This window comes from Rhodamnia argentea, chromosome 4, assembly GCF_020921035.1.
Source record: "Rhodamnia argentea isolate NSW1041297 chromosome 4, ASM2092103v1, whole genome shotgun sequence".
NCBI lineage: Eukaryota > Viridiplantae > Streptophyta > Magnoliopsida > Myrtales > Myrtaceae > Rhodamnia > Rhodamnia argentea.
Window position 1 is genome coordinate 23,314,378 of NC_063153.1, and position 121,896 is coordinate 23,436,273.

At 38.3% G+C, this 121,896-nt stretch overlaps 10 protein-coding genes across 22 annotated transcripts; 4 read left to right on the top strand and 6 right to left on the bottom strand.

Moving 5' to 3' along the window:
• Nucleotides 1–11,990: 11,990 nt before the first annotated feature.
• On the bottom strand, nt 11,991–13,760 carry LOC115740540 (protein SRG1-like). The gene is made up of 3 exons (XM_030674029.2): nt 13,391–13,760; nt 12,718–12,965; nt 11,991–12,630 (listed from the first exon to the last, which is right to left on the bottom strand). Exons 1-3 carry the CDS (start codon nt 13,694–13,696, stop codon nt 12,045–12,047), a joined length of 1,140 nt encoding a protein of 379 aa, XP_030529889.1. The 5' UTR covers nt 13,697–13,760; the 3' UTR covers nt 11,991–12,044.
• Nucleotides 13,761–20,286: 6,526 nt separating this feature from the next.
• On the bottom strand, nt 20,287–28,022 carry LOC115740590 (protein phosphatase 2C and cyclic nucleotide-binding/kinase domain-containing protein). The gene is made up of 15 exons (XM_030674094.2): nt 26,638–28,022; nt 25,972–26,103; nt 25,634–25,864; nt 25,427–25,552; nt 24,887–24,949; nt 24,575–24,657; nt 23,929–24,160; nt 23,528–23,844; nt 23,260–23,347; nt 23,110–23,176; nt 22,658–22,935; nt 22,470–22,535; nt 22,227–22,348; nt 20,762–20,918; nt 20,287–20,637 (listed from the first exon to the last, which is right to left on the bottom strand). Exons 1-15 carry the CDS (start codon nt 27,667–27,669, stop codon nt 20,392–20,394), a joined length of 3,240 nt encoding a protein of 1,079 aa, XP_030529954.2. The 5' UTR covers nt 27,670–28,022; the 3' UTR covers nt 20,287–20,391.
• A 4,957-nt stretch (nt 28,023–32,979) lies between these two features.
• LOC115740592 (casein kinase 1-like protein 3) lies at nt 32,980–39,958 on the bottom strand. Of its 8 annotated transcripts, XR_007198222.1 has the most exons (18): nt 39,639–39,957; nt 39,438–39,478; nt 39,028–39,097; nt 38,796–38,944; nt 38,434–38,529; nt 38,262–38,332; nt 37,972–38,033; nt 37,824–37,887; nt 37,563–37,647; nt 37,348–37,474; nt 36,676–36,758; nt 36,326–36,383; nt 35,407–35,543; nt 35,028–35,215; nt 34,420–34,807; nt 33,788–34,265; nt 33,522–33,639; nt 32,980–33,422 (listed from the first exon to the last, which is right to left on the bottom strand). XR_007198222.1 is itself a non-coding variant. In XM_030674096.2 (15 exons), exons 1-14 carry the CDS (start codon nt 39,712–39,714, stop codon nt 35,036–35,038), a joined length of 1,299 nt encoding a protein of 432 aa, XP_030529956.1. In that variant the 5' UTR covers nt 39,715–39,957; the 3' UTR covers nt 34,311–34,807; nt 35,028–35,035. The 8 variants fall into 8 exon arrangements, 2 of the variants coding, with proteins under 2 accessions (XP_030529956.1, XP_048133899.1); XR_007198225.1 differs by having other exon boundaries at nt 32,980–33,639; nt 34,420–34,766; nt 39,639–39,958; XR_007198224.1 differs by having other exon boundaries at nt 32,980–33,639; nt 33,889–34,265.
• Nucleotides 39,959–44,915: 4,957 nt separating this feature from the next.
• LOC115740596 (transmembrane protein 234 homolog) lies at nt 44,916–45,600 on the top strand. Its single transcript, XM_030674104.2, has one exon. The coding sequence runs from the start codon at nt 45,049–45,051 to the stop codon at nt 45,466–45,468; it is 420 nt and encodes a 139-aa protein (XP_030529964.2). The 5' UTR covers nt 44,916–45,048; the 3' UTR covers nt 45,469–45,600.
• A 426-nt stretch (nt 45,601–46,026) lies between these two features.
• On the bottom strand, nt 46,027–48,053 carry LOC115740593 (probable xyloglucan endotransglucosylase/hydrolase protein 26). Its single transcript, XM_030674098.2, has 4 exons — nt 47,625–48,053; nt 47,108–47,208; nt 46,675–46,868; nt 46,027–46,435 (listed from the first exon to the last, which is right to left on the bottom strand). The coding sequence occupies exons 1-4, from the start codon at nt 47,794–47,796 to the stop codon at nt 46,027–46,029; spliced, it is 876 nt and encodes a 291-aa protein (XP_030529958.1). The 5' UTR covers nt 47,797–48,053.
• Nucleotides 48,054–57,770: 9,717 nt separating this feature from the next.
• On the bottom strand, nt 57,771–74,889 carry LOC115740594 (protein SPEAR1). 3 transcript variants are annotated; one of them, XM_048277943.1, is made up of 7 exons: nt 74,818–74,889; nt 64,871–64,872; nt 59,468–59,735; nt 59,233–59,340; nt 58,675–58,742; nt 58,466–58,553; nt 57,771–58,325 (listed from the first exon to the last, which is right to left on the bottom strand). In XM_048277943.1, exons 1-7 carry the CDS (start codon nt 74,887–74,889, stop codon nt 58,209–58,211), a joined length of 723 nt encoding a protein of 240 aa, XP_048133900.1. In that variant the 3' UTR covers nt 57,771–58,208. The 3 variants fall into 3 exon arrangements, with proteins under 3 accessions (XP_048133900.1, XP_048133902.1, XP_048133901.1); XM_048277945.1 differs by lacking the exon at nt 64,871–64,872 and having other exon boundaries at nt 59,468–59,719; XM_048277944.1 differs by lacking the exon at nt 64,871–64,872 and having other exon boundaries at nt 59,468–59,722.
• LOC115729849 (polyprotein of EF-Ts, chloroplastic) lies at nt 74,727–81,565 on the top strand. 3 transcript variants are annotated; one of them, XM_048277941.1, is made up of 5 exons: nt 74,727–74,982; nt 76,633–78,850; nt 79,194–79,406; nt 79,486–80,197; nt 80,726–81,565. In XM_048277941.1, exons 2-5 carry the CDS (start codon nt 76,699–76,701, stop codon nt 81,357–81,359), a joined length of 3,711 nt encoding a protein of 1,236 aa, XP_048133898.1. In that variant the 5' UTR covers nt 74,727–74,982; nt 76,633–76,698; the 3' UTR covers nt 81,360–81,565. The 3 variants fall into 3 exon arrangements, with proteins under 3 accessions (XP_048133898.1, XP_048133896.1, XP_048133897.1); XM_048277939.1 differs by having other exon boundaries at nt 74,728–74,982; nt 79,146–79,406; XM_048277940.1 differs by lacking the exon at nt 74,727–74,982 and adding an exon at nt 75,026–75,205 and having other exon boundaries at nt 79,146–79,406.
• Nucleotides 81,566–82,091: 526 nt separating this feature from the next.
• On the bottom strand, nt 82,092–84,772 carry LOC115729850 (DNA-directed RNA polymerases II and IV subunit 5A). Its single transcript, XM_030660480.2, has 4 exons — nt 84,419–84,772; nt 84,132–84,311; nt 83,096–83,209; nt 82,092–82,545 (listed from the first exon to the last, which is right to left on the bottom strand). Exons 1-4 carry the CDS (start codon nt 84,617–84,619, stop codon nt 82,420–82,422), a joined length of 621 nt encoding a protein of 206 aa, XP_030516340.1. The 5' UTR covers nt 84,620–84,772; the 3' UTR covers nt 82,092–82,419.
• Nucleotides 84,773–86,007: 1,235 nt separating this feature from the next.
• LOC115729848 (heat shock 70 kDa protein 17) lies at nt 86,008–96,917 on the top strand. Its single transcript, XM_030660477.2, has 15 exons — nt 86,008–86,131; nt 86,288–87,089; nt 88,092–88,324; nt 89,391–89,550; nt 90,695–90,940; nt 91,050–91,186; nt 91,311–91,650; nt 91,741–91,902; nt 92,203–92,277; nt 92,377–92,477; nt 92,605–92,674; nt 94,579–94,635; nt 94,736–94,794; nt 96,135–96,207; nt 96,303–96,917. Exons 2-15 carry the CDS (start codon nt 86,322–86,324, stop codon nt 96,513–96,515), a joined length of 2,694 nt encoding a protein of 897 aa, XP_030516337.1. The 5' UTR covers nt 86,008–86,131; nt 86,288–86,321; the 3' UTR covers nt 96,516–96,917.
• Nucleotides 96,918–117,316: 20,399 nt separating this feature from the next.
• Nucleotides 117,317–121,578, top strand: LOC115740657 (transcription factor bHLH68-like). 2 transcript variants are annotated; one of them, XM_030674195.2, is made up of 8 exons: nt 117,317–117,925; nt 118,134–118,521; nt 118,790–118,870; nt 119,190–119,255; nt 119,465–119,530; nt 119,671–119,727; nt 120,004–120,048; nt 121,097–121,578. In XM_030674195.2, the coding sequence occupies exons 1-8, from the start codon at nt 117,663–117,665 to the stop codon at nt 121,235–121,237; spliced, it is 1,107 nt and encodes a 368-aa protein (XP_030530055.1). In that variant the 5' UTR covers nt 117,317–117,662; the 3' UTR covers nt 121,238–121,578. The 2 variants fall into 2 exon arrangements, with proteins under 2 accessions (XP_030530055.1, XP_030530056.1); XM_030674196.2 differs by lacking the exon at nt 120,004–120,048.
• Nucleotides 121,579–121,896: the final 318 nt, after the last annotated feature.

Genomic DNA, 121,896 nt, shown 5'->3' on the forward strand with positions numbered 1-121,896 from the left:
AGGGATGATCGGTTCCCGATTCGATCCGGTCCAACCCAAGAATTGAGACTTAGACCGGAAGGACCGGTTCTCAATTTTGGAATCAAGAATTGGACCACTTGGTCTTGAAATCGGACCAGATCAAACCGACCTGTGTTTGATTTAGAGATTCGTAATACTATGTTTTCACTTGCCTCTGGCAAGGCTCCTGGACCGGATGACTTTAATGCTGAGTTCTTTAAAAGTACGTAGGATATTGTGGGCTCATCGGTGATAATGGCGGTAAAGGATTTCTTTGTGTCGGGGAGGCTACTTCGTGAGATTAATACTACGATCTTAGCACTTGTGCCAAAGGTTCCTAATGCTTTGGCTATGAATGATTATAGACCCATTGGCGATTGCAATACCATTTATAAATGTATCATGAAGATTTTGGCTAATCGGTTGGCCGTTGTTTTGCCTACCCTCATTAGCCTTTCACAAAATGCATTCGTGAAAGGTCACCGTATCGGTGACAATATAATGTTAGCCTAGGAACTTTTCTGTGATTTTCATCATGAGCCCTACTTACCCAAATGTGCTATCAAAGTTGATTTCCAAAAGGCGTATGATACGGTGGATTGGGATTTCGTGGAGCTAACCTTGAGAGCTTTTGATTTTCCTAGGGAGTTTATAAGACTCGTTATGGTATGCATTCGCACTCCCAAGTTTTTTGTCTCCATTAATGAGGAATTGCATGGCTTTTTCTTTAGTGGGAGAGGCATTCGGTAAGGTGATCCTATGTTACCATATATATTCACATTGATTATGGAGGTATTCACGGGCATCTTAAATATGCAAACCCGACAGCCGGAGTTCAAATTCTTTTGGCGATGCAAGGCTACCCGGCTCTCACACCTTTTCTTTGCCGATGACGTACTTCTTTTTGCGGAGGCAAACGTAGCTTCTACCATGCTTTTGAAGGCCATAATTGATAGGTTCTCTAGTTGGTCGGGCTTAAAACAACACATGAACAAGAGCGAGACTTTTTTCTCGGGGGGTCTGCTGACGGTCGGAATCGGATTATGGGTGTCCTTGGCTTTCATGAAGGCACCTTGCCCTTCCGGTACTTGGGGGTGTCTATCATTGCGTCAAGACTTAGCAAAGCGGATTGCAATGTTTTAGTGAACTCAATCACGGCTCGAGCACGATCTTGGACGCAACGTTGTCTCTCTTTTGCTGGACCATTGCAACTCATAAGGTCGGTCCTCCATGCTATCCATATATATTGGGCAAGTGTTTTCATCTTACCTAGATCGATCCTCTATCACATCGAGCGGATCCTTAGGCAATTCTTGTGGAAAGGCTCGGGACTTGGAAGTGGTGGGGCGAAAGTTTCTTGGGATGATGTTTGTCTCCCTAAAAAGGAAGGGGGTCTTGGCGATAGCAGATTGCGGGATTGCAATAAGGCAGCCATGCTCAAGCATATTTGGATCCTACTTAACGATAAGGAGTCCCTATGGTGCAAATGGATTCATTCTACCTTTTTGAAGAATAGGAATTTCTGGATAATCAAGTAGCCAACTTTTTGTTCATGGGCGTGGAAGAAGATTTTACACCTTCGTGCGGAATTCCACCAATCCTTCAAATGGCGGGTTGGTAATGGTCGCAATGTGTCCTTATGATTTGACTCGTAGCACCCTAGAGGATCACTCAGTAAGATCTTCCTGGATAGTGACATCTAGCGATCGGGCATATCTCGACTAGCCACTGTGGCAGACTTCATGTCTTCTTCTGGCCCTCCCTCTTATGTCTCGGCTACTATTACAACTTAGTCGGAACCTCTCCCCTCACTTACTCGGAGCAATGATTGATTTGCTTGGATCGGTCATCCCTCATGAGTTTTTTCCGTTGCATCGGCTTGGGAGAACATACGCCCTAGAGGGCAAACCGTGCCTTAGCAATCCTTTATCTAGGACGGTGCCCTTACGCCTCGTCACGCTTTTCATCTATGGCTGATCACATGGAATAGGCTGCCCACCTAGGTACTACTTTTAAACTATGGCGGAATTGTAGATGCTACCCGTGCGTTCTGTTCATGTAGACCGGACTCGATCGACCATCTTTTCTTTGGTTGCCGTTCCATCGGAAGTCTTGCTCTTTTTTGGGCAGCGAAGTGTAATCTTGCACGGCACAATGGGTCATGGCGGGACAACTTAGAATGGGCCATGAAGCATATTTCTGGCTGAAGCTTTCACCAAAGTATTGCCCGTTTCTCCTTTGGAGCCTTGTGCCACATTATATGGAAGGAAAGGAATCACATCCTTTTTCGAAATCAAACTCTGTTTACCTCAAGAAGGTGGTTAGAGATAAGACACTCATGTATGAACATGTTGAAGATACCTCTCGGAACCGGAAGATGCAAGCTAGTTGGGGCATCAATCCGTCTATTTTTTTGTGATCGGAGGTTCGTCCTAGGTTGCCTTTTATTTTGCCGATTGTTTGGGCTTTCTTTTTTGCTGCTCTAGGGTGTCCACCCTTGCTTTTGAACCCACGACCCCCTTGCACCCCTAGTGACATTGTCTAGTGTCACCACGAGTGTAAGCTCCGTTGTTGGTTCGCCTTTGTAAATCTGCGTTTGGTTAAAGTTAATACAACTCTTACATTTACCCAAAAAAAAAAATTTGTCATTGGACTTACATTAATAGAAGGATAACATTGATTATTTTGATATAGTCTAGGGACTAGTTTTGAATATTTACTAAAAGTTCATGGACCACATAAAATAAATTAAACATTCGGAGACGACATTGAACATTGTTCTAAAATACAAGGTCCACAATAAACTAATTAAAATTTTAAAAACCACATTACACATTGAATCGTTTGCGTGATTATCCCTCTTGTCAAATTACTCATTTATTATTTGCAAGTTTTCACAATTATGCTATTGACCAGAATTTAGAATATCTCTTCATTTCAATTTACTTACTAAATCGACGGAAGAATTGTATATTTTCATCTCCTTTTTACCTTTTTGTTCTTTCCAAATATCATTATAACTCCATTTAAGTACGTCTTAATATAGTCTCTCTAATCATAGAAATAAAACCTCATTTAGACTTATATAAGATTCATATTTTTTTTTTATCTTAAAAGAAAGTATTCTCATAAGAATAATTCATTACGATAGTGGTTTATGTATAAATTTATCGAAATTATATTAATCTGTTCCTAATTTTTCAAATATATTATTTTCAATTTTTTTTTGTTTCTTGTTTTCTTATTTGAATCTAGTTAAATCTATAAATTAAAAAATTAAAATAGCAATAATATCGATCAGATACAACTGTAAATAAGGTTTCACTATTATTATTAAATAGATCAAAAGCTAAAATATACTTAAATGCAATTATACTAATCCTTATAAAAAAAAAAAGGTAGAAAAAATAGATCGGAGGAAAACTACCAAAAAATTCTAAATTATAACAATACTTAAATGGAATTATACTAATACTTATAAAAAAAGGTAGAAAAAAATAGATTAGAGGAAAACTACCAAAAAATTCTAAATTATAATATTTGTATCAATACAGTCCTAAACCTTTCAATCATGTCACTTTAATCATAAACATTTCAACATGTTGTCAAGTGAGTTCATCCGGCCAATTTTAGCCCGAAATTACTCACTTCAACGCCGATTGTCCTATGTAGCATGGCCGGTACTAACATTGTGAGTTTTTAATAAAAATGAATTTTTTAATGATTTTTTGGTTTTTCTTTTCTTTTCCTTTTTTTTTTTTTTGGAATGAGGGCTAAACAACCATTGCCGGCCACGGGTGAGGGTCGGGACGCTTCTCGCTGGATCTGGGCATCACATGCCTCACTTTTGCCGGCACCATTTCTATTTCTAATGAATATGGAAAAAAAATTGGTTTACCAACTACACATTGTCTAACAAGTAACCCCTAATAATACTGTTACTATACCTATTAAAGATACGAAGTTTAATATGTAAGGTACGATTGTAAATGTTTCTTCATTCATGGTTCAAGATTCTGGGGTCCTAGGCGTAGAGGAACCACACCAATCCATTCGGAACTTGGTGGTTAAACTCTCTTGGGCACTCACCATCCACAGCAAGGGTGTTGCGGCTCACGCCAGATTTGGGCAAGCGGTGCTGGTGAGGGTCGACTAGCAAGGTTTGTCGACCAATGTAAAAAAAATAAAGAAAAGAAGAGACAAAAGCCAATGAGGCATTGGGTGAGTTGGTGAGATCCTTAGGTCTTAGACAATTAAAGCGATGAGGTCTCGGGTTCGAATCTCCCCGGCCATTCCTTGGGGGACTTAAGCGATGGCATTGACGTTTATACCCCGACTACCCCGAGGAATAGTCTATTGCATGTGGGAAACTTTGGTTACAAAAAAAAAAAAAAGCCCAAAAATTTTATGAAAATTCCAAAAAATTATTAAATATTACTAAAAATGTCGTGTTGGTACAAGCCGTGCCACTTAAGATGGAAGATATCTACGTCTACGATTTTCCGCCAAAATTGGCCCGATTGACTCAATTGCAAATTGTGAAAAGGTTTAGGACTAAATTTATATAATTAAAAAATTTAGGACTAAATTGACGTAAATATAATAGGTTTATAATTTTTTTTTGGATAATTTTCCTGATAGATAAGACTAATCATATTTTTTCTTATTTAAGAGACAAACTGAAAGTCAGAGTAATAGTGCAATTATCAAGACTTTGGCTTTTTTAAGGAAAATGGAGGACTGGATTTGGGGCATTTATTAGTACAACCGAGCAAAGTGGGGCCATAATAAAGAACGAATTAATTGGTTCCACACTCCTTGCCATTCCCTATGAAGCACCGACACCTGGAAGAAGTTGCTGAGTCGGTGTCGGACACGGACACGCGTCGGACACGTTCGAACACCCGTCTGACATGCGGTCAAAAGCGTGTCGAAGGTCCGACGCTTTCAGAACATAGAAAAATCGTGTGGTTGGACGAGGTCCGCGAGCTACATTGTCAGTGCTGTGCACGAGTAATGATTTGATCTCTGATTTTTCAGGAGGTAATGTATAGTGACTTTGCTCTTTGTCCCCCCGTAATTTTCCTTATTTTTACAGTAATTTCCTTACAGTAAACTATTTTTTTTTTTATCTTCCCTCCAAAAAAGGACAATTATTCAAATTTCAGATGAGCTACTACTCACAAGACAGCCATTGCTGTCGTCGTACTTTACGTGACTAATCCAACATTGGTCGCACCCCCTAAGCAACAGCGACCATCGTACTCACTAGTTTGTTTTGGTTCGTGTTCAGACTATGGCTTGTTCTAATTTAATTCATTAAAATTTTGTGAAGAATCAAAATACATGGAGGAGGGAACCCGAAGAAATAATCATCGATCCAAATAAACTTGAAAAGCGTACATTCATGTGGTAGGCCGGCGACTCTCGCCTGATTTCATAGAAGAATAAAATAGAAATAAAAATTATACAAAGTCAGAAAATTAAATAATCAAAAATTTATTTATGACTTACTTGAGATAGTTAGATAACCCTTTTATGATCCATTTAAAATCCATTAATTTGTTAAGTAACCCATTTATGATCAACTTAATTTTATTTCTTTAAACTAAATACAAACCACACTATTAAATATGGGTTAATATATGGATTGTAGACCCATTTTTTCATTTTTATTTTTATGTAATCAACCCATAATTGATTCGTTGCGAATCAAAAGGTAAGGTTAACTATGAAATTGAACTGAGATTGCGAGTTGCTATTCGTATAGACTTGGGAGAACCCATGCTAAGTATAGCCTAGTCTATTATTTGAGAGTAATCTTTCATGTCCACTTAATAATTCATTAATTTTCCTTCTTGGTTCACTTCATGCCAATTGCCAAGTCTGCCACTATTACTTTAGGCATAGACCGATTGAAATTGAGAATGAAATTACATTTCCATATTAGCCTAATTAAATATCAAATGCGCAGACAGATGTATGTGCCAAGTGAAAGCATCTTTAGATAAATACAAAGGGACAAATTCAAGTCCTTGACATATATTTCTACCTACCTCGCCACATTGAGCTAAAAATCGATCAATATGCTTAGCGGTCAATTGATCATCCTTGCCGATAAAAATGGCAATGTCAGATTGTAAGATGCGGAACATCATGATCCACCCAATTTTCTCTCGGATTCGGACGTGGCTTTCTATAAAACGGCAGAGAAAAATGCAGCTTTCTTTCACTTTCAGTGCATTCACTATCTCGGCTTTGCTTGCACCGTCTCCGCGTGATTGTTGGGTCCACGTCCCGTGCACAAACGAATCTATCTATCTTCCTCTCTCTCTCTCTCTCTCTCTCTCTCTCTCTCCTGGGGCACACTCACCTGTGGATGCACTAGATGACGCAAACAATTGTAGACGTCCTTTGATTCGACAAGACCACAACATAGAGAAGAGTGGAAATCACCTGTACTCGAATTGTTTTGTAGCCTGTGGATTTTTGTCACGTCCAACAGATCTCGTGTCCTATGGCCTTAGAATGATAACAGTTCTTTTCCATAGCCAAATGGATGACCCACGTCGAGAAAAATCCTTAATTAATTTCGAAGTCGACAAAATAATTATATAATTGTTAATATTTAAATTAATACAATGAAATACTATTTTATAGGTTATCTTAAAATATATTTTATTGTTAAAAAATAGTTACACGGGATCGAATCTGTTTAAGAAGCTTGGACGTTGTTTTGAGGAGCTCGGATGTTGTAGCAAAGCTTAAGCTCTGAGAAAATATTTCATATGCAACAATCGGATTATCATGAGCCACCTACGAGATGATATAATTGAGATATTATCACAACGACTATCAAATCAAGCTGGATTCGTTCTAGAAGATTATCAATCACGAAGATCATTCAAGGGCGTAGATTAAGAAAGAAGAGGATGCCTTACCATGCGAAGTACTCTATCTTTGGAAACCCCGATCATGATTGTATAGGCGATCTAATCAAATGGGAGATTCTTTCTTTAGATATTCTCAACGGCTACGAAATTCATTGTGTACAATCTTGTTCAAACGGGAAACTTGGAGAGTAATCTTTGCAACGGCTAGTTCAAACGTAAAAGAGTATAAAAGGATACATCAATGCTGAAGAGAGTACGAGAGTCCAGAATCTTAAATTCCAAAGTTCAAGAGAGTTTCGGATCTTTCACGGAAAGTCTATTGACTCGAAAATCACCATCGAATTGTAATCTCTAACCTATTCACTAGTGAAATCCAGTCGATATCTTGCCAACGTGAAAAAGTGGATGTAGGCTTAAACAAAGTCGAACCATTATAAACTATTTGTACAATTTCTCTATCCCTTGAACTCCTTGTCATTTTTATTTAATGATTGAATTGCACACGTTGTCGAATCCGAGGACATCTTGATCTTGCTCTAACCTAGAGTCCGAACTAAACTCGGAGTTTATTTGTTTAAATTCCTCATTGATTTCTAAAGTTCATTGAAATCACGTATTCACCGCCCTCTTCGAGTGATAATGCTAGCTCCAACAGCTAATAATTATATAATTAAAGTTTAAGGGTGCGAATGATAACCATTACGTTCCCGAAAATAATTTTTGGCATTTCTATTCCCTGAACAAATTTCTGAGCAGAGAAACGCATTTGATAGCAACACAAAATTTCTATTTCGGAATAGAAATTTATTTGATAACAACATGAAATTTCTACTTCTTGTAATAGAATCCTTTTGATGACAAATAAATTAATATGCAAATAAAAGAGAGGTGATCATGCCAAGCAGAGAATTGCATTTAGTACCTAATTCCACTTCCTTGGTTGATTATATCACGCAACAACACTATAAAAGATCAGCACCAAAAGACATGAAATCCTTAAGAAACGATTCTTTAATGCCGCAAATTGTGATCGTTTGAAACTGATAGGAAATCCTCAAATACAACATCGCATTACAAGAGCCAAGATAGGAAATCCAAAAATTTAAATAGTGAAAATACGTTACGGAAATAGAAAACACAATTTTGTGGAATCTCTATCATATTATGATAATAATTTTCCTAAGCATATTCATCTCAATTCCCTCCTTGGTCAATGTATCGTCTATAACCTCATCAATGTGGTGTTCATTAAATTCCTCCGAATCACCTACCGCATCACCACCACCATTGTCATCTCCCTCTGATGCCACCAAGTCTTCTGCATTTTCTGTTGCATACTATCTAGTAGCATATGTATCACCAAACACTATTCATAGATCAAGATACTGAGGAAGCCCATCCTTCCTGAATTTAGCCCATTAGTTATTATCCAGCGGGTTTCCCAATAATGACATACGTCAGCAACATAATTATAGCTTACATCTACAACAAAAACAAAATGACCCAAGTAAAGTGACATCTTGATGTGAGACTCCCATACACTTGGGTCCTCCACAATAACTATTTATTTACATTATCCTATCCAAATCCAAATTGTGAAAGAAGCTTCTTAAAATAACTATATTGTCTCTTTAGTTTGTTTACCGTGTTCTTCAATTGAACTAGACTAAAGTGGAGTCATGTTTGTTTATTGAATTTGACATGTATGTTATTCCACCCTGCTTTGCCATAGGTACAGGTGGTGCGATTTCCCCTTTTAAAATCTTCTACCTACAAACTTACAAACAAATTAGTCAAATGCTCGATCCACTTTACCATACATGCCTATTTGTGGGATGCCATTTAATCTTAATTGGTTGAGCATCAAATGAGCCAACTCACCAAATGCAATTACAATAACATTAAAGGCAATTAAAATGCCCGCAAAGTATAACCAAAGTTTATCAAATTCATACATAATCAACAAAGGCCAGCCCCCATGCAGCGAATATAGGCACAAATAACCCAATCTTTGATCATATAAATGATAGACCAACACGTTGAAATGAATAGAAGGATTATCACCAATTAGTATGATCAACCGATTAGGATAGTGTACCAATTCAAGCATAGAAGCTTTGATGTCAAGATCAGATCAATCTAATGTTCTATAACTGTTAATTTTAGAAAATAAGTAAAGAAAATTGAAAGAGAACATCCTTATATCACACTGTACAAGCTGCTAAAAACACCAATTGATCGCGAATTGAACGACAATCTGAAGACAAAGAGGGAGGCGGAGCTAGGTCACGATAACAAAGAGGGAGAGAGAGACTCACTTGTTGTGAAGGAGGGGAGGGTTGCAACAAGAGACGGAGCTACGGTTGTGGTGACAGATATTCGACAATGTGGCGAAGCTCCCTGCAATGATGGAACTTGAGGCAAGAGGAGATGGAGAAGTTCGGCCGAGTCTGAGAGAGAGAGAGAGAGAGAGAGAGAGAGCATATGAGAGATAGGGAGTGAGCGATGAAAAGAGTTTGTATTGCTATTTTATTTCTAGAACTAAAGAAGTAGAAAATCATTTCTGTTCCAAACCTATTTCTAGGTTAAAAATTTTGTCCCGAAAAAAGAAAAAAAATTGCATTACCAAATGGATTTCTGTTCCAAACCTGTTCCCATAAACAAAAAAATAGGAAAACTGAGAAACATAATGGTTATGCACTCTTATGTGAACACTTAAAAAGAAATAATCTCCAATGACTAGAATTGTACTAAAAAAAAAAGAGGTATTGTGTATAGATATCATCAATAAATATCAACGCTCTCTTTGCCTCCTAATTCTGATGGCATTTTGAACAGGCAATGGCCCAATTTTATTGAAAGATCTCTATCTCCAAAAGAAAATGAAACTCGATATCTGAGCATAAACTCAAAGATGTGATTTGTATCCAATGACATAGCATTGTTACAGTAGATAATTTGGAGAAATATTTCGGCTTGTCTTTCTAGTAAGGTCTATGCTACGCATGATATCATAAACAAACTACTGATAAGGTTAGTTTGTAACCTTTATTGATCGTTTCGTTTTGTAGATCGTTCCGTCATCTTTAAATGAAATCTCAAGTGGCCTTTGTGAAGAAATGCTTTCCTCGCGGCTCACTAACAAATTAAAAATTTTAATTGCACGAGTAAAGTCAGGCTGAGAAATGATCTTAAAAAGTACAAGCACTCCCTAATATTCCCATCAGTTATCAGTTAAATTTCTTCACTTGTTACTACACTAACCGTTGAAAATATTGGATAAATATTAAGACTCCGTTTGTTTCTCGAAAAATAAATGATTTAAAAATTATTTTTTGTAAAAATGATTGATTATATCGTTTAAAATAATTAGCTAAAGGAAATTTTTTTCATTATCGGCAACAATTTATATCTATTTCCACGGACTAATGAAAATATTTTCTTTTTATTCATTTTTGTAAGCAATAAAAGCGTTCATCTTTAAGAAAACATTTTTCAAATCATTCATTTTTTTCAAAACAAACGGTTTCTTAATGTTAATGTCACAAACCTGAACCAAACAAAAACATATATTCTATATGTGACTTTAAAAAAAAAAGAGCCTAGATAGCTTCACATCTTGGGAGGAGGGTTTAGAGCGTGACAGGGGTGGATCATGGAAGATGCACATCCGTGGTTTTCTAAAAGGGCTTTATTAGGATAACAATGTTTGGGTGACTTTGAGAGTGACAAAATATTGTAAGTACAAATTCTTGAAAGAGTGGATTCCGCAATAATTTTTAATTATTTATTATTTTTTTGTGGCCCAAAATAGACTTTTATCTGATAGTGGATTAAGGATAGTCACGTGATCACTTCTCTTCTAAAAATATTGCGAATGGACTCAATATCCCTTCTATGAATGACAATATTCTGAAATCGGTCTACCTTGGATCTTGTTTTGAGTATGGAAACTTTGGCTATAGAGTTGAGGGAGGTCCTCCTTTATTCGGTGATAATTGTCCAAAAAGTCCTAAATCTATTGTTTGACGGCTAATTCAGTCGTAAATCTTTTAATTGTGCCAATTTAATCCTAAATTTCTTACGATTTGCTGATTTAGTCCCAAACCTTTTAAAGTTTTGCTAATTTAATCATAAACATGTTATTTGGATAATTGTGTAAAAGGATGACGTTAATAATTTGTCAAAAAGTTTAGAATTAAATTGACACAATTGAAAGGTTATAACTAAATCGATAAATCGTCGGAAGGATCGGGACTAAAGTAGCACATTTAAGGATTTAGGATTGAATTGGCTGCTCTATAATAAGTTTAGGACTGAATTGGCTGCCGTATAATAGATGTAGGACTTTTTTGACAATTTTCTTCTTTGTTTGCCCAAGTGAATATGTCGAGAGACTAGGGCTAGATACGATGGTAGGGGAAGGTATGATGCCGTGTACAGAGTAGGAAGATCAATACGGAAAGGTGTTTACAAAGGCCCCATATTAACTATAGAGCTTGAATACGACTCTTCGGTTGACACAAGGTGCTGGACAATGACATTTTAACTGAACCACCCCCTGATTGCTTTTAGGAAATTGCTTCACTTCATTTGCGCAAAGATTTGCCATCAAATGCATGGTTTTCTTTAATACCCACAAGGAAATGTGCCGAATTCCACTCCTCGCCTCTTGCAACCCCTATTTGTGACCCGACTCGCCTTCGCTTAAAAGAAGCGTAGATGGATATTTGCTGCCAACAGAAGCAATCAGATTGCAGAAGCTTGTAGATGCAGCTGAATGTACAAAAGCGACTACATCAATGGTTGGAGGTAGCTATTTTGAAAACGTCAAAAGTTCAGTCGCATTGGTACACACATGTATACTTTTGGAAGTCTACACATGAAAAAAGTGAAATGAAAGCTAGTATCAGTTTCATCCTCCTTGAATTAAACATAGAGATGCAAAGAAGTTTTCAGATTAAGAGCGGAGACCAGAGAAGGCCGCCGAAACGTTTCTTAGAGCACAGTTTTCCCAGTGGAAATTCAGCTTGTCACTCAGATTTTCCTACAATCTGAAACTTCCACTATCTTACTGAATTAAAATGTCAACACGTTCATGACTCACAATACAAGAAGATGATGACGATAATGAATGCACCAGCTCAGAGTCTACATCTTGAGTGTATCGATGAAAGGAACCGCATCATCAAGCTTGCGGTTGAAGAAGCGTTGCATGTATTCGGAGTGCGAAAGGGTTTGGTAGAGAGGGGGGAGTCCAGTGGCAGCGAGGACCTGTGGAGAAGGTCCAACTGGAAGAGACGGACTGGGATAGCAAAAGGTTGCTATGGACAACCTCTCCTTCTCTTTGTTCACCACCGCCCTATGATCTGGTGCTTTATACGTGCCATTGCTGTAAATCTCCATGATTTGGCCTAAATTCACGATGATGCTGCCATGAACGGGTGGAACTGTGACCCAGCAGTCGTCATTGCTAAGGACCTGAAGGCCAGGCATGTCGGCGCACTCCGTCAACAAAGTGATCCCCGAGATGTCAGCATGTGGCTCCAAGCCTATTACTCTCTCAGGTTCTGGGCATGCCGGGTAGTAATTCATCCTGATCTCAAATTTTCCTTCTCCGAAACTTTTCATCAACAAATCCAGTTCACCTTCATGAATCCCTGACGCCATTCCAATATAGTTCACTACTGCCACTGCCAGTTTCCTCATATCTTCGCTGTATTTCTCCAGTGCTATTCTGATCGATTAGGTATCCACAATCAACATTTGCTTAAAATTAGCTAACTAAACATGACATAAACGAAGAAGCTGGAAACCAAATGACCTGAATTCAGGGGGATTTTGTGGCCACAGATCGAGATTTCTTTCATGGTTAGGAAGGCATTTGAGGAAGATCATGTCGTTCCATCCCAGCTTCTGGTCGTGAGAGGTGACGAAAGCATGCCCATAACCTTCAAGACTTCCGGGTCTCTGGGCCGACTTTTGCTTCTCGTGGTAGGGCAGTTCGAAGAACCCTTGCACGTTCTCCTGCATCATCCTCAACCCTTCATCTGACACTCCATGGTTCACTAGCTACACATCCATTGCAACATCACAAATCTAAATTGTCAACCATTTCAACTTCATGAAACAGCTCACCAACTTCACGAACTCATTTAGACGAAAAACAAAAAACCCAGGTGCATATCCATACACAGGGTTGCGTACAATAATCGAACATGGATAGTTATTACCTGGAAAGCTTATTAACAGTGTAGTTAGCGCCGCTGTATTAGAATGTAAATTGAGCAATGAAAAGGAACGAAATTGAGATGCTTCATTCGATATATACAGGTAAAATAAGTCGTGTGTGCTGTCTGTACATCATCGGATCAGATGGCATCAGCATCGAAGTCCCTTAGTTCGAGAGAGATTATGCAGTGAAAAGAGCGGATATCGTAACATTAACAGACAGAAGGTTATATGTACTTAAGCTAAGGATCAAGTATAAATCATACCCGGAACAGACCCCATTGGTGGCAGGCAGAGTGAAGGTTGTGGAGCTCGGTGGATCGGGAAGGAGGGTCCATCAGCTTCCCCAGGTCAATGCAAGGCAAGCCCTGTGACGACTCTCGGCGGTGATCGGCCAGTACCATGTCATCACGGAGGTACCTGGGGGGCACAACATCCGGCCGTTGCTGCCTCACCAGTTCTTGCACGCTCGGCACCGGCAGCGACCAGTTCAAGTTCACCCCGTCCTCCTCCATTTTTGCCTCTTCTCTGTTCCCTCCACCATCTGATATCCCCCGCCTGACTTTTCGCATTGACTATTTAATGCTGATCGGGATCGCCCACTGAGAACAAGGAATCAACTTTTGATCAATATTCTACTGTTATTGGACAGATCTTCAATAATCGTAGAATATGCACATTCATTATTTTTTAGGAACTGTAAATCCTAAAAAACTATTTAAATAGTCCCGCATTATATTGATATGTTAGAATTACTTATGTGATAATGGTACACCAATAAAAATGTGTTTATCATCATCCTAAAAAATAATGAATGTATAATGCAGCGTGGCGAATTATTACAGATATGTTTATTTTTTATGCATTTGCTTTAGTGATCGCATGGCGTTTGTTAGCTCTTCGAAACCGTTGACATACTTGCAAACTACACGTGTTGGGTTCCAAAGTGGATACATTTTTTTTTATGTAAAGAGAAATTACACCGACTATATAATCTATGTAAATCCAAAAAACTATTCAAATAGTCCCACATCCTATTTTATGTTAGAATTACTTAGGTCATAATTGTACAGTAATCAACATTTACATCCTAAAAATGTATTTATCATCATCCTAAAAAATAATGAATGTGTAATGCAGCGTGGCGATTGATCATAGATATGTTTATTTTTTATGCATTTGTTTTATTGATAGCATGGGCGTTTGTTAGCTCTTTGCAACCATTGTCTTACTTGCAAACTACACATGGGTTGAGTTCGAATCATATACATTTTTTTTTTTTGTACAGAGACATTACACCGATTGTTTAATCTATTTAACTCCAAAACTATTCAAATAGTCCCACCTCCTATTTTTATATTACAATTCCTTATGTCATAATAGTAAAATATTTAACAGAATTTACGTCCTAAAAATGAATTTATTACCATCCTAAAAAATAATGAATGTGTATTGTAGTGTTGCAATTGATTATAGACCTGTATAATAATCAATAGAATTTAAACTGTTTCAGTTGGTAGAAATGACGCAACTATTGTTTACAAAAGTAATATCAGCAACATCAACCACGCAAGAGTGGTTTGTGAGGAGACCCTAGCACTTAGATGCGAATATGATATTATATAGGTTCAAGTTCAACCTACGAGTTATGTAAACAGAATCAATCATAGCTCAGAAATTGCGTGAGAAGTCGGTGGGCGCTTGTTAGCTCTTCGTAATCGTTGACTTACATGTAACGAGACATTACACCGACTATATAGGTTCAAGTTCAACCTACGACAAAATCAATCACAGCTCAGAAATTGCGCGAGAAGTTGGTGTAATGTCTCTTTACATAAATTATATAGTCGGTGGGCATTTATTAGCTCTTTGTAATCGTTGACTTACGTATAAAGAGACATTACACTGACTATGTAGGTTCTAGTTCAACCTATGAGTTATGTAGACAGAATCAATCATAGCACAGAAATTGTGTGAGAAGTTGCGCTTTTTTTTAGTGAATCAATCGACCTACAAGTTATGTAGACGGAATCAATCATAGCTTAGAAATTGCATGTGTCGAGTTCGAATCGGATACATTTTTCTATAAAGAGACATTGCACCGACCGTATAATTAATGTAAATCCAAAAACTACTTAAATTGTGCCCCCATCTTACTTTTATGTTACAATTACTTATGACAAAATGGTAAAATAATCAACAGAACTTACATTCCCAAAATGTATTTATTACCATCTAAAAAACAATGAATGTGTATTGTAGTGTGGCAATTGATTATGGGCGTGCTTATTTTTTATGATTTATTTTAGTGATTACGTGGGCATTTCTTAGCTCTTCATAACCGTTGACTTACTTGCAAACTACACATGTTAAGTTCGAATCAAATGCAATTTTTTTTTTTTTTTGCAGAAAGTCTTTACTAAAAGATAAACATGAACCACCACCTTTGGACTTTGGGGAAAGCTTGGCCCGAACTTGCGGCATGTGCAGCCCTTTCTATCTTGACTTTATGGTGGGAGAAGTACATTATAAATATGATAAGATTTGTACGACACTCATTTTATTATAAAAAATTTTAAAATGATCAATTAAGTGTCAAATTTTATAAAAAAACTGATTACTTAAATGCCAACCTTAATCTGCTTGTTGAAAATCCCACGTGAATTTTTTTTATTAATATTTGAGCCGACATGGCTTGTTGAAAGTACATGTGGACTTAAAATTAAAAATTAACTAAAGAAATAAATTAAATAGGAGAAAAATAAGCTGAAAACTTATAAATAAATAAAAAAAAAGGGTTGCACAGCCCTCGTCGCCGGCACCGCCCCATCATTGCCGACAAAGTCCGGCGGGGATCACCGAGCCCCGGCCAGTGGCCGACAACCCCCGCCGACCGCAGGCAAGGCCTCACCCAGCCACGCGTGTGCCTATTCATCTCTCTGCATTCCCCTCTCCTCTCTGTTCAGCCCCTTCATTTTCCCAGGCAAAAACCTTGTGAAGTTCCCCTGGAGAGATGAACCCCAACTGGCAGCGAACCTGAAGCTAAGAAGAAGATGGGCGTGATGTCAGACGAGATGGAATCTCATCTTAGGGCTGGTGAATTTGGTTCTTCCGGATCCCGGGCGGAGACTTTTTATCTCGCCCCCACATCAGGCCCATCATCTTCTCCTCTTCAGTCTCTGTTTCCACTTCGGGTTGCTCGTCTCCAAGTGAACTTCAAGGGAAGCGGAGGCACATCTTCCCCGGCGACCCCTCGCTCACCCTGACCTCGCCCAGATCCTCGAGCACGAGGCCTCGCCATGGCTGGCCTCGCCCAATTCTGCAAGGTCAAGTCTCGCCATGGCCTGGAACTAGAAACCGGATCAAAAATCACCGGTTTCAATTTTATTGAACCAGGAGCCAGACAAAAAGGGACTTGTACCTTAAGGTTAGAGTTGAAACCGAACAACATGAATTGGCAACTCATCATTCCAATTAAGTTCAGCAAAATCATTAAAAGAAGCATGAGTTAGTCAGAGCTGCTTCCAAAAACGAAAAAGGCCGACGCAGCTTAGGAGTCCTCTCCTTGTACTAGCAACTATTATAACTATCATACTACGAGCCTATTTCAGCACATAGCCAGCAGATTTAGTACCTAATCCGCGAGTATCAGCAAACCATCTTTTGAATTGATTACTAACAACTGCCCTAGTAACTTGTACTTTTATAAGTTACATCCGAATATTAAATTCACACGGAATTTGGTAAGAAAAATATGTATATGACAGTACTATCATGGACTGTACAATGTCAACCGTAGGCCCACACACCATTACCGCGTGTTTTGCATAAAACACTAATTGTTTGGGTGATCGTCTAGTCAGAAATAACTGACGGTATTGTCCGACTAATGGCTTTCATTTAGTAATTTTATCATATCGCTTAGTAATTTCGATGATACAAGCGACGAGCCTACAGAATTTTGTCGAATATCTAAATTCGATCCTATCAACGACGCAAGAAAGTAATGGAAATTCGCACAACACAAGAATTTACGTGGTTTGGCAACGAAGATGTTCCGCCTACCTACGTCCACGGGGAGATGAGATCTGTTTCACTAATAACGTAGAAAAGTGTACGCCCGCTCTTTCTTACACCCTCTCTATTATAGAGACCTGTTTCGCCCTAAACATATATAGCGAAACCCTACATGGCATAAATTACAAAATTGCCCATATAGCCTAAAATATTTAATTTTTCCATAGAAATCTTTCTATAACCGAACATAAAACGCCTCTGGCGGCTCGGGGGCGCTGGCCCCGTGACCCCCGCCGGGGTGCCCCCCGCGACCCCCGCCCGCTCACCGGGGAGCGGGAGCCCCGTGCTGTCCGGTCGCAGGGGGCCTTTCGGAACCGCCTCATAATCTCTTGAATAATAGAATACAAGACATCAACCTCAACAAATTTTCCCAAGTCCTTGGGGTAATCAAGTCAGTGTCCGAGGCATAAAATTGTACTAATGCATGCAAGAATTGCCAGAGCAGACGTATCGCTAAGTTCCACCTACGACGTACCATGCTGCAGAAACACTCGCGACAACCTGCAAGGAGAAGTGCCGGGGAGATGTCTATACACTGGCTGGCGGAAAACTCTCAACTGATGAATGCCTTGGGCTGCTTCAACAGCGAAAAACTAGCAGAAGCAGAGCCCCTCCGTAAAAAGAATCCGCCGTCGATTCAATGCTGTATCCCGTGTTCCGTGTGATCTCCCACCGCTATCCTTTGGGCCAGTATATGTTAAACGAAGACAGCGACAAGCTCCAGTACGAAAGTGTCGAGATGCCATAGAATGTATCGTCAGAATCTATCTCTTGGAAGATCTATGCAGGTTTTAGTATCAGGAACTCCGAACTCCGACAACTTCATAGTGGAAAACTTCTGCATATCTCCCCCTTAACTACGGATCAGAAGCAATCTCTTCCTCATTCCATTTTTGCAGTCGCCCTCGTAACTTAATCCATTGCGGGCAGAACCCAAAACTGCCGAAACTTTCGCCTTCCGCTCTAAATTTGATCTGATGAAATATGTAGTATCCAGGTTTGAGCTATCCTGCTCAGTTTGATAGCCTGGAGAGGAGACATCTTCCACTCTGCAATCACCATGCCACGGAGAACATTATGGACTTTGGAACAATAAAGGACCTGGGACAAAAGCATGCCAAATCCAACATTCTATGGCAGCACAGAGATTCACAGTGTCGCATCAGGAACGATCGCACTGCGAGTGCGAGGTTCCGTCGGGGAACAGCAAGAGTAGAACGCTTTAGTTCACAGCAATCTAAAATTCGGCTACAACCGAAATGAAAGAAGCGTCTTCACAAAACTTCTGATTTCTATTGTAAGACTTGATATAGGTTAAGTTCGTATCAATCGGCCAGCAAAATTCGAAGTCTACTGCCTACATTGCGAAAACAAAATAAAATTGCAAAGCCCTCCTTTAATGAAAGAACATGCTGAGATCATCTTCATATGGTAATTTAAGAGCAAAATTCAAACAGAAAAGCATTTATCAACAACTCTAACCATAATAGAAAAAAGGACACTAGAAGTTTTATAACACTTGTACCGCGCTTAGTACGAAGACTTTTCGAATGATTACTTGAGTGCCACTTTGAGTTGCCAAAAAATCTGACCCGACAATTGTATCTAACATGGCTCGTCGGCAATAATAGCATCAAACGATGCCGCTACATGTGTTATTTGACCAGATTAATGAATTTGGGCGAATTGAGGCTAAATTTGTTTTCTTCTTCATACACCTAAATTCGTTATGTTCTCCAATCGAGGAATTGGGGCAAAATTAGGTGTTGAGATTCCGAATGGAGAGCAAGAGCAGGATGAACATCTCCAAATTAAGCATGTTCTAGTCAAAATTGAACTAACAAGAGCAGCGCAAGAGAGGGAGCAACCAATCGTTGTTCTTCAGAGTCGACTAGTTGTCGAGTAGAATCCAGCCGGCCCTCGCGGAATGAGGACCACCCACCAGCGGAATCACGTGATGCTTTCATGCTTGTCCACTCCTCTCATATGTTCTGTGACTATCTCTGCTGTAAATTTCTTGTTGCTATTCTAATCTGAGATAAAGAGGGGTGGACGAGCGTGAAAGCATTACTTGCGTTCTGAAGTCTGATCTAATGTGTGTTGAAGCAGTGCTTTCGATATTGTAACTCTCTTGAGATTACTAGGGAATTTCATCCGGTGTTTTGGCTGTTGATGATGGAATGTCCTAGGCTTGGTATTCAAATTGAACCAGTACATATCTATTTGCACAAAGTCTTCTATCTATTTATTATTGTCTGTATTTGTTTGATAGAAACACCTTATAGGATCGACCTATTTCTGCATCTTTCAAAGTTAAACTTGAACCGTGTTCAGCGAAAAGTGTTCAAAGGTTTTTTTGTTAAAACAATCTATTCGCCTCATCTAGGTTGTATTGTTAGATTTAAAACATTTGCTCAAAAATCAAATGTATTACAAGCAGGCGATACACATTGATGTCAATTACCATTTTATATGGGGAAATCCATCCGTTGAGAAGGTGTGCACGCCGTATAATCCTGCATACATGTTAGCGTAGCCTATTCATTGACTGAGCTCCAATACTTTTGGACTTGGTCAGCGTGTTAGAGGTGGCAAAATGGGACCCACAAAGCGCAGCGATGAAGCTCTTCTAGCCGTAGAAACACTCGCAAGAAGAGGCAAGAAGCAGTCGACGACGGATGCAAAGATACTTGCATAGTTGCATTAAGTTTATCCATCAATCTATACAGTTCACAAAAGACAGCAGAATAACCTTACTATGAAAGCAATGATGGAGACAGTAGATGGCAAAATCTACTCTACCAAGATGATTAAATTTTCAACATCCGTCCTGAATTCCCAAAAACTGACATGTTGTCGAAATCTGCTGATATTTACCTGCATATGTATTTACAGTACTGGAATATATACACTCTGGTTTGGGGTTTTGGGGAGAAACTGGCTGAAAACTTTATCAACTGATAAATGCCTTGAGCTGATTGAATAGTGCAGCAGCAGAACTGTTCCCCAAAAGAAAAAAAAACATAGTCGCTTCAATGTTGTTCCCATGCCACCAAGATATGAAACAAGATTAATCTTATTTAGCCCTCGTGATTTCCCTTGCTTTGTTGCGTCAATTCCTGCATTTGAATCCGTAGGGAAAACGAAAACCTCTAGAAAGTTTGCGCTACTCTGAATCCACTTAATGACTCTACCAATCGTCAAGCCATTCAGGAGTATTGAGCTCCTCCACATCTCCAGGAGGCGAAACATGAAAACCGGTCCGGTCCTCGATGTTATTACCAGAATGTTGAGTAATCCGGGAGGTGATCTCATGAGGAACAGGAAAACTGTGGTCTGCAATCCCCTTCCAATCAATAGTGTCAAACCATGGATGACTTTTGACAGACTCAGGACCATGGCTTCCCAGCCGTGTATTCTCATCAACATCAAGTAACTGGAAACAAGAAATTGTCAATCTTTCAATCACATTCATGTTAGTCATGGTTTTGGAGAGGTAGGGAGAGGGGAGGGGAGATGGGCAAGGAAGAGAAGCAAGTAGCCAGGTATTTTGAAGAAACCTTTGTGATGAGCTCAACGGCTTCTGGGCAAAAAGTCTCGGGAAAAGATAGCTGGCCTTTTGCAATCTTTGCAAATGTGTCCAGCTCACTTTCTCTCCACGATCCAAAAGGCATTTCACCTTGCAGCATAAAATAGATCAAGACTCCCAAAGCCCACCTGCATGCATAACAACTTATTCAGGATGCTGCAGAGGCAACTTCAAAGCAACATGGAGCAACAAAATCGGTCTAGTCTGCAACTGCATTACTAAACTAGACTTTAACTACATGAGAATCCTAGACCTCCATTGCCCATGCAATAAAATAAGGCATGAGCACTTCCAGAATTATCTTCAAAAGACATGTCTAGTTAGTCATAATATTTATAGTCCTTAATCATATTACTGGAAACTGCATCAGCTGACTAAATTCCTTCGGCAATCCATCATTTGGCATGAAAGTTTTCAAGGCCATTGCCATCATCTTATTCAAAGGTTACTGCCACTATCAAATGAACTTCTGAACCTTGGTGAAAGTCTTCAAGATGGAAAGTACAACAAAATCCAGTCTCTTAAACCTAACTAAGAATTAGACCCAAAAAAAAAAAAAACCTAACTAAGAAAATCATTTTGCTTAGTGAGCAGTATCAAATGTGTATCACATGAAAGGGTAATGTAGTTGTGACATTACCATAGAAAGACCTTTATTTTGATACCCTTTTATTCTCACGCTATCAAAGAGGGAAGAGTGAAGGATGATATAGGGAGAAAGTCAGACAGCAGTTGATATATCTCACTGACATATTGCAAACACGGTGAAATGGCAGAATGAACCACACTAACTGCTTGAGACAAGCGTCAAACAAACTGGCTTTTTTCCAGCACAATCCATTGACCACGCTTTGTCCCCAAAAGGCTATTCTGCTTGAGGTTTGACAATCTCGTATGTTAAACGAAGACAGCGATAGAACTAAGCAAATCACATACTACTGATCAGGAGAAATCTCTTCCTCATTCAAGTTTTGCAGTCACCCCCATAATTTAATTCATTGCCAATAGAACTAAAATTGGCAAAACAATCACCTATAGCTTCATTAAATCAAGGTGTCATTCTGCTATAAAATTTATCAGATGAAATATGCAGTATTCAGAGATGAACTATCCTGCTCAATTTCATAGCTTGACACAAATTCCATTGTGCAATCACCATGCCACTGTGACCATTATGGACTTTGGAACAAATACAACGACCTGGGACAAGCATACCAAATCCAAGACTCTATGGCAGCACAGACAGTCCCAGTGTCACATCAGGAACAAACACTCTGCGAGGTTCAGTTGTGTAACAGTGAGAGTAGAGTGCTCTAGTTAGCAGCAAGCAGCAATCAAAGTCAAATACAACCAAATCAAAAGAGGCATCTTCACAAAATTTCTCATTATCAGGTCAGATTGAGCATCTATTTGAAGACCTAATATAAGTTATGTACCAGTCAGCCGGGAAACCATGGCCTCGTCCCTGGACAACTTCTGGGGCTAAATAGTCCGTTCTTCCACATATGGTAAATGTTCTCTCACCAGCCAACTTCTTCGCAAATCTGAAGTCTACCACCTACAATGCGAAAATCAAATAATTCCACAACCACTACTTAAATGAAAGAACAAGAGATTATCTTCAGCTGGTAATTTAAGAGCAACATTCATCCAAAAAAAAACTTATTGACAACACTAACCTGTATATGTCCTGATTGGTCCAGCATTAGAACATCAGGAGACACAGCTCTGTAGAGAACACTGTTCTGAAATTAGACAGAAAGAACAGTGAAAATGATATTTGACAACTTCTGCAATAAACAAATTAGGAGATGAAAGTAGAAATAAACAAAAATATAGAGGCTCAAATTGTTAAAGAACAGCCAACCTCGTGTAGCACTTCCAAGGCATTTACAATGGAGGCAGCACAGAACACTGCAGATGGATCATCTAGTGGTGTGTATAGTATCGAAGCCAAAGGACAGGCAAGACAAGTATTTAGCAGTATGCCAGCTTGTCTTCTATCAGCAAAAGTGCATAAAACTTGTGGCATGCAAGCTGAAGGGCTTATAATCTTCATCAAATTCTTTTCCTTTAACACTTGTTCTTCCTTTCCAAGTTGTTTGACCTTCTGCTTTGAATATCTTTTTAAACTAAGTAAACTTTCTGCAAAGAGAAAATTAGCAGTCGCTCTTAAGTTTATGCAACGTCATTGATGAAAATTTTCGAGATCTTGTATTTGGGTCAATCTTTGACAAAGTGGAAACCTACGCTAAAAGACATGGGCCATCTAGAGCCAAATGAGTGAAGTCATGACATAATGTAAACAAACACACTAACCTGATTCATTTAGAAGTACAAGCCCAATCTCACTGCAGTCAGTAGAATACAAGCACTTCTTCCACTCCTATGTTGATAAAAAGAATAATCTAAGAAACAATTTCTATAAATATCTGAACTTTTTTCTAGGAAAAGGAGCAATTATCATACCAATCTAGAGAGGTCAACTTTATCTAAGGCAGAAACATGGGTATTTTTAGTGGTGTCGTCGTTGAATTCTGGATTATGATCCCTTTCCCTGAATCATTGAATATCAACTGTCAGAAAAAGGAGTGAATTTTATCAGACACATAAAGGAAAAAAATATGTATTGGAATTGACAGTTTCTATCCTGTACAAATTATGCCCCCTTCATTTAATACGAATCAGCGAACTTCCAAAACAGGATATGACAATTGAATATAATTTCACAACTCACTTCTGATCATCCTGAGATAGTTTTGCAAGAGGACCCACCACAGAATCGAACTTTTCCTTTGTCAAAACAGCACATTTGACATCACCAACGGCAACTCCTCTAACTGAACCAACTTCCTCACCAAGAAGCACCCATTCACCAAAATAACTTCCCTCATTCTTCTCCAATGAGATCTCTTTACTGCTCTGTCGACTATCCTCATCCTCTAAATAATCGCATTTGAGACTACAGATATTAGGACTCTTAATCATCTCAGGGTTAAAAGTGATCTTCACTAGTCCCTTCTGGACGATATATAGCCCAGACGGACCTTCATTCTGCAAAAGAAATATAGCAGAGACATAAGAAGAGAGCAGACACAGCCATGATGAATATAAGTCTGCAACAAAAACAGTCTTTACCATATCAAATATTGTCTGCCCATCGGAGAAAGAGACTTCAGAAAGAGAATCTGCAACATGACTAAGCCGCAAGATGGTTAACCTCGACAGAAGATCCACAGACCTAAGCAACTTCAATGATGACAGATTGGAAAATTCTGACATAAGAATTCCTCGAAAATCTTCTCTCTTCAGAGCCCACAGAGTTCCATCAGTGACTGCCCGAACAGATGCCTGGAGTGGCTTGTTATACCTGTGAAGACAATATTTCGTGAAGGACATTTCTTGGGCTAATTATCAGTCATGACTGGTGGTTGACTTCTAAGAATCCGGGAACTTCAAAAAATCAAGCTAATAGACAGACTTGAAGAGAAATCAACCAAATTTCACGGGGTACATTACATGTCTTGAGCATTGGCCATGTCAGCCTTGTAAACCTCATGGAAGAGAGAAGTTTCAGATTGACCGAAAAAGCTCCAGCTATTACTTGACAATAATCCAGGTTTTAATATTTTTGAAGCTTTTACTTTTTGCATGATATATGTCAGAAACTACATATTGCCCTCGTATTTATTTCCTCTCATTGAGATGTACTCTATCGTCAAGACGACATATTGGATAACGTTTAGGTACAGCACAAATGAAAGTGACAACAGAGAATAATTACATAAGTGCAAGCTCTCCAAAAGATGATAACTTCTCAGCTGTATAGCGCTGCAAAACCCGGGTTATCTCACCATTCTTCTCTTCCTGCCATAGAAGTAGTTCATTAAGCAACGGATTTTGCTATAATTCCCAATCTCTAGGAGAAAACCTCATTACAATCACTGAGTCTGCCAATGAAAATAAATGAATACTTGACAATATATGGAAGCTACTTCTATAAATTCAATTAATATTACGCACTTCACCAAAGATACATCATTGTAAATTAATGTGAACTATAGATATTATCTGCATAAATCAATCAAACCAGAACCTGTGTCGCTAGGACCTCAAATTCTCCATGGCCAACAACATAAAAGCAATCGCCTTCTCCACCCTGCAAATTATGATTTTTATGTCATTTCACATGTAGCTCCACTGACAATTAGATGCAAAAGGACTTTCAATTTCTCGGACAAATAATGTGTATGTAGCCCCAGGGACTATCAGTGTGAGCCCTGTGTGACAATCACAGCAACTTGAGAAAGAAAAGTTAAAAGTGGCCCATCCGTTTACCTGGCTTTGCCCATAATATATGCTAGTTCTTACTAATTTTATGCTGCAGTGCAAACTAAACCTGACCCTACTACATTTTGAGGTTTTCTGAATTTCTACATACTTTGACCACTTCTTCTAAAATTTCCTCATTTGAGATGTTAATGAACTATCTTGTCTCTGGTATTTGGAAAAAATAAGTTATTGTTTAGATATGAGTGATACTTTCAACAAAAAAAAAAATATGAGTAATACTCAGAAAGAAACAAGACACCAACAAAAAGAATGGAGAGAGGGAGAGAGAGAGAGAGAGAGAGACCTGCTCAACAACAACATCTCCTGGCTGGACCTCAACTCTTTGCATGCAGTCCAGCAGAACATGACATTGAGAATCAGTAAGTTTTCTGAAGAGGAAATGATCATGCAATGCACGCTCAATGTGTGCCTGTTGCATGGATGAACAAACAATGAATGAGGGCCCAACAAGTATAAGTTACTAATTAGGTAGCTTCAGTTCAAAATTTACTTCTTCTTCCCAAGTCTTCCTGTGTGATGGTGGAGGAGGAACCCAAACTTGCCCATTATCTAGAGAATTTTCAATAGCTCGAACGCGAGCCCTTGATAAATCATGCCTTACTCGTTGGTTCCTGCCACTCCAGCTAAGGGTCGAAGGAGATTCTGATCCTGTCACCTCCACAAACTGAGGAACCGGGGGTCGCATAACAGTGCCAGGACTTGGTACTTTATGAGCAGCTCCCTATTATAAATGCATTTTAGTTCTCATGGAGCAAAGCGTCAAATTATAAATTAGGCAAGTGATATTTATTGCATACTCAACAAATTGTTGAAAGCAGGTGTTCTTACTTCAGTTAGCCCATTAACATGCACAACTATCACTGTGATATCATCAGTACGAGTTTCATACTGAAGCCAAAGTCGATATGATTCAGCTACAATAGCAGCACAAGCATCACGAGGATCTTTAAATTTAGCAACCTGCAAAATTTAGCAATGTCAGAAGTACTGATAGGATAAATGAGAATGACAAAAATTATTCATTCGATATCAGGCAATCGGTAATTTGACCTCATCAATGTCTAAGAAATTTGAGCAGCAGGAGTACACGAGGTTCAAATTCCATGTAATGGAAAGAGGATGATTTTCTAACGTGGAAATATCTCTTCTTCACAGTAACAGCCTTCTTTTTAATATCAAGAAGCGATAGCTTATGCTGTTGAGACAGTCCTTCAGTAAATTTTTCTTTTCTTTATTTTTTTGGAAAATAAAGCGCCAACACTCTGCTTGGTAGACTTTCACGTCTACACTAAAGTTTAATATTGATTAAGTAGCAATAGCCTAATGTTCTTCTCTATGTGAAAATACTTTCATAATCCGAATTTAATCAACACTGGTCCAGCAAGGTCTAGGAAAAAAGGCACTCTTTCCTAGCTAGTATATCATCCAAGCAAAAGTGCGGCACTTAATATTCCGGTATTAAACACAAGCTAAACAACCTTAAAGGTATCTTACCATATCGACTACAGCTTGGCTGGAGAGAAATTCAAATACTCCATCACTGGCAAGTACAAAAAAGGGACGATTGGATGTGAGTTCCAGAACAACAATCTCAGGGTTGGCAACAACCCCTATGGTCTCCGCAATCGAGTCACCTATGCTCCTCGTAAAAGCTGTACCAGGATACATTCCATTTGGTACCCAAACTCTAGGTGGATCGCCATCATCACCTTCTTCAGTTCCCCAACACTGTACATCAGGGTTCTTCAGCCCCTCGATCTGATCCAATGTGAGGACACGGGCGCCACAAAGCTTCACTCGTTCAAGTTCATCCTCTCGAAAAGGTGTCTGATCCATTGACAAATCGACAGCCACAATATCCTGCCCTCTCCGCTCACCTATAACTGCTCTTGAATCGCCTGAATTAGCAACATAAATAGTGCTGCCCCTAACCAATACCGTAATGGCAGTAGTTCCGCTCATACTATCGTCCAAGCTATCAGCATGTAACTGTGAGTTAGTAGTCAGAAATGCAGAATGGCATGCCTCAACAGCATCCACGTGAAACTTACTATTTCGAAGCAGATTCTCACACAATTTCCTCTTAACAAACTGAGAGCACTGAGCTCCAAACTCTCCATGCCCATCAAAGACTCCAAAAAAATTATCATTTGGGTTCGTACCAAATGGCGTGTGGATGCAAAAACTATCTTGGTTGGCCTTATCAAGAGCATCTGGGTAGTACCCTCTTTGAGACAAAAAGGAGTAACGCAATTCATAGTTTCCTGACGGCACCTTAATCGTTCTCGATCCATCAGGGGGCAGAAACTGAGCAGAGACCCTGGAGAGCCTAGTGATGCCCGCTTCGGAATCTCTAGTCAAGCTCAACTGGTTCAATTGATCCCTGATCTCCGATTCCTGCCCATCTGAAGACCCGGGCGAGAACACGGGGAACTCAACCACTCTACTGTTATCAGCTTCTCTGATTTTCGTCTCTCTCGGTGCGCATATTTCACCGATACAAGCTCTCGAATACACACACCCCATAGCCACATACGAGGAAACTGCAACCGACAACGACGCCCCGATTCCGTATCTCGCCGAAGAGGAACAACAATCCAGCACCCGAAATTGGGAGCAGTCACCGCCACAAAAACAACAACGCGAAAAGCATCACCAGATTCACACCCGACGACTCGTCGAGCGACCGCCGAAGGACATTCACCAGCTCCAAGCTACCTCCGGAGTTCGCTGCTTCGACTGAAACCCCAACAAACTCAAAGAATCACGATTCCAAGAGATCAGCATCCGAAAACCTTCAAAAATTCCCCAAAACAAAACAAACAAACAAACAGAAAGGAGGATGCAGCAAACTGATTGTCCGCAGAATTTTCCCCTGCTGCCTTGGCAAACGATTCCAAAATTCGAACTGATCGGAGTTCGCGTTGACAATGTAAAAAGAAGAAGATCGGACTCGATTTCGATTTTCGCACGAGGCGTGAGACCGTTACAGCAACAGCAACAGCAGAAATCGAAAAGGAGAAACGAAAAAAAGCGAGCGAAGCGATAATGAACAGGGACGGAAGAAGACGACCAGCGAGCACTACGACCGGCTTGCTCCCACTAACGAACAAATAATTAATTAATCATACTCAAATTACAATTAAGAACAGTTCTAGAGAGAGAGAGAGAGTGGGTCACTTACTGTTGAAGATAAGTCAAAAAGAAGAGCGCACAGATCAGCCTCGCCCCATCAACCCCTCTCTCTCTCTCTCTCTCTCTCTTAATCACTGAACTCGCACACAGAGGAAGCGAGTGTTCCGCGCCGAGAAGCAACGAGGAAGACGAAGTGAGAAGAGCCACGGAGACTGTGCGATCAATCAATGCTCGACACGTCTCGCTGCAGCGGAGTTTGGTTTTTCCGGTATGAGGAGCGCGTGGGCATGGTGGAGACACACCACGAGGTGGAGGAGGCGGTGGCGGTGGTGGTTGGTGGTGGTCGTGGCCGTGGTGGTGTGAGATTTAGGACCCAACGAACGGATTGGTCTGGGACTAGCCCCGTATAAAATCCACAACTTATAAATCAAACTTCCTTTTTTGTCCGAAAAAAATCACAAATCTTCACTTTAGTCCTAAATCCATCCCCGTCGACCTCCCGTTTAAAAATCGCCACCGATTTCTTCTCATTCGTAACATCTAGGGCAGGTTCATTGTCTCGACACCCTCCGCTATGTCGATAATTTTGAGGAAATCAATAGCAATTTTCGAACGAAGAGTTAACCGGGAGCAGAGTTGGAGCTAGATGAGAATTAATGATGTCCTTTTTTAAGACAATAGAAAAGAAGTCGGACCTACAGTTTAGGATTTTCTTTTCTAGGAATTAGGCCCTCGGAAAGTGGTGAATTCCGCGTCAAGCCCCATCCGTCGCATGTGCGGACGGGGTCGGGGGTGGGGTCGAGATTTAAAGATTTTATCGCACCGATCGCGATGGTTAATGGTGACAAGTTTCATGTGATTAGTCGGAGCGAGCATTGGATGACGGTGCTTTCGAATTAAAGCCGGGGGGATTCAGTATACAAGTATAGGAATACGACGGTCCTTAAATTGTACACCTAGGAAATCCCCTATTACTCCTGGCTTTTAGGATTGAATTTGAGAGGACCACACATCACATGCCAGCAATTCCCTCGTCACAAACGTTCGCTTTTGTCAAGTGGTCCTGCCCAAAAGGACCATTGTCTTTGTCGCCTCTCTCTCCCTCTATCTCTCTAGCTCATCTGGATTTAGTCCGTTTCGAGTCAAATCCTATCTTAATGCAACAAGATTGCCACCCTTCGTAGGTCAAATGAAGTAGGTGACTTGATTTTTTGTTTTTTTTTTGGTCGGAAGGTGACTTGATTTTAACGAGGTAAGAAATTTGCCCTCGATCCGTTTAGAATTTTTTTTTTTTTTGCCCCGTTAAAAATTTAGAAGGAAGGAAGGTTGCCCTATATCGAAAAGGGAACATACCACGGACCTAAAAGGCTTTATAATGAATTACAGATCGCTTACCAAAAGAGACCGTCGACAGCGAGAAAGTTTGAACATTATCAATTGAGCCAACTCGTTTTAGCGATCAGATTCCGAGTTAAAAAAAAGAGAGAGAAAGATATGAGAAAATTTATAGGTGATGCGTCGAGGCGTTGAAAATTGCCGCGGACTCAAAATTACCATGATCTTATTTAGTAGTGAAGCGAGCTGCTAGGCGCTAGCATTGTGGGCAGTGCTTTCTTTACTTTGCCCCAATTTCATCATGAGTTGTGCTGGCATGACAGCACCGTTACTTTCTATGAGTGACGATGCAACTCGAACCATTAATTTCTCTATTGCTTCCAACGGGGCGAATGGACCAGTAACAAACCATTGGTTTTGCAGCGTGTTTAGGAGAAAATTATAATTAAAAAAAAATCCTAAATTTATTGTAATTATGTCAATTTAATCTTAAGGGTTTTTTTTTTTACTAATTCACAGTCCTAAACCTTTTTTTCATTTGTGTTAATTCAGTCCATTTGGCCGGTCGGCGTTGATGTGGACGATTTTCAACTTTTTAATTTTTTTCGACCAAAAAAATCTTAATTATTTTTTATAATTTTTTAATAACTTTTTTCCTATATTATTTATTTATTTATTTATTTTGCTAGGGTCGACGACCTCTGTCTGCCACTAGGCAAGGGCTTGTGAGGCGTCGCGAGTCGCAACGAGGGTCGCAGCCCTCACCGGCCCTATTAAAAAAAAGATAGGAAAAAAGTTATTAAAAAATTAACTAAGAAATACTAGAAATATTATAATATTATTAAAAAAAAATTCACATCAATGTCGGCTTGATAAATGGATTGAATTAGCACAAATACAAAAGGCTTAGGACTGATTGGCAAAAAAAAAAATAAAGTTTAGAACTGAATTGACAAAAATTGCAATAGGTTCGTGACTTTTTCGGTAATTTCCCATTTGTTTAGTATTTACAAAAACGAATCCAAATCACATCATTCAAGAAAAGGAAGTCCAATGGCACAATTGACTACAGTTTGGTGGTGGAGTATTGGTCCAAAAATAAGACAAGTGGCATTTAAGAAGGCATTATTTTTCAATAGGAAAGTGGCTACACTTCTCAATCTTCGTTTAGCAAGATGCTTGTCCCCAAAAGCCATCGTCACCAGATATCGCGTTCCCGCGATCGATGAAGTTCCGACACCAATCGACGCACGGAAGCGAGAAAGGTAGAAGGAAACCACGCAAACGTTGCGTGTGAAGAAATTGTACATGCACGAAGCGTCCCGGAAAGAGATGTCTTGATTTTTTTATTTTTTATTTTTTTCAATTAGTTTGAAGACTTCCTAAAAGAGATCACACTATATAATAAAGATCCTAAGTTTATCAAATAATAGACGATAATTAAATCGTTACGTGTCCACTTTTTGTTTTAATATGACGCTCATACTCCAGCAATATGTAACCTCAGTCACGAATTGGGAGGTCCGAACATGTCGACAAATCTCGAAGAAGCCCGGAATTCTACTACACAATTCCATTTATTTTACGGAAGATGGACGATTCGAAAACTAATTTCTCAATTATTATTTTTTTAAAACTTGTCTATCGTTTGAAAAATGAGTCAACAAAGAACGATTTCATTCTTAAATTCACAGCATATGTCAAAATATCTTCGTTGACGATGGATCTCATTTTTTTTTCCTTTATCGATATGAACTGCCCGAATCGCGAAAATCTGTTTCTCTAAACCAGCTTTTTCCATAAGAGTAGTCCAAAGATCATTCTTGTTCACCATTCATCATCTTCTTGGCTGGTTAGGGACATTGCTTCCTGCTTCCTCTCCATCATCCCTTCCATTTCCTCTCTCTTATTTCGGTTGAGCTGAGCGAGCAGACAGCAGTAGAACGAGAGGCGCATTGGACACGCCACTTCGTATAGTGCTACCAAGGCTGCCGATTCGTGCCGACATGACACGGTCGTGTTGAAGCGCCGCAATCACCTTTACGACGCTTTTAGCCTTCGTCGCGCCCGCTGCTGATCTCGCTGATCAGCTCCAATTTTACCTGCCCGTCGCCAGTCATACCTTCGTGTGGGTTAAAGCTTTGAAATCCCCCCGAAAGAAATAATGGCCAAACATCTCGAAACTGTGACGAGTCCGGCATGTTGCTGAATTAATAGGAAAGCGTTGCCCAGGCAAGTCGGCGCCACACCTGCCAAACCTCTGAAAAAGCTGAGGGCACATGTGGTGCTCCAAAGGATTCACTTTTGCCAAAAGCTGCATTTACTTCCTGAGAAATTAATTTTTAAAATAATATTTTTTTAGATTTTTCAACATTTTGGCTCGCGAAAAATAAGCTAGTCAAAAAAAATATTTTTCACCCACAAAAAAAACTCCGCAACCACAACGATGGCCAGCAACCGGACTCGAGCGAACTCGAGGCTGGCGAGGTCGAGCCTTGGCAAAGTCGGCGATGGTCGAGCTCACCCCGAGCCTCACCGGATTTTCCAAGGTTAAGCCTCAACGGAACGGCTGTGACCAATTGTTGGCCACAGCGATAGGCAAAAAGACAAAAAAAAAAAAAGAATAAATCTTTTAGTAAAAAATAATTAAAAAATTAAGAATTTTTGGGTAATTTTCTATAGGAAAATCAATTCCTTGCCAAACGACAGAAATTGTTTTTCAGTGTTTTTAAGTCTCTGCCAAATGCCATCAAATACAGTCATTTTTTCTGAAAAATAACTTTTCAAAAACATCACATTTTTCGCAAAATAAATAGAGCCTAAGTTTTATGGGCTCTTTGTCGTCCTCACTCATTCGTCTCGGGTTAAAGACCCCTTGCCCATGCATGAAAAGAGAAAAAGGTCTCTAAAAGAAACTACTGGGAGATTATTCCAGTAGCCACTCTCCCCTTTTGAAAAGAAAAAAATAAGGGTTTCGAATCCCCACCTTCGAAGAGAGAATAATAAGGACGCGTGAATAGGAAGTAGGGTTTCGCAGTCTACACACGACACATACACGACACATAACGTACACATTGTATCTTGTATAGTAGGATAAAATAGTATAGAGCCAAATCCCAAAAAAAAAAAAAAAAACAACTTCCCCTCAAAGAAGATTTTCCGAGTGAGTTGGACTACTTGAAATCCTGGATGAGTTCGTCGAGGATTGAATCTCGTATGGCCTGATCATGTCGCCAAAGAAGGAAAACAGGAGTCGAGAAAGACACATGTAGTTGTTGCTCGGCGAAGGGACGTTCATTTCTCTGTCCTAAGTGTATGTCCCAAAATTGACTAGTTCGATTCATCCACAGCTATTACCGAAGGCTGTCATGTGGAAGCATCCTATGCATATCTGCGTCGCGTTAATCACCAGCTCTAAACAGAACAATACACGCCACATGGTCATCGCTTTCTTTATCCCAATCTAACGTGGTTACATCACATCGTCCGTACTTGTCATGCCCTTTCTTGGCTGCATGCCGAGAAGATATGCTGCGGATCGATCCCATTCCTGATCTCCGACGTCTGAACATGAATGGCAAGAGACCAAAATGCCACAAGCTGTTTGCTAGCTTTCTCTCGACTGTTTTACCATGACAGTACTGCGACGACTTATAGTTGAATTGAACCGACAAAATTCAAGCATTTCAACCATACTTAGATAAAACCTGGAAGATGGGTACTTCAAAGTTTTAAATACTAAGTGATGCGTCGACTGCGAGTGCATTCAAACAAGTTATATCGTCTCGCAAATATAAGGGATTCGACACCTAATAAGAGAACGCCAAGTGCAATAAGTACACCCAAATTATTTTCAGACTTGTTATGCCACCTCCACCAGAAGGAAAGGGGAAAAAAAATTGTTATACCAAATTCAGTCAATGATCTTCCAACTTAGGCTCATCCCTTCCCTTGGCCTGAAACGGAGGTTAGGCATGCTTAATCCTGCAGTATTCCAGATTTGACACGCTACATGACAAATAACTCCTGCAAAAAAGCCAAAAAAAAAAAAGAAACTAACATGTCACTGGAAGAAGTGAAAAAGTAACAACGTTCACAAAATGTCAACAAAATACTGACATATGCCAAGCTACTAATCTGATCTTGTAAGTTCTTGAGGAGGAAGAGAACCAACCACTATCATCCAATTAAAGATTTGTTAGGACCCACTCCCACACGAAGCTAAAGAACCAAGGTCCACCATAATACATATCAGCTTTCAAAATCATGACGGACCAGTAAGAAGAAAAATCATGAGTTCCTGCAAACCTGCGCTCACTGTCCTGATCTCCAAGCGCAAGAGCTCTTGAAGAAAGATGTCCCCATGTATAGAGAACATCTATGAAATGTTTCAGGAACCTGAACTGTGACCGTATATCAATGATCGGAATTTATCGGAGCATACACTATGTGGATGGAATAGCCTAAAAAAAGCAGAGAAAAAAGTACATTTGTGAAATCCACAAGTTAATGTTTGCCTCATGTGCAAGTGAGAGTGCATGCTGTTCTTCGGTCAAAGATCCCTCTGGCTGCAAATGCTTCTCATATGCGGTGGAAACAAGTAAGCACCAGAGGTAAAAGAAGCTCCTGGGAAGTTCCAGAGTCCAGACACCCTGATGCAGAATTCAAAAGATATAAATACAAAACACGAGACCAAATTGAACCTAACTTTAGTAGAATTGATTTGGAAAACCGCCAAACGGTACAGAATAAACTGTATAATTCAGTAAGACAATGATCTCAAAAGGAAAGCACAAACAAACAAACCTCTGTCTGAATTCAGCACTACATAATCCCATAAATACAAGGTTGCTATAATTTGTGACGTCTCTGTACAACAAACAGACTTCATCATGGTCTACATATCATAGTCACCAATTGGTTGTAGTCACCTTGAGAGGAACAATGCCAGCTGATGCCTATAGAAGAACTAATGCAATTCACTGGATCCCAATTCACTGGATTCAGAAAACATTTGGAGCATGCCAGCTTTTGCTAGTAGATTATCAAAAACCTGCCAGCCGGATTCCAAGTAGAAGATCGTCTCCCCATGGAAACATCCCTAGAAATGACTGAAAGACATCGGCCAGAGCACGTCCCTGCACATTCGAAGCCTCCAGCGAAGCAAGAAGATTGTCCTCAACCAATTATTCATCTGGGGTAAAGAAATATAACATTCAGTCAAATAGTTTTCTAGTTATTAAGAGATCAGTACACAAGTTCAACGAGATGGATTGCACGGATTTACCAATGTAAGGAGGTCTGGAAAAAGCATTATTCGTTGGGTATTGGAGGAGAAATGCGAAAGAAATCATGAATGACAAAACAGGAGTATTGTCATTGATCAATAGACAACATAAAATCCAGTAACTCACCACACTAATTACTTGGCCGATGAATTACGCTGGAGGGATGAAATCCAGCTGCTTGACTGACCAACTCTATTACCATTGTCATTGCCAGAGTTCGCAGCTTCAGCTAAAAATTGGTTTTTCAAAGTATTCCTTTTGGCCATACCTCCCAGAGGAAAGGAAGCAGATGGCATGCCAGCATCACCGATAGCCTGAAAAACATTGACGGATTCACAGTTACATCCTGGCAAACAAATCAGCAAATTTACTCCAATAAAGATTCGACCCAAAAAAAAAAAAACTCCAATAAAGATCCACTCAGGAGCATGCATTTCATCCTTTATTAATCCATGCACGATTCTAACTGTTTGACCATCTAAATAGAGTTCGTTGAGAGGCCTACATGCTTGCTAGCAGGTTGTTCATCTCTCGGGTTCTTGCCCTTCGGCGACTTGAATTGCATCTGTACGGCAGGACCGCCAGCACCACTCAATCTAACACGCTCTTTGGCCTCAATCGAATAGGAAGCATTAACAGTACCTGCAGTCAGTCAACCAGAAAAAGGGTTGATAAATTTATCATGCAACTCCACCGCCAGTAGAACTTCCTGCCAAGATAGGGAACTGTGATTCAACCTCACCACCTACAGATCAAAATACGCACAAGACTTCACAGAGGGTTCTTTTAATAAACTAGGGGTCTCTCTAAAGGAGGTGAGATGAGAATTATGTGCAGTCTAATACCACATGTAGTTTTTCATTCCAGTTACAGCAAGAAGTCAAATTTGACAACCAGAGTACAACAATACAGACTTCCCCAGGATATGCCACCCATGGATTCCTGAATTACATACACACTATTTGTCAAGTTGGGGAGATTGCACGGATATGTTTCTCATTCCGTATCTTCTCCAAGAATATACACGATGCCAAGCAAGATGGCGATGATAAGACTCGGTAAATAACCCAGAGGAACCATGCCATTACTATACGTTTCACATTAAAACTATTTAAAGGGAAGTTATTGCTGTAGTCATATTTATGAGAATGTAAATAGAAATAAGTTGCCTTCTTAGCAATGACAATTACTCAAGCACACTCTCTTGCTTTGACAGATACTTGATATTCTGTCATTGCCTACCTCTCGAACAGGCTATAAACTACTTTAAGAAAAATGAGGGGGCTCATTGACATAGTACATACAAGAGCTATCAGCCCAATTAGAAGTGCTGGTGCCCCAAAAGGTTAGCACAGTATAAAAGAATTAAGCCACTATATAGACAGAGTCTATTCATAGATATTAGTGCACAAGCCATTTCTAACCTTGATTAGTTTCCATTTTCAGTGGCACCGCAGGATTGCTGCTTCCCACAGGAACTGGCTGTCAAGGTGAACTCAATCTTATCAAAGACATGAAGAAATCAAGATATCAATTTTAAATCAAAAGTTAAGCATGATCGAATTGATCCTTTTCAACAGCTGGCAGTTAACATTTACTTTTTGAACAGACAAGCTAGATTGACATAAACAAGTTTCACAAAGAAAGAAAAATCCTGCATGCCCATCCTTTTCATGATAAAACCAAGCAGCCAAATCAGCAAACGCACCAATCTCAACTTGACATCATCAACGAAACATTTCCTAGAGCACGTGCTGAAAATAATCATACTCACAGACATCCGAGGCTGAGTTTTGCTCTTTTGGGCTTGCTGGTACTTAAGGATGGTCCAGTCAAACACATAGTCCAATTCATATCCTAAGGAGAAGAAACCAGAAAAAGCATTTTGAGTCAAACAAAACAAAATGATACTCCAACAATTGCACATACTAGATTATCCTTCCCTGAGGTGGATCAGAAATGCATATTTTTTTAACTAAAGGGTGTACTCTTGGTTATTCCTTTCACTGATCATGGAACAGATTCTCTTCCATTCCTGCCACCTATAAATTACATCCTTTTTTGTGTAACAAAGACACTTATGAAACCCCTAGATACATAAAAAAAAAAACATGGTCTAACCTTTCTTTGGGTAAATACAATCATCTACAGGGGCCTTATATTACTCGTTTATCATTGACAGTACTAAAAATTCAAGAAGAAGCTATAAGAGAAAGAAGCAAAAGAAATTGAAATCTGCAACCTGTGCAAACAACCTCATGCACTAAAAAGCAAACGAATCCATATGAATTACCAAGAAAAAGAATTGATGAGCATGATGCGTGCCTAATCTGATGGAAACAGAAACAAAATTTTAAAAAACGTAAACAAATAACCTGTGCCAATTAGCATGCCATCTCTTTGATCAAAGTATTCTCTGAATCTACCTGTAATGAACAGTCCATACCTTCACGAGAAAACAAGTCGCGGAAAAGACGCTTTAAAAATCCATAATCTGGTCGTTGATCAAATGTCAATGAGTGACAATAATGGAAATATGAGGCGAATTCCACCGGATGAGATTTGCACAAAACCTTCAAAGCAAAAACAAGATGACCGTCAGAGAATGTCATTCATGGATACCTGACAGCGAACTTGTTAAAAGAGATAACTGATACACACCTCAATTGGAGTTGATAGCTTCTTCTCACATATTTTATCATATTTTTGCTTCTTTGTGGCTGCCTTCAATCCCTGCCATGGGAGGCTACAGAAAATAGAAATTTCATCTTGCTGTCATCATATACAATAAGACAAGCAAAGTGGCCCCAAAGACTATACATCATAACACATGCATCTTCATTTTGTCCAAAGATGTATTGATAGTCACGATTTCCTCACAGAAAATCCACTGCAAACAAAAAGCTGAGAAAGATGGTTTACCTTCCTCTAAGAAAATATAGCAGTACATATCCAAGTGACTCTAGATCATCTCGACGGCTTTGTTCTGAATAAAACATTGGAAAATGTTCAGGAGTCTCAGGAGGACAGACACAAAATGAGAGTAACAAAACATGAACATGTGACTTACCGATGCCAAGATGAGTATTACAACTCGCATACCTTGCAGTGCCAGTTAAATTTTTGTTCTCCCTGCACATGCAATGCAATAACTCATAACCATGAATCTATGAATTAAGTACTCTAAATTGTGCAATGGATCATTTTCTATCATCTAGTCATGCATGTCACTGCAAGCAAAAATTAAGAACATCTGTGCAACTGAAAAACACATAACTTAAGGGCATAAGCAAAGACATTGCTATCCAGTTGAGATAAGAGCTCAGCAACAATAAATGGTTTATGGGACAGAGCGGAGACCTATATGGGATATGCCGGTTGGTTGTAGCATCTCGATATCTTTTTGCAAGCCCAAAATCAATTATATAAACCTGGACATCCAAAAACACAGGAGATGAATGGCAATTAATAAATCGAAAAAGGCTGCCCAAAACAAAAGTAGCAAATGTCATTGAATAATCATAACCCTCACCTGATTTGCTTTCCGACCAAGACCCATGAGGAAGTTATCAGGTTTGATGTCTCTGTGAAGAAATCCCTTCGAGTGCACGTACTCAATTCTGGTAAGCTACAAAATAAAAACAACATGAGGGGAAAAAAAAGCCAAAATACCATTAAGCAAGAGCAGAATGGGTAAGTAAATTAAAAAATAACTCTCAAAAACCACCAAGAGTAAGATGGGAAAAAGCTAAACTCATGCCCAGGGCAGTCTGTACAAGTACCAAAGAAGCAAAACCAGAAGAACTTCATGCAGATTTATGATCCAGAATGCGGAGAAGATATAAATATCTTTCCACACTTGACCACTAGATTCCCAAAACATTTCACACTTACCATTTGATCGGCCAGCATGATGACCGTTTTTAACGAAAACTTCCTCCCACAGTACACGAACAAGTCCTCAAGACTGGGTCCGAGCAAATCGAGAACAAGTACGTTATCTTCTCCATCTGCACCAGCCCACTTGAAGCTAGGAATACCACCTAAACAACGTCAAAAGGAAAATGAAGTGATTAAGCACATAAAGTGCCGACACAGCATATCTGAACGTAGAAATGACACGCACTCCCTCCTTGAAGAATGTTGTACAATTTGGCCTCATAAAGCAGCTGGGGATGTTTTGTCTTGTTGTTCTCCTGTGACAGAAACAGTTGCAGTGACTACAAAAATCACCCTAAGCAGCAAATTCAGCTCGTGTTCAAAGGGTTTCCAGAGTTAAACGAACTGTAGATAAAAACAATCTAACTCCATCTGCTCACGGTAACAGTACTCAGCTCACTCGCCAAAGTAACCCACAGATACATTCAATTGTACATATGCGACCTCACAGATCATAAATCATCGATCAAGCTAGAAATCAGATCACGATCCACCCAAAGTCAGCCACACGAAAAGGAAAAAAAAGAAGAGAGAGCCGATCGATTCATAAGCGATAAAGCACTAGAAACTACATGAAACAACCAGCTAAAAACTCACAATTTTCACGGCGACGATCTCCAACGTATCGATGTGCGACGCTGCAAAAGGATCAAAACAAACCTCACTGGAATCAATCAAACGCGTCCTCAACGAAACATCCCCACCCCAATTCCCCCCAAACTGAAAATCCCAATCGCAAATCAAACGACACAGACGCGCGCGCACAAAGAGAACAGATTCCAGAACGAATGAACCGACCGAGGAAGATCTCGCCGAAGGATCCGCTGCCGATCTTGCGACCGAGCTTGTACTTGCCGCCGACAACGCGTTCCATGGATGAAGAAGCTACGGATCGGAGCAGGAGGGCGAGGAACGGATCCGAAGCGGCATAAAGAAGAAGGCGAGAGCTAGGGATTTGCGAAATCCGATGGAGCTGCTACAGAGAGAGAGAGAGAGAGAGGAGAGAGAGGTTGCTCGGGCACTTGGTGGTTTTGTCATATATATTCTTGATGCGTTTCGATTTGTTTATCTGTGATACTGAAGCCACTCGCGGATGGAGGGGCTCCGCCAACTTTCGACAACAGATCGAGAGAGGACTTCGATTTATGTTATCGTTCGGTAGGCCTAGGAGTCTCCTTTTTTTTCCCCCAATTTTTATCCCGAATATTCTATATAGCCATTTTACAATCATAAAAAAAAAAAAAAATTCTTTTCGTCTCTTTTTTCAAGGCACAGCAATGGCCTAGGAAACACGGGCACTTTTCGGGAGCCTCCGTATCGTTTGGGACGCTTGTCGAACAACCTCACACATTCCACCCTTGATCGACACGTGTGATCGGCACTTCGAACATGCAAGTCCGGCATCCCAACTCGTAAGGATTAGACTTTAAACATTTTCAATAAATTACGAATCAAAATACGAATTTATCAAAAATATATATACTTGAGTCATATACCATGTTATCCTAAAATTAATATTCGGGAGAAAAATCTAATTCGAACCCCTAACAAAAGAAAAAGAAGAATAATAAAAAGAAGAAACTCATTCTTGATGATAATATGTAATGTGGCCTAACGCGTCGAAATTTTCTATTTTTTGAAAAATAATGTGTCGGCGTGTCGTGCCTTATCATGCCGCCATGTCGATGTCGGTATCAGTATTGGTGCTATTTAGGCAATGGCCACTTTTGTTAAAACGTAAAATATGTAATCGAGAAATCGGAGGGTAGATTTGGTATTTAGGGGCGGGCGAGAGGCTCGGTTTTTCCTTCTTCTTCTTCTTTTATTTTTAATATTTCAGAAGGTTTGGTTGACTTTGACCGGATGTTGCGGAGTGGATAAGATCGCTGGGGATGAGCCTCTGTGATTTTGCCATGCTGGCATTTCTAATTGGGCTGATTTGGCCTTTCCCACAACTTTTAATGAGACTTTTGTTTTTGGTAATATATTTTTTAAAAATTAATTTTTGTTTGGTCTAGTCCTATTCAATCCTATTTTCCTTATAGGCAAGGGATCATTTCGAAAGAAGGTGAATTGTCGGTGATTGCCTTCTAAAATGAAAGATACCGATAAAATGATTATAAATGTTAGATAAGATTTATTAAGGGCTTATTTGGCAACGGTTTTGATTCTCTATTTTTGTTTTCGGAACAAAAAAGGATGAGATACCATTAAAAATTAATTGTAAGCTTCGAAATATCCCGTTTTATGTTTAGGCAAGGGATCATTTCCAAAGAAGGTGAATTGTCGGTGATTGTCTTCGAAAATCAAACATACGAACAAAATAATTATATACGACGGTTAAGATTTAGTAAGGGCTTATTTGACAACGATTATGATTCTTTATTTTTATTTTGTGGAACAAGAAAGATGAAAAACATGTTTGGTAACGTAAATAATTATTAATTATGTTCCCGCAAACAATTTTGGAGCACAAACAAGAATAAAAAAATTGATTCTAGAAAAAAGAATCAATTTTGAGAAACACAAAAAGAACAAAGTCTCGGTTCTTTTAAAAATATTAAGTCTATGTAGACTTCTAAACTTTACAAAAGTTAAAATTAGATTTGAAAATTTATTAACAGTTAATTTTTTTAAATATATATGTTTTAAAATTAAATTTAAAAATTAAATTTAAAATTTAACAAAAAAATTTAAACATTTTTAAAAATGGAGGGGAAATTAAAAAATTTAAAAAAATGGAAAAATTAAGAAATTTTTAAAATAAAAATGGGGAAATTAAAAAAAAAAAAAAAAGTTAGAATATTTTAAAAATATTTTAAAAATATATTAAAAAAAAGATGAATATTTTTAAATAAAAAAAAAGAATTCTTGTCACTTGGTTGTTCTCCGAAACAAATTTTTTTTGCAATTACTAAAAGCGTTTCTGTTTCGAGAACAAAAATTTTAAACAACTATTAAAGCGTTCTAATTTTCTAAAAATCATCTACTAGGGAACAAAATCGGAAAATGTGATTCCAATCAGAATTACTTTTTCGGATCAAAATCGTTGTCAAACGGACTCTAAATAACTTAAGTTAATTATTGTTGTCGTGTCATGATAATAATATTCAAACTTACTAAACCAAAACTAAGCAACATTGGAGCTGAAAACGAGAGGATGATATTATGAGTGGGAAAGGCAAACAAACCAGCTAAAATCTCTAGTTGGTCTCGAATGCAAGCTAAACTTTTAAAGGGAGTCGAGAACCCATCCCAAGCGAATTTGTCCGAGTCCCGAATCTAAATCAAACCTTATTCAATCATAATTATTTCGTCATATAGAAATAATTTTTCTTGCATGAGATAAATAATATGTCCTTTTATCGATCAAAAGTCAATCTTAAAATTCAAAATACATCTTAGCGTACCTCAATGAAACTTCATATATTGAATGGTTTGTCGTAAATGCATTGGATCGGGTAAAAAAAAATTGATAAGATAAAGATCTTAAAGTTAGTTTAAAAAAAAAATTGATTAGTGAACGGCGAGCCACATTCTAATAGATGATACTTTTTTGTAATATCATTTCATTTGGTGCATGCCCAAATGATGGGCTTTTTTCCAAAATAGGATTGAAAAAATTTACCAAAACAAGTTAAAAATTTTTTTTTATCATTTTAGGCCTCGCTTGGCAGTTGAACTACCAAGTGAGGGCCCCCCCTTCACGGGCGCTGCAGAGCCGAAGGCTCTCCTTCCCTCACTCAGAAATCCTCTCCCTTGTCTCGCACTCTCCCTCGCCTTGCACTCTCCCTCGCCTCAAAAGCTCCTCGTCGAAGGGTCTCCCTCGCCTCACTCAGAAACCCTCTCCCTCGCCTCACACTCTCCCTCGCATAAAAAATGGAGCCATTTCGTTGCTGTCGTTCATTTTTCCTCACTTGATACTTTACGTTCGCCGGCCTTATTTCCTCATTAAAGGAGATCCCCCTCACCTCAAGTGTCTTTATCGGTATTAAATAATTTTTCAATTAAGTATTACATTTTTATGTAAATTGATGTTATTATAGATTGTTAGTACTATGTTTTTATTTTATTGTTAATATTTTCGTAATGTTTAAATTAATTTTTGAATATTTTATTTTGTAGAATTTGAGATAAAAGCAAAGCCAACCTCTTTACTCTGTGCTTTCTCTTGGTAGTTTGAGCTCTTCATTCGGTGCGTGCTCTCCCTAAGTAGTTTGAAGTAAATTTCATTATAACTATGTTTTGCAGTTTCGTGAGTATAGATTTATTTATTTGGTTATTATTTATACCCGAATCATCTATGTTACTTATATGTTGTTAATAATATGTTTTAATTATTCGTTAATGTTTTGATAATAGTTATAATGTTTACTAATTTAGGTATTCTTTAAAAGTATTTATTGTTTTAGGAACAAGAAAAATCATTACGTGTCGCGATCCGGCGATTTTAAAAATATTTAAAATATTTATGTTTACGTATTCGTTAAAATAATTACGAATTTATATATTCTTTAAAAATATTTATGCATGTCGCGATCTGACGATTTTCAAAATATTAAAAATAATTTTGGAGGGCTCGTGTCCCACTCATCCGTTATTAAAATAATTTTAGACTTTACTATATTCTTGTACGTATGGACGAGACATTTAGAAGGCTCATGTTTCACTCATCTATTATTGGATAATTGAGTGACATTATCCAAACTAAGTACTTTGGCAGTTTGGTATGCAGTAGCTAATACCTACTTCTCCCCGCGATTGTAAAGTCTTGCATGATATTGACTTAAGACCGGTTGGGAGGGATTGAGTAGATAAGCACATACGGTGGATCAATATGCGGGACAATTGTGTTTATAATGTTGTCTATGGTAATCCTGCAATGGAGCTACTTCACTATCATTTAGGATATATGAAGTGGTACCGTAAACATACACGAAGGTGAATTTCTATTACGGGAGCCACGATGGATACAACGGTTTGTGCAAACACTTTCAATTTCATTTATTAATTATTTTTTAGTAATATAAGTTATTGGCATTTAATAATTTTTGTTAATTTTGATATCATTACTAGGTTGATGATATCGAACAAATTTTACATATGACTGATTCCGCCACTCTATCTCGTTAGCTTGAGCAGCTATGGGGAGGATAGTTAGGGCAATTTTATACGCCCAATGAGGAGAGGCGGCTAACATTGACGCCGCCACTCCAACCATCAATTACAGCAGCACCTATTGGACCACACGAGGAGACCCACCTAAGACTGTTCGGCAGACTCAAAAGACCATTTGAGCTCATCCAGTTGATGATGTCGTTCTCTATCCATTGGAATATCATACGACAAATTTCATGACGGGGTTCACTCCAAGGGTCACTTAGTTTGCCGACCCATTTCATAGGGGATCCACTTTTCAATTTCTTGACAAGCAACAACCGCATAATCCAACTACTTCTCCGACTTCATACGAATCCGATTTTCATCCTCCTTTCCCATGCCATCATGCAATAAGATATATACCGTCTAAGCGTGGCATATTTTATCACTTTGATGATACATCTACATCACAAGATATGCCTTCGTCATCTACATATCATACTCATCCGGATCCTCATCCCCGTCGGTACAATACTAGATCTATCCAACGATAGAGACAATCTGATTCGAGAATAGTAGATCATGTAGGAAGACGACATCATTAGTAGATGTAATTACGATTAACAACCGTTATCTATTATGAAAATCCCATATTTTTCATATATATTACCACTTTTATTTTATGAATATTTTTAATTAATTACGTAAATGTAATAATATTTATTAATCATATATCTTAATTAATTAATTATTGATAATTATGTTATAAAAATAAGTTTAAAAAATTATAAATAAAATAAATGTTAAAAAACATTAAAAAATACTAAATTAAAAAAAAAAAAAAAAGGTTGTGGCCCACTCGGCAATTGGATTGCCGAGTGAGGCTTAAAATGGTAAAAAAAAAAAATTTAACCTATTTTGGTAAATTTTTTTAATCTTATTTTGGAAAAAAAGCCCCCCAAATGACTCTTAGAAAATAAAATAATTTGCAAGACATGCTCAAATGACTCTTGGTTCCATCCGAATGCCCAAAGTCCTAGCGTCACTTCCGGCGACGGCGAGGGCGGCGAGTTCCTCAACCGCGACGAACCGAGACCTCTAAACCGAGATGATCGGCGACGTAGAAAAGATGGTCGCCGTCGGTCTCGTCTGGGGCGCCACCAACGCCCTTATGCGGCGGGGCGCGATCCTCTGGGATCAATCCCTCAAGTCGTCGGCGCCGCCGCCCGCCGGTGGCCAGCAACACCGCAAGCTCCACGGGAGAGTACTCGCCTCGCTCAAGAGCTGGCTCGGCCTCATCTTGATTTGGCAGTACTCGGTCCCTTTCTTGATCAACCTCTCGGCCTCCGCCACTTTCTTCGCCATCCTGAGCCACGCGCCGATCTCTCTCGCCGTGCCCGTAACCAACGCGACGACGTTTGCGGCCACCGCCGTCGTCGGGGCAGCCCTCGGCGAAGAGACCCGCTTGGGTCACGCGGTTCTGGGTACGGGTGTTATTGTTCTTGGTGTCTGGCTTTGTATCTTGTGAATGTCTGGCTTTCCATCTCAAGAAATATGATGCAGCTCTTATTTTTCGCTTATCAGATCCCATTTTGCGGCCTTTGTTTGTATTTATGCTCTGTTTCAGCTCAATTGAACCATTTTAATTTTCTTTCTCTTTGTTCTGCATCATTGCTTGTGATTGATTCGCTCATTGTCTGCTAAATTGAGGTATGAACTGCTGAGTTGAATATGCTCTGTTTCAGATCAGTGGAAGTTGGAAGCTTTATAGTTTCTTTCTCTTTGTTCTGCATCACAACTTGTGATTGATTAGCTCCCAGTCTGCTAAAATGAGATGTGAACTGCTGAGTTGAATCCCTATCTATGAAAAATTCAGGAGGACCACAATCTTTTACAAATGCAATTACAATATGACAGTAGCGAAACGATCAATTGTTGGAAAACACTAGGAGACAAGCCAAAAAAAATTCGTAGATGGACAAAAGGATGGTGGTAACTGGATATAGTGTGGTGAAGTATAGTTTAATGTTGCTTGATTTTGTTGCCATGGTATTGGTTATAATGTTGAGCCAACCCGACCATTCTCTTAGTACTGTTGCTTGAAGCATTCAGGAGGCATTTGGCCATTGAACCTTTTGGTGTCCTTGCAGTAATCGTAGATCATGTAGTTGTCTCTGACCCACTTGTTTTGCCCGAGCTTAGCAAAGCTCAGTTGGCGATAGGTCGGGGCTGTCCACCAGTTAGCTGGCGAAGTGGCGGAGCACTGGGTTATGCTGACAGGTCCGTTCCACTTGCAAGCCCTCGCTCTGAAATTACGTAGTCCTGCTCTGAATGGTGCGCTGTTCCAGTCAATCTTGATTAGACCTCCTCTTGTTGCCCAATTATCCGCATTCCATAGGCTCGAGTAGACCCTCATCCCTTGCTTGTTTGGATATGCTATCCCCTTGCTCTCGTAGTTTCTGAATACTCGAATTGGCAATCTGTCGATGTACCACCTGAAGTTATGGTCACACGTCTAAGGTTATTCTTGGTGATATTGAAATGTGATGAACTTGTTGAAAAGTATGGTCAAGGATAAGGTTGCAGATTACTGGAGAGATCTTAAGTACTTGCATATTAGATTATGAACAGTGAACGATATCGATTAACTACCTAGAGAGAAATGACTATGCTGTCATTGTTCCTGGTGAATGATATCTTTGGAGGAGGACACAAGAAGAGGAAGTTAACTTACACAACTTCTGTTGGATTCCAGTGGATGGTATAATTGTGGTAGGCAGCTGTTGGGTCAAACCATGGGTAAAATTGTTGTTCTCTGCTTCCGACACCTTGTGTGTAGATGTTAGTGTGGATGATGTACGGTTGTCCGGACACGTTGCCTAGGAACTCAAAGTCTATCTCATCATGCTTGCTTCCAGTAGACGAAAGCTGCGAAAAGATACAAGGAATGGGGGATTAGAACGGTCTCTGCATGTGCTACTGCATACAAAGCGCTCTATAAGGCTAATAGGAATTTAACCAATTGGTTATACAAGAGTTCTTCGTTTACGAGGATGACATGATCTGCTTTTTGTGTGCTTAGTTTGTGTAGCAGATGATGGAAAAAGCTTAATAAGCTCTTTCAGAGGTTGTAAAGACTGTATCTCTGTTTGATTTATTGCACTTACGTAGTATGCAGTGACTGTTCCGGCGGAGTTTCCGGGTACCAGTTTGATTAGCATCTCAATGCTTCCAAACAAGAAGGCCCTCTTTGATTGAACACCGGAGCCTGCAAAATCAAGTCATTAATGACACTGAACATTTATCAAGTCTGGTGCCTAGAGCCTTTTTATAGTTCTAGTGGTCAAAGTCAGCTCCATTTGTGCAGCTATCGTGTATCTAGTGAACAGTCTTCAAATAGTTTCTGTATGGACCCTTTCTGCATCGACCTGTGATCTATCTTTAGAAAACCGTAGCGAATCTTGCGCATTGTCTGGCATGATTGTCTCTATTGAGATATCTCAAAATGTGTTCTCTTTCTTAGTTGTTTTTATGCACTATAAATGGGTTCACTTCATCGTTGGAAACTATTATGTTGAACACCTGAAATTGTTTCTGTCGATCGTATATCTGTACTTAGTCCGGCATGAAATCTGAAACTAAAGTATAGAAAACATCAAACAAAGCATGGTATACGGGCATTACCTGAAATTTGGTCCAAAACAAGCTGGGCATCTTGGCCATTGCCTGAAATGGAGCAATGTTGAGTGCCCCAGTTGATGTACATGCTCTTGGAGAAGTTGGCCTCGACATGGCTTTGATCCAGCGCAATTCCACACAGGACAAGGGCCATCAACAAGACAGGTAAGCTCGCCATTTCGAAATCGAGGAAGATTTCTTGCTCTTGCACCTGTGTTGGAGCCTACGAATTTGAAAGGGGATGATGGTTCCTTTAACTTATGAGAGCTTTTATAGCTTGTGAGTCATGAGCTCCAATGGCACACTTGAATGTATGACACTTTTAAATGCATTTTCTACGTCCCAATGACCTTGTCAAGGTCTTAAATAGATAGTAGTTTTGAATCATAGACTAGAGCAGGCCTTCTAATTTTTTTTTTTTCTATGTTGTATATGTGTCGTAGGAATTTGAAGTGAACACGGCTTGTTCAGCCACATAATCCCCGGACTAAGTTCCGACTTGACGGCCAGTTGCTCGGGGAAACGGGGCACCAATCAAAGTCGGGTTATTGCGAGCCGAGATGATGAGATTTATGACACTTGAGGAAACGGGGCACCAATAGAAAATGCAACTTTGTTTCATGGTCTCTACAGGAGTCGGTGCTTTTAAGGAAGTAAGGTCAGATTTATGACGCTCATAAGTCAATTGAGGACTGCAGGAGCCTGTTGGTTGATGCTACAATGCCAGGAACAAGACCATTCGTTTCTGCAAAGTCCCAGAAAACAGAGTTGAATCCAAGTAATTCGTGAAGATTCCGAGGAGGGAGAAGGTTGGGCATGAGGTTAGGTTGGGTTGGTGTCGAGGGAGTGGTCCAGGTGGGACGCGCTGGGAATGGGAAAGAGCAAGCGCGGAATCGTGCGTGGGACTCGTTCCAATCATAAAATTCAATTGGCGAATTCGAATTCAATTCAGTTCGATTCAAACTCTCAGGTTTGGCCCAAAAACAAAGAATCAATAAAAGTGTCATCTCGATCCTTTGGGTTGATGTATGCACGTTCACAGGTGTTTGCAGAAGCTGGGGATTTTCGAATTTTCAATTGGGTCGTTGCCCGTGAATCTTGAAGCCAGCTAAAACTTACTGAAATAAATAAATAAACAAAAAAATGGTCGGCTCGAGGAAATTGGGCGTGTTGATTGAGTTCCCAAAAGTATGATATTCAAATTGCCTTTCTTTTTCAACAAAAAAGAAAAATTGTACGGTTTTAAGCTATAGGTAGAGGTGTCAATACGGGTTAATCAAATTCTAATAAATGGGTTGTTAATGGATATGAATTTTAAGCTTAATAATATGTGGGTTGTAAATGGGTTTGTCTTTGAACCCATTTACAATCTATTTAGCCAGACAAATTCAATCCATTTATAATTCACTTGAGTAAAAAAAAAGATAAATTAAAAAAATATATAAAAACTATTCAAAGAAGTAGAATGTTCTCGTCCGCCGTTGTCCTATAGGCTATAGGATAGGAGAAAAAACTTGAGCCAAAACTCAGAGTTGGTTAATAAGTAAACTATTTGTTTTTCATATCATTTGGAAGTATATAATGTAAGGAATATATGTTAGTTGTTGAAATATTCCGATTTATTATATAAAAATAACATTCTAAACACAAAAAACTTGAAATATATACATTTTATTAGATTTTAAACCTCTTTGAAAAAATAAATAAATAAAATGAAATAGGAGAACAAAACTTGAAAGCCTTTAAAACTCAGATTTCAGCTTACCTCCTGATCTAACCTCCATGATAATAAATTTCTTCGAGTTATTTTGCGATCTAATTTTTCTTCGAGATTTTGGTCTCTTTTCCGAAGATTCAGATTTCAGCTTTGTTCGTTTGACGAAGATATTTAGATATAAATTGTTGTTAATGATGAAACATTTTCATTAATTGATTTTTTAGACGATCTTTTTAGGAAAATAGTTTCTAAATAATTAATTTTTGTGTCAAACAATCAAGCCTTCAATGATGCTATTTCTCCTAGTTAAAGAGTTGCCTGCATTGTTATGCCCCTTAAATGTACTTGTTTCTTCAGGGAAAATTTCAAATAAAAGTTTGAATTGTTCTCATTTTTTTCAAATATGATTCTGAACTATTCTCATTTTTTTAAAAAAAAAAGCTTGAAGTGGACCTTATTTCAATTGAAGTTCTTAAGTGCCCTATTTGTTTTAAAGAAAGGTCGGATCAAGGATATTTTTTATCATTTCAATTTTTTCCTTTTTTTTCCATTTTTTTTTTTTTTCCTTTGTTTCAACCAACAAGGGTCACTACCCTCGCCAGCCATTAGGCGAGGCCGGCGGCCGCTAGCAAATCTCGCGAGCCAAAACAAATGGGAAAAAATAAAAGAAAAAAGAATAAAAAAGGGCAATGGCGTAAATTCCTTTGGTCATGCCCTTCTTTGAAACAAAGATGACACTTCAACCCTTATTTGAAATAAGATCCACTTCGAACCATTATTTGAGTAAATGAGAGCACTTCGGACCCTTATTTAGAATTTGCCCTATTTCTTGATAACCAAAACAAAAACTTGCACCTGTTTCTCATTTGAACTATTTTCATAAGACATGAATAAATTTAGCAATAAAATTGATAACTTTAGGCTCTGTTTTTTTTTAGGAAAAAAATTTCGAGAAAAATATTTTTTGAATTTTTCGGTGCTTAGTTTACAGAAAACATTTTCTACCCCATGTAAAAACCCCCTTCAAGTGTAGAAAATGTTTTCCTCTTTTTTAGGAGAGGAAAACATTTTCCATCGTCTTTGCTCCCTCAACTCCTTTACATTCATTTTTTTTTTTATTAGTTAAAATATGATTTCGTATTTTTATTTTTTATTTTAAATAATTTTGTTCCTTTTTCTTTTTTGCTTGTTTTCTTTTCTTTTCCGTTTTTTTTCTTTCTTTCTTTCTTCTTACGTCGGTCACGACGATGGCCAACGACCAGCAACAATGAGGACGATCCTCCCCGACCTTGGGCAAGGCTCCATCTTGCTAGATCCGGCGAGGCTTGGACGAACTTCACCTTGCCACAAGTGAGACTCGAGTGAGCTCAACCTCGCCGCGGGCAAGGCTCGGAAAGGCTCGGACGAGCTCGCCTCACCGGCCCCGCTTGAGGACGACTACGCCTTGCCGGATCAACAAGGCCCGAGGCTTCACCTTGCCTGGGGTCGATCGCCGATCGTCGCCGTGGCTGGCGACCAATCGAAAAAGAAGAAAAAGGAAAAAAGGTAAAAGAAAAGGAAAAGAAAAAAATTTTAAAAAGCAAAAAAAAATTAAAATTTGATTAAAAAAGATAAAAATAAAACATAAAAATAAAAATAAAAATATTAAAATGAGTATAAGTAGGAAAATCAAAATCGAATTTTCCATACCAAACGGCGAAAATTTTTTTCTAATTCATTTTCAGATTTTAACCAAACATTGAAAAATATCGTCTTTTTCCCAAAAAATGACTTGCTGGAATTTTTTTTTCCAAAAATGCAAATTTTTTTCACAAAATAAAGAGAGCCTTAGTTGAACGGTGAAATAAAAAAATTGACATAATTTTCTTCTGATAATTGTCGAGTCATTTTCAGATTTTGGAATTAGAAAAATGAATTTTGATTTCTGTCGTGTAATGTTTTAAAATTTTAATCTTTTGTAATTAATGCTTTTTAACCAGAATCTGATAAATTATCGCATTCTTTACTCGATAGTATCCCTATGGCGTGTATTGAGGTTAACACCTAAAGATTGAGATTTTTTAAATCTGCAATAAATTTATCCACTCAATATATATATATATGAAAAGTTGGATTTAACCTAATTGCTTTCCAACCATATTCGGATTCGAATTCAAATCAGAATTTCCATGATGAAAGAATATGAATCCAATCTTGTAATTCTTTTCCTAAGATTCGCAAGATCTAGCGAGCTCATGTTGGACGCAAATTTGTTGATCCTTTGTTCGAGAAAAGTGTCAAAAAAGTCCTAAACATATTACATTAATGTCAATTCAATCCTAAATATTTTAATTTTACCAATTTAGTTCTAAACATTTTGCATTTATGCAATTGAGTCCATCTGACCAAAAAGTGATCGAAAATCATTGACATGGACACCGATCATTCTACGTGGTGCGACCGGCACTAACGTAAACATTTCCCTATAGTTTTTTAATATTAATAATTTTTTTTTTTTTTTTTAATTTTCTTTTCTTTATTCTTTTTTTTTAGATTAAGGGCTGGTGACCCTTGATGGTACTGGGCAAGGGTGTCGCAGCCCTCGTCGACTCTGGACAAGGGCCACAACGCCCTTGCTAGATCTAGGCTCCCTCACCTAGGGCTGGCGGGGGTTAGCCAGCAACCCTCATCGGCCCTCAATCTAAAAAAAAGAATAAAGAGAAGATAAATGAAAAGAAGAGATGATAAAAAAAAATCATTAAAAAATTTCATGTTAGCGCTGGTCGTGTTACGTAAAAAATCGATGTCCACATTAGTGACTTCCAACCAAAATTGGCCGGATGGACTTAATATGCACAAATGCAAAATATTTATGATTAAATTGGCGCGATTAAAAGATTTAGCACTAAATTGGTACAAATATAATAGGTATATGAATATTTCGACACTTTTCTTTCCTTTTGTCTGATTTAATATTTTTAAGCAATATTCTTCTTTGTTAAGCACTACTCCAAGTAACAATGCATATGCATTGCCTCTCTTTGTTCTCCCTTCTTTTAGGTTCTCTCTTTTTTTTTTTTTTTGGGAGTTATTGAGGGGTGATTTACTGCAAAGGCAATGTTGGTTAGTCCTCATTTCATTTCTGTATTATGATCTAAAGAGGAGTTTTAAAAGCGAAACACACTAATGAAAAACTAATAAGGGACTAACAATCATGCTTTTTTTTAAAAATGGAATTAAATGGTATTCGAGGCAAAATAATCTTTTCCAACAAAGGGTGAAAATTTGTTTCCAACATCCTATAATTTGGATGATATATTATAAGAGTGAGCGGTTTCGGGTTCGGTATAAGTTCCACCTGGAACGTGAAATTTACTAGTCGGAACTAATTTCTTATATTTTGAAACTTAAAACCTACCATGCATATCTTGGAACCTAGAACCTACCTTGTCACATGTTACAAGGCCTATACAAGTTTCATATGTATTCTTAATTGAATGATTACACCGATTCATCACATGTAATGATCACAATTAGCTCATATAATTCACTGACTACGACCCATATTTAAACATACGAATTATAAAACATTAACAAAGTAAAAGTCGGAATCATAAAGCCACAACTAGAAGCTCGGACTAGTAGTTCCAGATTACGCACTCATCATTAGACGCAATAAAGTATCGTAGATTCGCACGAAGAGATATACCTAGAAAACATAAAAAACTTGGTATAGGTTACATTATAGGTTTCCAAGTTCTAGGTTCCAAGTTACACCTACCTGAAACCTACCTATCGGAACAGATTTCTCAAATTTTTGGAACTTGGAACCTACCCTGCATACCTTGAAATCCGGAACCAAACAAGTTCTCCATCGGTCTAATTTCAGGTTCCAGATTCTACCCTATAACTATGGTCACCCAAAATATATTGTACATTTATGCATATAAAAGGCTTGAGCTTGCTGAGATTGAAGCTCAACATGGACCTCCAATCTCTTTTTGCTGATAATTCCATTGAACTAGAAATATGTACTTAATACTATAGCTTCAGCAGCCAACTAGTGTTGAGAAAAATCCTATTTGATTTTGAAGTTGACAAAACAATTCATAATCTCTAATATCTAAGTTAATGTAGTAAAATACTATTTTGCATATATCCAAAGATGTATGGATCAAGATATATAGGATTGAATATGGTAAGATAGGCTCAAATGATGTTCTAAAGGACTCAACACTGTCATACATTATACGTTGAGGGAGGACCTCGGACGTTATAAGGAAGCTCAAGCTTTGAAAGAGTATTTCACGTGCAACGACCAAATTATCAAGAGATATATTCAAGATGATTTAAAATCTTCATTTAATATTTTGCATTTGTGCATATTAAGTTTATCCGACCAATTTTGGTCGGAAGTCACTAATGTGGGCACCGATCTTTTTACCTAACACCGCCAACGCTGACGTGAAATTTTTTAATGATTTTTTTTATCTTCTCTTTTTTTTTTTTTTTTGTATGAGATATATTAAATGAGATATATCTTAATAGATAGCATCGTCTGAATGAAGTTCTGAGCTCATTTAGTTATATTTCACATTGATTTTGTAAAATCTTTTAAAATCACATATACACCCCCTTTAGGTGATAATACTAGCATTAACAACTGGTAATTTACTCTTACGTTTCACCAATACACAACCTATTACTGCTTGACTTCTAGCCACTGGCTAAGAATCGCATTATGGATTAAACTTCATTTTGTCTTCATCAATCTTTTCTTTTCTTTATCGATTGCCACGACATGTAGCTGATCCACATTACTTTCATTCGTGGCTTGATATGAGATTGCTAACCGTAACATTTTGATAGATAAGCTACGTCTCTATAATAGGTTAATACAACAAAAAACCTTAAATCGATACACTTGTGGTAAATTTATCCAAAATTATTTTTTTACATAAAAAATCCCAAACCGATACACCAGTGACAAATTTATCCCAAATTATTTTTTTGATTATAAAAAATCTCATACTGGTACACTTGTGATAAATTTATCATTCCTTAGTTTCCGTGAAATTTTACGGTCAAATTGGTAAGTTGGATGATACGCATCAGTTAATGGGTTGTATCGGTTTGGGATTTTAACCTTCTGTTTGGCACGTATGTATTTGTTTGGATTTTTTCATAGTATTAACTTAATTTAACGAAACTAACGGAGGGTAAATTTATCACAAGTGTACCAATTTGGGATTTTTAGTGGTAAAAAAATTATTTTTAGGTAAATTTGCCACATGTATACCAGTTTAGGGTTTTCAATGGTCAAAAAAATAGTTTGGCAAAAATTAATCACAGATTTACCAGTTTGGGATTTCTTTTATAAAAAAAATGATTTGAGATAAATTTGTCACAAGTATAATAATTTGGAGTTTGTTTACTAAAGCAGGCTTCTTTGTTTTTTTTTGGAGCAACAAAGCAGGCTTCTTTAAACCAGCCATCTTTTTCACGAGTGAAATGAAAAGCTGAGCACACTGGAATCGCTTCAATCATAAGCTAAGGTTATTGGGGGACTCCTCAAGTTCTTATGGTATCAGCAATATCTGTGAACAAACTCAATTCAATGGCTCTGAGTTTCATGAACAATAGCCTTGAAGGATGAAACAGCCAGATAAAAAAGATAGAAAATATTTATGGTTGATGAAGAATTGTTGTATTAGGCTTGTGGGGATATTCCTGAAAGATGCTAGCTTGATAGTTTGATAGTATTGTCAGTTATTTCTAATCATACGATCTCCAAATTAATAAATACTTTATGCAAAATACGCGGCGATGGTATGTGGGCTTACGGTTGAAATTGTTCTGTCCCTAACAACACTGTCAATGAAATATTTCCTATATTGAAATTGGCAGAATTATATTGTTTTGTATCCAAGAAAACTGTGGATTATTCCACTGATGGTAAATTTCATTTAGTTATAATCTATGATGACGATGGCAGCATTAAAGTACATTCGTGCTAAACTTTGATAAGGCTATAAAGCCAAACTATGTTTAGCCTTTATGAACATTTTCCTACATGAAAAGCATATAAACACCAGAAAGCCATTCTATAGTGGCAGGAACTAATAAGAGAAACTATTTAAATCCATGTGATTATTAGCAAAAAACATGTCATACACCAAAACGATAACCCAAAAGCGTGTACTGATCCTGACATTGTCGCCAAATGATCCATCGAAACCTGACAAAAGCAACAATAAAGCATCCAAAAGCAGCATTAGAAAAAGCTGATCTGTTAGTAACTTTCTCTCTTCATATCTGAAGGTTAATTTCTCTTTGCTCGCTAAAAGCTGATTGTGTTGTGTCTGCTATATGAATGATGCTTGTTGCCGTCGCTTAGCTTTGAAGAAACTCCCAACGTGCATTTTCTTACCTAAGAATAAAGAAACGTGTGAGAAAGTTTGCCATCACTTGTATGTTGTTTTGTTTTCTTTTCCAGTTTATACCGGACTTGTCTTGTTCTGACCCACATGTAATGAGTCAAGTAATCTGTAGCCGGAACCTGTTTATCGAACGGACGGTCGCAGCTACTTAGAATAAACGCTCATATACGTCTCTGTTTGAAGTTTTTTCTAGTCCACAGAATTTAGGTTGTCCTTTGGACCCACGATTATTTGCAGAGACATGATCAATTTAAAAGTTAATTCCCTGTTCTAGAATCAGACACCTCCAGCAATAAGCATAACTTGTGAAGGGCAAGTTTTTGTCCTGGGTAAAATTCCAAGGAGACACCGGCTACTCATTTGTAATGAGTAAGCTCATACTTTTCGACTGTCGTAAGGGAAATCGATCTTGTGCATCACGTTTTGTCTTTCATAATTCCACAACCAGGGGCAAGAATCGATAGTCCATCGTCGGACACGAGAGATATGTGGCAGTTCAAGTTACAGAGGTTTAGCGTTTATTCTGCTACCGACATTAGGTTTCAAGTACACTGAAGATGGTTCTTAGTAAATCCTGTGGTGATGTTCAAACTTTGTTTATCAGAAAACTTTGGTTTATCACGGAGTTCAAATCCCGGGGATGATTACACGTTGCACGTGTGTGGTGGCTAGCGTGTTCCCCGTGGTTTACCCCCGCCGGCCGTGCGGGGTTCCCGGGTCATCAAAAAAAAAAAAAAAAAACTTGGCCATATTCAAACCCAAAAATGAAGCAGAAAGTGCCAAATGAGTGCCATTATGCAGCTAAAAGTTAACATGAGTACTCTAAGGCCATGCCATTTTTGACGAGTGATCCTGAGTGAAGGTGATCATAACAAGAGCAATGCATGACAATTTCTCTTTTAGAAAAGAAAATGTTTTGCTTCAAAAGGCCAAAAGACTATCAAAGCATACTTGACTGAATGCTGATAAAAAAAAAAAAAAAACTGCTTGATCATTAATTTTGTCAATCATTCATGGAACTAGACAAAGCATCCAAAAGAACTAGAAAAGGGAACCAGGAGTACTGATTTTGTCTCTACTCATTTTAAACTAAATTGTCTTGACAGAAGCATATGGCATCGCTTTATAATGTTAGTTGTTTAGCTTAGCTTTGAAGAAAGTTGGAACATGATTTAGATACTAGAAGTTATGTGTGTGTTGAAGAAGCCATTTGAGGCTTCTTTCTTGTCTTTTTCTTTGATGGTTAAGGGTAGAGAAACTACTGAAGGATTCACAAATAGATACATCTTAAAATGTAGAAATTTTGCTTGATTGAAGTAGTGTTTCATCCATCAAATTAAGAGAACCTAATGGAATGCAGTGCCTCTTCAAATAAAAAAAAAAAATAGAGGACAAAAATAGAGAACTACACATTTCCATCAACATTAAGCTTAGCTTTTCAAAGGGAGTTTTCCCACTAGAATGAGGACAATTTGAGTGATTGATTAAACAGCCTAGGGTGAAAAAAAAAAAGGACTAAACACCCGAGGGTTCTAGAGCTTCTCAAGAGCAGTATAGTTTTGTAAGATTAATGGAAATCAAGGTGATATCTATATTGCTTAACTCTCAAGCTTCAAATTTGGAAACACCTTGAAATAACGAAGAGATCTTGATAACTTTGTAGCTGCTTTAAGGGCTCATTTCCGGGAATTTTTCTTTTGTGGATGACAGAAACATAGTACGTACAGCTCCCTCACTTTAAAAACCATTTCTAAGTTAATAAGGTATGGAAACCATAATGTCTATGCGCACCATAATCACACATATTACGAATTATCTTATCATATTACAACAAAATTTGGCATGAATCAACTATATTTATAGAGGAAATGTTATCACTGAATATCGCAAACCGCGTTAGTTGTTAATAGGTATTTGATGCTCACTGAGTATTTCTGATCGAGTGGAAAGAACAATCTTGAAAATATAAAAAGTTGTCCACCACTAACAATCTCAATTTGGAATGTGAATCTCCAATCACAAAAAGTACTATCATAATTTGCATTATTTGAATTCTCTACTGCACATGTTCAATGTGTTTGGTTGCTTTCTACATTCTCTTAATAAACTGTTGAGCATACAAAGCAAAGTGTATTTGGACAATCTCAAAAAGATCCATAGATGCTCTTGGGCGACCTTATAGATTTGTAAAAAGATATAAGAAACAATGCACATCTCCTTTCTTTGACAATTAATGAAAGGAAAAAAATATTCATTGTCTTGTGTAGAAGTAGATCTACCTTTCACTACACAAGTTCTTCATAGATGAAACTTCAAATAAGTTGGCCTCAGTTCCCTCGCTCCACCATTCCAACACTTCCTTAGACCACCGTCGCGCCGAACTCCCACAAATGCAAGTGAAGAGCATTGGAATTCACTATACCCGGCGATATTCTTCCTCATGATGTGATCTCATCAAAGCGAGAGTCTAAGCTCCAAATCTACTTCTTGGTTGTCGTTGGGCTCGGAGTTTTGGCTGCTCGAGCCTATCGAGCTGCTTCTATGCTTCTTGTTCTTCTTCTCTTGGGAATCCTGCAATTAAAATCCTTCATGAATCAAAGGAGGAAAACAAAGAGCAATAACATGCGCCCATTTATAAACAAGCGACGAAACGGTGATATAGCTATTTAGGACATATTCACATGAAGAACTTGGGGGATAAGAGTGAACACCTCAACATGAAGATTAAGGAGGTGTCTGGTCATATTTGGGTGTTGTCCGTATTGTGGGATCTCCGAGATGCCACTGCCAGCGTTCCAACTGGGTGATCATAAGGTCAAAAGCATACAGCATTGCATTACTAGAGGTTTGACCATTTACACCCTATAACTAAGCCTTTAGAAAACTCAAATTGCTCAACTTGGCAAAGCCAATTTTGTACCTTGCGGTATTCGTAGGCTGGGAATCATCATATCTGATGTTTGCTCTCTCATAATCACTCAAACCCATCTGCACCAAAATCACATTCAAACAGAACTTTAGGGACCCACAGCAAGAGACCTAGCTAGAGAGCGATAGACCCCTATAGGATTTTTCAAGCACTGTTACACTCTCTCTTCTTGGCAAATTATATTTTTGGATTGGGAAGACTAGACATTAACAACAAAAAATGTCTGCAAAATTCCCAAAGGAAGGAAAAAGGATGAAATCCCTTTTGCCAGTAGGATCTTGAAAATTGGCCAGATAAAGTATACATATATCTAGGGTTTCTGGGTATTGCCAAAAAATACATAAGAATCACTCTAACAGGAAATTGTAAAAAAAGTGGACTCAAGCAAGAGGATTTGCTTAAATGGAACAACTTGAGTGAGAATTAGCATGCACATTTCTGGTGACTCACCAAGCACAAACCATGGTACTTCGACATACATTAGTTCTTGATTTCGCCGCCAAATGAAAAAAAATGCGTGGGAAGTGATTGGTGCCGTGCATAACCTACCATCAAGTGCGGGTTGAATCCATAAGAAGCTGAGGGAGAGGAAGATGAAGAATAGGAGAAGGATGATGATGGTATCGATGAATAAGCATTTTGCATTCTCAAATCCTCCTGCACGTGGAAATATACACCAGAAACATGAACAACCCCTTAACCAAAATCCTCCATTTTTATCTGCTAGCTAGCTAAGAGAGAGAGAGAGAGAGAGAGAGAGAGAGAGAGAGAGAGAGAGACTTACTTGAGTGAAGGTGGAGGGTTGATGAGGATGAGGATGAGGATGCTGATAAGGGTTGGGGAGAGAGCTGTTGGGGAGGAAGCTGGGACAACCCATTTGGCCATGCAATCTGATCTTCTCCAACTGAGCCACCCCGAGTCCTCTCTGCGGCTGCTTCGGCTTGTCGGAGTTGCTCTTCTTGCTCTTCCTCGTTGAGTTCGATGAAGACGAAGATGCCCCTCTCATGTTCGGATCTCCAAAGAAGCTGCTTCCCATCTCCTTCCTCCTCCTCCTCCTCCTCCTCCTCCTCCTCCTCCTCCTGCTTCTGTATATTTCTTCCTCTCTTTCCCCACTGAAATCTCACGGACCAAGAGCGAATTCTCGTCCTCCTTTCTGCAAATCCTTCCCCCTCCAATCCCACCCCAACCAAAGAAAGAGAACAAACGTTTGAGCTGATCGATGCTGGTGATCAAGTGAGAGATCACAGAGATCTCCTCAGCCTCTTTTTAAGCTGGTTTTTTTTTTTCTTGCCAACACCTCCCCCCACTAATTATTGCATCGCTGGATCGGATTGCCTGTGGATTTCAATGTTTTATATGCTCTAGATTTTATGCCCACCTTTTCCACATATTTCCCAAACTTCCGTAACATAATTCATCATATAATATTCTTTTTCTTTGACAATTTTCCCCTTCATCATATTCGAAATTATTTTTCTCTCTCTCTCTCTCTCTCTCTCTCTCTCTTTTCCGAGAGCTCCTCAAGAAGGACATCGGACAATACGACTTTGAAAGCGATTGTCTCTGATTCAAGCCTTAAAATATCGATAGGGTTTTATTTTTTATTACTTATGTCACATTATGTTATTATTTTTCTGAGCCAAGTGCTCCATGAACGAGCTCAATATAATAATGGACTTGCCTATGTGCCCTCCTTTTCGATCATCAGTTTCACCCTTCCTAACTTATCCCAAGGTACGACTTGCGTGTCACGCTCACGGAATTAGGACCCAAAGATTTAAACCTTATTCAAATCAAGATTTCACATTCATTACCATTAATTTGTCATAATTTTGTTTGATTTATAAGGGAAGAAACGATACGGATACGCTAATGTAGGCGCCAAATCTGATGCAACGACTTGATTAAATCTCCCTCCTGCTTTCTGTTCATCCATGGGATTTTATGCCTAACGCTGTAAAAATTCGATCTTGCATTAATATTTCCTAATAAATGAAGATTAGCAACTTTTTTGGATGTGATTGTGATGTTACAAGTTTTCTGGTCAGACGTGGTCCCGCTGATCATCTGTTCTTTTTCCAGTTCTTAACTTTATTATTTTTCCCACATGAATCCTATCCCTATCGTTTAATAATACCATAACGAAACCCTAGCTGTAATGTGGAAGCAAAGCAATATTTTAAGCGATAATGTTGGACCCAAATCACCAATTAAAATTATAGATTCTAGAAATCTCTTGCTTTGCCCCCATTTTCTCGGTGATTGACTTCCCAAATGGCAATGAAGGGAAAATTCCGATTATGAATTCAATGCATTTGATACATCGTAGGGGTGAGCGAGACCGACCCACCAAACCAAAAATCGCCCGAATTTGAGGTTCGGTCCCGTTCCCGATTCCATAAAATGGTTACGGGTGATTTTCGATCCGTTTTTGGGTTCTAAGGGGATTGGACCATTTGTTTTTTTTTTCTTTATTTTTATTTCTTAAATATAAACTAATAATTCATTGGTTTTTCTTTTTATCCTGAAATATAAACTTAATTTTAATTAATGTATTAAATTTAAAGTCCGTGTTGATCATCCCTACCGATAATCCACCGATTCCTAAGTGGGGCCGGACTGGGGACCTGTCGCCCTTACATCACACGACTCCAAGAATCTCGATGACATGTAGAAAAGACACATATGCACATCCCAAGAAAAAAGGAAAAATGATTATCAATAACCTGAACTTTTTGCCCCAAAAAAAAAAAAAAAAATTGGTGGCACATTAATTTGACCGAAGGATGTCGATTGAGAAGCGAATTAATGCTAAGAACCAAATCCAATCGAGCTGTTCGACGCATGATTCGTGGGGTCATATGATATGAGTTGTGTTTGTGGTGGAAAGCGGGAATCCTACAGTTCTTTTTTTTTTTTTTTGCTTAATCGGACACGTGAACTAGTGAAATTACGCAAATCACCTCCACGTCTGCCTCTCTCTCTCTCTCTCTCTCTCTCAAGATGTTGCTTGCTGGAGGACAAGAATCGAATTGTTAAATTAAAAGAAAAGCAAAATTTTTGGAAGAGAAACGATATTAATTTTTTATTGGAAAGAGCTGTAATTTTATATTTAGTTCTCTTAATCTTGTTTTAGGGTTCAGGGGCGGCCACTAATGAAAGTTTTAAAAGTGCCTCGAGATACAGTGCCGCTTTTTCCTTCATTCATTTTCGAATAATAGAGGGGTGAACATGAGGAATTTGACTCTCTCTCTCTCTCTCTCTCTCTCTTTTGTAACTTGTGTGGATGTGGATTGATTTTTAAGTTTTTCTTTTGCGGATCACGACTTTTTGGAAAACTTTGGTACTATATTCAATTAGAATTAATATATGAAAAACCTTAAATTGGTATACTTGTAACAAATTTATCCCACATTATTTTTTTTACCACAAAAAACTTCAAATTGGTATGCAAAAATTTATTACAAACTATTTGTTTGGCTATGTGAAACTCCAAACTCGTACACCTATGATAAATTTGCACCGAACTATTTTTTAACCACCAAAAATCCCAAATTAGCACACATGTGACAAATTTATTCTTTGTTGATTTTCGATAAATTGGGTTAATACCATGAAGACCCTCAAAACCGATGCTCCTGTAACAAACATATGGTAAAACTCCCAAAGTGGTGCCCTCGTCACAATCACGTGTTATCCAATTCAGCAATTTAAAGTGTAAATTTGACGGAAACTAATGGAGAGTAAATTTGTCACAAAAATATTTTTTTGAGAGTTTTTGTGGTCAAAAAAATAATTTAGGGGTAAATTTATCACGTGTGTATCAATTTAAGGTTTTTGATAGTTAAAAAATAGTTTGAAGTAATTTATCACAAGTATATTATTTTGATGATTTTTGTGGTTTTCATGAAATTAACCTATTCAGTTTTGGTGCAAAACAAAAATACTTTTATTTTCTTCACAGAATTGTACTATGGTGATCCTAATATTTATTCTTCTTCACAGATTTATCGATAGCTATCTTTTGAGAAAAAAAGCACCAAAAAAGTTCTAAAAAGTACCGAAAAAGTTCTAAGTCTATTTTGTGCCAATTCGGTCTTAAATCTTTTAATTATATCAATTGAATTCTATTATTTTTTTATGATTTGCCAATGGAGTTCATCCGACCAATTTTGGTCCGAAATTACTTATATGAACGATGGCCGTCCTACATCGTCCGGTTAAAGCTAACTTGGACAATTTTTGTACTAATTTTTATTTTTTTCAATTTGTCATAATTTTCTATTACTTGTTTTTTTTTATTTCCTCAAATATGGGAAAACTCCATGCACAAGTAGAGTTTCCTCTTCGGTGCGGGGATCAGAGTTACCAGCCACACGGTTTGCCTCACTATGCCCCAACGTCAACCGAAATCTTCATCTTGATCTTGCCTCAATTGGCTCTTGGGCCTTTTTTTACAATGAAAGATTTAGATTGAATTTGTACATATTAGCTATGATTTTAAAATTTTCTTTTTTAAAATGAATGTTTCTTTTTCTAATGTGCAATAGATTTAATCTTTTGTAGATACATTGAGATCTTGCGGTCTAAATATATATAAAGTTCTCGAAGCTTTGTCTTGAAAGACGGCCGGTTCTAGGGTTTATTTTTATCAAGAAAACTCCATGAATGCTTTCGAAATCTTCATCTTTATTTATCTTGGGCCTTTTATCATCTTCCTTGAATTAAGATTAAAAAACTTAAAAGTTCTCTTTGTCTTGAAAGCCTTTTATTTGGACCGTCTAAGAATGGTACATTTTTTTTTTTTTTGCATGTATTCGATCCAATGAAACCACCCGGGAATCGGACCGAATGGGTGGTCCGGTTCCTGGTTCCGAAAAATTGAGAATCGGGATCACCGGTCCGGTTCTTGGTTCTTGAGAGGAACCGGACTAGATCGGGAACCAATTACCCCTAATAGACATCTAATTGAAACTCCTCCCATTGTTTGATTGCAACTACAACAAAAACACTTCGGTGCGTTTGGTTCAACTTTACCAAAGCCCCTTGGCAAATGCAAACGTCGTTTGGCAAATTTTTTCGAAAGCTTTGGGGAAATGCAATTCTAGGAAGGATCGGAGTTGCTTTGAAATGTTGCATTTCCGAAATGCAAATATAATTTTTTCAACTTTACCCTCACTTAACTTTCATTATTTCGAAAATATCCCCACCTTATATGATCTCATTGGCGAGGGTTTAGGCCATCAGCGAGGCCTAATCTAGCTACTGGTAAGCTAGTTTGGCACCAGCCACCCATGCCTAGGTCGCGTCACTTGGGTTACGCAACCCTAGGCGATGCTTGAGGTCACGAGACCTTAAGCGAGGTTAGCCGGTAGCGGCTATGGTCCACCGACAAATACTTTGAGAGTTTTTTTCCAAAAAAGAAAAAGAAAAAGTCCTTTACCATATGTAGTTTTTACCAAGCAACACTCAAGCCTAAATTGCTTCTCAATATATTTTTCAAATACACTTTACAAAATACTATTTGCATTTTAGACAACAATTTTAGCCCCAAAGCTTTTGCATTTTCCCGAAATATTTCCCCCAAAACCTAACTAAACACATCCTTCACACGGTTAACATTCTGTCCACTAGTGCAGAAGTCGCATTGTAATCCGTACCCTCTTTTCTGGGCATATTCTTTAGCCACTAAGTTTTCATTGTATCTTTTACACTTCCATCACTCTTAAACTTCGTCTTATATACCCATTTACATCTATTGGGGAAATTGTTTAATCCGTCTTGAATATATTATACGGATGCCAATTCAGTTCTATCATTTTCCATTTTTCTCATTAGTTCTAAATATTTTTGAGAAATTTTAGTATAGCCATTTCGGACAATTTTCATTAGAAATCAATAACATGGTGGTGTACAACATAGGATAGCCGGCGATGATTGTACTGTTACTTAGCAATTTCGGACTAAAAATGACTGAAATGATGGCATTGAAATTTCACGCAAACGTTTAAGATGAAATGAGCAAAATTGAAATGTTTATAACTGAATTGATATCCATACAATAACTAATTGAATAATTTTCTCTCCATCTATTTGGATCTACATTGTGTGGCCTAGAAACGGGGGTCCAAGTATCATGTGGATTCCAATGCCTTAACTTCATTGTACATGCCACTGTGCGATCAACTTCTATGTCCTTAGCTTTTGCTGATTCGCCATGATTATCATCCCAAACTGTACTGTTTGTGGGACTTTGGGGAACATTTTATGATCCAGTTCTTCCATATCAATTTGATAACAAAAAATCTTCCTATGGAAATTGTACATGTCTAGAGACTTGTACTCTCCTGGATTCCCAATTATCAACTTTATACCCTTCAAATTCCTTGAAGATATCCAAGAAATACACATCTATATCCTCCAGGATGTAATTTAGTGTTATGTGGCCTGTTGTTCATAGTATAACATAAACATCCAAATACGCTAAAATGTTTTTAATCGGGGTTCTTGTTGTATAGCCTTTCACATGGTGATTTAGCATCCAAAAATGGACTTGGATATTTGTTCACTAGATACACGGCAGTTAATACGCAATCTCTCACGTAAATACCTTGGTAGATTACTTATCGGTGTATCCTCATTTTCCTTTTTTGATGAATTCACCAACTTCGCTGGCAATTCAAACGTTAGAAATCCAATTACCTAAGCTCTTCAGTAGTAGGTAAGCATGCATGATGATGTTAAAACCTAAAACTTTGGTTACTTTATCAATTTACTGGGCAATTTTTAGCTTACAAGGTTGCAGCTGCCTTCACACACACACACACACATATATATAATTGACAAGGTAAGGTTGGGATTTTCTTTTCTGATGGGACAAAACCCAAAAGCCCAAGTCATCAAATGAGCAAATGGGCGTTGATCTTCTCAATGTCAAAGATCATGCCCCATCCGTAGCTTTCTCTATACTGTTCCAGCGTACCGTGTCACATCATCTGGTTTCATATGAAAAATATTAGGTGGTGTGTTTGAACGAAGCGTACAAGGAAACAACAATAAATAAAATAAAAAGTCACTCTAAAATATTAGTTAAGATGCACGTTGTGGGCATTCAATTTCAACCCTAGATAAAATAAATAAATAAAAATTTGCCCATTATTCGAGTGTGCCTTGTGGCCAACAAGCTGCCAAGTGTATCCACATTATTTCATTACCGGTTCTTGATGCAACCTTTGAACAATCTAGTCCATTCAGAATGTTAGCTCACGACATCAACTAACCAATATTGTATTGCGTGTCGTGAATCAGATGATTCACCAAACCCGAGTGGTGTTGACCTCGTTGCCCTGCATCCTTAATAGCATACAAAAGCTTAACAAAAATTAATCTAAGTCTTAAGCGCGTTTGATTCGTGCCCTAATGACATTTTCATGCGGTGCGTGCGCATTAGGCCCGATGTAACCACCGGGTTTATTTTGCTGATGATGGGTACTATTCTTTTCCTTTGAAAAAAGTCGTGTGACCGGTTATATGCAGTGCCAACACGAAGGGACATGAGTTTCTAGAGGACTGAGCAAGTGTGCTGCAGATATGTCTACACATTTTTATAGGTTGGTTGTAAATCGCATTATTGCTTAACAGTGTTTGGGGACATTAAGTTAATGGTCCCCTTCTTTTGCCATTATTTCACAGTTTCCTTTTAGAAGAAAGAGAGGATGGACCATTCATCTTTTGGATAAAATAAATGGCAATGCCAACAATTAAAGGATCTCATAGGTAAAAGGGAATACCGAAGAAAACAAGGAATTTTTTTAGCAGATTTGGTTTGATTCGATAGTTGAAGCATCTACTATTAAACTGAATAAAAAAAATGAAGGGAAAAATTTAAAAACAAAAAAAAATCAAAGACAAATGTGAGTGGATGAAGATGTGTAGAGAATATATGATATCTACTGTAGATTTGAGGGCACATGCAAACCCCAAAGATGGTGGCATCGACACTCAACACGTTGCACAAAGAAAATCCCTTGGACAACGCTAAGATGTCTTTAATTTTTTTTTGTATAATTTATGTACATCAAATCATATCCTAAATCACATAAAATATAAAGATCACGTAAATTGAATATTCCAATACACACGCAGTACATGCATGGGGGCTCATATTCGGCCTCTGGGGTTCGAGCTCGAAGTTTCTCTAGGTGATCTCTCTCTTTAGGGTTCTGTTCCCTGCTTTTGGGAGTTCAATAAACGAGAAAAGGTAAAAACAACCCACAAAAAAAAAAAAAAATCCTCCAAGATTCTCGCAGAAGATTGAAGCGCCATATATAAAAAAGTTCTTGCCTAGTTGGATCGTGATTTTAGAATAATATTCGTCGTTGTTTATTGTTTGTTGCTGTGGGGAAAAGTTAATATAATGTGTGCTTTTTGTAGATGAAGCTTCGGTCCTGAAAGGAGATCTAGTTATTTTAGTTCTTGGAAGATGGCAAAGGTACACAATGATCACTTTGAGCAATTGGATTGGCGCTAATTAATTAGGTGATTTGCCCTTTTGTTCACTTTAGTTACCTGATGACATTTGATGATAGTATAGGGAAGCAATGTCCAATAACGTGACTTAGTGTATAAGGGTCTCGATTATATCTTGCGTCACAAAAAGGTATCATGAAGTAGTTGGTGGCCAAACCCTTTCAAGGGAGAGAGAGAGAGAGAGAGAGAGAAGTACATCTACCACGTATGTTTCTTAATGATAAAGTACGCCAATAGGTTTTCTACGCGGCAATCAAATAGTGTCAAAGAAAACCAATTCGATTTCGCACTTGAATTTTGAAGATCTCGCTGCTCGTTGACAGAAGCGTGGTATATCCGATCCATCAAATTAGGTCAATGGTAGTAGCTTTTCATTTCGCGGGGGAGTTCTATATTTCTTTCTCTTCGTGTAAAAGTCTGAAATTAAGTCAAAGGGTGATTAAGGTTTGCTTTGTATTGTAGAGAATTATCTTCGCATTGAGCACGCGTGCTTCAGCCTACCATCTATGGAGTTCCCCAAATAGTTTGATATTTTAAAATAACAAGGGCAAAAATTACAACTTCAAGAATGCTACATGGCGTTCTCCAATATCAACACTAGTTCACTGTAAAAAAAAAAAAAAAAGTGCAAAACATAAAAAGAAAGATTGTCTCGATGATAAGTGCTTATGCTTATAATCAATCCAAGTTTGCTCATTGGTTTACACTTTCATTACGCAAAATTGGGATAAATACATTTAAAGTCTCAAAACTTATCATGAAAATGTAATTGAGTGCTAAAATTTTAAAAAAATGCAATCAAGTCATAAAGTTTGTCACAAAAATACACTTGAAGCCTAAAACTTGTGACAAAAGTACAATTGTATCTTAAAACTTACGAAAAATGCAATATGTGGAAAGACTTTATTGGACCAATATGATGAGTTTTGAGACTTAATTGCACTTTTTGAAATTCTTAGGGATCAAATGTATTTTTGTGACAAGTTTTAGGACATTCAATGTTCTCGCACGCAAAAAAATAAAAATAAAAAAATCCAAGATCTTACAAAGCAATGACGTCAACTCCGACAGATGGTCATTTTCAATGAAAAATGCAAGTAATTATTCTAATAAGCATGCGTTGAATATTATTACATCCGGATAATAAGCCATCGAAGAGAACAGCTTGGGAGTTTGGTACGTAGCTCATCATCATGTGGGCGCACATTAAAACAAATAAAAGTAGTGTTTTGATGTGGTAAGTGAAGTATATGGGACTCTATGGTGTTTGGTCAATTATAAAAATGATGCATGATTTAGTCAGGGATCGGACCCTTATGGTGGGGATACCGATGCCTAGATCTTCCTTAGGTTATAATGCTGTGCACACTTTAATATTGTACCCATGAATTCATGTTTGGGCCAAAGTGGGAGCTTTTCCCGTGTATTTTATTTGTTACAAGACAAGAAGAAGCCTCTATTGAATTGAATATACTAATGGTATCAGCAATTGTATATTGTGGGGGGTGAAGAACCTTGGAAACTTCATGGGGAGCTTCCTCGACCCACATGTTGGAGATGCCCTAAAGTTGCAGAGCTCTGTTCAGACGCCTTTTCCCTGGGCCCTGAAGTGCCCTTGTATAGACAATGCCTTTTAAGATATTCCGTACTTAATCGCCAGTTAAGAAATAGATCTTACGAAAATGTTAGGATATTATTGGGGTGTAGTTCATATTCCTCATCAACAAGAAGACACAGAGATCCCGCTCTCCGATGAGTGGGCGAGAATCAGGCCGGGGGAGCCGACCCGGTAAGGCTCGGGGGAGCAGCACCCCTAAGCGGCCGGAGGATTTTTATAATTTGAGCTCATATTTTTGTCATTAGTAATTTATGTTTGAGAGCATGAATAGCTACTGCTATATGTAGTCTTTTCCACTTGTAATTGAGTTTTGCAACGAGAGATATGAGATGCTAAGGAAAAAGCTTGCACGATGGTCAAATTGTGCATGGCAGTGTGATTGTGTTATGCTTACCACAAACAAATTTCACAATCTTTTATTTTTTTAACTGTTATGTGCTTGTCACAAAAGAATTTGTGGTTGGCATTGCACCATCCACTGTCAAATGACAGTGGACAATCAACCTAGTAGGGTCCATTGTTGCAAAAATAAAAAAATTGTATCTTGATTTTTCTTTCTTGCTTTTACTCTTTACTACGCTGTGATTGTGCGTCGAATTCTAATGGATATTGACATGACAAAGTGGAAACTTTTACTCTAAGCGTTTGGTCCAAATAAGATAATTCGTGAAATTTATGTACTGGCTAAAGGTGATCTCTAAGCTGCTTTAGGTGGAATTTCTAGGATATGATACTAGATCTTGAAGTTTCTCCTAACCAAATCTACCATTAATGACCCCGACAACAGCAAAAGTTTGACACTGGACCGTCGAATTATCCCAATTTGCTGCCATTTGAAGCAAGTTGACTGGTGTGATTTTTAACCCAACGATGACAATGATGTATTTACCTAAAGCAGCATGTCGTTGGCATGTGTATATAGAATGTACGAAACGTTTGATGAGTGAAATTATCAGGTCTAGGAATGCTTATTTGTCAGGTGTGGGGGCAGCCGGGATGAGTAGTATCACTTGTCTTTCATATTTGGCAGATATATGTATATATATCTTGTCAAGAAGCGTGGAATTTTTCCAGTTAACTTGTCGTTGTCGGTAATTTACCAATACATGTTGTGAAAAAACCAACTTTTTAAATAGTTTACAAATTATCAATTTTTATTCTAACTCATTAACTTTTAACACTTTTGACTTTACTAACTCTTATACGAATAAGTATTGTAAGAAATTCAAAAATTAGTTGGAAATTAAATTGGAAATAATTTGGCAAGTCACTCAAATAGAGGTTGGTAATTTCATATGATAGTTGGTAAATTTAGGGTATTAGCAAGAACGGTAAATGAAAGTTTATAGAAAAGATATAGATATATTTTTCTCCGGGAGAAGGGAAATTGGTTATTTAAGAAAACCAAATAAGTAAGCGAAATTGAAATTGGCAATTCAATAGAAAAGTCGACAAATAAATTCAAAAAAAAAAAAGTTGATAAGCAACTCAAATAAGGGCTAGCAAACTAAACCTAATATAATAGTAGAAAAGCAAGCCAGTTATGTAATTATAGGTCAATAAGTCCATATAGAGTTGATAAATTCAAGGCCTATACAAGCACGACAAATAAAAATTGGTAAACGACGACAAAAGTTGACAAATTAAAAAAACAAATAAATACCTGGTACTTAATTGAAATTAAAGTTGGTAATCAGTTGTTAAATTGCTCAAATAAAGATTGGTAAATTGATATAATATTTGGTAAATTTAAGGGTTGGTAAGAAATGCAAATAAAAGATAGTAATCTGCAAACTATCACAATTTATGTAATTTCGTGAAAATAGCTGCAAGTTACCAACCTATTACGGCAAATTAGGCAACAGGTAATTTTATTTTTCCAATAGCATGTTGATGCTTATCAACTCTTTTCGAAATTTCGACCAAAAAAAAGAAAAGCAAAACTCTTGTCGAAATCCGCTAAAATGCAAAACCTCCTTATCATTTTATGAATACTTTTCCTCTTTTTTCCTATTTTCCTACTATCGCGTAGATTATACAGGAGGAATTTCAAAAAGAAACTTTAATACTCCTTTTTTTGTTTAACTACACTTGAAGTACAATTAAATTAAGGTCCACAACCTCGCTCACGTGGGAAATATTATATATCTGTTCGTATGCCCTTGTAAATTTTGAATACAAGCAACATGGGAAGGGAGGAGAGCATCTTATCTGCATACCTTGCAATTTTTGCACGACAACTTGTGAGCTTCTCCTTGTTATTGTAATGAAGTCCGAGTAGATTTGATGTCATCCTGGTCAATCATGTGACATTTCTTTAAGGTTCTTCCCGTGATCACATTTTTTTTCACTTAACTTAATTTCCGAGCGAGATTAAATAAATTGCCTATGGGATGTACCAGTGGATTTGTTAGCCATTTGAATACGCCATGGAAATATTATTCGCAGTACATAAGTTTGGTTTGAATAACCGATTTCTATCTATCTGTTTATCTATCAATCGATTGATCGATATGTGCATAAGAATAATTATGACTGTTTTTTTTTTTAGAGATTTTTTTTTCCTGTTTGATCAATATGTGCATAAGAATAATTATGACTGGTTTTTTTTTTAGAGATTTTTTTTCCTGTTTTTCACTAACAATTTGTAAAATGGAAATTCTGATTTGAGTGCTTTGTGGTGGTAGGAAAAAAGGGTTTTGATTGGGCCCGCCAAGGAACATGATGACTAATGAAATTGCCAACAATGAATGCTTTGTCTTCTGTCGCAAATGCGACAAACTTACATGCACACTTGACCTAAAGAATGGTCGGGCACACAAACTTTTGCTGCATGCATGTTCTTGTTTTAATAAATGGATGCAAAGATGTGGCTTTATAATAAGAATGGAGCTTGTATTTTGCCCATCACTAGCAAAGTTTATTTCCTATGTCCTCTAACCGCGGCATACTCTCATGAGTGCACAATTAAAAGAAATGGTATAAGGACATTGTAAGTGTCATGACTTCCCGTACGACATTTACTTGAGGGACACAAATTTTTTTTCGATCATTCGAGTGCCATAAATTCTGAAAAACCTTCACCGGAGTGTCGTAACCTTTATTGGATCACTTGAGTGTCTTCACTTTTAAAAAATGTGTACCACAAGTGTTATGCTACGTCAAAATTCCGGCACTCGTCGTGAACATTATTAAAAATTTTATGGCACGCTTGTAATCGATTGAAAAGTCATGACATTCAAATGAACGTTGTCATAAATTATGTCACTTAAGTGATCGAAAAAAGAAGAAGTTACAGCCCTAAAGTGAACGTCATATGAAAGTTATGACACTAATGGTATCATTCTTTTAATTTTTTTATAGCTTCAAATCGGATCTATGCATGAAAAATGTACATATTGGTAAACCGCCAATGATATAGAAAACAATTTTTCGCTGAATAAATGAAGTGAAGAAATGGTCACCATAACTAAGGTGTATTAGATTTATCTTGGATCACTAGGGTTGCGTCAAGATGCATTAAAATCCAGTCAAATGTGGACACACCACGTAACTAATAGCACGAGGGATAATGGTATGTCTGAACTAACTACATATCATGATTAAGCAAGGATTAATTGGTATTGAGGTAGGTACGTTTAATGAATAAAATCTCTTGATTGTGTCCGAATCATTGAGGAATGCTAATGGTTAATGCATGGTTTTTAATAGACTTCCGTCTCAAGATTGTCCCGTCTAATATTAAACTTTGTGTATACCTCACCACATGACATTATGACTCACCTATAACCTACTTGGCTTATTCAGGAAGAGGGGGGATGAGCTTCTTGGACAAGTGATTAGGCTACGTCAAGTGTCGATCACAGTCGCCTAAGTGCTACCGAGGCTCGTTATGGACTGAGGCAATGATGTTTGAAGAACTTGAGGAGAGAATTTTATGTTCGGATCTCATGAAATGATGTGAACCTCTCGTAATCTGTGCATTATATCCGGGATAGAAAGAGTCCGAGCAATATGCTATTTAGGCGATCGATTTGCATACGAGGCTTCTCTTGGTGAGGCTCGATGGAGGACAGCACATCGTAGTGCCCGAGTTTGTTCGGCCTTTTTTTTTTTTTTTTTGTGGGGTGGATGCCTCTGTCGCTTCTTTTCGAAGTTTTTATCCATCTGAAATTGTTATATTGGATTCATGTGGGGTTGAATTTTGCCAAAATGGAACAGCAAAAAGGTCGAGCCAAGCCCAATATTGAATGGGCCTTGATTCATGGGCTTTATCTCTTATCATGGGCCCCACTATTGGTCGCAATTGGGCTTTCGTCTGATGAAACCAAAATCCACACAAGCAGTTTTCTGAAATTTTTTTTTCACTCGTGGCATTTTGGGCCCAAATACTTAGAAGAAATCAATAATTTTTTTTATTTAAAGTGTTCATTTGCTTGTGGAAAAATTATAACTACAAATAAGGACCTGAAGTACTCTCATTATTTTAAAGAAGCGTATGACAAAGGGTATTTTCTTCATTATACATTTTACATTCTTTTTCTTTTCATTTTTGCTACTACTTTTTTATTTCTTTGTTGTGGTCGATAAGGGCCCAGCAACCCCCGTCGCCCCGGACGATCCTAACAAGGGCTCGCCAACAGCTGGCAATCTTGCCTGTGGCTAGCCCTCTCTTAGGCAAGACTCAAGAGTCACGGTGGCCTCGGGCGAAATCACCTTGGCGAGGCTCGTTGAACAGGCACTAGGCACTCCATTCCCCTTCCAACCCCCCCGGGCGTTTGTCGTCTCGTTGCAAGCCCGGCTTCCCATTCAAGCAATGCACTAGTGATTTCTGCGCCGCATGAGCTCCGGCCTAAAAGCTTGCCCATGGCCCCAAATGGCCACATCTACATTCAAGCAATGCACTAGTGATTTCTGCTCAAGATGATCTCCGACCCAAAGCTTGCCCCAATCCAGATTCATGGCCCCCAACGGCAAAATTGTCGCCGTCCTCGTGGGCTAAGCGCAACGGCTTCCGGCCAAAGTTCTGCGGGAAGACCAATGCCGGTGACTTCGACCATAAATCCATGCCTCCCCGGCCCAAGGAGCCCGTTAACCAGTTGGATCCGGGCAAGATCACTAGCTACCCGTAAGCCCTCGCCGGCCCCAATAGAGGAAATAAAGAAAAAAAAAAAAAAAAAGGGAAAAAAGTTCAAAATATGTAAAATGACGGAAATACCTTTCGTCAGGCGAAAATACCTTTAATCAAGCCCTTTTTTGAAATAATGAGGGACGGTTTTTTTTTTTTAAATAAGATCCACTTTAGGCCCTTAGTTGAGACGGTGAAGGTATTTCAAATCCTTATTTGAAATCTTTCCTTTGCTTTTCAAAGAATTTTCTTGATATGTTTTGTAAAGAGATGATTTATGACCTTTTGGCCAAGCCAATGAAACATTTTGCCTTTTTACAACCAAATCAAGTTACGCGGATTAACATAAGCGATGTCACACAAGAGAATAGATTTTGGATGACGAATAGGGTCGAGAGGAAAAAAAGAGAGCACGGCTCGAAAATATCACGAGCCTTTCGTCCGAATAAGAGCGAATGCCTACGGCAAGCATGATTAAAACTATGATGTAGAGAAGGTACGAGATATCGGTACTCCTATGCACAATACATGTGTCTATACGTGGTTTTTTTGCAATTGAACTTTCATCAATAGTGATCTACATTCATTTAGCCTGTGAATTAGAAGTAGAAATTAGATGTGCCACTATTGTTGGTATAAGATAATGAGAGAGAAAGTACTAGGAAAGCCCTGAATCAGTAGATACCCGACCCGACCCGAAACCGAATGAAGGGTGGCCATTGGATGTGATATGGATACCGAGAGAGCAGAGCGCGCAGAGAGACGGAGAGAAAGAGCGGCATCAGATAAGATTCCAAGTCCCACCTTTCATTTCCCTCTCTTCTTCCCCCGCCTCTCTCTCTCTCTCTCTCTCTCTAACCGTCATCTTCTTCTTCTTCTTCTTTGCCACTCCACTAAGCCTGAGGCTCCCGAACCAGTGCAGCTCTATCATCTCCCCAGCTCTAGTCTGCGGCGGCGACGACTCTCTCTTCCGCCTCCAGTTCTACGGTTCACCGGGTTGCTCCATGCGTCTGTAGCGAATTCGGTGAGAGCGCCTGCTTCCTGTCCCGTTTGATGTAGAGAAGCGCTTGTTCTTAGCTCGGTTTCGCTTCGCGTGTCTCTAGATTGTGTGCGGTTGCTGCGCAGTGATTGAGGATGACGAACTTGAGCTAATGTGTTTTAATCCGTTGCTTTTGGTGTCTTCAATTCGCTGCCAGAACTTGGGCGATGGATTGTGCGAGTCGGTGTTCATTTAATCCGAGTGCGAAGTAAAGAGTTGTCTACATTTTGCTGTGAATATGCATTTTCGTACTGCATTCTCCTTTTTGATTGTCTTCGATGATAGTTAGGAGAATTCTACTTGAATTTGCCATATTTGTGCCTGAGGATTTCCAACTTGGCTCTTGCAATGTGATGTTGTGTGAGTTGTCCGGAAGTTGTGAATACGCGTGCAAGTGTTCAGTGTCTGTTGTTTGAATCTTCAATGGTTGTTGAGAGTTTATGTTCATCGGAATTGGGCCTTTAGCCATGTCAGGAAAGCATGTGGATAAGAGTCGAGCACTCCAACTTAGATAACAACTTTACTCTGAGCAGATGAATGCACCATTTTTTGCATAACATACTCTTCGAGGAGCAGAAATCATGCTAAATGAAAAAAATGCTAATTACTCGCGTTGACTGAGTTATGGAGTTCGTTTGCAAATTTTAAGAGGTGAATGCTTTTTATAATTAAGTTGTGGCTATGTGTTGGTTGCTCTGTGTTGTTATGGCTTGGTCTCGAGTTTAAGTAGAAGGAGAGTTTCTACGAAATATCAATGTGGAGGGAACACATTTTTTTGCTTCTGAGCTTACAGTGCAATTTTATTGCAAACATGGTCATCGTTTGAGATTTAGACCGTCTAATTACCAGCAGTTGTTAAATCCAGATGGAGAAAACAAATAATCCTTGGTCATTCCCTGGAAACAGTAAGCGATGATCATTTGTTGTCTATTTAGGCGAGCTGGGAGTGGAGCTTTCTCATCTTCTTTGTTTAAATGTACATGTAAGTAGTGAATGAAAAGTGTATCCCATGTGGGATAATTATTTTCAAAGGAGAAGCTAGTGTGCTTCGCTTACTTATATAACTCACTGGGATAAGCTTAAGTGAGATTTGATAAGTGGAAATTTCACGAGAAACAGAAAATTAAGTTTAGCCCATACTTGTATGTCTCACATACCATACTGAGAAGCAAGATCATTGTCCGCAACCATGGGGGAAAACCTTACTAATAGACTTGACAAGCAGATGATGTGGTAGCCCATGATGGATTCCACTTTACAATGATTATGCTCCGCAAGAGGTGAAAAGAAGCTTCCACTCTGGATTTTCTCTTTTAGCACTTTCTGTGCCATGCTAACCATTTCACAGGCTTAGCAAGTCTTATGATGTTTGAATTAGGATATAGTATACTTGCGAATGAGACAGGACAACTATAAACTAGTTTTTTGCTCCATTTAAGGTGCTGATTTAGGCATTGAGTCTTTGCTCGTGAACACAGATATTGCTTGCTAATACCTGAGTCTTCGGTGACTTTTTAGTGCTTCCCATCCTGGTTTCTTGTGCGTGCTACTCTTATTGCATGTCTTTCAATCTCGATAGTCATTTGGCCAAAATATCTCGTTGTTACTTGTTAACGCATTTCATTTCTCTTCCAGGTGAAGCAAAAATAAGCAGCTATCACTGCTGCATATTGTACAAAATTTGCATTAATCAAAGACAAAATGACTCCAGTTATTCCATCTTCTGTGAGCAATATTACCCCTATTCCTGGAAATGCCTTCTTGCGAAGGAAGAATGATCGATCTAACCGATGCAGCATATTAGGGACATGGCCAACTCGCACCTCATTCTCACAAGGACACAGTTTGCCTCTACCATCATCCATTGTATTGTTTCCAAGATTGGGGTATGGGCTGCGTTACAAATATAGGAGTCGCACGTTATTTGCCACAGGAACTGATGTAGCAACAGAGGAACAAAATCCTCCTGTTGCAGAGGAAGATTCCAGTGGATCATCTGAAAGCACACCTGGTGAAATTGAAACAAGTGAGCAGACCTCTGTCCAACCTGAATCAAGTTCAACGCCTGCTCAAGCTAGACGGTCAAGGTCCACTAGGAAAAGTGAAATGCCACCCATAAAGGATGAAGAGTTAGTTCCTGGGGCAACTTTTACTGGGAAAGTAAGATCTATACAGCCATTTGGTGCTTTTGTTGATTTTGGAGCTTTCACCGATGGCCTGGTACATGTTTCCCAGTTGAGCGATCGCTTCGTTAAGGATGTTGGAAGTATTGTCTCTGTTGGACAAGAGGTAAAGGTCAGGTTGCTAGAAGCAAATAATGAGACAGGACGGATTTCTTTAACCATGCGTGAAAGTGATGACACTAGCAAGCCGCTGCAAAGGAGAGATGCACCTGCAAGTGGCGATAGGCCTAGACCTTCTAGGAAAAGTAATGTCGGACAGAAGAGAGATGAAGGCAAGAAAAGCACGAAGTTTGTAAAGGGGCAAGATCTTAAGGGCACAGTTAAGAATTTAACCAGGTCTGGTGCTTTTATATCTCTTCCTGAGGGAGAAGAAGGGTTTCTGCCAACATCAGAAGAGTCTGATGATGGATTTGTCAGCATGATGGGGGGCTCCTCGCTTGAGATAGGTCAAGAGGTTGATATTCGAGTTTTACGGATATCAAGAGGACAGGTTACATTGACAATGAAGAAAGAAGAAGATCTTAAGAACTTAGATGCTGAGCTTAGCCAAGGTGTTGCACATGTCGGAACAAACCCTTTTGTGCTGGCATTCCGGAAGAACAAGGAAATTTCTGCATTTTTGAATGAGAGAGAAATATTGGGGAAGCCAATGGCACCAACCGCTTCTGATGAAATACAAGGAAAAGTAGGGAAAAGTGAAACTGCATCAGTCACTGAAGTGCTGAGTCAACCGGCAGATAGCAGTGAAACGATAGCTACAGTCCCTTCCACTGTGAATGGAGAAACTGCAGGTTCTTCAGCTAGTGTGGATGTGGGTGACATTAAAGTTGATGAGAATTCACCCAGTTCCACCGTTGATGAAAAGGAATTAGAAACTGTGTCTTCGAGCTTGTCACAAAGTGTGGATGGTGCTACCCAAGCAGCTGTGGAAGAAGCGGAGGTCAGTCCTAAAGCCTTGACTATTGAAGGGAGTGAATTATCCCTTGAGTTGGTAGCTGAGGAGGCTTCTCCAACAGATGAATTGGTAGCTGTGGAGGCAGCTCCAACGGGTGAATTGGTAGTTGAGGAGGCTGCTTCAAATGATGAAATGAAGAGTAATGAAGTTCCTGAATCCTCTGGGGAGACAACTAGTCAGCTCTCATCTTCAGAAAGCCCAACAGCCAACGAAGTGACAAAGAGTGAACCAGAAAGTGTGGCTTCAAGCTTGTCACAAAGCGTGGATGGTGCTACCCAAGCAGCTGTGGAAGAAGCGGAGGTCAGTCCTGAAGCCTTGATTACTGGAGTGAATGAATCATCTGTTGAGTTGGTAGCTGAAGGGGTTTCTCCAACAGATGAATTGGTAGCTGTGGAGGCTGCTCCAACAAGTGAATTGGTAGTTGAGGAGGCTGCTCCAAATGATGAAATGACTAGTAATGAAATTCCTGAATCCTCTGGGGAGACAACTAGTCCGCTCTCATCTTCAGAAAGCCCAACAGCCAACGAAATCGCAACGAGTGAATTAGATAGTGCCATTCCAAAGGAGGAAGAACAAATTGAAAGAACTAAAACTTTAGATGAAGTTGCTGATGGAGTATCTGGAAAAGGAAATGAGATAGGGACTTCTACGGATGACAATGGCAGCATGATTGGCTCAGATTTGCAAACAAATGATTCTTCTCCGGATGCTAAAGGTTCCTGGCCACTTCTTTTCTTCACTTTTGTTGGCTTTTTAATTTACTTGTTGGAAGTATCATTTAGTTTTTCATTTAAGTGGGGACTTCACAGCTACCATCCTCAAATGGCCAACATTATTTTTTATGGATGTATGCTAATCATATATCTCAATATATCAGCACAACTTCTCGTTCAATGGGGCCCTGTATTTCCTATTTCTTTGATGTATTTTCTGATAATGCTTCCATGTACTGCCTTTTGTAAATCATGGACACTTTTCCATTACTTATTGAGATATCTATTCTGATACAGGTGAGGCGGAAATTAATGGATCTTCTGATATACCCGGAGTTCCTGCAGATGATCCAATCCTGTCTTCAGACAGTTGGAGTGAAGAAGTTGAAGAGACAAAACTTGAAAGTGCCACAAAGGAGCCACTTGAACCAATATCTTCAGGTGATTCTGTAGTATCTTCTGAAGCGCCAGTTGAAGACGTCACCGAGGAAAATGGCACTGTTGCTGTATCTAATGGAAATGCTAGCGGTGGTTTGCCAAAAGAAAGTGGACCAAAAGGTTAACATTTTCTATATGTTAATGACATTGTTATGTGCATTCAGTGGATGTTGATGTTGAGTATCTGTCTTTATTGCAGCCAGTATATCACCAGCTCTTGTAAAGCAGCTTCGTGAAGAAACTGGTGCAGGAATGATGGATTGCAAAAAAGCTCTGTCAGAGAGTGGTGGTGACATCGTGAAGGCTCAGGAATTCCTAAGAAAGAAAGGCTTAGCTAGCGCAGAAAAGAAGGCCAGTAGAGCAACTGCTGAAGGCAGAATTGGTTCCTACGTTCATGATAGCAGGATCGGAGTCCTAATAGAGGTGAACTGTGAGACTGATTTTGTCTCTCGGGGTGACATTTTCAAGGAACTGGTTGATGATCTAGCCATGCAAGTGGCTGCATGCCCTCAAGTTCAGTATCTGGTGACAGAGGATGTCCCAGAAGAAATTGTCAGCAAGGAAAGCGACATTGAGATGCAAAAGGAAGATCTCTTGTCAAAGCCTGAGCAGATTAGAGCAAAAATTGTTGAAGGGAGAATCAAGAAGAGGCTTGAGGAGTTGGCACTACTGGAACAGCCTTACATAAAGAATGACAAGATAGTAGTAAAGGACTGGGTGAAGCAGACAATTGCTACCATCGGTGAAAATATCAAAGTTAGAAGATTTGTGCGTCTCAATCTTGGAGAAGGATTGGAGAAGAAGAGCCAGGATTTTGCTGCCGAGGTCGCTGCGCAAACAACAGCAAAATCTCAAGCTCCTCCAAAGCAAGAGGAACCTGTCGCTGCCAAAGCTGAGGAAACCATTCAAAAGTAAGTTAGTGCTTTCCCTGATTTATTGTATGCTGAAATCACATTGATTCTCAGACTATCTCTCACTTATGAGTTGTTTCCGATGTTGTTAATGCTAACTTGGTCCTGTTTCTGATACTCATGGGACTACATTAATAACATTAATATGCTGCCATATCTCTTTGGCACCATCCCTCCTTTTAGATACGATCTTGAAAGTGAAGAACTTAATCTATGGTGCATTAACATTTTAACTTTAGATTTGTTTTAGAATTAATGACAGGCAATTTATTGCTTCATATTTGGACCACAAGTACATTTCTAGAAACATCTGCTGACATCTCTGGTGCTGTTCCTACCATACAAACCTGTTGTTAGTCCATGAAGTATCTCATCTTACACATGCACATATGTGTTTTCACAGAAATGCCCATAGAAAAACATCAGTCCTGTGACCATCGGATGGACATTTCATCCGAATTATTGAACATTGCAATCATTTCTCGTCAAAAAGCTTTACAAGCACAATATGCTAACTCCTTGTCACAGGCCACCGACGGTAGCAATATCTGCTGCACTTGTCAAGCAATTACGCGAAGAAACTGGAGCAGGAATGATGGATTGCAAGAAAGCTCTCTCTGAAACAGGGGGCAATCTTGAGAAGGCACAAGAGTACCTCAGAAAGAAGGGTTTATCCACTGCGGACAAGAAATCAAGCCGCCTCGCTGCTGAAGGCCGAATTGGTTGTTACATCCACGACTCTCGCATTGGAGTGCTAGTTGAAGTTAATTCTGAGACAGACTTTGTGGGTAGAAGCGAAAAATTTAAGGAGCTGGTCGATGATCTGGCAATGCAAGTGGTAGCCTGCCCTCAAGTAGAGTTTGTTTCCATTGATGAAATTCCTGAGAGCATCGTGAAGCAAGAGAAGGACCTTGAGATGCAGAGAGAGGACCTCCAGTCGAAACCAGAGAACATTAGAGAGAAGATCGTGGAGGGACGAGTTTCTAAGAGACTCGGAGAGCTTGCTCTCCTAGAGCAACCGTTTATCAAGGACGACTCTCTATTGGTGAAGGACTTGGTGAAGCAAACCGTCGCCGCTCTCGGCGAGAATATAAAAGTCCGGAGGTTCGTTAAGTTCACTCTTGGGGAGACAATTGAAGATGCAAAGGCAGGAGATGAATAGAAGATGCAGCTGATACCACCGTTGGATGATCGGTGACACCAATTTTAGGAGAGAGAGAATGAGTTTTGATCTTACATACTGAGATGATATCAAAGTTCGAATTGCAATGATAATTTGTACGGTGAAACACGCAAATGCCGCATTTGGATTCTACATTTTGGTGACGACCATAGAAGAGAGCTTCGTATTTCTTTTATCCGCGTTAATAGTAGGTTGCGGAGGCATTTTCAATTTTACTAAGGATCCGACAATGGACTTTGTTCGAAACATTGTATTCGCCACCCACAAAGAGAAAGGACGACAAGTTCCTGTTCAGCTCCCGCAAATTGGTGTCGAGAACATCCCCAACAGAACTCTTCATTTCACAATTTACCATTTCACAGAGGAAGGATTGTTTCCTGAACCCTTGTGACAGTTACCCTTGCAATGAGTTGGTTATACCATTGTCTATTAACCAGTATTTCGCAAAAAAAAATGCATATCCTATCATATCTCTAAAGATTTTTTTTGATTTTGCGAAAAAAAAAATCATTTGAAATAACTAATCAAAAAAAATATTTTCATTACCGATAATGATTTATATCTAACGTTTATCTAGACGATGAGAATATTTTTTGTTCCTTTATTTTGACAAGCAATATAAGCATTCATTTTTTGAAAAATAATATCACTTATTTTCTTGAAACAAACGAACCCTAAATCCATAAAATAGCTTCCAACAAAGAGGTGAAGTCGCCCAGAAACAGCCACAACTGGATTGGATTATCTGCCAGATAAATTACAGGTAAGTAGTCTAGGCAGTAACGAGCCCAGTAACACCTCAGTTACATCAGAAGACATTGTACAGACATCGTCTACTTATGATGAGTTCCAACGAAAGCGGAAGCTTGAAAGAAGACCATCTTCAATTTCAGATTAAGGCCATATTTCAATTTGTTTTAGCTTTTGAAGGAAGAACAGATAAAGAGCAAAACTCCACAGAACTCAAAATTTCCATCTCCGCACATGCTATATTTAATTCATGACTCGAGTTTAACGCTGGGATCGGAGATGAGGAGCCTCAGACAACATATCGGTAAGTGACGTATCGCCCTGCCGTTTCACTCGGCCTTATTATCTTCACAACCTGTCCACGCTTCAGGCCATAGTAGCGCGCAACCGGATCAGTGACTTGGATACGCGGTAGCTGAACTCGATCACCCAGGAAACAAACCAATGAGAAACAACTAGATGTAAATATCCACTGAAATAGTAACATGAAATACTATGAAACTCATTCGCAGCACTGACAATCCCCTATTAAAAATAAGAGAAGCAGGTCTGTAGAGAACAGGGCAGTAACATGAAGCAACCAAAAGAGAAATTCTTTCCGCTTGAAAGACTAGCAAAAAATGCCAAATGGCAATGACAGTACCCCCGGAAGAGGTTAATGTTGAGTGGGATATGCCCTGCAACATTTAAATGCCTCTTGTCTGCATCAATAAATCCATCATCTTACAAGGCTCTTCTCTACCATAACCCAAACATGTTTGGCTAGGATTTAAGATTGAGTCCCAAAAACATGAAGCGAAAGACATTGATACAAAGAGAGCAGATATTATGCTCTTATTGTTGTGCAGTATTTCCCAATTAATCCATTGTATAAATTCCTGTGGGTGCATACCATGCACAGGTATGCATCACAAGAGTTGCATCCAGATGAAGCATGCAAACACCAAATTCTGTCAGACACTAACCTGTGTTTCTTTCACTGTATATCTCTGCAGCAAAGTCTTCTTTTCCTCGTTATTAAGCACTTGATGCTCAGGAACGAGTACATGCTCTTTGATATTGACTAGCAACTCTGCCTCCTGCACCGTAGTAACATAAAATACTCAATGAAACAATAGACTGTTGATTCAGGAAGCTAAACACAAATTCATGATAAAGGAACAATAGGCTTGAAGTTACACTGCATTATGCTGCCTCAAAAAGCACTTGTTAGGATCCAACTAGACGAAAATAGTGCTGTATTATCAATTGGAAGGAAAGATCAAGCAAACACCTACTAACACCATAAAACAGAAAGCAATTCTTTATCAAAGAATTCCAGATTCAATCATCTCAGAACCATGACAACTTGCCAAATAAGGTGGCTTTACATCCACCATAAACAATAAACAGCCGAAATGCTTGCTATATCCCGCAGTTGATGGTTTTGGAAAATTCACTACATGCAGCTGATTAACACAGCTTAGGAAAAAATTCGCCTGAGGTTCAACCGTATGTTCCTCACACAGAAAGTTCAGGTGGCATGACCTCAGACTACTACACAAGCTAATGTATTCTTGCCTGTCCGTTTTACTACACCCACAGATCATTCACTTCATGAAAGAACATCAACTTCCAAAAGAAGCTTCCATAAGCATGCCCGATGATGTGTGGAAACCAGACTTCAAAAAAGCGATCTTCATTAATGTGGCATGCTGAAATTTCCTTGCTCGCTTCATCAAGCAATAACAAAGACAAGAAAAGATTGGCCAATCCTTAAAGTCACATCATCTAGTGAGCACTTGATTCTCAAGAACATAGGGGTGGCAAATAATAAGGACCCATAACTCTGTGTTAACCATCATCCAGCATTGCCCAATGAGGTTTGAAACGCGATGCAACCTGTGTTTTTCGTTATGGCCAAAAACTACTTGTGTCTATTCAATTCGATAACGAGAACATATTTTTTTTTCCAACATAAAACAGGCGAATGGCAGCAGAAGCAAAATTAGTTGACTCTACCTGGAAAACTTCCAAGTGGAACTTCGTTGATATCTCGCTAATGCAAGTCCGAGCAAACGGAGTCAAATTCTGCTGCACAACCAATATTGCTCGGAACACATTCTCAGACTTCATGCGGTTCGTGTACGTCTTCATAGTCTTCACCCCGACCTTCGCCTCTTCAGGAAAGAACACATAAATCTGCGCAAAATCAAACCCTTGCTGACATCGGACGCGATACGAGAAGGCGGCCGGAAAACACTCAAAACCTATTAGCAGACAAGCGCAAGGCGAATCGTCGCGGTTACCTGATCATTGGTATCGCTGCGCTTAGCTTTGTTGATGACGAGGTCCTCCCTCTTCATGTTCTCGCCGAACTTGTCGATGAACTGGAACCGAGTCATGTTGATTTCGTAGTCGGCGACGAGGTAGCCCCGATCCCGGAGCATCTGCATCACCGTCTTCCGGATTCGATGGAGGCGAGTGATCTCCTCCTCCGCCAGAGTCATCTTTGAAATTCAGTAGGCCACCGACCGGAGGTGGAAAACCCTAATCAAGCGACGAAGCAAGAACGTTGGGAGGAGGCAGATGAGCTCTCGCTCGCTTCGCAGCTCCGAGGATGGAAGAGGGAGCAAGAAGACGACGCCCGCAGTCGGAAACGAGAAGTTGACTTGGCATTTGAAGAGCCTGCAAATATGAAGAGAGTTTGGGCCGACAGACGGAAAGCCCAAAGGCTGTTTTACACAGTGATCAAAGCCCATAAACCCAGGAAAAAACTTTCCTTGGATAATTATTTATACCTGTTCAAAGAATTAGAAAATAAAAAATATTTTATCATCGCCAGCAATTTATGTCTAATTATTTCCGATAAATTTCTCTTTTTCATTCGTTTATTTTTTTCGCAAAACAAACACATCCTAAATATTTAGATTTTTGCAATAAAATTTAAAGGTTATTCGTCAATTTCCTAATCTCGATTACTACAACACACACACACACACACACATATATATATATATATATATATAAAGAGGAGAGAGTGTGTCAATAACTAATCGGGGCGACAAGCAGCCACTTGTGCACTCGAGAAATAAATGGGACAACGAAGCTAGAGGTTTGGACAATATCCACATTATGGAATCATGAGACAACGACGATGAACCAACTCCGAACAGCAAAACATAAGAGTTGAAAGATTGCGATCCCAAGCTCGCGACACGAACATGCTTGAGAATTTCATCCCAAAGTCCGAGAGCGACTTCTACTTGGGCACGCCGATTTAATCAACAAACAAGCTACGGTCGCTCGAGGACGAATCATGCCGCTTTGGCTTCGCTCGACGCAACTCCTCCCCGAGCACGCCGATTTGATCAACAAACAAGTTACGGTCGCTCGAGGGCGACTTGTGCTGCGTCGGCTTTGCTCGAGGCGACGACGCCGCGAAGCAAGGCCACAACTCGTTTCAGAACCATTGCTCATGGTGTTTAGGATCTTGATTGAGATTTTGACTTTAATTAATTGGACTTTTTCATACATGAGATCAACACAGGATTTTTTATTTTTATTTATAAAAAAGGAACTTCAAATTTTTATTTGGATGAAAAAAAAGCCCTTATTTGAAAAAATAATAACATTCCGAGTCTTTATTTGATTTGTTTTTTTATATTTTTGATAATTAATTTCCCCGATGACTCCTCCAACCGGAGACCCGTCTCCAAAATTCCAGGGAGCAAGCACGACGAAACCCTCGTCATCGAGACTTCTCCAGACTAGCCACGTGTGCATTTTGCTACGTGGCGTCTTATCATTGGGCAAAGGCTCCTCCACTTTTACAAGTGGCCCCCACCGGAAATCATTTATATATATACATATACATATACATGCCCTCTCCTCCTTGGCCGTTGCGTTTTACTCGTCCCACAAAGCACAGAAAATATTTGAAGGACGCGAAAAGGAAAAAAAGAAGAAAGAAAATTGCTCTCCTCAGTCGTCTTCTGGAGAATGCAATACATGCTCGACTGGTTCGATCACTCTTCTTCTCGATCTTGATTCAGTCGCATCGCGCAAGAATTTGGGATTCAATTTTGCAAGTACGCAATCTGGTTTCTTCGATTCGTCTCACCCTCGCCGACAAATCGCTTGTTTTTTTTTTTTTTCTTCTGCTTGTGTTTTGACAGAGGGAAGCTGTAGTTGCTGCACTCGGGACCGAAGATGAAGCCGGTGCTGATCGGGTTCGTGTTGTGCTTCGTCGTCCTCTCGCTGGCTCCCGCTCCTGCTCGATCTGCGGTTTCGAGCGTGGATCTAGGCTCGGAATGGGTCAAAGTCGCCGTCGTCAACATTAGGCCCGGGCAGAGCCCGATCACCGTCGCCATTAACGAGATGTCGAAGCGGAAGTCGCCCGCCCTAGTGGCGTTCCAGCCCGGCGCGCGGTTGCTCGGCGAGGAGGCCGCGGGTTTGGTCGCCCGGTACCCGGACAAGGTGTTTTCCCAGGTTAGAGACTTGCTGGGGAAACCCCTTGATTACGCCAAGAGGGTTATGGACTCGATGTACTTGCCATTTAGCGTCGTGGAGGATTCGAGAGGGGCGGTGAGCTTTAGGATTCATGACGGCGAGGCGGAGGCTGTTTATTCGGTTGAGGAATTGTTGGCTATGATTTTGGGATATGCGGCCAGATTGGCTGAGTTCCATTCCAAAGTGCCGATCAAAGATGCGGTGATTTCAGTGCCGCCTTACTTTGGGCAGGCAGAGCGCAAGGGGTTGCTTCAGGCAGCTCAGTTGGCGGGAATCAATGTCCTGTCGTTGGTGCACGAACACTCTGGTGCAGCATTGCAGTATGGAATCGATAAGGATTTCTCGAATGGCTCGAGGAATGTTCTATTTTACGATATGGGGTCTAGCAGTACTTATGCAGCATTGGTGTATTTCTCTGCTTATAGTACTAAGGAGTTCGGGAAGACTGTTTCAGTCAACCAGTTTCAGGTAAAATGACTTGTCTGTAGAGAATCTAGCTTAATTTATTTAGCTCATGGGATCAGCCGTATGCATATGTTTGCCTATTCTACTGATGCTTTAACTGAGCTGCTATTTATGGTATCTGGCACCAAACATACCTTACTACTAGAATGGCTAATAGAACAGCAAAGAAAATGGTCACACCATGGAAAAGGTTAGAATGTCTGGCTGGGTTACAAAAGGTACAGTTGGGAAATTGTGGAATTGTAGGAAGAGCTTGCATGGAATGGAAGCCATGTGAAGATGCCACGTGAAGGAAATCTGCGCTTCATAAGAAATCTAGACAACATGCTCTTGGAATGTTGACAATGAGAGTGGTGCATCCAGGCACCAGTAGATTTGATCGATTTGAAGTTGCTCTAACGCACTTTCTGCATGTATGCAATCTATTATAACTCTGTCAAATCTTTAGAAAAGAAGGAACCTGCTCATAAGGAGAAATTAATGGTTCGACTATGGAGGTCTGTTTCCTGTCCAAATGCTGACCACAGACCCTAGGAGTGTATATTCTGTGTTCGTGTTTAAATGGCAATTAATTCTAGGAGGAAATTTTTTGTTTAACGATAAACGAGTTTCATTAAGAAGGTACTAAGGGGGTTCCGCCCCAATCCAAAATGGCTTCAGAAGAAGTTTTGGGTCATCAACATTGTTTAAGTGCCGATGGATGGACGTCACCCAAATTGTTTTGTCTACATTGCTTAGGTTTGCCAACTACATACTTTTCTGTCATTGCTAGTCTTTGCAAGTAATGTGGCTTTATGCCTACCAAAACTATGCATATATATCCTCCGTTCGTCACCCTCATATTCGTGTTCACTAACTCTTGCTAGCAGTTGGGATCTCTCTCTCTCTCTCTCTCTCTCCCCCCACACATGCGCACACTTTCTCTTTGACACTCACTCCATTCACCATGTGCGTTGCATAGTTTTCACTTCCTAAGTATGATAACAACTCTTAAGGTGCCTGCAGGTCAAGGATGTTAGATGGAATGCTGAACTTGGAGGTCAAAATATGGAACTAAGGCTGGTGGAGTACTTTGCAGATGAATTCAACAAACAAGTTGGAAATGGGGTTGATGTGCGAAAATCCCCTAAGGCAATGGCTAAATTAAAAAAACAGGTCAAACGCACAAAGGAAATTCTGAGTGCAAACACAATGGCTCCAATATCAGTTGAATCCTTGTATGATGATCGGGACTTCAGGTTGGTGAAGCATTAATCACATAAGCTTTTGTGTGCAAAATTTTGTCCACATGCATGAGGTTTCCGTGATTGGCGTTTGCCCTGTCAATTATTACATGTCTTTATGGAGGAGATAAATTGTGTGCCTTTCATTTTGCCATTATGAGTTGTTTCCTATTGTCTCACATAAATTATAACTTCTCAAAGTAGGAGATTGGATAATGAGCAAGACTTGTCAAACTAAAAGCCAGTCTTTTGCCACTGCTTGTCTTTCTGCTACATTTCACTCTTGAGAGAGCTGCAAGCTCTTTTCCGATAATTATATTAAGGTCCATCTCCAGTGCTAATTAACCTAAATAACATTCCTTATATCCTTTTCTACATTGTAGTGACAGCAGTGTTAGGTTCCTTTCACATGGTATTCGGAAATGTAGGAGCTACATAATAGTGCTCAGTTAGAGCTTCGCCCTGTCAAATTGCAATATGGTATTTGTCGTGATTTACTATAGCAATCCTGGACCATTATACATTGTATTAATGGCAACCGAGCTTTTGCTTTTTGATGGTGATTGGCGACAGGGATCCTTTTAGGCCACCATGCTGTGGCATGTGCCATGTTCTGCCTATTATCTTAATGCTTGAGATCTAATTTCAAGGTAGTAACCTGTGTTTTTTTGGGTCTTGTACCATGATATATAAACTTGTGAAATGATAGTAAATCAGTCGAATCTGTAATTTATTATGTATCCAGTTATATTCCTTCAGAGCCTAACATGTAACTATGAAGAAGTTACTGGAAATCAGTATGAATGATCACAATGAATGCTCATTATGTTCCAAAAATGAACATAAAAGGAGTCTGTTCTATGTTCTACCAGCTTGACAAGGAGGCGGGGAGGCCTTTTCCCTATTCCAGTTTTGCAATATGAATGAATGGAACTTCTGTTGGGAAGAGCAACATGGCAGACTAGTTTATTCTATATAGTTTGTGCAAAACTAGACTAGGTTGTCTGAATCTGAATTTTATTAAAACTCGAGAGTGTAAATTAAGATTAAAACACTAATGCACGATTTGTTTTTCCTGTAGGAGTACTATAACCCGTGAGAAGTTTGAAGAGCTGTGTGCAGATTTGTGGGAGAAAGCTCTTCTACCAGTAAAAGAAGTCCTTGAGAACACTGGTATGAAGGCAGATGAAATTTATGCGGTGGAGTTGATAGGAGGTGCGACTAGAGTGCCAAAGTTGCAGGTTTGTTCTTTCTTTCTGAGGGAAACATTTGTTATCAGTCTGTTCCTTGATTTCATGAATTTTTCTAGAGCAGTAGCCATGATATGTCAAAATAGAGATAGAGGAAGAATTTGGCATTGAGATTCAGCCGCAGGAGCACCCCAAGTTCTAGTAATTTCCACTTCCCGTGGCCAATGATGGTGCCTGTGGATTGGTGTGTGATTTCTAACGTACTTTATTGGGCATTTATGAAATAGATGTTCTCTTGCCTCCTGCAAAAATAGTGTATTTGAACAAAAAAATAAAAAAACAATTATAATATGACTAGGTAATGTTGAATTGTAATTTCTTCATTTGGACAGTTCCCGAATGGGCCAAGTTTGATGTTCACTGTCTGTTTTCAGTGTCAATCTCACTCGTAAGGATGCTAGAATAACAGCTATAGGTTTTTGCATGGACTGTAGAAGCTTTTCCCTTCTCCCCCACCTTACTTCACAAAAGAAAGGAAAGAAAAAGAAAACGCCAGATCAAAATCTCACCTCTTAGTGTTTATGATCTCTCTTGCAAAGATACACTACGGTAATAGCTATGTGTACCATTTCTGCTTAAACTGTGTGGAATCCCTCTCCCATGTACCTAGTGAAAAGAAAGAAGAAAAATTAAAGTGCACGACTCAGCATCAACGTTTCACCCCAGTTGTGTATATATCTTATGAATCTAGCCCCCCCTTTGTTTTAGCTTTTTTAAGCAAGATGGTTACTTGGCGATTATCCGCCAGAACTTGACATTCTTTTAACTTTTAAAACCATACAGAAACTATATGTTTCTAAATGATCATGGTTGATTCTGGTGCTTTGCGTGAAATTGTGGAGCATCACGATATAGTAAAAAGAAGAACTTATTCCAAATATAAGGTTTGTGCATCAGTACAAATTATACCAAGTAGGGTTGTAATCTGTGCATGGCTATGTTATAGATGACAAAATTTGTCCTCATTTCGTTTTACTTCAATAGTGAAGGGAATCCTTATCTTTGTCTTTACTTAGTAAATTATTTTCATTCAGCTGATTATAGTTTTGGTCTTAAGTTTGGATTAACTGTCTTCTATTCTTGCTTAGTTGAAAGAGGATGATTTTGATGAGGATACCTTTTTGACTCACAACAGGCTAAACTGCAAGAATTTCTTGGAAGGAAAGAGCTAGATAAACATCTGGATGCTGATGAAGCTGTAGTTCTTGGTGCAGCGTTATATGCCGCCAATTTAAGTGATGGAATCAAGTTGAATAGGAAGCTAGGAATGATTGATGGTTCTCCTTATGGGTATGTTGTTGAATTAGAAGGTCCTGATCTTATTAAAGACAACAACACACGACAGTTACTTGTGCCCCGGATGAAAAAGCTTCCCAGTAAGGTATATTAAATATTGAAACTTTCTCTGAGGGAATTGATGATGATAAAGAATTACCTAATATCCATCTTATGTTCCTTGTCATTTGCTTATTATCATTGTTATCCAACAGATGTACAGGTCGATTGCCCACAGCAAAGATTTTGAGGTTTCGCTTGCTTATGAGAGTAAAGATCTTTTACCTCCTGGTGCTGTCTCTCCTGTGTTTGCTCGATATGCAGTGTCTGGGCTTTCAGATGCATTTGAGAAGTAAGAGTTATTGATAATTGTTTAGATGGTTCTATCTGTGAACATCTCTGTGGCAAATTTTTGCCTCCATGAACTAGTTTCAATGAACTCTGACATGGTTGCATTAATTGTTAATTTTTTCCAGATATTCAGGTAGAAACTTATCTTCACCAATAAAAGCAAATCTGCATTTCTCTCTTAGTAGAAGTGGGGTTCTCTTGTTGGAACGGGCCGAAGCTGTTGTTGAAATAGCAGAGTGGATTGAAGTTCCTAAAAAGAAACCGACCTTGGAGAACTCCACTAATGCTTCCCAGAATGTATCAGTTGAAGCTAGTTCTAACAACACTGCTGAAGAAAGCATGGAGAAGACACAGCTTGATGATGATGGAAATAACAAAACTACCTCTAGTGAAGTAGAACAGGGGTCTGCAGATTTGGGTACGGAAAAAAAATTGAAAAAGCGTACATACAGGGTTCCGCTGAAGGTAAAAAATACGTTTCTGCTAGTGAAGTTTCTTTTGCATGACTTTTGTTTCTTTTGAACATTATTCAGTCACAATTTTGCTTGGTTCCAGATAATTGACAAGACATTGGGACCTGGGATATCTCTGCCTGAAGAATCTTTTCTTGAAGCAAAGAACAAACTAGAGGCACTTGACAAGAAGGATGCAGAGAGGAGAAGAACTGCCGAGTTGAAAAACAATTTGGAAGGGTATATTTACGCCACAAAGGAAAAAGTAAGAATCTTGATTTTGAAAGTTTGAATGATCTATGAATAATTCTCTCCTTCTCTAAGCCCATTGAGATGCTCATGGTCGTCTGCTTCTGTCAATAATTTGAGAGTTAATTATCTGATCTCCCGTACTCTCTGGATTTGGTCTGATATTGTACTGCTGGAGGACATGTTTTTGACTTTCAAATCATCTTCATGTCCATATTTCTGAGGTCTATTGCTTCTTTGTCTGCATTTGTCTCTTTCCTCCACTTGCCGTACCGTCTGTTATGCTAACTACTTTTGCTAATCGTATTGCTCACAGATTGAGACATCTGAGGAACTTGAAAAGGTTTCTACTGGTGATGAACGCCAATCTTTCATTGCAAAGCTTGATGAGGTTATCCTCTCTCTCTCTCTCTCTCTCTGCGCGTGCCCGCCGCTTAGACAAATACAATGTAACCTCGGATTTAGTTAATTATTTGGGCTATTGTTTCAGGTGCAAGAATGGCTTTACATGGATGGTGAAGATGGTACTGCGACAGAGTTTGAGGAACGTCTGAATTCGCTAAAAGCAATTGGTGATCCAATTTTTTTCAGGTTGGTTTTATCCTCAGAAAAGAAGATGACTTTTGACTGATGAAATATCTGGATCAGTTCTCTTTCTGTTGTCATTTTCTTATTTAGCTTGAATATATACTTTAACCACCAAATTTGGTCCTTATAGATTGAAAGAACTTACAGAACGGCCAACAGCAGTGGGGCATGCTCGAACTTACCTGGATCAACTGCAAAAGGTATGTATGGTTACTGTGAAATGAAAGTAGATGACACTCTTATTGGGAATAATCTTCTTCCTTATTTTCTATTTCCCCAATATTAATCTTGATTCCTATATTTTCAAGCCTATATTTATCGATGACCAATATCCTAATATGATGAGTGGCAAGATTTAGCCTGTTTGTCCCTTCAAAAATAGATAGGTTGTCAACTCAAATATCTACTTTTAGCTTGTTGTATACCTTCTTAGGTGTTGGTGCATTTTCCTTTACGACTTAGAAATGACCAAGTGATTATGTCCATTTGACTTCTCTCATGCTCGTTTAAATGTAATATCAACAAGCTTAATTATGTTTAGAAGTATCAGTTTGGCAACACTTCTTGCATATCAACTGTTAATCGACAACATCAGGCATGACCAAATAGCGTCTTATTTGCTTCAGGGCTATGCATTTTTTTTTCCCTCTCCCTTTGGCATCTGGTAGAAATATGAATTAGTGGCTAAATTTACCCAAACTGATGTGAATCAACATAAGCTATAACTTAACAAAATCTCTTGTTCTTCAAAGATGAACTTTGAAGAATAGATGCATATGTGTGCTATCGGTCTAATCTTGTTCACTGAATGTAGCGAACATTTATTTATTTGCAAATTGATGCACTTTGGGCATTGTATGACCAATTTTCTGTCAAAATGCCAAGTAGCTGCCTATGGTACTGTCGGTGATGACATTCGAGGCTGCCACTTTGAAACTTTCTTTGAAAACAATGGAAGTTGGACAAATTGTATCACTTGCGAGCAAGTACGGACAAAATGTATCACTTGCGAGCAAGTAAAAGTTGCATACTTGATGAATTGAATCAAAGTTCAAAGGTCGGAAGTGCAAGTTACTCCAAACTTCTGTAACCAGCTATGGAACCTCAACACAAGATGTTTTGCTACGATTGGTTTCTGAGCTTTTAGCATCTTCTTAAGTCTTAAAAAATTACTGTACAGACAAGGGATTTTGAATTGGTGATAAAAGCCTATTTGTCTATGGCATGCGTCGGTTATAGAACAGCAAAATTTTATTGCTGAAAATTTGAAATGGTGCCAATTCTAGGAGCAAATGCATTGCCTCTTGAACCATATTGCAATATGGAATTGCTTGAACCACCTGTACTGAGACTTAGTTTACTTTTTCCCTTTTGAGCCAATGAAGTATTTTATAGATTGTGCTGTTTGATAGGATCTTAGAGTTCAACTTCATTCACTTCCTGATTCAGGATTGATTCAGGCACTAACTAATGCATGGAACAACTTATGCATAAAAAAAAAAATGAAACAATGCTAGTTTCATGGGACTGCAGTAGATTGGAATTTTGTGTTTGTGGCTTATGCATGATTAAACATTACAAGTACATTAGAAGCTATATTTTCTTTTTTTTGCCAATGTTAAGTAGTTGAAGAGTACAAGAGGCAATCATGATTCTGGTGAAACTCTTTCGAGTTAGGCAGTTGGAATGTTGGGATGAGTTATTCTCTAGAAAGTTAAGGCAAGCTTTTTCAACGTACTGAATCTCCAAGGGATAAGGAAAGGAGCCTCTTTTCCTCTTAGAAACAGAGGTGGCATATCATAATACATTGCCGGCAGTTCCACTTGCAATTCCTCTCCAGTCTCCACCAACTTTAATTTTTCGTGTTATCTTTGTCCACCCATACTTTTCAATGGGCTTTGCAAATTAACCTGGATACTCTACAAATGTTCTCAGAATCATGAGTTTCATTTATGGTTATCTTAAGTTTCATAAATGGTTAGAACTGACCTCAATAGTTCACCTCAATAGTTCACTAGAAACATAGCAATTTATTTTAAAATTTTTCTTTATCTTCTGATTGCTATGCTTTTGACTGCTCTTACATTGTTGTTTTGGTTCTCAGATTGCACAGGATTGGGAAACCAAAAAGTCGTGGCTTCCTAGAGAGAGAATTGATGAGGTTCGCTATCATCTCATTTCTGCATAGGACTGTCTTCAGGTTATTTTGATGATTTCAAGTGAGCTTCTTTTGAAGGCAAATATAAATGTCTGTCGTACAGGTTCTGAAAGAGGCGAACAATTTAAAATTTTGGTTGGATGAGAAGGAGACTGAACAGAAGTGAGTTTTACCCTATTTATATATTTTCCTTGGGTTTTTCACCTCAACTCGTTTTTGAATCTCCTAGTCTGTGGCCCACCTGATATTTGCTGCAATGAAATGAGCCAATTTTACATTTTTGTTTTGTTTAGTATCTTTTGAGTGTAAGTTTGAAGTTATGTAATTGCCCGTGTAAACAAGACCAATAAAAAACTACTAAATCAAAGAGGCATGATGCATAAATGGTTTTTTTCTGTTGGGGTTAGATATAGTAATGTAGGTATGAAAGAAGCCTCCTTTTTTGCTACTCTTTGGAGCTATGTTGCCCTTATACGACTTCGGAAGAATATAGAAGTATGAATCACCTTTTGGAGTTGCCCTTGAGTAGCGTATACTGTTTAAGCAATCGGACGGTGACTGTATAGACGAGGCCAAAGTATAACTCCTATGGCTCATAGCTGGCATGCTCCCCATGGCTGATGACAATAGAACATTGATCTCTGGCAAGTATGGTTGCGACCTATTTCTGGCCCTCTCTGCTTCTCCAAGTCAGGGCCGGGGTTGTCAGTGTCTTGGTCTTCTGAACTAGTCATTAGCATTGGCTAATTGATGGAAATTTGTTCTTTCTCTCTCTCTCTCTCTCTCTCTCTCATGTGCCAGCCGCAGACACTGTTGCTTTCAACACTGTTGCTTTCAACTCGATGCTGATTGATAAAGTTGTTTTTCAACTGGCAAGAAGATTCAATCATCTGGCTGTAGCTTAGCAGGCCCAATTCTTTTTGTTGATTTTGTAGCCAATTTATATCTGTTTAATGCTTGCCAAACATTGAATTAGATAGTATTGGCCATATTCACTATTGTGTTCTATCATTCTCCAAAAGGAGGGATAGGATATACACACTCCAGGAAATTTTCATATCTAATACTGCCCTGTCCTGCCTTCTAACCTGTCCTAATGCAGATGAAATATTTCCACGTCTACGAGGTTCAATTGAAAATGATAATTTTCAATGCGATATATGCAAGTAGCTCAATGTTGTATAGCTAAACCCTGGAGATTGTTGGGGTTTATGTTTATATGTGTGAAGCCGTGTGTGATAGTTGGTCCAATAAGAAATTTCCTTCTCGTTGTGGGGCCTATTTTTCTCTTCACATAGTTGACTGAGGTTCCTTTACTGCACATGCCCTCAGGTTGTAGGATATGCACACTTGACGTTTTCATGAATTATACATCTTGACATTAATTGTAGTTCCCCCTTTCCTTTAAGCATAGTTCAATGAAATATTACGGCCACTATAGCAACTTCATATATTTTCTGCTATATGATCATGTTTCTTTTTGCTATTATCAATCTTTGTAGGACTGCTGGGTTTTCCAAACCTGCATTTACATCTGAAGAAGTATATAGAAAGGTTTTCGGTTTGCAAGATAAGGTACTCTTGTCCCGAAGTTTCCACATTTTTAAATGTACTCTCGTAACTATGTAAGAATTACTAGCTGTATTGATTCTATGCTGCTATTTGTCTAGGTTTCAATTGTAGATAGAATTCCGAAGCCAAAGCCTAAAATAGAGAAGCCGGCAGAGAGTAAAACTGAGAGCACGGGTTCATCCGGTGCAGCTTCTGAGGAAGTACCCTCTGCAGACGACCAGTCAACAGAGGCTCCAGATGGCACAGCCGAAGAAAATGCTGAACAGGACAGAGTGGACGAGCCAGAATCGAAGCTTCATGATGAGTTATGATGACTCAGTGCGGAAGCCATTTTTGTCATTGCACAAGACAGGAGGGTTAGAGGAGAATCGAGGATAGGAAGATTCGATGGGAGATCTACTTCAAGCGAACCTTAATACATCAAGACAGAGAAGGGTCGGCTTTAATATTGATAATGAATTGAGATGCACGCATAGCTTTTCTTCAGGAACTTAGCTTCCCGTCTGGTTCGCTTTAGCCGTATAATTTGTCTTCCCTGAAGGGAATCATCGATCCGTTTCATGTTTGACAATTTTGTAGTAACTACGTATAGATGCTTACAGGGTAGTCCCAGGGAGAAATTTTTACTGTTAGTCTGATATGGATCTTGTATCATTAAGTTATACCCTTGCGATACTACTAAATTTCTATCACAGGCACGAGATTCACTTCTAGTTTATCGCCATTTGTGTAGTGTCGGCGCGGCTGGTCGTCTTGAACCACTCACCAATGAGTCGCTGAGCCTTTAATTATTGGTGTCAATTATCAATATTGATCAACTGTAGAGTTTTGAGTGTCTCGTCCTATATAATCAGTTGATAATATGTCTTCATCCATTGGTGCTGGTGTGTTTTATCTGACAGTAATTCATTCCCCGATTATCCTCCGAAGGGGAAAATGACCCTTTTCGGGCATCACTTTGAAGCTGCAGTCCTTGGATTAGCCATTCAACCTTTGGAATTGCTTATGATTGTAGGTGCAGCTGCAAAACCAATAGAAGAATGTAGAAACGGAAGTATTCTTCTTAGAAGTGATGCATAGAGAGTAGTGACTTCAAACTGGCCTAAGTCTCTTGAAGGTGGTATTCAAGAACCAACGGAGTGATCCCCTCCTCCCTCTTTGCTCGCTTTGAGCATATCAGAGTATGACTCAAATAGATTCAGTTACTTCGTTTTGACATATTTTCATGTAATATAAATCTATAAACCCACATCGGACATATTTTATAAAATATTTTCATATTTAATCCAATTTTGGAATACTCATATGTAAATTAAGGTAAGAGTATGGAAGCGAATCAAGTAAGGGCGAGAAAGAATGAAAAAGAGAGTTATAGAAACGTGTCCGGTCTAAGTAAATTCTAAATCTATTTACGACTCACTTAATACAAAATAACACATACAACAATTCAACCTCATATATGGGTTAAGAAATCAATTTATGAACCTAGTTTGATAGGTCTACTAATATGGAAAACCTCCGTAAGGAGCTCCAATAGATGGGTTAGGAATTAGAAAAATCATAAAAGGCTACCAAAAGTTTGTCTTCACCGATAGGTTATTTACCACCATAGGAGCTCGATTGCTTGCTAGAAAGTATAAATGCAAAGAACAAAACCGAATAGTAATTGACCCAACAGGTCGCTCTTTATCGATTTTTTTTTCTTTTATTTATCTATTTATTTGAAACGGGGTTAAAAAAGGGAGTACGATTAAATCTATTTAAGATCTTTCTGTAGTTGGGCTTAATTTTTGTAAACCAATTTCAACTTTTTTTTTAGCCTCTTTGAGGTAATAATTTTTCGTAAGTTTCTTAATATATATAATATAACCTTATCAACTAGTAAGAATGAGACTCTATGATGTATAAATAAGGATACTTTGAATTTCTCAACTATAACTTTGCCCGATGAGCTTGTAAATTTGGTCGTGACCGTTAGATTTGCACAAATCATTTTCTTTTGACTTCCCTATCTTTTTCTGCCCCTTAAGCTCATAAAATTAATTTGATTTAGTGTTTTTTTTCCTTAAGCATGATTAACGATGGCATTACAGAACTTCAATCATGTTGATTTGGAAAATATAATCATTGTCTAATCATCTTTACTGTAATCTCACATCTCTTATTTTTCAAGTTTAATATACGAAAGAATTTCAAAAAGTCAAAACGACAAAGGTGACATCACGCAAGATAACAAAGAAAACTATATTAAGCTATGTTATTCACGAAATAGACCCCTTTCCAGCAGGATTGGACCTTCGAGAATCGTAAGTAATATTATTTCGGATTCCAAATTTGTCCTAGAAAAGCACCGCTCAATAGAGTTATTTCTTGTCTTGATCAACCTTTTGGATTGAATTGAGCCAGTAGGGTCAACTAACTTTTGATTTGCTAACATTTCTCGTGGTACGAAAAGGAGACGGTCGAAGAGAAAATTGTCAAAAAAGGGTGAACAGGATGTCCTTCGAATGGGAGTATGATTGACGTGTGTTTGTTAACTTATTATTTGGATTAGACAAATGAAAACAACTTAAAGATGAACCCTTCTGGTCAACTTAGTCTCCAAGTACAAGATGGGGACAAAATTCATTTGATTGAGCCTAGCAAGTTGCATTCTAAACATATGTAACTTAGGTAGCTTGAAGATGATGACCATGAGTGATGCAATCTATTCATACTTTAAAGTAAATATCAAGATACACAATTTAGAGATATTATTGACATATAGGAGTACCTGCTTAAATGACACTTATTAACATGTTGCACATACAATGTAGCCATACAAAGTAAATATCAAAATGAGCAATTTAGAGATTTGACTATAGGAGTTGCAAATACATATTAACTTGATCCATGTAGCCCTAAGAAAGACAAATAATTTATGTCAAAACATTTAAACATTAAACAGCGCCTCTCATCTTGGAGTTTAAGCATAGTACTATCACAGAATTTTCAAAATTTCAGCATGTAAGTACGACCAATTCCACATTCTATGGGAGTTTGAGATTTCTACACCTACGTCCTTCATGTCAAGCTGGCTAATTTTGGATCCTTGCACTTGTTATCATAAGCTTGATTTTGTCTTAACCATGGCTGTAACCTTTGTGTGGGACTACCCCTAATCATGTCGATTTCATCGATAACTAATCGTAACTTTAAAGTAGAAGAAACAAGGACCAAATCCAATAATGAAGCGACCCCATATGCCGAAATCTGTCAATCATTTACTTCGTGATTAATCCTTGACATGGGAACTAAGATTACAGCATTTGCAATGGAAGTCTCTCGCGATTTCAAAAAATCATTTCATGATAAACTCGGCTGATTTCGCAAAATAATGAATCGGCCATGTCCAACAAAAGAGCTTTCGGATGCGCTTGATTCATTAAAAACTTCACGACAAATGAAAGTATCTTCAATAAAAACCATTTTCACCAAAAATGATTAGTTTTCATTTATTTGGTGGTTCAGGAAAAGTGATTTCCTTCTTATCAAAAGAAAATGCCGCTGTCCTTTGATATGAGCTTATTATTTTCAATCCATAGACAACAATTAAACCGATTAGCTTTGCATCGAAATTTTTCCAATCTGTATTTAAGTTGTGGTGATCGTAGGATGTTGGAGAACCTCCCTAGCAACAGCAGCAGATGTCATGAATCATGACTACACAGCAAAAAAAGTTCGTTGCAACCGTAGGATGAGGGCTTTGGTGACTTTGCTTCCACCACCGAATCGTGGAGGTCAACCAAATGTCGTAGTTAAGAGAGAAAGAGAGAACCAGTGTCACTGTCAGATTAGGTGAAACAGATAATTCCCTAATTGGGCCGCTTTAGAGATTATCCATTCATCTTTAATTTTGTTTTTATTTTGCAATTCCATTAGATTGTTCAATTGAGAGATTAATTTGGAGGGTTCGTGTATGCAAACAATCGCCTCTAGTTACGTCGAATCACATAAAAAAGAGCAAAGTCATCGGTTGCTCTTTTTGATCAAAGAGGAAATGAAAGTCGTTCCACGACATTTCTAGACGCGTGAATAAACGCCATATGTTCTAAGTTATGGAATTTCGCGTGATGATCCTCATGTGTTTACGAGAATTTATCGAGAAGTCGTTGGAAACCCTCTATTAATTGGAACTCCCCGTCTTTCATTTTGAAAGCATTTCTCAAAAGTGTTAACAGGGAACTTAGAAATTCGTCCTTCATAATCAAATCGTGTATCAGCGCAAATGATCCCATCTAAAAGTACACACCTCTCTCTCTCTCTCTCTCTCTCTCTCTCTCTCTCTCTCGAGTGTGTCACGATTGACGTACTGATGACGTCAAAAATGACAAATGATTGAGCAAAAGAAGAGCGATATTATTTTAAAAAATGGGGCCAACCGCCAATGATGTACATGCTATGATAATAGTGATGGGGCGAAATGATGACAACATGGACTCGTAGAGTAGTAGGGCCCCCTCAGTCCTGACAAAAGAGTTAATTTAACGAAAAGGCAAAAAGAAAAAGAAAAAAGAAAAATAAAAATAAAAATAAGTCGTTGGTGGTCGGTAAGGGGAATTGCGGTGGGCCCGGGGCTACGAACCAGCCGTACAGTCCAAAACCGGACGTCGCTTTCGTTTTAAATCCAAGGGTCGGCCCAGACATCTAGTCGTAGCCCCTACGTCCACAGCTATCCGACAAACCTTGGGCCTCTCTCTCTCTCTCTCTCTAGTTTTAGAAATTGTGACTGAAAAATATTATTTTAGGTATTTTTAAAATGGGCACGCGCGTAGGCTTTTTTTCAAAAATATGAAAAAAAAAATTAACTAATTTACATGTTTTTTCAAAATATTTACACATTTACGGCACGTGCGATTGCCGCACATCATATTTTTTTTATTTTCTTTTTCTTTTTATACAGCCGCACATCTTAAGTTTTTTTTTTTACCTTTTTTTCCTTTTTATATTTATAATAACGTTTATTTATAACGTTTATATTTATACAACTTTATAAAAATAAATTTTTTTTCTTTTTAAACCTTCTTTTTATGACGTAATTATTAATAGTTAATTTAAATTTTATTAAGACATATAATTAATAAATAATTTAATATTTATGTAATTAATTTGTTTAGTATGTGAATAATTAATTGATATAGATAAAATAATAGATAAAATTGTTAAAAAAAATAAAAAGCAAAATGCATAAAATAAATTGGTAAGATACATAAAGATGAAATATCCAGATTAAAGGAAAGTGCAATAGTAGATAACAATTCATGAATTGAGAAAAAATCCGACAAATAAATAGTATAATAATAGATAACAATCCACAACCCAAAAGTATCACTGATAATAATGTCATCCTCCTACGTGGCCTCCTCTTCTGCAGCCGGGTTGTCTCCTTCGCTCGGCAGGTTTAGTGTTGTACCGAGGATAAGGATGAGGTTCTGGATGAGTAGGAAGGGTAGATGATGAGGAATATCTTGTGATGGGAAGCGTGTCTGTGATGTGGATACATCATCAAAATGAGAAAATAATTTATGCTGAGACGGTACATATCTTACTGTAGAAGAATCTGGGTAAAAAGAATAGAAATCAAATGACATATCATGTCCATGGGAACTCTAAGAATCATCAAACGCTCCTCGAGTAGAGAAAATATTTTGAGTGGGAGTCTAGAACTGTCGATTGTCATGAAAGGCAAAAGCGGATCCCTCATAAAATTGGCTGGCAAATTGGCTGAACCTTGGAGTGAAATCTATTGTACTATTGAGGACCGTAAATCGTGATTGGGTATGATAGGCCACGGGATAGGGGACGATATCATCGGCTAGATGAGCTCGAGTGGTCCTCTAGGTCGACCGAACGGTCTCGGGTGGGTTACCCTCATGCTGCCCAATGGATGCTTCTGTGGGTAATGGTTGGGATGGTGGCATCATTGTAATCCCCTCTCTTCTCATTGTACGCAAATAACATTGCTCTCATTATCCTCTTTGTAGTCTGCGTGTTCTCGTGACATGTAACGGAACTTAATTATATGATTTGTTCCATGCCATTACCCTATTCATGAAATCAAAGTCAACAGAAGCTGTCAAATGCCAATAATTTATGTTACTAAAAAAATAATTAATAAAGTAAATTAAAAATATTTCATGAACTGCTGCACCCATTGCGCCTCCCTTGTAAGAAATCCATCTCCGTATTGGTCTACGGTACCACTCCATATATTCCGAATGATAGTAAAGTAATTTCGTTGCAAGAATATCAATGACAATATAGTTGTGACGATCATCCCATACATCAATCCATCGTATGTGGAAATTGACCAAATTCTTTTCGGATTGCCTTAAATCAGTATCATGAAAGGCTTTTGGATCACGGAGAGGAATATGTATTGGTTGCTGAATACCAAATTATCGAAGAACTCAATTTGGATAATGCCACTCAATTTGTGGAAACATATGAGTATGACACGAGCCCTCTAAATGTATTGTCCTTGCAAGCAGTAATCTGATAGAGTCCGGAGAATGGAATTGGTGTAGGGCTCCTAGGTAATATGTTATCGCATTAAAATGCATCAAATTAAAAGAATAAATTACAAAAAGAATTAATTTACAAACTAAAATTACATTGAATTCGTTGGTTGCTATCATTACTTACATTCTCGGATGCTATTCTATCAAATTGGTAGCGTGTATGTGGCAAAATATGAGTAGGGACCTCTGTTATTTGTCGGACTTGACTCCACCTGCATAAACAAAAAAAAAAACAGTTAAATATATTATAGGCATTGAAAAAAAATTTATGACCTAAGAACTGAAAAAGCAATAAATCACATATCAACTACCAAGAGGTGCATTTGGTAAAGGGTTATGGTTTCTGATGGATGGGGAGACACAGCTGAAGAGATCCCATGCCCAAATCTATAATACATGTAGGGCACCACCGATTTGGTGTGCTAATGGATCGGTCACATTACATAGCTCCCTATATAACCACGCAAGTGTTCTGAACCCCAACTATATCTAGTAGGATATTGGAGGTCCTCCAGTAGTGGAAGAAAAATCAAACTAACTCTAGCACCCGATTTGTCTGAAAAGATACATCCTCCAAATAACCGCAAAATGAATACCCTAACATGCTGTTGTATAGTAACCTCATTGACATCACCAGGAATTACACCAAAATGTTCTCCCAACCGGACTAATAGGGCCCTTGAATCACGTAACTAGGGTGGGCGATCATCAAGTAGATTCTCACAAAGAGCGCTCCAATTGTAGTAACGGGGCCAATAATGGCATCTCCTTCAATGGGAAGTCCTATAAGAACCGCGATATCCTGCAGTGAGATCGTGCACTTACCTTCCGGTATATAGAATGTATGAGTCTTGGGTCTCCACCTCTCGACCAAAACTATAATCAAATGTCAATCAAGTACCCAAAATCCTATTGAATAAACTTCATAAAATCCCAAAGCTCTAAGATATGGTATTATCCGATTATCAAGTTCAAGTCTGCGTAGCGTCGATCCACCTCGCCTACATGTAATAACTTGATTCTCGTCTATTTATAAAATGTTACATTAAATGTTAGTGGAAATTTTATTTCTATACAAAACATACAAATGATAGATCAACTGCTAAATTTGTTAATTACATCATCGTCCCATACAACCTGTGATTTTTTTTTAGTTGCATGGAGCCTCTAACCACATTGTCCATTTGGATTACCACACTTTTATCACATATGTTTACTTCCTTGTCTCATCACTACGAAATTGATTATTTTTTCTCGATGAATATTCTTTCGCAGCCAACTGTACTACATCCCGTGATGGAAATAACTTTCCAACATCAAATTCTTTCTATGGATCAAACAACATATTACGGCCCGGCTTAACTCTTCTATCTACTTGCATCATATCAAAGTCAACCTTTGAATAGGGCAATAGATGTACTAATGGAAAAAATGAGACTACTGCAATCGGATGTTGTAGTAAGCCTCCATATTGTTACCTCCACGACCCTCATCTATCATATAACTACTATCACCACCATCGCTTTTGTCATCACCATCGAGCCACAAGTCATCTTCTTCATCACTGTCACCATCATCATCATCATCATCATACTCCACGTACTGATTACTTAGACCAACATCATCTTCATTAGCTTTCGAACCTCCCCTAGCTGAAGCATTTATCACTTGTTGTTCATCTACTATTACATAAAATTGTAAAAAACCCCCACGTAACCACACTAAAGTACAAACTCCAAGATTATCTTAACCGTAGCATCATTATTCACATCCATAGTGTCATATCTAATAATCCCGAGAGTTAGAGTTGATTGTCTAAACATCAAACTACCAATATATTGGTTCTCTGGTATATTCAATATATGCTCAATCGTAGCATGTAACTCATCAAATATGGATATTTTTTCAAACTCAAGCATAGTAGACTGTCCACCTTCGTAATCATGTCCATATTCATTTCATACTATTCTACCTCATCAATACACATACGCAAAAGATCTAGACGACATTATGCTAAATAAAGAAATTACAAATTATTTTTTAATCTCAAAATTGATAAATATTTTTTTTCCTAGAAAACTAACAAATTAAAAAATAATACCCTCAAATTCAAACATATTCGTAACAAAATCTAAAAATAAAAAATAAACAATTTTAGCACGTTCACCTATTACAATAACAAAATTTTAAATATATTAATCATTTTAACATTAAAAAAAATTTAAACATATTAATAGCAACCTATAAATAACATAAAAACACAAAAACATTATATTTTGTTGATAACAACCTATAAATAATTTAAACATTACCAAAAAATTAACAAAAATTAACAAACATATTACTAAAAACCTATAAATAACATAAAATTACATTAAAAAAAACTAACATTTCAACTAAATATACTCAATAAATCACATTAACATTATAACTATCAATATAACAAATGAAATAAATAACATAACAAAATAAATAAATAATAATAAAATAACAAATGCAAATAAATGAACATTTATAAATAATAACAAAATAAATAAATATCTATATCTAAGGAACTGAAAAAAAAAAAATAACAATACCAAAAATTATCTCAAACTAGTGAGGGAGGGCACGCACCGAATGAGGAGCTCAAACTATCGAGAGAGAGAGAGAGAGCATCGAGTGAGGACGCAAGTGGCTTTGCTCTTATAAGCAAAGCCGTGCGCGGCGCACAAGCATGTGTAACTATTTTGAAAAAACACGTAAATTCGTAATTTTTTTTTACCGTATTTTTAAAAAAATCCCCACACATGTATATGCCTAGATGACGAAGCGTGACGTTAGCACACTACGAAACTATTAAGGGGAAATGTTCAAATAAATTCCTGAAATGGTCATACTAGCCCCGAGCATTTTTATCCTTTACATTTTTTGAATTTTTTTATTTTTTATTTTTTTCCTCCCTTTTGGTGATGGCCGATCTCAGGTGATGACCAGCCATCATAGAGGGCTGGGGGAGGGTCACCTCGCTTGCTGTTAGCGAGGGCTTTGGTGAGGTGACTCTCGCTCGGATCTGACGAGGGTTGCGACCAGCCGGGGCTTGGGCGAGGCCGTGACCCTTGCTAGTGACCGATGAAGGTTGACGGTGACCGGTCATTGCCTGAGACCATTCTTGTTCATCTTCCTCCTCATAGATAGCTAGATCCAAACTTTCAAACCATCCTAATGAAAATATTTAACTCTTATCGAACTCTTATTGACCACCGTCAAAAAGTCAAAGTCGCATATAGATGAAATAAGTGTTTTAGGTCCATACGAAGTTAATTGATGGGCAAGTAAAAATCGTCTCATGAAAGGTATGCATTAACTTATTAGCTCCCAACGGTGGCCAAATTTTTTGTTCTAATCATCTTAATTAGATTATCTTTTGAAGTATATTGTATTGCCTTTCTCCTACTTAATTTTCATCCCAGCATCTATCGTAACACTACTGTAGAGTGGCACATAATGGACCGGTGACAAAATTGTAGCTTGTCTTCTTGTTATTGGAGACTTATTGACCCAACTGCTCAGCAAACAGTTCCGATTTCTGGCCAGGAGGCATGTGATCTCACTTTTTATCTTTTTCCTCTTACTCTCTTTTGAGGCTGATTGGATTTTACTTAGGCGCCTAAGTCATGACCATATAAATGAACTGGCCCGTGATAAATTGGACCACTTACTGTCCTTTTCTTCACGAAGTTTGACTGAAATGGGAGAATTGATCATTACAATCCGAAGGATCTCGAATCGTGTGTATATGATAGCTACTTGATTGATGTGTGATGAAACTCCATTGGTGTGTGCTGAAGAGACGATCACTGGATAGTGATTAGTTGGGCATTTTAGAATTTCGAAAACTCACATTACCCGATGTTACTTATCATTGACGGATAATTTCAACTTTGAGTTGTCGACTCGGCTTTTGGTTCGGGTTTGATCCGATGTGTGCAATCGACCGACATAATCTGTGACCCGAGTTAACTTCGTCTAGAAAAATTCACGTGTGATAAATAAGAAGACAAAAGGAAGCATAGGGTATTAATAAAAATTATTAGAATATTAGAGATGATGACGTGGATGCGTGGGGATGTGTGCCCTTAGTTGGATTAGGTCAATTGTTAATTTCACAAAGGGCACGTCGACGGTACTTTGAAAATTGACTACTGAGATATTGTCCTTCATAATGGATAGGAAAATATTTAGTATTGAATAATTAAACACCGTGGGCCCCACTAATTTGTCATCAAGAACAAATTTGCATTATTCGTTAAAAGTATGCTCATAAACTAAGATTGTAGAGAATTAGGGGAATACTTTCATAAGCAAATCGTCTTTGGTGTGAGTTTAAAACTTATTGTTTGAGGCATGCTACACAATAATAATTTTTAAATGACACAATGCGAAGTCTATGCAATGAAGGAAATAAAGTTATTATACCAATTCAATCCTAATTTTTTTTATTTTGCTAATTTAGTCCTAAACCTTTTGTATTTGTGTCAATTCAATCCTTTTGTCCAATTTTAGCCCAAAACGACTAACATGGCATGGTGGCGCTAACGTAGTAATTTTTATAACATTTTGTTATTTTTTTTTGAAAAAAATTCTTTTCTTTCTCCTTTCTTCCTTCTCTTCTTCCTTAGCCGGCCACTTGCAAAGGCGAGGTCGGCCTCCCTAGTGGTTGGGTGAGGCTAGCCCAAGCGATGGCGGGGCTGAGCCTCACCAAGAAGATGGCGAGGCCAAACCTCGCCGTCCCTCGCGAGGTTGGGCGCGAGGCCGACTCGCTGGCCCATAGCTCCGGTCAATTGCTGGTCGGCGATCGGCTGAGAAAAAAGAGAAGAAAAAAATGAATGACTAAAAGATAAAAAAAATTCAAAAGATATTAAACAATTATTTAAAAATTTCCATACAAACGATTTCTTAGTCAAAATTGGCCAAAATACTGAATTGGCACAAATAAAAAATATTTAGGACTTAATTGGTAAAAAAAAAAGTTTAGAATTGAATTGGTACAATTGCAATAAATTTAGGACTTTTTTTATTTTTTCCTAAAAAATCAATAGTTTTATTTTTTGCACCGCAAAGTGTAAACAATCTCATGATTTTGTCACTCCATCCGAATTTCAGCTCGCATCCATTTAATCTACAAGATTATTGAATATTTTCATGGGATCGACTATCTTATTATTTTAAGGCAATGATCAATCCTTCGATCCGAATTTCAGCTTGCATCCATTTAGTTCAAAAGATCCTAGATATTTTAAATTTATTAATTTAGTCCTAAACCTTTTCACATTTTATCAATTAAGTCCATCCTACCAATTTGCATTGAAAAGTCACTGATATGAATAATTTTTAATAATATTTTTTATTTTTTTGAATTTTTTTCTTTGTTTTTTTTTTTTCTGGGCTTTTTCTTTGTACAAACAACGGCCACCGGAGACCCTCGTTGGCGGTGAAGGCCTTGGGTGAAAGCCTCTGCACTCTCGCCCGCGGCTGGTGAGGATGCAATGCCTTTGCCCACGGCCATCGCAACCTTACGGACCGTGGGCGAGGGTGCAAAGGCCCTCGTCAACACAGAGAAAAAGCATAAAAAATAACGGAAAAGGAATATCAAAATAAAAAATATTATAATATTATCCACGTCAGCATTGGGATGACAGGCGTTCACTTTAGCGATTTTGGTCAAAATTAGCCGGATAGACTTAATTGGCATAATGTGAAAAGTTTATGACTCGATTAATAAAATTGAAAAGTTTATGACTTAATTGGCAAAATTAAAAGGTTTATGAATTAATTGATATCCATATAATATGTTTATGATTTTTTGGATAATTTTCTCGATAAGGGAGCACTTTTTGTGATTGACTATCTTCTTATTTTAAGAAAATGATTTTCTTTTCATCATTAGTGTAAACTGTGTTGGAAAAGGAGTCTTTTTGTTAGCTTGTACGATCATCCTTTCGTTGGAAAATCCCTGTAATTTGATTGATTTGCCTTTTGCTCAAGATGCGATGGCCTTTGACTCGCTCGTTAATGGGCTTGCCAGTTGCATTTTTTGTTTTTCCCAACCATATTTAGAATCATCATATTTTCGTTCATCTATAGGTAGGTCCCACTGCAAGTTTAGGAGCCAGCCTAAACAGGATATGAGAGAGGCATTTCCTATATAGAGATGTTGAAAAAATATCTTGAGTTTGTGCCCATATCAATCTAAAAAAATAATACTGATCGATGGGCAAAAAGGTTTGCAAGTGTAATTTATGGAGTCATTGTGACCCGCTTGATTTAACTTATGGAGGTATTATCTGCTTTGACCCATTCCATATCGAGCCTCACGATTTAATCTTTTGGCGTACATGCAGGCCCCTTTCCTAGGAGGTCAATCATCTTGGGAGTATAGAATTGCTCTCTCCCTATTTGGTGCACAGTTCGGTTCATTCCTACCCCCTTTTACCATTTTAGAAGCCTGCCAAGAGGCTATTCTTGTTCATGTTTTCTAGCCCTTGCGACCACTCCCTACTCTCATCGTACCGGGTCATTATAGGCCCACTAGCTTTTACCTAATTCATCTCCGAACTACGCACCTACTAGAGGGGCTCCTGCTCTAATACCATATTGTGACACCTTGGATTTAACTCGTTGAGATATTGTCCGCTTTGGCCCTTTTCATATCGAGCCTCACGGTGTTATCCTTTGGCATACATGTGGACACTCCCAAGAGATCACCCATCTTATGAGTGCTTGCTCCAGGGCACACTTAACTTTGGAGTTTCAAAGATAAATATTTTCGTTACGTCAAAAAAGGCGCTTTCATGAGTTAATTATAATTTTTGCATATATATTCTAGAATCGCTCTCCCCTCTATTCGGTACACGGTTTGGTTCATTCATGCTCTCTTTGTCATCCTAGAAGCCTGCTAGGAGTCACTCTTTGTCCAGGCCCTCTAACCTCGATGAACACTCCTCGGCTTTGTCGGACCAGGTCGTTACGGTCATGGCAAGGGTTGGTGTTCAAAGGATGAGACGAGTGTCAAGATTGAACAACTGGCGAGTGCCTAAATCTAAAGATGGGTACCTAGCCAAAGCTGGACAAGGCATTCGTGCTTGGACGTGCTGGGGGCTTGACCAAACTTAGCCAGGTGCTCATGTGGCGCCTTGTTTCTGGCAAGCGCCTGGCTAAGGCTAGTTGAGAGCTCAAATCCTTACAATAAAGTTTTCCAAATAGTTTTCTAAGTTTATGTAATTTCTATACTTTGTCCCACATTGATATAAAGTTTCTGTGATTATGTATTTGATTTCTCCGTATTTTTCGTAATAAATTTACAAAGAGATTCTTGCGAGAGCAAATATGTGAGATTGATGGGTGTATTTAGGAGGCGAAAAAAGCACTTGGAAGACATCAAGCACTAGTTTTCTCTATTATACCATTTGACGATAAGAAAATACTTACCCCCGCCTCCCTACTTACATAAATTTTATTGAGCAAATAATTTTCTGCGCCAATTATTGCATATAAATTCTCATATCTTTGGAACATAAAGGAATAGAGAAAGGTGAAATTGCATAGTGATGTGAGAATAGCTACCTAGGGTATATTTGTTTTGTGGAATCTCTCCTTTTCCTGTTGTGTTGCTTAGCGTTTAAACCAAGAAAAGAAGACAAGACTTAGGGTTTTTAGAGGTACTATAAAGCTGTTTTTATAAATGGTCGTAAAGTAAGTCTGTCTTGGGATCCTAAGAAAGGTAAAATAATTGGGGTTGATTGCAGAGAATTTTCGAGCATGTGCTGAAGGAATCCTATGATCCAAGCATGAAGAAGATGGAACCTAATAAAGCGCCTTTTCATGAGCATTATTCGTGCATCATAGAAATGACATGCGAAGTTTCAACAAATAATTTGTCGATCTTAATTATATCACCTTAAATTAATCTTATCATTAGTATAATGACAACGATGAGAAGACGGGGATAGATTGGACGATCCTTTTCGAATCGAGAAGACGAGAGAAAAATTTGACTGGTGTTGGTGATAAAGTTTGCTACATGCATCTGATACGAAAGCCAAAACCAATCACCCCATTGTACCATCTTCTCGATCGAAAAGGATCGTCCAATCTATTCCCATCTTGTCATTATACTAACAATAACATTAATGTAAGGCGATACACTTAAGATCCACCAAATTGTCTGTTGAAATTTTGGATGCCATTTCTTTCATTCGTAAAAGTAAAAAGAGTCCAAGGTAAAAGTAGCAACAGTGACTTGCTCTAACTTCTCGACGAAGTCTTCGACCAAGAAAAGAGAAAAAATCTTCTCGATGAAGTAAGTTTTTAACCTGTTTTCGAATACAAGTAGGTTTTTCATAACCAAAAACTAAAGAAAAAAACCCTAACACAATAATATAATATAACTCATTATAACAACATTTACATGAAAAAAGTAATAAACCGTAACTCTTTCATAGTTATGTCGTTTTATCTCCTATTTTCTGGTCCATTCAAAATAAAATTGAAAGGACATTAAAGTTTACAAGAAAATAAGGATTGATAGTACATGGCTAGACACACACATAACATAGTTTTTTCAGACATCCATCACTTAAAATAATGTGGTTACATGGCAAAACACATGGCATGATTTTCTCATGTGGCCACATTCGACCAATGGTAAGTAGTTGATTTACCAACTATACTCTATTGAGTTCAAATTTAAAAAAAGCTGGAAAAGAGAAAGTATCTCAAATAAATTTTCAGAAGAAAGTTTGTTTTAAGCATACTTTTTGAATGTATTTTTCAATGGTATACTATAAATGAAAATATGTAAATTGTTATTAATTAAACCAATTATTTTTAACTATAACTTATTTAATTCAACAAAATTTATCCAACCAACTTAAGAATGTAAATGACATAGTTTCATTGATTCAACCAATTATAAGAATGAAACAAATGATATGGACTATTTAATTCAACAAAAACTTAAGAAATTATATTCAAAACTTGATGTATTTGAAACATACATATTTACGTGATGTTGGTTTTTTTTTAATCTTTGCAAATCCACTTGTTTATGTATGTATGTATGTATGTATGTATGTATGTATGTATGTCAAAACAGATACATATTGTAGTTCTTGTTTCCATTTTTAAATCTTAGACTCATGGAAATAATCCATCTATTGTTCGCATTAATTGCATATAACATTTAATCATTCACAAAAGGCAATTACTTAATGTTCTAAACCTAATAAATTAGTAATATCACTGCTATTAAGTAATCTTCAGTACATGGGATATGCTATATGTATAGTTTAGCAAAATCAAGTATAACTAACTGATAACCATTTCCTTCCAATAACCTCATCTTTTTATTGGGAAAAACACCAAAAAGTTATAGACTTATTACATTGGTACCAATCCAGTCCTAAACCTTTCAATTTGACTAATTTAGTCCTAAACATTTTCACCTTGTTATTAATTCAATTCATCCGACAAATCTTAGTCGAAAATCACCGACGTGGACATTGTGCATTCTAAGTGATATGACCGACACCGACGGAGACATCTTTTCATAATATTTTCATAATTTTTAAACTTTTATATTTTTTTTCTTTCGTCCCCATCATTTTGGTCGGCTAGGGCTTGTGGGCCCTCGCTATGAAAAGAAAATAAAGAGAAAGGAAAAAAATAAACAAAACTCAAAAAACTTGTTAAAAATATTAAAAATGTTCACTCGATCATGCCATGTAGGATGATTGACGTTCATATAAGTGATTTAAGGCCAAAATTTATCGGATGGATTGATTTGGTGCCAACTACCAATGTGAATATGTTCAGAACTAAAATGATTCAATCGAAAGATTTATGACAAACTTGATACGAATACAATAGGTTTAGAACTTTGTTTGTACTTTTCTGTCTTTTCATTCCCTCTATTGTTAACTATGCTCTTGCTTTTTCATAGAGATGTGTCAATAGCCTTAATTAAGAAGAAAATATATTTAACTTAATGTTGACTCCTTTAACTTGCTTAGAATATTGACAAAAATGAATATGTATTATCTATGCCATGAATACTCTTGTAGAAACTAAACAAAGACTGTGCTCCTTTTTAATTAGAAAATCTATTGTAAACTCTTGCAAACTCCATTTTACTAGTTAATTAAAAAATACATATTACACTTACTCAAATGTTAAGCTATCTCAATTTATATAACTTAAAAAGTATGAATTCAAGATTCTTCAATCACTAATGTATATTCAATCTCAAATAATTAAGTGTCCATAAAGAAATTTTTAAAAAATGAAGCTCAATAAATTCAGCAAAAAATTGTGTCACTTTTGAATGAGAAAAGTACTTCTTGAACCTCCAAACTCCATTTTACGTTGATCAGCACTGCACATTGTACCTTGCAAATAATAATTGATAAGCATGTAAAACCACTTCCAATGGATCCATTATGCTTTTGAATGTTTAAGATCTTTTGCAATCTCAGTATGTGAAATATTCAGAATCAAAATTCAAGCTTCATCACTCAAATTGTATTCTGTCCCAATTAATTATGAGTTATTGTAAAAAGAACTTATAGGTAAAGTTTTCACGCGGTCGAGCCATGTGACTAGTTAAGCAAACACACTATGGGTTTAACTTGTCTTGGGTCATCATAAACAACCCGTTACGTGGTCCACGCAAATCAATAGACGTATTTTGATATGTGTTTATTTTTTGTTTATGACACTAGCGTCAATACTCTTTATGTTATGTTATTTGAGGCTATTATCTTTCAGTATAGACAATACGGTGTAAAAGTAGTTATCGAATTGAACATACATAATGCAGCCTCAAAATTTGGACTTAATGGTTTGAAGTAGACGTCTAATAGAAATTTTTTTGGTACTCGTACTAAAGAAAAATTAGAAAAGAAGAGTTAAAATACTATAAGCTTCATCACAAGTTTGATATTATTTTTTAAGGTATATAAGTGTATTTATTAGATGTTATTTTCTATTAGATGATATTTTCATTCAAATTTAATGGCTAATTTAAAACTTGAGGTCATCGCTCTTACTCGTAATTAAAATTAAGATTAATAACAAAATAATGAAGGATCATCTCAAGAGGACTAAGCCTTATCCAATACCTAATGCAAAATTGCTAAGAGGTGAAGTTCATCTTTATGGGCAGAATTTCAAGAGTCATTTATTTTTAGCTTTGATGATGATTCGATGCTCCAATGTGGTCCTGTAATACATAGATGGAAAACCCTATTTTTCTAGTTTCTAATGCACCAAGTTTCAGGCAATTTGAAGTCTTCTAGAGAAAGTTATGGCCAAATTGCTAACCCACGCTCAATTTTACTCAAGAATGAGTCTTGTAGTGTTTCTATGTTTTTGTGTAGTCCAATGAAATATATTTTGTTTCTAGAATCAAGAGTCGATTTCATATTTATGTTTTGTTTAGAGATTTATTAGTCTTCATTGGAAAATATAAGATAAGGTGTTTGGAAACCGCCTAACTTGGCGGGTTGCTCGAAGTTAGGGATGCGTTTATTTGAGTGAAAGCGTTTTCAAGAAATTCGTTTTCCGAACTTTCACCAATTTGGTTAGCCAAAAATGACAAGGCAATCAAAAACACTTTTCAGGCAACGAAAACATTCATCCATAAAATCAAGAAAGTGAATTTTCCAATCTAAAGCGATGAAAATAATTTCCGAAATTGCTCCTCTCGTATTTTTTAATGTTTTATTTTAATATTGTGACTTAATATTTTAATATTTATTTTTAAAATTTTATTATATTTTATATTTTATATTTTTTTCCTTTCCCTCGGTCGGTCACCGGGCCTCGACGAAAGTACGGGTGGATTTTTGAGCTCTTTTCTTCCACCCAAGTGTAGAGACAACACGAATAACCAAGCGAACCGCCATCAGAAAAGCTATGCGCTCAATGACGGGAGTCAGGCCAAATAGCTTATCAAGAGAATCAAAATTGGCATAGTACTTCGAGTTTTTGTTGTGTCTCTACATATAAATATTAACTAAACAAATCTTTGTTGCGCCATGCGCCGCACGGTGCCGTTTACCAGCACGACAATATATTTTGGCTATCTAATTAGGATGACAACTTGTGGTCTTAAAATCTGATGATACAAATTTGTCTTGTAAAGTGATGGACCAAAATTTTGGTTTGTCCCTCCATCTTTCATGTGATCAGGATTATTACTTTGTTGCTACTACTAGACTGCAGTTTCTATATAATATCGAAAACATTTCCGAGAGAGAGAGAGAGAGAGAGAGAGAGAGAGAGGAATATAAGGGGCTTAGATAAGGACAAGGGAGAGCTGGTTCAGCTCCATGTTTGTTCTGTGGATGGACATGAGAGGAAGACAAAGATTAAAAAATAAAGAAAGCAACATGTAACGGACGCATGCCACATAAGACATTGTGCCCCGTGACAAAATTATTTTGTCAGGGAAGACCAAACATTCCCCCCTCGCAACTCATCCCCATAAAATAATCTATTAACGAAAAGACTATTAATCATCAAAAGAATTCATCGTCCCAATAAAACAAATGAACAGCAGCTCGAGATTTCGAGGGGTTTTGTTTGTTTGTTTGTTTGTTTGGACGTTGTATGAAAATGCGGGCTTAGGGAATGTTTTGCCGTGGAATATGAGCATAAACAATCGCCGAAGAGAATGATTCTATTCATATTTTAAAGTTTCTGCTGTGATGAACTTATCATTTTAATAATTCTTATGCAGAATGTTCCTCGAAACTAAGGAAAAATGAAAAAAAAAAAATTAGGTTATACTCGAGGGAAGTAGGCTTTCATGTGGAGTTCATGTCCATGACTGCATTTCAAATGATCTGATAAGCTTTACTTACAACCCTCCCTTTTACATTGATCAAAGACTTTATTGCATTACATTTGCTAATTTATGTCCCTTCTTCCAAACCATTGCGACGTGTTCATGTGGAGTCATCCGCCCATCTAGATGAACTTGTTTGTTATAGCTTTTTAAAGCCAAAGGCAAGTGCCCATTCAGGTCGCCTTGAAAATTAGATCACTTGACCGTGTTAATGATAGCGTCAGAACGTGTCCGTATCAAGAAACGGAGTAACCTATTACACACCGGTAGTGTTGAATTTTTACCGGGTACTCAAACGCAACGTATCCGAACACACTTTGTCAAGAAAAACCGATTTTTAGTTATTAATACCTCCGTTAGCATCCTCTCGGCTATCTTGAAAGATAACTAGGAATCTCTAAACCCTAGATTTTGACCCTCTGAGAAGTGTGTGGTGTCCTCTCTCTTCGCTCTCTCTCACGGGTCTCCTTCACATTCAGCTTTCAGACTCTTATCTGTTTATACCGTTAGATATAAAATACAAAAGCATAGGGTTGCGGGGCATCCATCATTCACTTCCCTGTCCATGAAGATGCTACCATTCTGAATAACACCAACGTCAAAACTTTCATCACCCAAATTATAAATCTTGTCTTCCTCGTCATCACCCCTTGTCCTTCTCTCTCTCTCTCTTTTTTTTTTTTGGGCCAATTGGTCGGTAAAAGAGAAAAAATAATGAAAAACTTTCTCTAGAGTTTATATACACCAAACTGTCAAGCAGAAAAATTTATTACCATTGTCACTCCTTTGTATTGTACCTTGAGATATCAAGCTAAAACAAATGATATCTTGTTGATAGGTATTATTGACACCTCAACTATTTTCCTATCCTTCTTTATAATTACTCCTTTGAGATCCACAACAATCCTTTAGTGAACACGGGTTTTTGAAAATTTCAGGAAAACCAACTTTTTAAAAGTATGAAATACTGATACGTTACGCAAGATATTAAAATCTTTTTGAAAATTTTGGAGTCAAATTGAGAATGGACCAATAGGGTTATTCCATGTCAACGGGACTCCCCTAAGCCCAAGAACTGATGCTCCCCCGCCTGGGAGTAATGCTCCGAAACCCGAACTGCCCTGAAAATCGGTCTGGTTCCGATTTCTAGTTCAATCCGGTCCAATTCTCAGTTTCGAGTAAAGAATTACACTGGAATCAGACTGGCCGCATCGAATTTGGAAAAGGTTTCATAAAGCTTAAAAACCCTAATTTTTCTTTTTCTCTTTTCTCTGTTCACTCTAACCTCACCGGGACACTCCATGACTCTCTCTCTCTCCCACGCTCGGTACTTGCCCTCCACCATCGCTTGCTCGCGGTTGGCCCTCGCTTGTTCGAGCCTCACAATCCTCGCTTGCTCCTGACTCGCTTTTTTCCACTCCACTGATTGTAGTCCTTCCCATTAATTCCCAGGTTTTTTTTTATCCCCCCCTAAATAAAAAAAAAGGGAAAATGCCATCACCTTTCCTGTCCAACTTTGAGACAAAGGTAGCAAAAGGAAGGAAAAAAGCAAGAGAGGGAAAAAGAAAAAAAGGAAAGCAGCCACAAAAAAGAAAGGCAATAAGAGAGGAAGAAAACAGACGAGAGGGCAGATATTTAAAAGAGTAAAGTTAGGAAGCAAAGACACAAAAGGGTTCTCATAGCTCAACGAGTCTCTCCACCTTTCTCTCGTCTTTCTCTCACAGTCTACTTTACTTTGCAGCACATCACTTCCTCTATTTAATCAGAGGCCCAAAAAACCTCCCAACGTTTTCCACAAAGTCTAGCTTACACACTCCTGGTTTCACTAGCCTTCGAGAAAGAGAGAGAGAGAGAGAGAGTGAGAGAGGAGAAAAAAGGAGAAAAAGAGAGAACGATAGAGAAGAAGCAGAGAGAGAGAGAGAGAGAGAGAGAGAGAGCAGAGAAGTGATCAAGTGTGAAGTATTTGTGCAGGCTTTTCCTTTTCTGTTTCTTGGGTTTGAGAGAGAGGCATGAAGCAAGGTTTTTATTTGCAGAGCTCATCACCAGTGCAGCACATGATGTCCGGAAACCCTAATTACTGGTGGAACAACATCAATCCTCCACCACCACGCTCTCCTTTCTGCCATTCTTCTTCTTCCTCTCCTAACCTCTTTCTTCAATACCCACCCACTTCTTCTTTCTCTTCCTTGTTTTATCTCAACCCTTCCTGGGTTGATAATAGTAATAGTGTTAACCAAGACCAGCTTCCAGAGTCATTGAGCCAACTCCTCATGTAAAAAACCTCTACCTCTCTCTCTCTCTCTCTCTCTCTCTCTCTCTCATGTTCCCATCTGTTTTCTTTTTTTTTTTTTTAAATTTCCTAACCATGTAACAAGAAATAAGGACATCTTTCTCCAAGTACCAGTCAAAGAACTCCATGAATGTGCATGTATGGATATATTTATATTGGCTTAATTTGTGGGTCATGTGGTGTATTTTAGGGGTGGATTGGTTGGAGAAGAAGATAAGAGTAGTGGGATGATGAATTACTTTCAGGAAAAGAGGGTGGAGGATTGGGAGGAGCAGCAAGTGCTTCAGCAATCCCCAAATGATGCTTCTGTTCTCGACAATCACCATCGGCATCATCATCATGTGAAGCAGGAAGATTCAGCAAGCAGCTACAGTATGTACGGGCGTGCAACAAGTGATCATCATGCTCTTGAACGGGCAACAAACAAGTCTGCCTGGACTCATCATCATCACCATGCCATGATCCCTAGTTCACCTCCCAAGTCATGTGTCACCACTAGTTTCAGCAGCAGCATGCTGGATTTCTCAAACAAGAAGCCAGTTAATAAGAGGCAAACCCCACCAGATCTATCCTCTGAGGTGAGGAAAAATTTGGAAATAAAAAAAGGATAGTAAGAGACTATGTGTCCATACTTTTCTTCAGTTTCATTTGTTGTGAAATTAATTAGAACTGTGTGAATCGGTTCGAAAATCTCAAACAATAAAAAAGAGTGGGTTTAGTTCTAGTCATGCTATTTATGTTTTTCACATTAGTCTCTCTAACTACTTAAAAACTGGAGACTATGGTTAGATTAATAAGATGATGCTGATGCCATTTTTTTTTTAATTTTTCTTGCTCTTTCATCAGTGTAACAGCAATGCAACTGGTGGGGCACAAAAGAAAGCTAAGGTCCAGCCTTCTTCAACCGGCCAATCCAATACCTTCAAGGTACCTAATCATGCTCTCTCTCTCTCTCTCTCTCTCTCTCTCTCTCTCTCTCACACACACACACACAAACACGCGCGCGCGCGCGCGCAAGCTCACACGTGTGATCGGTAATGTTGTCTCTCTCTCATTGTCTACTTGTTCCAGCAGCATCAATCTCTCATATAAGCTACCATCTTACTTTCCAATCGAGTGAAAAAGAGAGATGGAAAAAGTAGAAAATGTGAAAAGTGGGTTTAGGGTGACCAACAATATCGACGAAACACATCTTGCTTCATTTATTCAATAATTTTTTCCCCTTTTTTGGGGGTTTTTGATACAGGTGAGGAAGGAGAAATTAGGAGACAGAATCTCAGCCCTGCACCAGCTTGTTTCCCCATTTGGAAAGGTATTAAATGTTGGAGACAATGTAAAATTACGTCGCATTAGTAACTCTTTCAAGAGCAATTAGTTCTCTCATTCTTTGTTCAAGATTATATGGAGCTGTGTCTCTCCTTTTTGTGATTATGAGACATAGAAGAAGTGAATACATAGGACTTTGAAGCTGGTTTGCTTTCCTTCTTTCTCTCTTTATTTTTCTGTTGGATCTCTTTGCAGACTGACACAGCTTCAGTACTATTAGAAGCTATTGGGTACATCAGATTCCTTCAGAGTCAAATTGAGGTGGTTGCTTTTTCTTTAGCTTATGTTCCATATCCCTTTAGTTTTGTGCAAAAAGAATATCAAACCATGGACTAGTGATGATGTCTCTCTCAATAGTTATGGAAGTACTAAATGTTCTTCTTGTTAACTGTTCTTCGCAGGCGCTCAGTTCACCCTACATGGGCAGTGCTTCAGGAAAAATGAGGCACCATCAATCTGTAAGCAATCGCGGTTTTGACATGCATCAACTTCTTATTGCCATTTTTTTTTTTTTTTTTGGCATTGTTCCAAGCACGCGAAAAGATGAACTACATGCTTGTTCTGCTAGGGATGTGGTACATGTAGAAGGCAAGGAATATGTAAGAAATACATGCATTTTCCATGTGAATTTTTTTCTGCTTTCACACGTGCACAAGCACGCGCATGTGCATGTTACTTTTGTTTTAAGCATATATCACATATTTTACTGATTAAAGTACTAAATTGTATGCAAGGTTCGAGGGGAGAGGAGCTCAATGTTCTCTGAGGATTCGGGTCAGGTATGAGTGCTTTATCGGATCCCTTAAATACTTAGTAAATGGAGGATTTACCTTCATTTTCTCGGAAAGCAAAGGATATGTTCAGTTTAATGCTGTAAAGGCTAAAAGAAGCTATACACCTATATAAAGACCTAACCATTTTTCATCAGTTTAGATTGATTAAAGTAGACAATCCGGACTGACTAAAAGACTTCACAGATCTACAACAATGTATATGTCCATTAAAGAAGAAGGTAAAGAGGAGAATCGTTTTCGAAAATGGATTTTAATTCCCAATGCACAGCCATGGATATGAGACTGATACACAAACATCTGGGTTTTCTATGGTCCCTCAGGCCCTCCTGCAGTTTGTCGAACTTCCCACCCAAAATGTCGTACTACACAAACATTTCAAAGATCTTCAATGGGTAACTGAAATCTATTCTTTTGCGATCCAACAGTCACCCGTCCCTGAGGCTCCTCAGGAATTTGTAGAAATGCCCCAGAAAGAAAAGAGCCTTCTTTTGTTAGCATCGGGCACACAAGAATGGAAAAATAACCACCGAGCATGGCACTTGTTGATAAGAAAGAATGCTGCTTGCGTATCGGTTGCTTCCATCGGTGATTATGGGTAAAAGGTTACATAATATACACAAAATAGGAAAAAATTTCCATAGTTCTCTAGACAACCTATGCTGAAATATATTCACTGCTCGGAAGTTGTCATGTAGCTTGATAGATGGTGTGTCGATACAAATAGATGTGTTTGAGCCGTGGATGCATCTAAAAGAACGGTTCAGAAGCCTACTCTTTAGTCTACAGAATGACCTTTAATCCAGAAAATCACGTTAAAAATCGGCAAGACTAAGAAAAACCGTGAATAGTAATCAATTAACAGCAGGGGTAGAGCTTACTACTTCTACATGAATCTACTGTCAAAAGCCTACCCTGAGATCCTTATACTTAGAAATTGCAATTATTTGTAGCAGTTTAGGATTACTATGACGGTCATTACGGTCAACAAATTCATCTCCTTTCTAATTTCTTCTCTTGGAACGTTTTCCAACAGGAATCCATCAATGGAGAGCCAAAGAATGATTTGAGGAGTAGAGGACTGTGTCTAGTCCCAGTCTCATGCACGCTCCAAGTAGGAAGCGACAATGGAGCAGATTACTGGGCCTCTGCTTTTGGAGGAGGCGGACTAGGATGAGACCTTTTTTTAAAACTTGGGGGGTTTTAAGGAAAATAGTACAGGAAGAGCTTCATGATCATGATCATGATCAAGTGATATAACATCATGAGCCGTCAATCTGCTAGGGAAATCAATAAATCAATAAATAAATAAATAAGAATTGGAAAGGCTGATTGCTCATGATGCCATATATCATGGTGAAAAAAGAAGAAGATGGAGTCATTTCGTGCTGTGTATCCCGGGGACAAGGGCAAATGAATTAACCTAGCTCATCCTTTCAATTTAGTGGTATTTTCAAATGCATTTTTGCTGTAATTATTATGCTTAGTAAAGGTATTAGCATTTCAATTTGCAAGTCATTCCACCGTTTCCATAGCGGTTGAGCTTTGCAAGCCATGTACCTTTAGCTTGGGGATGGCTCCTCTTGAATCGTAATTTGTGTTCACCGGTCAAAGTTCATGTCATGAATTTGTCAAGCCCCTTCGTTCTACAAAATTACATTTTTTTAAGGAACATGTGAATAAACGATGTATCCTAAGTTCATACATATCACTTTCGAGTTTCCCAACAATCTATTTTCTCATAAGCATGTCGAGTAACGTCAATCGAAGATTCTTAAATTTGCGGAGTTTATAGTATTGATGGGAAAGACGGATAGAAAATCCACAGGAAAAGGC

Coding starts and splice junctions, on each gene's coding strand:
- LOC115740540 (XM_030674029.2), bottom strand. CDS start 13,696: ATGCGAAAAGTCAGGCGGGGGATATCAGATGGTGGAGGGAACAGAGAA. Junction 12,966..13,390: donor ACCAATGGGGTCTGTTCCGG/GTATGATTTATA, acceptor ATGGATGTGTAG/CTAGTGAACCATGGAGTGTC. Junction 12,631..12,717: donor CAAAATCCCCCTGAATTCAG/GTCATTTGGTTT, acceptor CTAATCGATCAG/AATAGCACTGGAGAAATACA.
- LOC115740590 (XM_030674094.2), bottom strand. CDS start 27,669: ATGGGGTGTGTGTATTCGAGAGCTTGTATCGGTGAAATATGCGCACCG. Junction 23,845..23,928: donor GGCAGACAATATTTGATATG/GTAAAGACTGTT, acceptor TTTCTTTTGCAG/AATGAAGGTCCGTCTGGGCT. Junction 23,177..23,259: donor AAGTTGACCTCTCTAGATTG/GTATGATAATTG, acceptor TTATCAACATAG/GAGTGGAAGAAGTGCTTGTA.
- LOC115740592 (XM_030674096.2), bottom strand. CDS start 39,714: ATGGAACGCGTTGTCGGCGGCAAGTACAAGCTCGGTCGCAAGATCGGC. Junction 37,888..37,971: donor TAATACTCATCTTGGCATCG/GTAAGTCACATG, acceptor TGTTTTATTCAG/AACAAAGCCGTCGAGATGAT. Junction 37,648..37,823: donor CTATATTTTCTTAGAGGAAG/GTAAACCATCTT, acceptor TATTTTCTGTAG/CCTCCCATGGCAGGGATTGA.
- LOC115740596 (XM_030674104.2), top strand. CDS start 45,049: ATGATCGGCGACGTAGAAAAGATGGTCGCCGTCGGTCTCGTCTGGGGC.
- LOC115740593 (XM_030674098.2), bottom strand. CDS start 47,796: ATGGCGAGCTTACCTGTCTTGTTGATGGCCCTTGTCCTGTGTGGAATT. Junction 47,209..47,624: donor TGTTTTGGACCAAATTTCAG/GTAATGCCCGTA, acceptor TTGATTTTGCAG/GCTCCGGTGTTCAATCAAAG. Junction 46,869..47,107: donor GAACAGTCACTGCATACTAC/GTAAGTGCAATA, acceptor ATCTTTTCGCAG/CTTTCGTCTACTGGAAGCAA.
- LOC115740594 (XM_048277943.1), bottom strand. CDS start 74,889: ATGATAGAGCTGCACTGGTTCGGGAGCCTCAGGCTTAGTGGAGTGGCA. Junction 59,341..59,467: donor AACCCTCCACCTTCACTCAA/GTAAGTCTCTCT, acceptor TTCCACGTGCAG/GAGGATTTGAGAATGCAAAA. Junction 58,554..58,674: donor CAGCCTACGAATACCGCAAG/GTACAAAATTGG, acceptor ATGATCACCCAG/TTGGAACGCTGGCAGTGGCA.
- LOC115729849 (XM_048277939.1), top strand. CDS start 76,699: ATGACTCCAGTTATTCCATCTTCTGTGAGCAATATTACCCCTATTCCT. Junction 78,851..79,145: donor TTCTTCTCCGGATGCTAAAG/GTTCCTGGCCAC, acceptor ATTCTGATACAG/GTGAGGCGGAAATTAATGGA. Junction 79,407..79,485: donor AAAAGAAAGTGGACCAAAAG/GTTAACATTTTC, acceptor TCTTTATTGCAG/CCAGTATATCACCAGCTCTT.
- LOC115729850 (XM_030660480.2), bottom strand. CDS start 84,619: ATGACTCTGGCGGAGGAGGAGATCACTCGCCTCCATCGAATCCGGAAG. Junction 83,210..84,131: donor TCCACTTGGAAGTTTTCCAG/GTAGAGTCAACT, acceptor ACTACGGTGCAG/GAGGCAGAGTTGCTAGTCAA. Junction 82,546..83,095: donor ATACAGTGAAAGAAACACAG/GTTAGTGTCTGA, acceptor GATCGAGTTCAG/CTACCGCGTATCCAAGTCAC.
- LOC115729848 (XM_030660477.2), top strand. CDS start 86,322: ATGAAGCCGGTGCTGATCGGGTTCGTGTTGTGCTTCGTCGTCCTCTCG. Junction 91,651..91,740: donor CATACAGGGTTCCGCTGAAG/GTAAAAAATACG, acceptor GCTTGGTTCCAG/ATAATTGACAAGACATTGGG. Junction 91,903..92,202: donor TTTACGCCACAAAGGAAAAA/GTAAGAATCTTG, acceptor TATTGCTCACAG/ATTGAGACATCTGAGGAACT.
- LOC115740657 (XM_030674195.2), top strand. CDS start 117,663: ATGAAGCAAGGTTTTTATTTGCAGAGCTCATCACCAGTGCAGCACATG. Junction 118,522..118,789: donor CACCAGATCTATCCTCTGAG/GTGAGGAAAAAT, acceptor CTCTTTCATCAG/TGTAACAGCAATGCAACTGG. Junction 119,256..119,464: donor TTGTTTCCCCATTTGGAAAG/GTATTAAATGTT, acceptor ATCTCTTTGCAG/ACTGACACAGCTTCAGTACT.